This window comes from Hemicordylus capensis, chromosome 5, assembly GCF_027244095.1.
Source record: "Hemicordylus capensis ecotype Gifberg chromosome 5, rHemCap1.1.pri, whole genome shotgun sequence".
NCBI classification, from domain to species: domain Eukaryota; kingdom Metazoa; phylum Chordata; class Lepidosauria; order Squamata; family Cordylidae; genus Hemicordylus; species Hemicordylus capensis.
Window position 1 is genome coordinate 127,273,916 of NC_069661.1, and position 143,387 is coordinate 127,417,302.

At 44.0% G+C, this 143,387-nt stretch overlaps 4 protein-coding genes across 23 annotated transcripts in view; 2 read left to right on the forward strand and 2 right to left on the reverse strand.

Annotated features, from left to right (window-relative positions):
* Window positions 1-403: 403 nt before the first annotated feature.
* Window positions 404-32,055, reverse strand: C5H12orf4 (chromosome 5 C12orf4 homolog). 7 transcript variants are annotated; one of them, XM_053252754.1, is made up of 15 exons: window positions 31,637-31,870; window positions 28,717-28,753; window positions 28,448-28,664; window positions 27,557-27,702; window positions 26,088-26,269; window positions 25,344-25,443; window positions 25,144-25,262; window positions 21,853-21,959; window positions 19,066-19,263; window positions 16,164-16,292; window positions 14,756-14,824; window positions 11,755-11,957; window positions 3,339-3,396; window positions 1,948-2,015; window positions 404-1,474 (listed from the first exon to the last, which is right to left on the reverse strand). In XM_053252754.1, exons 3-15 carry the CDS (start codon window positions 28,641-28,643, stop codon window positions 1,382-1,384), a joined length of 1,668 nt encoding a protein of 555 aa, XP_053108729.1. In that variant the 5' UTR covers window positions 28,644-28,664; window positions 28,717-28,753; window positions 31,637-31,870; the 3' UTR covers window positions 404-1,381. The 7 variants fall into 7 exon arrangements, with proteins under 7 accessions (XP_053108729.1, XP_053108726.1, XP_053108727.1 ...); XM_053252751.1 differs by lacking the exons at window positions 28,717-28,753; window positions 31,637-31,870 and adding an exon at window positions 31,903-32,055 and having other exon boundaries at window positions 28,448-28,644; XM_053252752.1 differs by lacking the exon at window positions 28,717-28,753 and having other exon boundaries at window positions 28,448-28,644; window positions 31,659-31,869.
* Window positions 31,779-55,503, forward strand: RAD51AP1 (RAD51 associated protein 1). Of its 2 annotated transcripts, XM_053252768.1 has the most exons (9): window positions 31,779-32,161; window positions 34,194-34,243; window positions 35,584-35,710; window positions 36,702-36,811; window positions 40,848-40,922; window positions 48,333-48,398; window positions 52,930-53,103; window positions 53,686-53,802; window positions 54,417-55,503. In XM_053252768.1, exons 1-9 carry the CDS (start codon window positions 32,142-32,144, stop codon window positions 54,542-54,544), a joined length of 867 nt encoding a protein of 288 aa, XP_053108743.1. In that variant the 5' UTR covers window positions 31,779-32,141; the 3' UTR covers window positions 54,545-55,503. The 2 variants fall into 2 exon arrangements, with proteins under 2 accessions (XP_053108743.1, XP_053108744.1); XM_053252769.1 differs by lacking the exon at window positions 48,333-48,398 and having other exon boundaries at window positions 31,783-32,161.
* Window positions 55,504-57,750: 2,247 nt separating this feature from the next.
* Window positions 57,751-113,662, forward strand: DYRK4 (dual specificity tyrosine phosphorylation regulated kinase 4). 8 transcript variants are annotated; one of them, XM_053252739.1, is made up of 21 exons: window positions 57,751-58,355; window positions 61,378-61,480; window positions 62,055-62,136; window positions 62,628-62,719; window positions 62,935-63,063; window positions 67,995-68,072; window positions 71,994-72,137; window positions 76,092-76,175; window positions 78,150-78,299; window positions 84,676-84,799; window positions 87,371-87,531; window positions 90,137-90,273; window positions 92,458-92,598; window positions 95,607-95,745; window positions 99,587-99,674; window positions 103,044-103,216; window positions 105,037-105,097; window positions 105,593-105,722; window positions 108,919-109,100; window positions 110,745-111,048; window positions 113,506-113,662. In XM_053252739.1, exons 1-20 carry the CDS (start codon window positions 58,060-58,062, stop codon window positions 111,008-111,010), a joined length of 2,760 nt encoding a protein of 919 aa, XP_053108714.1. In that variant the 5' UTR covers window positions 57,751-58,059; the 3' UTR covers window positions 111,011-111,048; window positions 113,506-113,662. The 8 variants fall into 8 exon arrangements, with proteins under 8 accessions (XP_053108714.1, XP_053108716.1, XP_053108715.1 ...); XM_053252741.1 differs by having other exon boundaries at window positions 84,679-84,799; XM_053252746.1 differs by lacking the exon at window positions 57,751-58,355 and adding an exon at window positions 60,150-60,334 and having other exon boundaries at window positions 113,506-113,659.
* A 10,488-nt stretch (window positions 113,663-124,150) lies between these two features.
* The window catches only part of AKAP3 (A-kinase anchoring protein 3), a 22,847-nt gene continuing 3,610 nt past the window's right edge, over window positions 124,151-143,387 (reverse strand). For 4 of the 6 annotated variants that reach the window (XM_053254453.1, XM_053254452.1, XM_053254450.1 and 1 more), the window contains exons 2-7: window positions 141,695-141,778; window positions 138,934-139,042; window positions 132,880-132,930; window positions 131,302-131,394; window positions 127,124-129,226; window positions 124,151-124,477 (exon numbers count right to left, since the gene is read on the reverse strand). In XM_053254453.1, the coding sequence (XP_053110428.1) occupies window positions 124,322-124,477; window positions 127,124-129,226; window positions 131,302-131,394; window positions 132,880-132,930; window positions 138,934-138,936 (2,406 nt within the window). In that variant the 5' untranslated portion in view covers window positions 138,937-139,042; window positions 141,695-141,778 and the 3' untranslated portion in view covers window positions 124,151-124,321. The remainder of the gene's footprint in view (window positions 124,478-127,123; window positions 129,227-131,301; window positions 131,395-132,879; window positions 132,931-138,933; window positions 139,043-141,694; window positions 141,779-143,387) is intronic. The other 2 variants (XM_053254456.1, XM_053254455.1) reach the window with 2 other exon arrangements.

Here is a 143,387-nt window from a genome sequence, read left to right on the forward strand (position 1 = left end):
AAACAAGTGGTTGGCCAATTCATTCAACAAAACTGGACCAGACTGTGTTCTGGATACATCTACAGATTGTACTTCCACATTTGGTTTGGTTTTAAGGCCTGTTTATTGGAAAAGCTACACTTTTATGCAAGAATTGCTTACTTCCAGGAAAAAGGTTGACTGGGATATGTAACAGGACTTATTGCTACCCACTGTACCAGGGAATCTACCAATCTAGATTCTAGATGGTTGTTCCAAACTATTTTAAACTAGATTATAGTATTAAATTAAATACTAATGTAATATTTAAAGATCCAAATGGGCTGCGTGGAAGTCTTCTGATATCCCAAAATACCAACATACTGTACAAGTGAAAGGGAAATTCTGCTCTGGAGTGAAAAGTACAAGAATGAAACAATATAACCTGGGTCACAAAACTTGTTTTACTGAATAATTTGTACAACACAGCAAGTTAATTAGAGACACAAATCCAGGATAGTGACAGTTGGATTTTTCATTTGGTAACTGCAGGGACAAGAGCCTCTTATTCTTTGATGGTTTTTCACTGTCTGTCTTATATATTTCCTAATTCACAGAAGTTTGCTTATCATATTTCAATTTTCTGTAAACATTGCAGAGCAAGTCCAATAAGCCAGGAATACCAAAGTATCTCACTATTATGTTGGCACTTCAATCTTATTTACTTGGACATAAGGTGCATTGTTCTCAATAGAACCAGAACCAGATGTTGTCACAGGCACACAGCTGCAAACAAAGAACACTAGTGGCACGCTAAGTAGTCTCCTTCTCCCTAAAGTTTAGCACAACATCTCCATGTTCTGATGGCAGGACATTATGCATCTCCCCCAGTCCCCACTAGTGGGAGCCAATGTGGAATGGGAGCAGAGTGCATGTATTTCGCATGCCACCAAACATTGTGTGTCACAAGGTACAAAATGCCATTAGAATTTGTGTGTGTGTCAACAGATTCATCTATCTATAAATAACTGGTTTTTCTTATTGACAATGATACTTCTGAACATTATTTTGGGCTACATCATGGTATTCCATGCAAGCACTGGGCTTTTCAGCCCCCATGTTTTTCTGCCACAATCCCTTGTGTCACCATGTCAAAATCTGCTTCTGAGGCTTGAGGAATCCTCCAGAACAGCATTCAATGAGGCAGGAAGGCCTGCAGCCAGAAAGGGGAGGAGCTAATCAACCACCCGCTCCCTCTCATGAAAAGTGCTTTGCACATTGCAAAAATGTCTTGAGATCCTAGCCTTTGCTAGAAACCTGCCTGATAATCACACTCAGATTATCATTAATGAAGAGGTGTTCTGTTTATTAAAACAAATCCTGTTGTTTTCCTATAGTTTCTCTTCAGAATACTGGGGAGCGCTCAATGCTTGGATGTCAGAGTCAATGTAGAGGAGACCCGGAAAATCTGTGGCAGCATACTACTCAGCTGGTAAAACATTTCTTCAGAAATACTCTGTAAAAATGAAGACAAACAAAGTAAAAATTGTTTCTTGCTTTCCATAGTTTAGCCAGATCAAGGTTTTGAGTTTTTCCTCACAAATCTGTGAGACCACAGCATGTCCATCCACCAGACGTGCTTTACAGATCATCATCAAGATAGATCAGGCGGAGAGAGAACATTTTCTATTAAAGGCTCCTCTCCGCAATATGGACTTCCTAAGATCTTTTTAGGAATATTGTCTCCTGGAGAACAAGCTTAACTTTGGTTTAAATTATCTCCTTCCAGTAGAGGTATTTTCTGTTAAGTTGAGTTGAAAACTATGTGGTTACTTATGGATCTTCCTTTTGACTTGAAAAGCTTGACTGCATCTCTCTAGGGAGAAAGGGCTTGATTGGGGATCTACTATAACTGCTGCTGGCTGTTAAACACTACCCAGGAGAGTGAGCTATTTCCCCCAACCCCGCCCCTTCTTCAAATTAACTTACCTGGGGTACTAGGAACTGTACAGTCCGAGAAATCCCTCCATCCCAAGAAGCCATTTCCATCATGAATCCTAGAAGATAAAGCTCATTTCATTCAATAATGCCATGGCATCAGTTTAAAATTGGTCAGGTAGCTCCCATTTGCAATTTCTGTAAAGGCAACAATGCAAAGAGGAACACAGGAAATGCAGCCTCTTTTCAAAATCATAACAACACAGTAAGTATAAACAAGGTACGAAAGGGTTCTTGCTGAGATAAGAAACTATTGCAGCCCTATGGGGAAGAAAACACTTTATTTTACGTCCTACAACTTATCTAGGAGGCAAGGATAAAGGGGACATGGTTGTATTAACTAAACTGTGTTGCAGCATCAGTGAAAAAATATGGAGAACTGGTGGAGACATCTCTCTTAAAGGGATGGTTGCAGTGAATTTGGAAAGAAGATTCAATGTGGAAGAATGGTTTTCTTAAAATATTTATATGCTGCCTTTTCTTTCACAGAATGCTATTTACAAAGAGGACTGCTTTTTACTCCAGTCTCTACCAAAGATACTGGAGTAAAAAAAGGCAGCCCTCTTTTCCCTCTTTTAAAATAGAGATCTCTCATAAGTTTATTGGATAAATGCCCCTGAAGAAAGCTTATAGCTGAAACACATTGGGCACATTAATGCATGTCAATAAAGAAGCTGGTCTTCAATTTCCAGCATCTTAAGACATGGTCTTTCTCATTGCTTTTGCACTGGATGCTTCCTGTTTCTTTGCTGTTTACATTCACAGAATGCACAATGTGGCTAGCACCACAACTTTAAATACATCAGTACCATTTATAACCATGTTATTGGACGGCAGAGGAAGGATTTGGGAACATAAAACTTCTGGGAAAATGTTGTCTTACTTCAAGACCTTTATTAATTACATCTTCTTACTCTCCCCACCCCCACCAAGGAGTTCAGGGTAGCAATCACCTTGGTAACTGGCCCATGGTCCCGCAGTGTGTTTCATGGCTGAATTGAAGTTTGAATCCAGGTCTTCCTCCTAAACTCAACACTCTGAACACTATACCACCCTGGTTCTCAAACAGTATAGAAATGAAGAAAATTACCATGGAGGATGGACATATGAAGCTGCCTTAAACTGAACCAGACTGCTGGGTGGTCTGAACCATGCCTGGGTAGTCTGAACCATCTCAGGGGGGTGGTCTACTCTGACAGCAGCCTCCTAGAATCTCAGATGGGGGACGTTCCAGTCCCTATGCAACATCCTTCTAAGAGCGGATATGTCAGGGATTGTACCTGGGACCTGCTGCAGAGGAGCATGTGCGCAGCCACTGAGTTATGGCCCCTAGAATGAAGCGGTCAATTCCAGCTATTAATGCAGAATGTGGATGTACTAACCTTTGACACACTTAAAAACAAGCTCTGCCCTTTTCAAACACCAAGATATAGTCATTTCCTTAAAAGGAAAGGGGGGAAAAGGAAACCAATTAGACATCAAAAAGTAAGGAAGGTGAATGAATGAGAGATGCAGCAAGTAACAAATCAATGAGCTGCTATGAGAAATAAAACTTTCTCACCAGCTTACAATTTTTTATTCATCTTACATGAACATCTTATTATCCCTACATTTCTTGTAATACACAGTGATCCTGCTAATTCATATATTTTCTTCTTCTTCAAATGTTCTTGACCTGTACATCTCTCTTTTCTCTTATCAGGTCACAGAAAATTATACCAACTACGTTTAACCTTCATCCAGAGTCTTTTTACTCATGAGTAGGACTTCCTAGTCACATTCATTACACTGAATGCCCCCAACTTTCCCAGACCACAGAATCTACAATATAATTTAATATTTCATTTCAGAGGAGTACAGTGGTAACCCTAACATCCCAAGCATGGCACTCTGTGTGACAGCACAGCTCACTGAGAATGAGTGTTGTTAGCTAAGAAAAACCCTACATCTATGAGAATCCATGCTTCAACATCTCAGTTCCCAACATTTCAGCTAAAAGGACACACTGTGATTGACCTAAAGGCAATCCACAGCTCTAGTAGCTGGTCAAGTGCATTCCATAGGCCAATCTTCCACAATCATCACCTCTCTGGTTGGTTTGTCAGCTCTCCTTGGGCACACACTTCTTGTATACAAACAAAACCTACATTTTCTGTCCACACAAGCCAAATACAGATGACAATTGTTCCCTTTGTAAATGTGGTTGCATCTCTGGGGGTATGTCTGATTGTTGCGTCTCATAGAGCCTACATAGGTCAACTCCTTGTTCTGGAGAGCCTCTGACAGCTGTCCACTGGGAAAATAGTTACACACACACACACACACCCCACAATCCTCTGAGGGCAGATTCAGATGAACATAGCCCTGTATATGTGATAAAATGGCTGCCGTAGCCCTGATGTTTTCTCCCAGTAGGAGAAATGGAAAAAGATAAGAGAGGTACTGTGGATGGCTGATCCATTAATATCAGGCTTACTGAGGCAGCTGGTTGTTGCTGTTGTGATCCTTTTGGCTTTGTTCTGGTGGCTAAAATCCCTGCTTCTGTGAGGGTCAGATGCTTCTGAATGATTTACATGTTCCAAACACTAGGTCTGACATTGTGGGAGGGGAAAAGTATACAGTGTACTGTGCTTGACTGGCCAGCAAACTCGCCTGACCTGACCCCATAGAGAATCTATGGGGCATTGCCAAGAGAAGGATGAGAGACATGAGACCAAACAATGCAGAAGAGCGGAAGGCCGCTAATGAAGCATCCTGGTCTTCCATAATACCTCATCAGTGCCACAGGCTGATAGCATCCATGCCACGCCGCATTGAGGCAGTAATTGCTGCAAAAGGGGCCCAAACCAAGTACTGAATACATATGCATGCTTATACTTTTCAGAGGTCCGATATTGTTCTATTCTTCAATCTTTGTCTTCTTGGTTCCATGTAATATTCTAATTTTCTGGGATTGTGGATTTGGGGTTTTCATGAGCTGTACGCCATGATCATCACAATTATAACAAATGAAGGCTTGACTTATCTCACTTTGCATGTAATGCGTCTGTCTCATATATCAGTTTCACCTTTTAATTTGCATTACTGAAATTAATGGACTTTTGCACGATATTCTAATTTTCCGAGTTTCACCTGTATTTTTCAGACACTATAACCTTTCAAGGCCAATTAAGCTTGCAAAACAAAACAGAAATTTCCAAAGAGAAACTGGGTGTTCTCTCCTAGCTCATATGGCCTAACATGGGAATTGGATAGAAACCACCCCACCACAGGAATTCCATTAATGTTGGGGTGGTTTTCTACCTGGTGTCATTTTTTTTAAGCCTACTTTCCAGGAGGCTTTTGAGATCACCTGGCATTGTGTGTGTGTGTGTGTGTGTGTGTGTCCATATGTCCCCTACTATCGACTTTGCAACGCCTGGACCAATATGAACCAAATCGGGTACAGCTGTAGGGACACCTCAACGGCGTAGTTTGTGGTGATGTCATCCATCCCGATTCAAGATGGCGGACGTGTAAACCTTTGAGGCACAAGTGGGCTAACCTAACTGATTTGAACCAAATTTTCTACAGATGTAGGGAAACATAGGGATGCCAAAATGCTGTGGTGTGTGATGATGTAATCCACTCCAAATTAAGATGGCAGCCACGTGAACATCTGAGGCACAAGCGAGCTAATTTGTGGACTATCTAATCAATTTAAATCCAATTAGGTACAGTTGCAGTGAGTGACATACATGGACACCTCAATGGCATAGCTTGTGATGATGTCATCCAAGGTGATTCAAGACGGCAGACATGCAAATTTTTGAGGTACAAGTGGGCTAACCTTTGAACCGCTTAACCGATTTGAACCACATTTGCTGCAGCTGTAGGGACACATAGGTACACCTCAATGACAAAGATTGTGACGATGTCATCCACCTCAATTCAAGATGGTAGCCACAAACCTTGGAGGCACAAGTGCACTAACTTGTGGACAGTCTAACCAATTTGAACCAAATTTGCTACAGCTGAATGGACACATAGGGATGCCCCAATGGTGTAGTTTGTGATGATGTCACCCACCGCAATCCAAGATGGTGGATGCATAAACTTTTGAGGCACAAGCACACTAACCTGAGGACTGTCTAACCGATTTGAAACAAATTTGGAACAGCTGTAGTGAGTGACACACAGGGACACCTCAATGATGACATCCACCCCAATCCAAATAGCGGACACATGAACACTTGAGGAACAAGAGATCTTAACTTGTGGACCTCAATTTGCACCAAATTTAATCCAGATGTCGAGACAGTGAAGGAAAGTAGGCCAATTAGTTCTTACTAGAACTTGTTATTAACATATAGATCATAACTAGTGAGGGGCCATTACTATGGATATATTGTGTACTAAAGTGCAGGTAAGAGTATGACAACAAAGGCATAGCTAAGAATGCAGTAGTTTGCTTGTTTACGCACACTGAGGCAGCCGGGGGGAGAAATCTACCACAAAATCTGGATAAGGGTTAAATATTCTATTTCCCCCCATGTTCCTATATGTCAAGAAGTTCAACATTTCAGTTATTTCAGAAGTTTGCTGATAACCTCTGAAAATCCAGTCTTGAGTTTTCAAAGTAAGTCCATCTATACCTGCTCAAGTACTACTCCAGAATGGACAACTGTGAAATGTAGGTAGCCTGAACGTGTCCATCTCATACTAATTTTCAGACTCACTGGTCAACATCCAACTAGTATTGCACATGCAGTGGGAAAGGGGTAATTTTCATTGATACTTCCCCTCCGTGGCCATATGTGTCTCCCAAATATGTCCCAAGCCTCAGGAATTGCTGCAGAGGTAAGGGCAAGGAGGATGGCAAAAATTGCCCTTCCCACATTGCACAAACAAAATATTATACTGCACATGCAACAGTTTGGATGTCTGCTATCATCTGGTGACATACAACCTTATCCTATGCTATGGTCCTACAAGGTTAGCAAAAATAAAAATCCCTAACTCTGATACATGCAGTGTATAAAATATAGACTAAAAGCTAAATCATGGAACATCTAATAAGCTGGAAACACTTAAAATCAAATTTTCTTATGATGCAAATCCTTAGTGCCTGTTTACTTTGCCTTCAGGCTTATATAATATATGAAAGCGAAAGAACAGTGTTGGATAACAGAATATAGGTTTTTTTCCAGACTTAGCGGAAGAAATACTGGATCTCCATTGTAATTTATCTGCCTACACACCCTCTTGCTCACATGTAAGGTGGGCGTTTGCCGGTGGTTTTGATCCATGCCTTGGCAAAGATAAAAACCAGACTCTAAAAAGGAAGGTCCTGTTGCTCTGAAGGCAAATTAGCAGCACATCTGGCAGCCAGTGAGGTCAACAGCTGATGCCATAAAAGGACCTTTTGGAAGAAACAGGATGCGACACCTGGATGATGACAGTTTTGGATGAGAATAGGCTTTCTTGTCCTTTGGGGTCTGCTAGGAATAAAAATAACCCCCAGGAAAAAGCACAGAATTTAAACCCACAGAGTTCATCTGCTCAAAAGCAACATAATGGCCCTGAACTTTTACACTTTAAGTGGATTTCTGAGTTAGCACTACAGGATGTGAATTACTCCCTTGGACGTGGTTCGCATGTGCATGTTCACATGGAGCATCAAGTGATGATGAAAGGCTTGTATCCTGCCAGACCACGTTTCAGTTCACTCAATTCACATACCTGACTCATCACCAAGTGTTGAGAAATCCAGTTTTTATATGGATCAGCTCTAAGTGTGTGTTTTCACATATCACTCTCCTCAACAGTATTGACCTGATTAGCACAGCAACATAATTCAGAGCACTTCCCAGCCTGCATAGAGACAGCAAGTCCAAATGCAGTCAGTCACATTTTAAGTGGTGACCCTTCAAATTGACCAGTGCTATTTCCAACCCACATTATTTACTTGAATGGGGGTGGTATGCTGAAGAGATCTGTGCAAATATTGCCCTATATTAGGTTAGCTAGACCCAGTTTGGAGGGGGTGAGTAGAAAATGCTTTCACAAAGCATGCTATATCTCTCCAAAATACAAATTCACAAGATCATTCACTATGAATAGTGACAGACATAATGAGGAAAATTACTTAATGTAGTCCAATTGAAATTAAAACAGGCTGGCAATGCCTAACTTGCCCTTTTAATTTCAATGGGCTTACTATGAGTAATTTTTCTCATCATGTCAGACAGTGAGAAGTTTGGAAAAAGAACACCACTGTCTGCCTATTTGCATCTGGAAAAACAGCCAAAAGCCAAAGTCCAGAAGCGTCTGGTCCTACTGATTTCAAGATAAATGTTTTCACACACACCAGTTTCGTTTCTAAGAACATAAGAACAGCCCTGCTGGATCAGGCCCAAGGCCCATCTAGTCCAGCATCCTGTTTCACACAGTGGCCCACCAGATGCCGCTGAAAGCCTACAGACAAGAGTTGAGGGCATGCCTTCTTTCCTGCAGTTACTCCCCTGCAACTGGTACTCAGAGGCATCCTGCTTTTGAGGCTGGAGATAGCCTATAGCCTTCCGACTAGTAGCCGTTGATAGCCCTCGCCTTCTAATGGGACTTAAAGGTGCTGAACTTGGCCTGGCTACACACAGCCTTTTATAACACTGGGAAGGGGGAGGGGGGCACTGTAGAACCAGTCTCGGTCCCATGTAAGTAATCCTGAAGATATGCTATGGTTAACCACTCCACAAAAGTATGCATACACAAATGGTAAAGATATGGCGGGGGGGGGGAGGTTTGCCATATTTCGTTTCAGAAATTTTACTTTATGATTATTATTATTAATTCAATTTCTATACAACCCTTCCAAAAATGGCTCAGGGTGGTTTACACAGAGAAATCCTATATAATAAGATCCTTGGTGTCTGCATCCATGTCTCTGACGATGGTTGGTGTCTGCGTCCGTGTCTCTGATGGGTGTTCTGGGCATGCGTGGTGCGCGTACGCAGAACACACCGAGAGAGACACGGATGCAGACGCTGGTTGCCATGTTGGTGCCGGCGGCGGCATGGAGGCTGGCGGCGAAGGGCCCGGCCGGGCCGCGGAGGCCGGCAGCGGCATGGAGGCTGACGGTGAAATGCGCGGCCTGGCTGCGGAGGCTGGCGGCGAAGAGCCCGGCCCGGCCGCAGAGGCCGGTGGCGGGGAAGGGCCCGGCCGGGCTGCAGAGGCCAGCGGAGGCCAGGGACGAAGGGCCCGGCCGGGTCGCAGAGGCCGGCGGCAAAGTGGAGGCCGGCAGAAAAGGGCCTGGGCGCGGAGGCCGGCGGCGGCCCGGCCGGAGACTGGGGCGAAGGGGACAGAGGCGGCGGCGGGCCCGGCCCGGCCGTGGGGGCCACAGGCGGCGGCGGCGGGCCCGGCCCAGAAAGGGGAGGCCAGCGGTGGTGGGGGCCCTGGCCCGGCCGGGGAGGTCGGCGGCGGCACGGAGACTGGCGGTGGTGGGAGGGGGAATGGCGGCGGTGGGGCCTGGAGCGCACGACTCTTCTGGGCAGGGGGGAGTGGGAAGGGCAAGAGGGAGTGGGGCAGGGGGAGGGGGAGGGGGAAGGGAAGGGCAAGAGGGAGTGGGCCAGTGGGAGGGCAGGAGGGACTGGGGCAGGAGGCTGACAGGGAGGGGAGGGTGAGAGAGAGGGGTGGGAGGGGGAGGGAGGGCAAAAGGGAGTGGGGTCGGAGGGAGGGGAAGAGAGGCAAGAGTGTGGGGCAGAAGGGAGGGAGGGAGAGTCGGGCAGTACTCTCAGAAAAGGGCCCCCACTCTCGGCCAGAGGAGGCAGTGGGCCTGGCCGGGTGGAGGAGGATGCGGTGCGGCCGAGGTGGCGGCGGAGCCGCGGCCTCGGCCAGAGGAGGCGGAGTTAGCTGGCCCCAAAGGTCTACTAGCGCCCGTTAATTTAACGGGCTTAAAGTTACTAGTAATAAATAAATAAGATGGATCCCTGTGCCCAAAGGGCCCACAATCTAAAAGAAACATAAGACAGAAACCAGCAACTGTCACTGGAGGTACTGTGCTGGGGGTGGATAGGGCCAGTTACTCTCCCCTTGCAAAAATAAAGAGAATCACCACATTAAAATGGTGCCTCTTTGCCCAGTTAGCAAAGTTTTTGACCCCTTTCTATTATGTGTCACAGAACATGGGATTATTTTAAATTAGATCAAGCTACACTTGAACACATCTTACAAGCAAATCCAATTTTTAAAAATAATGGGTGCTGCAAGATGTGACTTTGTTCACTCCAATTATTTTACAAGTGTTGAAAAAAGGGAGCACTGGCCGATATCGAGACCAATGCTGCACTAGTACAATGAACAAAGATGCACACAATGCAAGAAGGCTGTGTAGGCAAAGGATGCTTAAAACTGCTCAGTCTCTTGCGCAAGTGTTGTGCTGCGAAAAGGCTTCATAGCAGCAAAGCAAGTGCCCCCTGTTGCACCATTGCAATGCAAGCTCCTGACTTAGTGGAACTAGCTAGTGCAACATCCTTGCACTAAAACATATTTGCACTAGTGCAGCCACTATTTTTTAATAATTTATCTTTGTTGCGTGATTACATCCCCCTACCCACCACTTTGGAATGGGCACCATATTTGAAAAGCTGATTACATGAACTGTTGAAATTCTATTCCACGCTATGAAACTGGGAGGCTCACAGTTCATGCAGAATTCTATCCAGGACTATTGGGACTATCAGTGTTGAGTAGGAACTGCCCATCCCCCCTAGAATAGGGGTGCCAAGCTGCAGCCCTCCAGGTATTTTTGGTCTACAATTCCCATCATCCCTGGCTACTGGCCACTGTGGATGATGGGAGTTGTAAGCCAACAAGAGCTGGTGGGGCGGGCGGGGTGCATTTTGACACCCGCCATAGAACACGTTCTGCTTTGCATGCACATTGCAGGAGATGATCAGTAGCGGTAGGCAAGCTGTCTTTCAAGGATGCTCATATGCCATTATTGACAGTATCAGTAAAGAACCTCTGATAACTCCACAATCTCTTAGAAGCTTATCAGAAACTAGCTGGAAGATCACTGAATGAGATGGATATTACTGGTCCTGTCAATGTTTCTGTCGGGATGCTAAGTTACCTGGTTGCCTGCGTGGCTCTATGGAGTCCGGAGGAGGCCATGGCATCCCTCCTGTGGGACTTCAGCAGACAGCAGGGGTGAGAAGTAACCAGGCTGTTTGGGTCCTGGTGGGGTTGAGAGGGCAAGACAGGGAGAGCTGCAGGGAACAGCTCCAGGGAGACATATAGGTTGCATGGGGCAGGAAACAGGAAGCAAGGTCAGGAAGGGGGCAGGGGGCTGGAAGTAGGTTTTAAGCCCTGTTAGCTCTACTACTACTTCTACGGATATTTATATACTGCTCTTCAACCAAAGTTCTCAAAGCAGTTTACACAGAAAAATACAATACAATACATAAATAAGATGGTCCCCTGTCCCCAAAGGCCTCACAATCTAAAAAGAAACACAAGGCAGATACCAGCAACAGCCACTGGGGCATTTAAAAACCATGCAGCGGATGATGAGGGGCTGCTTCTGAGTATGGCAGCTGAGAGTTCCCCAGGAGAGGGAATTGGCTGAATGCAGCAAGCCAGGAGGACGACTCAGGTGGAAACTAACCCCTTTCCGTGGCTGTTCCTGAAGCTGACCTTTTTTCTGAGCCTATCCAGTCATTCTGGAGTTCAAGAAGAGCCAGGAGCCCACCTCGACCCCTGGGAGTACGACAGTTTCAAAACAGAAACAATACATAAAATCATTGGTGACCAATTGCTTACCTCAGACATATCATGTACCAGTAGAAGAGGAATACTAACTGTAGTAATGTCATGCGTGCAACACACTTTGAGGATATTTCGGAGGCCCATGATTGCAGGATCCCGGGCAGTAATATTGCCTGACCTCACACTATCATCCACACAGAGGTGAAAAGTAACATGAATTTCAGAGAGATTTGAATGGCGAGTGATATAGAATTCTCCTGGGGAAATATATTAAGAGACAGATTAATCAACAGTCTCCAGGGACAAATTTAAAAATCAAGACGAGAAAGGAGAAAAATGCGATTTAAAACCATCTTTCAAGACAACTCAGTTCAAGTAGATATGTAAGAGGCTGTAAGGGTTTGGATGGGCCAAAACAAGCTCGGGCTTAATCCCTCCAAGACACAGTTATTCTTGTTTAGAAACCAGAACCTGACCAGATCAAGAACTAGTGTCTCCCTTGATGGGGTCACGCTCCCCTTGAAAGAGCAGGCTCGCGATTTGGGAGTCATCCTGGACTCACAGCTCCTGCTGGAACAGCAGGTAGAAGCTGTGCCCTCGTCACCTCTCGGTTGGACTACTGCAATGTGCTTTACCTGGGGTTGCCTTTGAAAATCTCAGAAGCTTCAACTGGCCCAAGATTCTGTGGCCTGGCTGCTTATGGGCAGCAGAAAACATGGTGATGTTTCACATTTGTTGCGGTCACTGCATTGGTTGCCAGTTCACTTCTGGGTCCAATTCAAAGTGCTAGTTATTACCTATAAAACCCCTAAGGGTTTGGCACCTGTGTACCTTCAGGACTGCCTCTCCCATCCAACTTTGACCCACCCTGTGAGGTTGTCTCAGGTGGGCCTTCTCAGAGTTCTGGGCCCAGGGGAGGGCCTTCTCTTTTGCAGACCTCTCCTTATGGAACACCCTGCATTACCTGGGGGACTGGTAATGTAATGTCACTTCCCTTCTGACCTTTAGCCTTTTGAAAACTTATTTATTTTGCCAGGCTTTTAGTTTTTACTGTGTTTGTGTGTCTGTTTCCCCCTTTTTTCTCTTCCTGTTGTTTTAATTTATGTAAACCACCTCAAGTCTATGGAAGTCCGGCAGTCAATATATTTGCTAAATAAATAAATATGAAATGTTTTCCATCAGATACAAATTAGCTACAGTACTTACTTTTTTTGGCAATATTACAACACAGTGCAAAAGTTACTGTGGCATAAGCACATACTGAGAAAAATGGGTGTGTATGTATGAAGCAAATGTAACAGGGAAAAAAGTGGAGTACCACCTACATTTCCTTTTACATCATCTAAACCTCATTTTCTCCTCCACCACAGAGAACTCATGTAACATGATGCAAATAGGCAGATGTAAATCTATAAATTGCTAGGAAGATTAGAAGACAAAAAGGTATGTTGTAACACTGAATACTGAACACATATTTGTAAGCATACAGATATGGAAATGGCAGACACAGAGGAGCTGAAGGAGAGGATCTAAAAAGGAAGGGAGAGTTCAGGTGTAGGAGTGACTCTTGGAAGAGGAGAAGGGGGGGCGGCGGACGGGCAAGAAGTACTATTAAAGAAAATGTATCGCAATGAATACACTTTAAATTTATTGAAAATCAATTTCTCCTGGCAATTTAACACACTAGAAACAAGACTTTGCTCAAAAACAGCAGCTGCAATAACAGCAATTAGAGTTTGACGGACTGGTGGCAGAGTCAGTTCCAATGATACGCCTGTGGCTGAGTGCAGAAAAATACCAATTCATGTGAACAGTGTAAACTCTCAAACTCATCTGAGATCAAAGCTCCTCTTTCATGAAGAGAGAAGTTGCATTTCCCCCGCTTTTCATGGAAGACGAGACAAGATCTCACGAGACTGCAACTCCGCCACTGTACTGCTCATGAGAGAGCTGGCCATTCATGCCATTGCCAGAGAATGGAAAATGACCGATTTGCAGAGCCAGGCGTCTGGAAGAGAAAAGAGCAATTTGGCAGTGCAGACTGGCAGTGGTGTCCCTAGGGTTTGAGTAAAAGCAATCCTCAAGTAGCAGGGTTCATGGGACTGCAAGAGACAATGTTTAGAATACAGGCACCACTGCACCAAGGGTCAAACTAGACATTATTTTAAGTGTGTCTGCTCTCTTTACATATCTGTTTTAGTTTTGTAAATGGCATGCGTGTGCGAACCAGATCAAAACCATGAGTAGGGAGCCTTGAATACTTTGCTCCTGCTGTAGTTCTGATTATGGATTATGCCCCTCAATTTACATTAAGAAAAAAAAAGCTGCCATTGGCATCACCTGAACCTTTTATTCCTAATGGAAATATTGTGGATGCAGTGAGGAGATGCGTGTGATTTGGATTAGAACCACAGTGGGCACAAAATGTTAAAGCTTCCCAACCCCACCCCACCCCCACATTGTGATTCTGATCTGGGTTGTGCACCCCCACACATGCTGTTTATGAAATAACAGAGACATGCAGGGTCAGGTGCATTTAAGGCAATGTGTGTTTTGACCCGTAATGGTGCACAAGCTCCACTAGACTGTTTTGTAACCAGTTGTATCTTTCCAATCATTCCTGGAAAACGTGGGGAAAGCCTGTGTTTTTTCCAAGAGCTCTCTTCTAGCTAAAAATATGAATTTCGGGAGCACCAGCCTTCCTTACTCATTTCCCTCTTCTTTCCCATAACTTGCCCTTGCAACGTTTTGTGTGTGTGTGTGTGTGTGCGCGCGCGCGCGTGCGCGCACGCTCTGACACTGACGCACACACACACACGCACACACGGTGAGGGGAGATGCTGGCGGCAGCAGGGGCCATCAGAGAGGAGCAGCAACAGAGAGGATACTGCAGAGGCAGTATCTTTTAAAAATTTCATTATGTTTCTTTTCGACTCACCAGACACACATAGCAACAGGAACATGCTCTTCGCACGTAAAAATTCAGTATACAATTACAATCTGATTTCTAGCAATAGACATATCTAACAAAATAGATGGCATAAACAGAACTTACCAGGCAAAATATTTGATGGGTTTTGTTCCATATTCTTAGACTTGTCTTCACTCCCACAACTTCTGTTCGCTGCATGTGAAAGCAATATAAGTCATTAGGATATTACATACAGTTAGGTGCTTCTCAGTTACATAAGATGGCATAAAATGAAAGATCAACCACATTTTCACAAGCTTTGAGGACAACATGTATAAAGCCTTATTGCTGATAATACGGGGGGCGGGGGGAGGTGTGGCGGGGGGAAGAAGAGTTCCAGATTTGATATATATTTAAAAATCTGCATAGCATAAGCACACACAAGTTACATTTTGAATGGAATTTCAACAGATTTTTAACAATTAAATTTTGGGCACCATCCATCAAGAGCACAGTACCAAGAAAACACTGAATAGGAGGAGGAAAAGAAGAGGACATCTTTGCCCACCTACTTAAAATAATCCAATGTGGATCTTCTCAGGATCTGATCCTATGCTTCCCTGGAACTTCACACCTCTCCCTTCAGATTTCCTCTGTCCCTTCAAGGGAGGTGGTGGTGGTGGTGGGGATGACAGTCTGACACACAATTTGAAAACCAGTGGCAATAATGGCTCAGATCTATGGCCTGGGAGAAGAGACGCTCCTCTCTCCAGCGAATGACAGTGGAGTGCTCTTGACAGTCATTTTAACTAGAGGGCGGTGGGTGGGAGGGAATGCTATTTATGCTGGGCAATATCACAGGGAGTCATTACTTCGGGGTAGAGCAAGGGCATGGGCTTTGGTTAGCTTGTTCTCTCAATCCTCATGTCGTGGGTTTTTAAACTGGTTGTGTATGCTAATCCCTCATGTGGGATTAGGACATTTGATGAGGCTACTAGATGTTGGTCTCTTGGGGGCAAAAACCTTGTGAGGAGGATTTGCAAAATGTTTTTAGCAATGAGTCCTAACCAGGGGTATTAACAGCACTGTGTAAATTACAGTTTTATTAGGTCTCCTCTCTGTTGCTTGTTGGATTTTAATTCTGAGCCATTCAGAGTCAATCTTGGCTTTAAAAACCCCCAGGGTAATTACATATACAATATAATAATTATTTGCACCCATCCTGCCCCCTAGAAACACAAAGAATACCTTAGTGGTAACCCTATTTTCAACATGACAAGCTCTGCAAAACATTTTATTTCAAATGTAGCTAGTGAACCATGGCTACAAAACTGGATTATGGGTAGTCTGTGCTTCCAACGTTCAGGAGAATAAATGGGGTTTCAGTGATGAGAAAAAGTACACTTTATCTTGGACAACATTTCTAAATGCTTATTGGCTTTGTGTTCTAAAGAGCAAACAGTAACCATATTGTACTTCCAAGGCAACTGCAAAGATGACACCCCCACCCACCCCATTTGTTTCAAGGAGAGCGACTCCAACTATTACTGACCATGCATCCTCTTGGACTTACTGCTCTGCTGCGCTCTGGCATAAAGTACAACCTGCTGAACAACTTCAAGCTGCTCTTGAATCCCAGGGAAGTGGAAGTCTGTGCACTCCTGGCAAACTGTTGCAAAGTCTGAAATGAAGAAAAGACTTTATTCTCACTAAGGTGATAAATCTGTGTCTGGGCTGTACTTCAGACTGGTGGTGGTGATGGTGGCAGCTCACAAGATGAATTGCTCTTCCTTATACAAACACTCTCTCCAAAGAGAAAAGGGAGAAACAGTCTAGCCTAGCTTTCTTCCGAACATACTACCATCTCCCTTATCTGCAGTCTGATGTGATGAAAGCCAAGCATAGGTTTACCAATTCAGTGAGAACCAGGCCAAAGAGTTAAGGGTTGAAAGAGAAGACCAGAATGTTTTGCACTGCAGGACACTACTGCTATAGTTCAATCACTTAGCCTCCCCACCACCCCGGAAAAGCCAAACACCTTCATCTCTCAGAAAAAACATTTTTTGTGTAACTGGATTTACAGAGTCTAACAATGTTCTCAGATATGAACACCTTGACAAACAGCTTTTGGAGCATGCTGTAGCATCTTAGCCCATTAAGATTCTGAAGGGAGATAATTTGCAATACAAAAATGATAAAAATAATTTGTGTTAGATAGTCTCAGTCCTTCAGGCTATCAGTTTCTCAAACTACAAGAATCTTTGCATGAAAAATTTGATTTAAGATTATAACGAAACACACAACTAAGAAGTTTGGACAGTACAAGCACTTTAACATTTATTTATTTTTTAAAGAGTTTGATTACTAAAAAAGATTTTTTTAAAAATTACTAGGAAGGTTAAGAAACAAGCACATCAGCACTCCTTTCAGAAGTAACAACATGTCTGTGTGTCACGTATATGCAAGTAAATAAATCCAGCGAGTACTTATGGACAGAAGCAGTAAAACATCACAAGCATTAATAACTGCAGGTTGCATGTAAAGCATGCATAGCTATTTTAAAACACACGGGCACATCATATAGGCCTTACTAATGTTACATCCAACATACATATGTGGATTTTCCAGAAAAGTTTGAATTGGAAACTTTCCCCATGCAATGTTTTTCTCATTTATATAAGTTTTCCTCTCAGAACATTTTACTATGCAAGTTTCTCTGACATCCTAATAGATTGTGAGCTGATTTGGCATGCCATTTGACCTATATATTTAGCAAAAGAAACCCCACCATATGCCTGCTTACAATCAATGCAACATTTGTACTCTCTCACTTACTTCCTAGGAATAACGCATGCGCCCGTTCTGGGGCACGTGCGCACTCGCTGCCGCCATGCACGCGCTCCGTACACTTGTGACGCGTACGGAGCGCGCGTGTGGTGGCGGCGGCGAGTGCAAATGCACGCCAGAACGGGCTCATGCGTGTAGCGTATTTGAGCTCTAGCAGGCTAACGACAGGGCTAGGGGCGGCAGGGAGGAACGCTGCCGCCCCAGAAACTTTTGCAAAAACCACAGCGCCGGAGGGGTAAGAGCGGCGGGGTGTGTGTGTGTGTAAGTACTACCCCCCCGCCCTTAAAGCTACAACCCTCCCCCCCCGTGCCCATCCAGACCGGTTCGGCAGCATGCACATCCCTATAATCTATTATATTAATTCTCCTGGGTGTGCCTTGGAATGTGCATCCCAGAGCCCAGCTGATTGGCTGGGCGGCAGATAGGCCTGATTGGTTGAGGCGCATCCAGGAGGATTGGTCGCCGTGGCAGCAGCAGGCCTGGCCGCAGAGGCCAGAGGCAGCGGAGGGCCCAGCCCAGCCACAGAGGCAAGGCCCAGGAAGGGCAGGGGAGAACCGGGGGGGGGGGAGTGGCAGTGCGGAGGAGAAGCGGCTGGGCCTGGAAGTGGAGACTGGGGCAGAACGTGGGGGGAAGAGGTAACCGCCGGCCCCAAAGAGCGCACAGATGCTCTGTGCTGGGTCGACTAGTCCCTTGAAAAACATTAAAAATTTTGAAAATGCCAATCTTGCTAATATTGCATTGGCATCCATCCATTGATATTAATGTATTTTATGAAACAATGAATTTTTAGAAATTATTTTTTTGTGGAAAAGTTACAAAGTATGGGGAAATGTTCAACCCTTCTCTAGCTACATCTATATTACATAATACCTAGCACACAGTCTCTGCTATTCAGCACATATAGCTGTATGGGATGGATGTAAATCTGAATTTACGAAATTCAGCTGTAAGATATGAGTATTTTTCTACATTCGGACACTGCTTGTCTCCTCCTCCAATATTAGAGGCACCTAAAATGGTGCTTGAAAGATTGCAGAGTATTAATACAACAGAAAGTTCTTTTATCAAATACCATAAAAGACGAAGGTCCAGATTCAACGCTCTATGTACTCATGAAGCTAAATGGGGAAGCAGTTCTCTGATTCAGTTTAACATTGGGGTGGGGGAAGGGGGAGCTCTGTGCATGTAGTATATTTTCTGCTCAGACTGAGCCCTAGCTCAGGAATGAATGGAGAAGTTCTTGCATGTGCATGAGCAGTAAAGAGTCATCAGATAACATGTGAGTGCAGAGCTCATGCTGATAGCTTTTAATGGTGGTACTGAAAGCCAAGTGTTATTGTGACAGGGGTTTGCAATTTCGACTGGTCCATTGAAATGCTGGATAATGCCGATAAATCCCAGCAAGCTCACCTATACACTAAAACTTCGCCCATGAAGGGAGCCTAGCAGGTTGCTGTCCAATACATTTTTGTAGATTCTAATTACTGCAAAAAACTTAGTTATTGCAAAAACAGCTTGTTCTATTTTTTTTTTAAAAGCTACGTTTTTGCAATAACTTTGGAAATCAATTCAGCAACAAGAAAACCATTTCAGTGAGGAAGACTGACCTCTTTTGATCCCACTGTATGAGCTGATACGATTATCCACTAACAAGACAAGGCCACAAAGAGAAGTTGAATAAAGTGACAGCGCAGTTTGAAGCCTGTGGAGTTTGACTCCGCTGCGATGACTGCGTTTGTGTTTGCAGAAGTCCAGCATATCTGCCCTTAGTAATCTCAGGTTATGCATGGTTTTCAGTTGTGCTCCTGGGTAGGAATGAACAGGGAAGGAAAAAAGAATAATCAAAAAAGGAGCTGACAGAATCCCAGGAACAGTTGGCAAAATGAATTATATGGACATCTAGATCTAATTACTCTGGCTTTACTGCAGGGACTACCCTAAAACATACTATGAGTCAGTAACTGTGATAACGTATTGGAGAAATAGAAGTGTTTCTGTTTGGAGATCTGCCTGGGCTACCCATTCATCACTTTTCCAGCTTCAAATCTCAAAGCATGTCTGCTCACTGCAACGGGTTAACAAACCCTTAGTAACTTGGCCAAGGGCATCAGCACAGAGTGAGAGAAGTCTATGGGAATTCCCCCAAATCCAAAACATAGATTACTGAACCAAGAGGTTGTTTATTATTTAACATGCACATCAATCATAAAAAGCAAGATGTTGTTTCTAACATCATAGTGACCCTCATTGACTAGCTTACTTAGTTACACAGCAAGGAGCCGTGAGAAATCCAAGTCCTCTCTTGCCTCCTTGACAGAAAGCCCAATGTGGGAATCAAGGAGCATACTTTTTGCTAACTGAAAACAACAGACTTGGCTCTATGCTTACAGAAATACATGGCTGCTGTGAACTAGTTTTGAGGGTACAATGTGATATGAAGTTGTAGAACAATTAGCCAAGGGGACTGAGATGATTGTCCCACTGAAAGCTCTTCCACATGCATTACACTAACAAAACTAGCGTAAAGTTGAACAGTTCTAAGTCTGCTGATCACAGAAACAACAGCGATCATGCTAAGGGCATTTACCTCTTCAGTCAAACACCTTAAGTGTGAACAGCCTGGGCAGGATGGTGACTGGACTCCTGACTCACTTTGTCTGAGGTAAGCATATACAGCAGGCTATGTATCTGAAATGTCTGATTAGAGCTCATGGTCAATATTAACCTCTTCCATCTGGAACCAGGGATGTTGAACATACCTCAAGTTCAGAGGGGAAACCTGGCTAGCATTAGCCATTGTAAACACTGATGCAGACCTAAAGCTACACAATGGCTAAAGCAAAGCAAAGAAAGGAGCAGGGAATTCATACCGGAGAGGGGAGGAGGAAGAGCACGAGCATGCTAATCTCTTAAGTAAATACACACACAAATATAAATGAGGGACATTACTTCTGCCCCAGAGTTTAGTTGGATAAGGAAAAAATAATAATAATAATAAAGCAGAGGCTCTAAAGTTATTTTCCAGAGTATCTTACAATTCAAGAAGAAAAAAAAATGGTAAAAGTTTTACTCTCAGGAGAGAGGCCTGGCCATCGGTAACCGATTGGCCCCTCTGTTGGCTATCAGTTACATGCATAATGTGTAAAGTAAGTGTATCACTCAGGATGTAATCTTATATAAGACATTGATGACAAGCAGATAAGGTATTTGATAGCATGAACAGGGGAGAGAGTATAAATTTGACAAGAGAAGCACCAGATAGCCAAGGATGGTTACCCTTTCTGGTAACAGAAATTGAAGGATAACCTACATACTAAAAAGTATAGAAAACCAGCTAAAAAGAATTTAATTATAAACAACAATTCAGCACAGCTCTTAACAATCAAAGACCAAATGGTTAAAAATATAGTTAAAAGTGTAGCTGAAGTTTCATCACAGGAACATAAGGGACAGACTATAGAAAAAGATAGGAATCTAGCAGGAACAAATGGGTATAAATTCCTCTTAAGAAGAACAGAGGGATCAAAATATGTGGCAGGTTTACCTGTGCTTAAGATCCCCTTTATTTCTAACAACTTTATTAGGTAGTGTCAGAAAAGTTTAAGAACACATGGGATCAAGGTTAATGTAGTATGGACAACCACCAAGACTTTGAAACAGCAGTTAGTAAGATCTAGACTATACAATTAAAAAAAGATGTGAAATAAAAGCCTGCCCAGTCAGTGAAAATGGGGGAAAGGATCTGAAAGCAAAAAGGAACTATTTACAAAATTACCAGTACAGAATGTGTTGAAAATTATATAGGAGAAACAGGAAGACATTTGGTTACTAGATTCAAAGAACACCTTGCAGATGCCAGGCAACCCAAATCATTTAAAAAAAAAAAAAAAAAAGCAAAATACTAGGAAAACAGATTTCAGGGGAGAATCCTACAGGGAATCAGGAACTATTTGAAATAAATCTAATGCTTATTTCTATTTGAAAATTCAGTTGGGCTCCATGAGAATAGTACATAATAATGCTTGCACACCTCCTTAAAATTACCACCCTTGGAATTGTTTCCAAGGGAACTACATTTCCTGATGCCTGAGATTTGCCTTCCACTGAGGAAACTTACTGAGGGCCAATTTGTACTTTATACCCATTGCACTAAAGAACTCAGTCTTCTGAATATCTCGACATGGGTCCAGATCCTAACCATATATTTTCTAAAACGCGATACTTTCTTGTGCGCATGTGGCATTCAATATGCTACATATGAATGTGGCATTCAATATGCCACAAGAACAGTAAATACACGAAAGTCCTCTGAAAAAGCCAAATCCACTGTTTTTAACTACAATAAAACATTGGGAGAATAGGCACTCATGTAAGATATTCAACTTTCCATTTACCCAAGTGAATAGTGAAACTTTCTTCCAATTGTCTTTGATCTTCAAAAAGTCTTCCATTTCCTTCTACAGATTCCCTCCATTGATTAGGTTGCACTTTTATTTCATCACTGAAATCAAAAGAAAACAATTTAAGAGGCAAGTTTAGTTTTTCTTCATTTTTATTAACTGACAGGAAGAGGGTTTTTTCCAAGCCAGCCAGGAAATCTGAGCAACTTAGAGTATACAGACCTGCCTCATATTGCTCTGCCTCTGGTCCTCTGTTTGACTGGCTCCCTGATTATTCAAGCCCAAGTCTGGCTCCAACTACACCTTCTGCCTCTGGTCCTCTGCTCAACTGACTCAACCAGAACTCAAACTGTGGCCTGTCCTCTGCCTGACTCTGACCAACTGTAGTCTGGCCTTAGCCAAAGTGTGACACTACAGTCTGTCCTAACTTTACCCAAGGCATGACCATCCCATTTCAGCCTCTCCTGGCCTTAGCCAAGGCATGACACTTTAAACAAAAAGGTTTCCTCATAACCATGGTTTGGAAGTTGGAAGAAAGAGTGCACGTCTTATGAATGCAGAAGGTTCAATTGGCAGGGGAGCCGAAAAGTCAATGGCCCTGTTTGGCCTAGTCTTGGCATTTGCTCTTCAGGCATTTGTCCTTTGCCAGAAAGAGCGTTTCTGGGAGAGCTGGAAAGATCTTTTGCCATCTCTGTGGTCAGAATGGCCATATAGGTATCTGGGTTTGTGAGAGTAGGCTTGTAGAGTTGAAGACAACATAAATGTCTTGGCTATAAACTTTGATTTCTTCATACAATCCATAGCTTCATCTGTTCAGGAGGTGAATAGCCCCTCCTCATCAAAAGGGAGGTCCTTGATCTTATCTCATGTCAGGCAGAAGAGATGAGGAGCTCAATCAAGAACGGTGTCTCAAGGAGATAGAGCTAGCCAACGTGCGTGATTCTGTCTCCATTAAATATTTGGTTGTGCTCATAGTCTGGTGCATGATATCTGCTGATTTTGACAGCTCCTTGAACTTGGCTTGGATAGGGTCAGATGCATTTTGTAGATCATCCTTGAACCCTTCCCAAATGAAGCAGTGGAATTTAGACATGCATGTCAATTAATTGGTTATTTTCATCGATGAAGATGAGGAATAGACCTTTCTCCCTACAGGGTCCAGTTTCCAGACTTCTTTATCTGTGGGAGCAGAGTGTTAACGGCCAGATTTGCTTCCCACAGCATAATCCACAATGAATTTGGTGGTGCATGCTTGAAAAGGAATGTGCAATTGTCTTCCTGCACTCTGAAGAAATTTTCCAACCTTTTGGAGGTTGAAGTTGATGAGGATGGGGCATCTCATGCTGAATTTATGAGCAATGGGAGCATGGGAAGTGCAGCTGGTTGAGACATGGAAGTGGAGGTCACAAAATCATAGACCGGAACCTTAACTACATGGACTGGGGATTTAAGTTGAAGGACTTTAGCCATTATGGCTACCTGAATGTGATACGAATTGGTCTCTTCCATCTGGGAGTTGGAAGGGTGGTTAGGTACACTGTTGTCCGGCAAAGCATTGGGCGGGTTTTCAGTGTATGTAGATTCGTTATCTGAGACCAAAGAGGAGGTGTAGGCATCAGCAGAGACAGGTCTTTGTGGTACACTGGAATAGGGCCTTCAGGTTCTGCAGGAGTAGGCAACCTGGCAGGGGCAACCGGGGCACTGGTTCAGCAAGATTAGCATGGCCGGTTGTGGGGGCAGCGATGTGGGCCCAACAGGTTCTTAAATGAAGGCTGGGGCACAGGATTTGAAAGCGTAGTGGTCAACTTGAGTTGGGATAGATTTCAAAGTCTGAATTCATGGTGGTCATATGGTAGGGATGGTGAGGGCATGAAGGCAAGATCCTTGAACCTCCTCATCCTTCTTACACAGCCTGGGTCTAAAGCTCCAGTAATCTAACCAACTCTGATAAGGTGAATATGTAGTAGCAAAAAGTGGAGCCTTGTCTTTCATGGTTGGGCAGGAAGATGAGACAGGAAGCAATGAGGGATTGCCTCCAGTTGGGGAGGCTGATGGATCTTTGGGATCTCCATCGCACCCAAACTGTTGTCCTCATTGACGTTGAGGCCATGGAATGAGAAACCCTTGAAGGTAGACCTCGGTGGCATTGTTACTTGAGAGGCTACAACAGAGTCAATGTCATGGAATAGAGGGTATTCTCTCGACACTGGTGGTGTCAATGGGCAGGTGTCTCTGAAAACTGGTGTTGAAAGAGTGGCTGTAGGAGTGGGGGCGCTCTTGGGCTGAGACACATTGGACGAGAGTGATAAATATGTCAACGTTAACAAAGGACTGACTGTAGCAGAGACCAACAGCATTGGAGGCACTATTGTCGGTGGGCACCAGCTGGGAAGGTGGAGCTGTCAAAGCCTCTTTGAAGATCTTGGGTGAAAAGGATAACAAATGTGAAGCAACTGGTTGGACAACTGGAGACTGTGTCCAGAAAGCGGACAATGTCAACATCAGCAGTCGATTACAAGGCGACAAGTGGATCGACATCAAATTTGATATCGAGGCCAACAATCATGTCACAGTCAGTGTAGGACCTTGGGAGGTAGACCTTGATGAAGGTTTTTTGCATCAACGGGCCAATCTTGCGAATGAGGAGGATGATTTTGGATGAGAGGAGGATTCCTCTTCCCAATGCCACCGTTATTTATGATGTTTATAATCAGTCTTTGACACATCACAAGGCTTTTTGAAAGTAGCCCGTGTGTTCATAGTAGATGACGTCAATGGAGCCAAGCCCAGCTTCGACAGGACTGATGTCGATGGAGTCAGCGACATCGGTGAACATGGCATAGACGTCAATGGTCATACGGCCTGTCAGGGATGGGTGGAACTGTGCTTTCTGGAAACGATGAAGCTTTTGGGCTTTTCCTGTGCCTGTCAGCTCTAGTGTGGGCTGCATCAGGTAATGCCAGAATGCCAGCACATAGGGAGATCAGGGCTACTGCTAGGCCTGGAGTGGTGGATGCATCTAAAGTAGTGGCTTCATTTTTCAAGGTACACTTCAGCCCCTTTCATGGTATTTTGGGAATAACTAACCTAGACACACAAAAAGGCAAATTGATCCAACTCCCAAATGCAGCTACTTTAGTTCACAACAGCTATGGCAACATCGTACCTGCATCTCCTCACCTCCCATATGCCTTCAAACAGACAGGGATTTTCTACTTCACTAGCTGTACTAAAACACAAACACACAACTGCATAAGTTAATCTTGTCAATAACAGAGAGGGTACCTAATAGTGCTGTTGGGATTTTTTAGGTCTTCATGAAGTTTTATCACCCATTCCTGATACTCTTGCTTCTGGATTGCTGTAGTTTGTTTCAGTTCACTGTTCCACTTGTTCTCCAACACCTAAAAAAAGATACCAGTCAATTCATGTTTTTAATAACTAATTATCTACACAATTTAGTCCAATCAAGTAATTGCATTCACCTGCTGAGATTCAAAGTGTCGAGCTGCCAGCATGTTTACATCTTGATCTGTTAATGACATTCCCAATTTTTGCATCACTGTATCCATTTCAACACCTTGCCTATAAACAAGAACCATATTCAGAAATAAGTAAGCTTTCCAGTCATAACTGCCATTTATTTCAATATAACTCCAAGAGCAAATATTCTTCCCTAAAACAAATTCATATTTAGAAAAACAAGTTTTTCTATGAATACTTTTAGCAGCAAAATACTCATTTTGCAGAGCCTACCTACTTTTACAAATTTAACATAGCTCTTCTGCCTGTTGTACAGTGTGTTCCCCTTATGAAGGATTTGCAAAAATTTTAAAGAGAGTACTGCATTATATAACTAATAGCCAGAACCCATAGAGATGTGAAATTAGAACTAATTCCACGAATCAACAGAGGTTTAGACTTATTTTTACTGAACAGCAATTTCACACTCACATAACCAAAGGAAAGCATCAAAAACTATTTTTTAATATGGCAGACATGAAGGACAACTGATCAAAACAATTTTAAAATGTTCCACTAGCCTAGCACAAACCCATTACAAAACAACGTATAAGCTACTCTGGTTCCTGGCAGCCTAAATCTCATATGCTATTTAAAAACAAAACAAAACACTTATGAGAATATTTTCTCCTTCTCTTTGAAATAATGTTAAGATTAAACAAAAAATATTTAAATTTATAAACACACACACACACACACACACACACCTCTCTCGTAATTTTTTCAGTTCCACATCTCTTTCACTTATTAATTCTGAAATGCTAACAAAATAATTGTGCTCCAGATTTAAGAGGGTTTCAGAAGCAGGAGAATGGATTAGGTCATGATAGACATCTGCAAAGTCTTCATCCCAGCTGGGGTCTTCAGGTCTTGCATGCTCCAATGTTGCCTAGAAAATAAGGAAATTATTAGGATGTGTCATACACATAATGGGATAGAGATACAGGTCTATCCCATTTTTTAAAAAAGAAAGTTCAAAGATGAGGTACCTGGGCATTCAATATAATTTAATCTGAATACCTTCTGAGTTTTTGAAATAAAGTAAACGTGGATCTTCTTATATTGTTTTAAAATTTTACAGGAAAGTAAAATGAGAAAATAAGTTTCAAGTTTAACTTGTCATTACCAGACCTCAAAATATAATTTACAATCTAAAAAGCTACTAAGAACATAGCCATTTTTTCCTACAAGAGAAGGATTAATGCACCTCCACTCCCCCGAAATTTATTTTCCTCTTTGTTCATAATTAGAACTTATTCAATACATTTAAAATACTAAGGCAAATAAGAGTTTAGTTCACTTTCAACTTTTAGACAACAACAAAGAGAAACTCAAGGATGTAGTACACTGCTCTGGGCTCCTTGAAGGAAGAGCGGGATATAAATGTAAAAATAAATATAAATAAATAAAAGCAAAGGCATTCCCCACCCAACTTCCATAACTAAGATTTGAAGTCAAGCAGACAACGTCAGGAGAATATTGGGTGGGAAATGCAAGAACTGGACTTGGATAGGTTTGAATGTCACACTCACCAGGAGCACTTGTGCTCAGTGCCCAACATCCCCCCAGCATTTTCCCCACTTACAGACCAGTCAGTGATCATGTAAAGCCACCTTTAATCAATCTAGTTAACTGTGCTATTTGCCACACTCTACCAATCAATTCCTTTATAGCAGAAGATTTTACATTCTTCCAGTTTGTGGCAATAAACTATGTTGCCAGCTGTTAGCAAACTCAATATTCAAGATTCCTTCTGTACTGCTAATAGGTTAGTATATTCTGATAACGCTATCTTGGGCTCAGGAGCCACCACAACATGAATAATTCTTCCTAAAAAATACTATCCTATTCCTTTTCAGAAATATCTATCTTGAGCATCTTTTCCCAACTTTTTAAAAACTCTCCCCCTTTCCCATTTTCATCAATTTTCTACATGATTTTATATATCTTTGTTAATACATTCAGCTATTTGGATCTCAATTTTATGCTTTATACCATTCCCACAATTCTAATCTTCCAGTTCTTCTTTATTTTTTCCATGCCATCCAATTCATCTCCAGAGGAGTAAGTGGATAATACTAGAAAATGTTATCTACCTGCAACCCGAGGACTGTTTTACTGGTTACCTGGCACTGAAGGCTGAACCCTAGTAGCACTATGGACATTTCATACTTACCTCAGTATAGGTTTTGGACCAAGCATTTGCCAGCTGGTTCAAATCCACTTTGCCAGACTTTACAGCTTCTAGAGCTGCTTCCGCTTCTCTATCATAATATTTTATCGATTCCTCTTCAATGAATTTATTGAGTGAATCCTTCAGATCTGTCACATTGAAAGAAAAAATAACCCATCAAATAAAGTTTGTATCATAGCTGTCTTTTATAGTGAGTGTATATTCATTTTGTAAACTTCCAGTCCAATGTCCTATACGTGTTCACTTGGAAGCACACCCCACTTTAAGGGGACTGACTTCTAAGTCAGTATGCAAAGAACTGCGGCCCTAGTTTGCTCAAACCCCATCAATCTATTAGATTCAACACTTCAGAATAGCAAAGCATTAAACACTCTTTGCAACTATATTCAGTTACAGCACATTAATAAAAGGATGAGCAACATATGGCACATGGGATTTCATTATCAATCCTATAATATCAAATTCTAATATATGTTTCTAGTCCCTATGGTTACAGAAAAACCTTTAACATATGGCACGTATGTCCAAAAGATTAAAGGACTGAGTTTTGGTGTAGTGGTTAGAGTGCTGGACTAGACCCGAGTTCAAATCCTCATTCAACCATGATACTTGCTGGGTGACTCTAGGCCAGTCACTTCTCTCAGCCTAACCTACTTCACAGGGTTGTTGTGAGGAGAAACTAAGTATGTAGTACACTGCTCTGGGCTCCTTGGAGTAAGAGCGGGATATAAATGTAATAAAATAAATAAATATTCCTCCACAAAGATGGCAGATTGGCCTTCTTTTTCTGACGACAGATTAACTTGGTGATGAACAATTGCCCAAATAATAATAAACTCATACATGACCATTTCTTAATACACAAATCCTTACCATTTTCTACGAAGCATGGCAAGCTGTGAAGGAGCATGAGACGCCCATGCAAATGGCTTGCATTTTCTTGCACTGGGAATTTCAGTGGGACCGTAAGCACAAAATGTTGATTTCCAGCACTGAATTCAAATAAAAATTCTCTCTCCTTACTGCAGATATTTCCTTGCTCACTCTTCATTTTAAAGGCTTTCTGCATTCTAGTCAAATGAAAGGTTTATAATCATTGTACACACATTTAATCATTGTACACACATCATTGTACACACATTTAATCATTGTACACACATGAGCACACTGAAAAAATACCTATGACAGGATGTGAACAAGAGAAATAAAAGGCACAAGTTATAGAAATTCACTTGAACACTATGCTGCTCTCATTAGGAGAGTCATTCAGTATTAAGTTCTGCTTTTCCTTAAAAAGGAGTCCTGTCTTATTTCATTGGCTTTTTATATCCTATGCTGAAAATTATTGTTGGCAGATGTCCCCCTGTTCTAAAACAAGACATCATCAGGATCACAATGGTCAATTTATTTTTGGTGTCCTCTTTATTTTTTAAGATCCAAGATGGCAACCCTAATTTCCAGTTGAAAAACCTGATTTACAAAGAGTACCTTGAACATATTCCCACACCTGATGCAGACACTTGTCTAAGGATTGCTTCATTTGTCTAGGGCTCTTCTTCTTCCAAACCATGGTCATCTAGGGCCAATGGTTCGCAAAGTAAAAGGTCACAACTCAGCAGCAGCGGGTCATGAGATATTTAGACATTGGGACTCTTCTTAATCAAATTGTTTATGATTTCTTATCCACATTTAAAAAAGTCATTCAGATACAGACTAATAGTATGTTTCTGAGAAGACTGCTAAACTGAAGACTGCTAAACTGTAGCCATTTTGAATGTAGCCAATCAACTAATGCAGGGTGTAGAGTTATTTAATAAAATATTTATTTGCCCTAGGCAGCTTTGTTTCTGTTCTAAGCATGTTACTTGTAAAGGGGATAAAGTCCATTTACCCCCTACCACAATGTCCGTTGCTAAATTTGGTTATTTTGCAAAGTGTCCATTGTCTGGCCCTACATTTCTGAGCTGGCACCTAAAGCCAAAGAAAAGGTGTCAAGGTCTGAACCAACATGAATGCTTTTCACCTTGCTGCTGTGGACACAGACACTGTGAAAAACGATCAATAAGGCTTTTTTTTTTTTTAAGTACTTCATACTGATTTTATCAAGTACCGTATGAAAATAAGTTATTCTTTTGGTCATGGGGATAAGCAATTGCATCCAACTGGGCAGTAAGAAAAGAAGTTTGAAAACCCACTGAGCTAAAAAGTGGATGAGCATCAGTAACAGGTTCCCAAACTGGCTCTATTCACACAGTGGTACAGTTTATATAATCTGGAGCCTCCTCATATTTTGAGCAGAGTTCCAGTGAAGGCAATGCAGGAGCCACAACAGCAGAGTATGCTAATAAGAAATCACAAGGGTTTGGCACACATAAGAGAGATTTAAAATCCTGTCAGACGGAAAGTTAAATCAAAAATAACACATGGTGGGAGGCCAAAGTGTAATATATGCTTAAAAAAGGAATGTATGCTGGCTATAACTTTAGTCCACCACGGTATTATTTTGTGCCTTCAATAAGACGTAATAATAAAACTCTAAAACAGGTTTAAAGTGCTAGAAGTTTAATGAAAATCACACTGTGTGACTGACTGTAGATTTAGCTCTTTAAAATTAGACTTATGAAGGATTAAAAACATTTAGAAAGTCTTAAATTCTGAAAGGCTGCAGATTTTGCAAGGAAGAGTGGAAAATTATTTTCTTCCAACCCCAGCGGCTGATTTACAAATGCATATTTATCTCAGCTGAATATGTGAACATCCTGAAAGGTCTCATTCTTTATGTTGATGCTCCTTATGTTGTGATTTAAGAGCTAACGACGAGAGGTCTGTGGCTTGCCTATGGCAACCAGATGCAAAGGATGACACTTTCTCACCTTGCATGAAAAGCTGTATTGAAATTCCCTATGCTTCAAAACTGTGAAGTAGTACAGGAGCCCTTTCCTCTTTGCACCTGCTTTCCCTATTCCAACCGGATGGACCTGGCTCTATTAGGTTTTTACCCTGCCCTTTGGCACCAACAGAGCACAGTGGCTTACATGTTATATCAATAATAAAAACCAGATAAAACCAGGTGAAAACATACTGACATCACAATGCAACTGATTAAAATAACATTTATTTAAATCTTTCAAATGGCTTCTGAAATAAATACACATTTTAACCAACTATTTACAAACAAAAGAGCATGCTTGGCATGTTTGTGCAGGGAGTTCTAGTATGGCATGTGAGTGCTACCTACAAAAAGGGCCTGCTTCTTCTAGCTATCTTTCAAGCTTCACTAGGTCATAGTGTAGTACCAGAAGCAAGGCAGTTGATGGTCACAGCATAATGGGGAAAGGAACTCACACTTGAGATTACTTCAGTCTAATACAGCCCATTTTTTTCTTTACTAGAATCCCTGTGGTCAGACACTCTACCAGTGTTCCCCAGATGCTGACTACAACTCCCAGCACCCCCAGCAGCAATAGCCTTTGTTTGGGGATTATGGGACTTGTAGTTAACAGCATCTGGGAATCCCTGTTAGAGGGAACATTTGAAAAGCAAACTTAACATAAGACCTCAATAGTATGAAGCACACTCAAGTATGCCCTCTTGCTTAAGACTACCAAATCCAGCGTTCTTTGCAAAAATCCCTGCAACTATTAGGTGCTGCATTGAACACTCTCTAATGACCTATTGGGCTACCTTTTAACCACCCCGGCTGTACAGGACATCTCTGCAAATCCTGTTCCTCGTCCAGAGCAAAGGTTATTAGACAGACAAAGCTGGGCGTGGACTGAGACCACCACAAAATAATTTAGTGTTATTGGGGCGTGTTGAAGTATGTCGAATGTCTAGCCAGACAGAACTCTTCGTATACAGTTCACATAATTCTCTAACAAAAACACTTCCTCTGCTTGAACCCTGGGTAGACTGACATAAATACACACACACACACACACATATATATATCTATAAACGCTGCTTGTCTCATGTGTGTGAGTATCTACATATACATACACGCACGACCCAAATATCAGAAACACGTCTGCTAGTCAAAATGATATGAATGACAACGAGTACCCCCACATCCTTCTTTCCTTGCCTTCTCTTCCTCCTCCCACCAGAGCTTCGTTCCCGGGGCTATTCCACAACCACTTCCGGCAGCAGAAACGCCTAAAAACGCCCCACCCGATCCACAACTAGCCAGAGAAATGCGCATGCGACTGAAACCCGGTAGCGGGTTCGGGGCGCTAAGACGGCCTCCATATCCGGTTGAATAATACGCCAGCAGCAGTGTTTCCTGCTCCTCCTCAATAACAAACACACACACACGCTTTTGCGCTCACCCTTCGTCCTTCTGAATGCGCTTTATTACTCTGCCTTTTCTCTTGAGCAAAACCTAGCTTTAAGCCTGGCTGCGCGCAGGCGCAATACTAACTATTCGGGAGGTCGGGTCTGTTGACAAGCGGTATGCGCATGCGTCTTACTAACTGGGCTGACCGCGTATCTTCGTCTGACGTCAGTATTCCCGCTGTTCAACCTTCTGCGCGCGAATTGCAAACTGACAGCGGAGCGGCGGCTGAGGATGGCTCGGGCAGCGCGCAGGTGGGTGTGTGGTCTTCTTTCGTTTATCCAGTGCGATAGAAGGAGCAGAGGAGAAAAGTTCACGCCATTCGTAGACAAGGCAGCGGGCCCTGAGCATGTGCAGAGCTTCTTCCCTCGATATCTTTAAAAAGGGAACCCAAGAGAACTTCTGAAGATGCCCAGTTTATTTCGGGGGGGGGGGGGGAACTAGGCAAGGAAAAGGCTCATTGAACATAGGAAGCTGCCATATACCGAGTTATAGCATAGGTCCATCTAGCTCACTATTGCCTTCACAGACTGGCAGCGGCTTCTCCAAGGTTGCAGGCAGGAATCTCTCTCAGCCCTATCTTGGTTCTATCTTGGAGAAGTCAGGGAGGGAACTTGAAACCTTCTGCTCTTCCCAGAGCAGCTCCATCCTGAGGGGAAGATCTTGCAGTGCTCACACATCAAGTCTCCCATTCATATGCAACCAGGGCAGACCCTGCTTAGCTAAGGGGACAAGTCATGCTTGCTACCACAAGACCAGCTTTCCTGTTCCAGCAAAGTTCTCCTGCACATGTACAAAGTTCTTTGCTGAAGCAAAATGCGGGGGACGGACCTCAAGGACAAGTGCCTCATAAATGTGCAAAGCCTCTTTTGCCTGAAGGGTAAAGACACCTTTTTCAGTCTTTTTAAAAAAAATGCCCTAAAGGGATAATGGCCCTGAGGATGTAGGCAATGCCTGTTCCTTTGTGAAGGAAACGCTCATTCTCCTGTATAAAGACCACTGGTTCTGGTGTCTTTCCCTTCACCCTGCTTAGTGAAGTAGAGACCCCACAGGATTTAGAAGTAGAAGCAGCCATTGACCAAAAAGAACAGGCCTTACTGAAGGAGAATCAGCATGGCTTCTGCAAGGGCAAATCTTGCCTCACTAACCTTTGGGAGTTGTGTGAGAGTGTCATTAGGCATGTGGATAAAGGTGATCTGGTTGACGCAGTATACAGTACTTGGACTTCCAAAAAGTGGCTTTGTGCATGTCTGGTTCCAGGACTGCTACTTGTTTAAAGTACAATTAAATAGGTTAATGCTTTGATTTCAGGGGCATAGCTATAATTAAGCGAAAGGAATCAAAGAACACGGGGCCCCAGCTCCTGAGGGCCCTCCAAGTCCATCCCTCCTTATTTTCTTCATTGTCCTCCCTCATGCTGGGGGGCTGCCAGAGAGAGGGATGAACATGAGCCCCCTCTCCCCTAACGCCCCTGTTTGATTTCTAATGGGTGCTGCAACTTGTAGCCTGGACCCTTGCCCCTCCTGGCTTCTTATAGTAACCCGCGGGAATGTAAGATCTTGGCTTTGGGAGTTAGTGAATTCTTCTCTTTGTGTGGGGTCTGTGCTGACAGCCTTAAAAGAGGCTGTGGTGTGCTCTCTTTTGAAGAAGACTTCTTTTGATCCTGAGGTCCTTGATAATTATTGACCAATCTCCAACCTCCCTTCCTTGCTAAGGTTTTTGAGAAGGTTGTATGTGCCCAGCTTGAGAGTTCTGGATGAAGTTGATTTTCTGCTTCACTGGTTACCTATTTGCTTCTGGGTCCAATTCAAAGTGCTGGTTCTCACCTTTAAACGCTGAGAACGATGATGACGGTTCTCACCTTCAGGGTTCAGCATCTGTTTACCTTCAGGACCGCCTCTGCTGGCCAGTCCTGTCCCGTCCTGTGAGATCTTCTCAGTTTGCCCTCCTTTCGGTCCCTGTTCTCAGAGAGAGTACTAGGATCCAGAGAGTACTAGGGCCCGTGGAAGGGCTTTGTTGCTGCCCCTTCACTTTCGAATTCTCCTCCCCCACGCCCACGCCCACCCACCCCCACGCCATTCGGTCTGCCTCCTTTCTTTCAGCCTTTAAAGCCTTATTGAAGACATTTTTTTTCCACCAGGCGTTTGCCCTTTAATTTTTTTAAAAAAATTGGAGATGCTGTTCTTATTTTGTACACCACCCTGAGTCTGTGGATTGGGCGGTATATTAAATATTTAAGTAAAAAATAAATATAAACCATTATGTTCTGTGATCTTGTTCTCTCAGGAATAAGAAAGTGGTTGATTATTCTCAGTTTGGTGATGCAGATGATGACGGTATGTGATTATCCATAGTTCCTCTATGCCAGAAGGGTTTGGGTGTTCATTTTCAGGAAATATATTTGAATAATTGTGCAAATTAGTGGCTTATTAAAATGGAAGCTAGTTAATGGGAGACAGTTGGTAGGGAAGGAGGCAAAATGTCCTTGCACCTTGCAATGGGTGCTTCTGGGTAGGGGGAGGCAATTGCAAAGTAGAGATGTGCACAGAACTGGGTGGGGGTGGTTTGACAGCGGGGGGGTTTACATCTTTAAGGGGGTGTGTGCACTTATATCTCCTGCCACATTTCCCCCGCCTGTGCGCTTGGAATGGGTGCACACACGTTGCATGCATAAGCACGTGCCCGGTGCACGCAGGCGCGTCTGATACTTCCAGATACTTCTGGGAGACGCGGCAACGGGGCGGCAGGGAGGTACCCGAGGGGCTTTAGCAAAATGGAGCGCCAGTGGGGGAAATGCGGCGGGAGGGGTAAGTGCACCCTACCCCGCCCTTAAAGATGTACCCCCTGGTGGAACCAGCCACCATTTGAACCGGTTTGGAGGCCCATAAAGGGCTTCCAAACCGATTCTGTGCACATCCCTATTGCAATGTAGGGCGTTCCCCTTTTCCTCTCAGTTATTGCTCTACAGTGTACATCCTTTCTAGATATATCATTCTATGCATATCTTTCCTGTATATGTATAGATATGTCTTCCGTGCATATCCTTTCTAGATAGGTATTCTATTTTTAACATGTTAGGATTATGTTAGAATTAAAGCTCTCGAACATTTAATTACATACAGGTGGCCCTCATTATCTGTGGGAGTTCTGTTCTCAGCTTCAACTGCGGATGACTGAATTGTAGATAACAAGACCTTGAGGCAATGGGAATTGAGGGGGTAGGTTCCTGGAGGCTGAAAAACTGCTAAAAGCAGAAGAAATAAGAGAAATAACATGACGTACCATGCTGTGCAGGTCTCCAGCAATCCCCCCCCCTCCAATTTTGGTGATTTCCCATGAAAAACCATGGGAATTTATTTATTTATATTTTTAACAGAAGAGCCACAAAATTGCTCCTTTCAGCAAAATGGTGGCCGGAAATGACCTCAGCAGTAATTTCTGGCCACCTAGGAACTGTGGATAGGGTAATTTTAAGCCTTCTTAAAACCGTGTACACTGAGGTGAAATCTCCATTGCTTGACCGTGGATACATGAAACCTCAGGTGTCGGGATCGTAGATCACGAGGGCGACCTGTATTATGAATTAAGTGTGTTGTGAAATGGTGGGATTCTTGATGATTGAAGGAATTCACATTAGTAGCTGCTCACTTCAATTTAACGTGCCTTTGTTAAACAGATGAAGATTTTGCAAGTATAGCTGTACCATCAAGCAAAAAATCAAAGAGGGTGCACCCTGACTCAAAGGAGAAAAAGAGGGCCCCCAAAGAGGAGATTCTGTTACAGAAAAGATCACCAATCAAAAGGTAAGGTAAAGCAAGATCATGTGGAAGATATTAATATGTAAGCTGCTCCAAGTTTACTGGATAGAGCAGGATGTATCACTATTAAATTTATCATTGCTCCTCCTAATAATAATTGTTGTGAGTATGAATGTGGTCTGGCATGAGTTTATTTTAGATTTGTTAATGTGCCTGACAACGATACTAAGCTAGTACAGATATTTATTATTATTTATTTAAAATATTTATACCCTGCCCCTCTAGTGCACTACTGCTCATGGCGGCTCACAACAATAAGATAGATACAAGATACAATAAAAGTAATAAAATTAACTAAATTAAACAAAGAAGTTGTCAATTAAAAACCACAATCATTATTAGGTTAAAATTAAAGGTTATTTTAAAAGCTAAAAACTGAAAATTATAAAAAGCTAAAGAACTATCTATCTATCTATCTATCTATCTATCTATCTATAAAAGCATTAAAAAGCCTCCTTAAAAAGATGTAACACTGATGCCCTTGTAGCTGCTGTTAAGAAATTGGGAATCAGCTTTAGAGATATGAGCTCCCTCCTATTCCTGGAGGAAATTCACCTCACTTGCCTTAACTGCTGTTAAGTGATTCATTGGCACTACTAATAGACATAATATTTTATGTCTCTTTATTATTATTATTATTATTATTATTATTATTATTATTATTATTCAGACAAAGCTATTAAATAAACTGTACACAAAAGGTTAGTCTTTTTGCCTGAATAAAGGCAAACAAAATAATAATAATGAGGAAGAAGAAGATGAAAACAAGAGCCAGACCCTCCATGGCCAAGCTAATGCTGCTGTTTTGTTTGCTGTTTTATGGCTAAGGTTAGCCAAGGGTTCCTTAGCCAGCATATAAAACCAGAGTTTCAGATTCTGTGTCAGCATCTTGTTTTCTTAGTGATGAGAAATTTAGCAAACAGCTGTATTGGAAATGTTTCTAAGATTTACTGTATTGTCTTTGGAATTGTTTCAGGGTCACCTTGGATGACAAAGTTTACCAGAGACACTTGGAAGTTGCCTTAGCATTGTCAGTGGATGAACCATCTTTAGACAACTGTAAAATAGAAGACTTGAAGGAACAAGGTAACGTTTTGCAATAGAAATTTTTTCTTGTGCTTCTCCCTGTTGAAAGGTCCTAGAAGTGCTTGTTTTATTTCTTACATAGGTTAAGCTGCACTTAGGACGAAACTACACATTTCCCTCAATATGTTGCTGCTACTGTTTCTTCCATCTCTACCTCATCACATCTGGTTTAAAGAAGATGCAGACTATAATGACATCTTCAGCAAAACATCACTAACAAGCAGTGATGGACAAAAATTTACAATGGTGTTTTCCTTGGGGAAAAATAGTGTCTTGCTTAGGGAAAAATTGGATTTTATAAAATCAGTCTTTTTAAAAACAAAGTTTATATATTTGAGAAATAGATTGCTTTTTGTGCAACATATTAATACATTGTATTATATCTATTAGTGCATTTGCATGTATTAAGTGCCGGGCTTGACAAATCTAGCCATGGCTCCTAGAAATTTAACTCTGGCACCTTGAGTAGGATTTTCAGAGATGGAGTTGTTTAAATATCTTTGCCACAAGCAGCCCTGTTTCTCTTCTAAGTACGGTACTTGTAAGGAGGATAAAGAGAACCCATTTACCCTCCCCCTCCTCAGTATCCTTCACTAAGTCTGGTAATTTTGTCAAGTGTCCACTGTCTGGTTCCTAAATCCAAAGAATATTGGTCAAGCCTGCATTAGTGTATTGTTAATCAATTAGGAGTTTTGTTGTGTAGCAACTTTGGCCAGAGTAAATCTATTTTTCTTCTGAGCTATGTTCATATCTATCTATCTAATTCTCTAAGGCATACCTCTGGCTAATCCTGTGTGTGACAGCTCTTGTGAGAGTTCGCGAGCAGAGGCATCTGATTGGGCAGTGGGGATTCCATATACAGATAGGGAGGAGGAACCTGTGATGCTTAAGGACAGTTGGAATGTGCCTGTTACTGGTCGGAAGATGTTCTTGATTGTAGAGGAGAGGAATCTATACATATAAAAGAATAGAGAGCAGGGATCAACAAAGAGAGGGGTCATGAGGGAGGAAAGAGCCCCTTCAAGAGAAGGAGGCTGCCTTTGTGTGAATTAGATGAGGAAACAAGATGAACAAGATCTATTAACTGAGGAAGGGAAAGAAAAAAAGAAGGGAAGGGAAGAAAGGTGTAGAGTGAGTGGAAAAGAGAGATGGGGAGGGGAAGAGAGAAAGAAGGAAGGGCAAGGGATGCCTGTCAGCGGCCTGAGGGGAATGAGTGGCCATGGCAGTGGCAGCAAGGAAGGGCCCAGTCAACCACTGCTGCTGTTTGGGGCTACCGAAGCCATTGGCGGAGGGAGGCAGGCAGGCAAGGAACGGGCCCAGGCCTGTCTGCGGCCTGAGGGGAACGAGTGTCCATGGTAGTGGTGGCAGTGAGGAAGGGCCCGGTCATCTGCTGCTGCTGCTCCTGTGGGGAGGAGCAGGAGCGGGACTCAGGTGAGGATGGGGAGGTCTCTGTAGTAGGGGGCTGCAGCTTGGCCAATAGGCACCAGCAACATTGCAGCTGTGACCAAGAGGGATGAGGGGGATGGAAGCAACGGGATGGAAGAGGAGGATCAGGAGTGCGGTACAGGTGAGGGTGGAGTGATCTCTCAGTTGAGAGGCTGTGGTAGGGGGTGAGGGGAGCAATCAAGTACTAGTGCACAGATGCTCTGCGTTGGTTAGGCTAGTGTGTGTGTGTGTGTGTGTGTGTGTGTGTGTGTATATATATATATATATATATGCATGTGTGTGCACATGCGCAGATGGCCCTTGTTACCCACACTCCCGGCACCCGCAGTTCTGTGTATCCTCAGTTGGGTCGTAGGGACCCAGTTTCTTTATTCGCGGGGCAATTTTGCCTATCCATGGTTCTTGAGTGGCCAGAAATAACTTCTGATGTCATTTCCATTTTGTAGCACTGAGCCATTTTGTGGCTCTTTTCTGCTAACACCCCCAACACCCCCCGAAATCTGAGGATTTGGAAGTTTGGGGAGTATTTTTGGAGAGCAAGGTACTGTGCTTATTTCTTCCGCCTCCTGCTTTTTCTTGCGATTTTCAGCACTCTTCATTGTGCTTAGGAACTTAACCCTCCAATCTCCATAGGGTTAAGATTTCATTATCTGCAGAAATTGGCAGGAAAGGAACCTCCACAAATAACGAGGGCCACCTGTATATATGAATCATAGTTTTCTAGGAGTTTTTACCAGCTTTCATTCTAGTTGATATCAGTTTTCTGGGGTTTGGGGCCAGGCTGCCAGACCAAGATGAAGTTCAGATTGTAATTAGATTAGATTTATTTGTTATGGTCCAAGACCAGAGACCTAGACAAGGTAGAGTCAGTTGTTAAAAAGGGGAAAAAAACCTTGCATGAGTGGAAAGGCACTTGGGCTCATGAGGCGGTGGCGGCAGCCGCAGTGGGCCTAGCCCAGCTGCAGCTGCAGCAGCGGCCTGGGCTAAGAGGAGGCAGCGGGATGGACTGGTCCTGGCTCGGGTGACCCTGGCGGGGGTGAGTGGGGAATAGGCAGTGGGGGTGAAGCCCCAACACTTGTTGCAGCCTGGGATGGGAGGGAAATGGGCGGCGGGGCACAGCTCCAGTGCCTATTGGAGGCTGGGGCGGGAGGGAAACGGGCAGTGGGGCTTCTCTGTTTGCCGCCCGGGAGGAGGAACGGCGGTGGTGGGGCCCTTCTTGGCCACCTGCCGCCCCGTGAGGAGCAGCTGCAGCGCTGGTTGGAGATGCTCTGTGCGGGTGGTGGTGGGGAGGGAGGGGAGGAACAGAACAGGGGGAGGGCAAGAGAGCGTGGGGTTGGAGGGGGCGAGGGCAAGAGAGACCGATGCAGGAGGTGGGGGGGGAGGGAGGAACAGCCGGCCCCAAAGAGTGCACAGATGCTGTGTGCGGGGTCGGCTAGTATTGTTTTAAGGTTTTAAATTGTTGTAATGGTTTAACTTTTTGCTGTCATTTATTTTAACCAGTGTTTTAATTTTTTTTTGGGGGGGGGAGTCATTTATCTGTTTTAACTAATGTTTTAACTTTTCTGTTTTTGTTGTAAACCACTCAGAGACGTACGTTTTGGGTGGTATAAAAATATGTTAAATAAAATAAATAAAATCAATATTAAACTACTTTACAGATTTAACTCACTTGGAATCCTCATTTCCTCTTTCAACTGCCCTGGAATTTTTGCAACCTGCCTTGGAAGATCAGCTTTTCTCAAATTCCCTCTCCTACATTGATTTCCAGGGAAGCTAATTGATTAAATGGGTTACATAAATAGAAAAACTAGGGATGTGCAAACAGGTCCGACGCATTCGATGTCGAACCTGTTCAGTTCGACAGTTCGGGGTCGAACTGAACCATCCTGTTTTGTCTGACCCCGGACTGCCCGACTGTTCAGGGGTTCGCGGACCTTTTTTTTTAAAAAAAATTTTTTAACCTTACCCCCTTCGGGGGAGTTGTTGGAGGCAGCCAAGGGTTGGTCCACATAGGTTCCCCCTCCCCCTGCCGACCTCCCTTGCAGTCCAAACTGGCCCGTTTGGCCGGCTCTTTGGGCCACTCGGGCCTTCATCCTCCTCTGTGGCAGCCATTTTGCAGGCTGCCGCACCTATGCAATTGGCCTCTGCGTGTCCTGGGTCACACAGTACTTGAATGGTCCCCCTGCCACCTCCAACAACTCCCCCAAAGGGGTAAGGTTTTTTTTAAAAAGTGCTGCATACCCCCCTGGACCGAACCGGGCGGCGGGGGGATGTCAAAGGGGTGCCGGACCGAACTGGCTCAGTCTGGTTTGAATCCAGTTCGGACTCAAACCGGGCCAGCCGGTTCCGTGCACACCCCTAACAAAAATGGGGCAATTGACATCCTGTCTTAATACTGTCATAATATAACTGCAATGATAGAAAATGTCTAGTGACGTAGAGCTGTGACAATGTTCATAAAATGAGCAACAGACACTCTTTTATGTTCCTGTAAAATAATTGACATGGGCAATTATTAAATGTGCTTGCAATATGCTGATGATATTAAAATAATATCTGTGAACTGGCATTCTGCTCATTTTTTTAACAGATGATGAAACATGTAAATACGTTGCAATGGAAAGCAGAGATAGTGGTGTACTATCAAGCTGCGGTGAAGTCTCAGGTAAATTTTTTATATTGGTACCTCTATATTTATGAACAAATATCAGAAGTTTTTTAAAACTAGTACATGAAAATTAACAGTGGGTTGCGTCCAGACTAGACTTGCACTAGTATTGCTAGTTACTGCTGCAGCACTTGCATAAGGATGTAGTGCAAGGTTATTTCACAAAGAAAGTAACCTCTGTTCCCAACTAGTTGTTGCTAGCAGAAGATCTTGCACTAGTGGTACTGCAATAACATAATTAGGTAATGGTTAAAGCAACACATCATGCTACTACACAAGCTCCTCTCAATTTCTGAAAAAGTGGCTCATATGGTGCCCTAGCATACCTGTGGAGCGTATTTGAGTAAGTGTAATTATTTTTACTAGCATAACCCTCACAGAGCATCTGCGTGCTAGTACTTGATTGCTCCCCTCACCCCCTGCCACAACCTCCCTCACCTTAGAGATCTCTCCACCCTCAACTGAGCCGCACGCCTGCTCCTCCTCTTCCAACCCGTTGTTTCCATTCCCTTCACACCACTTGGTCACTCCTCCATCCCTTTACTCCATCCTCCCACCCCTCTTGGTCGCAGCTGCAGCATTGCTGGTGCCTATTGGCCAAGCTGCAGCCCACTAACTCCAGAGACCTCCTTACCAGAGCCCCGCTCCTGCTCCTCCCCACAGGAGCAGCAGTGGTTGACTGGGCCCTGCCTCGCTGCCGCCACCGCCATGGGTACTTGTTGCCCTCAGGCCGCCTACAGGCCCGGGCCTATCCTTTGCCTGCCTCCCTCCCTCCCTCCGCCAATGGCTTCAGTAGCCCCAAACAGCAGCAGTGGTTGACTGGGCGCTTCCTTGCTGCCGCCACAGCTATGGCCACTCGTTCTCCTCAGGCTGCTGTCAGGCTCGGGCCCATTCCTCGCCATTCCTTCTTTCTCTCTTCCCCTCCCTTCTTTTTCTCTTTTTCTCTCCTACACTCACTCTTCCCCTCTGCCTTTCTTCCCCTCCCTTCTCTCTCTTCCTCCCGGAGTTAACAGATCTTCTTCATCTTGTTTCCTCATCTAATTCACACAAACGCAGCCTCCTTCTCCTGAAGGGGCTCCTCCCTCCCTCACGATCCCTCTCTTCGCAGACCCCTGGCCACTATCCTTTTATATCTAGATTCCTCTCTTCTACAATTAAGAACATCTTCCAAACAGTAACAGTTGCATTCCAGTTGACCTTAACCATCACAGGCTCCTCCCCCCATCTGCATATGGAATCCCCACTGCCCAATCACCATGGTACCACAGGCTCCTCCTCCCTATCTGCATATGGAATCCTCACTGCCCAATCAGGTGCTTCTGCTCACAAACTCTCATGAGAGTTGCTGCACATGGGATTAGCCACGGGTACACTTTAGAGAATTATATATATAGATAATCAATGTTTGCTTTTTGTTGCACGTGTGTTGACTTTACCATGTAAACTATTTGCACACATGCACATATACATAGTTAAATATCACTACATCAGAAATTGTAATTGTAGTATGATATAGTAGTATTGCTTACTGGAACCACAAAAATTTCCACATTTTAAATTTACACGTTGTTGCAACTTGCATGGACTAATAATGCACAAGTGTACAAGGTTTCCTGGAGATATACATGATGCCCATATCTGCAAAATATTTTATTTATTTATTTTTACAGTTATATCCTGCTCTTCCTCTGAGGAGCTCAGAGTGGTGTACGTGCTTATATTCATCCTCACAAGAACCCTGTGACATAGGTTAGGCTGAGAGATACATGACTGGCCCAGAGTCACCCAGTGAGTTTCATGGTTGAATGGAAATTCAAACTCGGGTCTTCCTGGTCCTAGTCCAACACTAACCACTACAGTATGCTGGCTCTCAGAAGAGTATCAAAACACACTCACTGCATTTTTTAATATAAAAAAGACTCCAATGATTCATTGAATTAGAATGGCATTTCATTCTAACTATTTGCTTATTATACATGGCAACTTCTTTGCCAGCTGTTTAAAATAATATAACCATTTTCAACTTCTAGAAGCAAATGCTACCTCAATAGTATGTTAAGTAAAGTTAAGTAAGTATCTGTCGTAAATCTGTTAGCTCAGCTAATCCAACAGGATTTACAACCCCCTTCAGCACTCCCCTTGTGAGTTAACAGAAAGTAGCACCGAAGCTGCACGAAGAAAAACAAAAGGCTCACAAAGAAAATAGTAAATGAATCAAGTCCCCTGAACTAGGTACACACCTCTAACAATAACTGAGTAATAACTGAAAAGAACACAAGAGAGCAAGGAATGAAAAAGAACAAAGGACACCAGAGCAAGGAATTAACGGAACAAGAACACAGAGCAGGAAAGAACAGAACAAGGGCAAACTGGAACTTGGAAAAGTTGAGAATTGAAAATAGAACACGGTCCGCGGTCAGGGAAAGTTGCTAACAGCATTGGTAGAAATCACAGACTGCTTGATATATGGCTCAAGAGAACCAGCAGCCAATCAGGCTTCCCTGAGTCAACACTTCTGCTTCCTCTCTTGTGATCTCCTGCGCCTGCGTGTCTCCCACTGAGCTTTCCTTTTGAGACGTCTTCTCAAGACAGGTGAAATCCCAGCCTGCTCCTGATCAGGATTCATGTCTGGCAGCTGTTCCGATTCCTCAGCTCCAGAGTCTGGTCTCCCTGCCAAATCCTGTTGCTGTGCCTCTGAGCCCTCACTAGCAGGCAAGTCCTCCCGTTCCTCCTCTGACTCTTCTGAGTAGAAGTCTGCATCATGACAGTATCCTCCATCACACGGAACTGGAGAGGTGCTTTGTGTCAAATCTATATGTGCTCCTACTAACACAGTGTAAGGATGTCCATGAACCTGTTTGGAGGACCTTTTACGGGGCAGGTTTGAAGTTTGAAGGCCCCGAGTGTTGGCACTTTAAGGGCGGGGGAGTGTGCACTCACCCCTCCCACCGCTTCTCCCCTGCTGGCGCAATTTGTTCCTAAAAACCTTCAGAGCGGCAGCATACCTCCCTGCTGCCCCATTGCCCTCATCAGCCGGAAGTGGCCGGAATTACTGGGTGCGCCTGCGCCCATCTGACGTGCGCACGCATGCAATGGGCACACACACGCCTGGTACTTGCAGCTGATGAGGGCAACGGGGCGGCAGGGAGGTATGCTGCCGCCCTGAAGGTTTTTAGGAACAAATAGCACTGTCAGTGGGGGGTAGCAGCGGGAGGGGTGAGTGGACCCTCCCTCGCTGCCTTCGAACTGCAGAGGCGCAGTTCAGTGCAAATCCCTTTCACAGTATACTGCAAAGGTGAATAGCTTGCATGTACTCTGTCCACTGGAGGAATTATAGACACATATAAGCCTTTCATCATTAGAAAACCCTGGTATCTCATTAAATTCCCATTTCTATGCTTCCTTTCCTCCCCTTCGGTGAGGAGAGTGTTTAACTCATTTATATGTGCCACCATCCTTTTAAGGAACTTAATAGAACACCTGTTCACCAAGGACTGTGGACGCTGCATGCCATTTCCAGTAAGTTCCTGAAAAGGAGCCAGTACTTGTAGTCCAATGTGCATTATTTGAACTCCAGGAATGTTTCTCCTAGTCTTAACTGAAGCCTCAGAAGTTCATGGAATTGATCAATGCTTCTCCTGTCCATATGATAATGGCTACAGCATTCCTTGTTATCTCTGGGAATACTGTATATCCCCGTCAGCTGATACAGTCCTGCAATTTTGCCTTCAAATCCATAGGAACACATGGGAAACGGCCTTATCCTAAGTCAGACCGTTGGTCCATCTAACGCAGTATCATCTACACACTGACTGGCAGTGGCTCTCCAGAGTTTCCCAGCAATACCTGGTGATGCCAGGGGTTGAATGTGGGGCCTTCTGCATGCAAAGCAGATGCTCTGTCACTGAGCTATGGCCCCACCCCTCACAGCTTTGTCAATGCCATAACAATATTGCGCAATATGGCTATAATTCTAAGCCTCAGTACTCCATGCATGGCAGCTGTTCAGTAAAGGGCTGGAGGGTTGTGGCTCAGCAGCTCAAATTACTCAGCAAGTGAGTTTTACAAAGCTTATACAAGCTCAAGCAGCATGCACCTGGGCAACACTACCAAGCCACACTGTTCTGTGAATGTATGTGCAGTGCCTCTGCAGAGTACTGCTGTTGCTGTTTTATTTGTTCAGCCACACACACACCAGTTCCATTGGCCACCTTCCAGAGAGCAGAACAATAAATGCATCCAGTTTTGGCATTGGCTTTACTTCAGTTACAAGGTTTTCTTGTGTCTGGTGCATTTTTGTCTTTCACTGTTTGCTTGATCTGGCTTCCCTCTTGAATCCTGGCTTGCTTCTTGATCTGCTTTGATCCCCGAGTTCTGCCCTCTGGTTTCCCTCCTGGCTTGCTTCTCATTTCTGACTGCCTTTGACACCGCTGTGCTGACTTCCCTTTTCACTATGTCCATCCATTTAGATCAGCGTTTCCCAGCTGGTATGCCAAACTAACTCACTGTCTCCAAGTCTCAAACTCCCCACTATTAGAGCTGACTCAGAGAGGCAAGTCTCACGATTGGTGATACCCACCTTCAGAGGGTTTGCGGGGAGAGTGGACTTAGCCCGCTCTCCCCGCAGATGATCCCCAGACAGCCCCATCATGGAGCTGGCGGGGATTTGGGGCCATGCAGCACCCAGAAGTTCCAAGATGCCCTGCGTGAGCGTGTGGGGCATCCTGGAGAGACCCCCAGGGTTGGGAGGCTTGTTTCAGCCTCCTGCCAAGGGTCTCCTTGTGTGTTGCCACGGCGCACAGCCGCACCGTGGCAATACACGATCAAAATGATGGGGTTAGCAGAGTGCTTGCTCCGCTAACTTTGGCTAAGGGGAGGGGGAATTAGGAGGGTTTGCTGCCGGGAGCTGCACAACTCCTGTGGCAGCAGATGATCAGCAAAAAGCAAGCTAGGCTCCCTTACCCAGCTTTTTGCTGATCATGAGAATCTCCTCAGAGTGAGACAAGAGTGACAAGAGGAGGAGAGGAGAGCTGGACTTGTGGTAGCAAGCATGACTTGTCCCCTTAGCTAAGCAGGGTCTGCCCTGGTTGCATATGAATGGGAGACCACATGTGAGCACTGTAAGATATTCCCCTCGGGATTGACCCACTCTGGGAAGAGCAGAAGGTTTCAAGTTCCCTCTCTTAGTTCTCCAAGATAGGGCTGATAGGCCTGCAGCCGTGGAGAAGCCGCTGTCAGTCTGTGAAGACAATACTGAGCTAGATAGACCAATGGTCTGACTCAGTATATGGCAGCTTCCTGTGTTCCTATATTCCTAAGAGTGGTACACACTGAATTGTTGTGATGGTTTGTGGGAGCTGAGCTATTTGTGTCCTGCAACAATGCATGCTGCTAGGCTGGAGAAAATAAATAAATATGGTGTGACATGTATGTTGGGGTGTAGTGTACCCCAGTTCCTTATGCAAGTGTGCCTTGGTTTGAAAAAGGTTGAGAAATGTTGATTTATATCCTCTTCAATCTGTCTTCAGACCTGGTTATGGGGCAAAAACTGCCCTGGTTGTCCTGGTGGATGACCTACGGCAGGAGATACAGAGAGTGTGGCCTTGTTACTCTTGGACGTGGCTGCAGTTGCCATTGACCGTGGTATCCTTGTGGGCTGGTTAGCTGGAGTTGGATTTGAGGGACTGTTTACAGTGGCTCCAATCCCTCCTAGTGGGCCAGACCCATAAGATTATGCTGGGGCACTTTAGCTCTGCCTCATGGCATTGGGATATGGGGTTCCACAGGGCTTTTACTTTATCTCCCATGCTGTTCAGCATCTACATGAAGCTGCTACATGAGGTTATCCAATGGTTTGGGCTGTGGTGTCATCAATAGGCAGATGATACCCAGCTCATTTCCACCAACTAGTTCTAGAGAAGCACTGGAAACCCAGAACCAGGGTCTGGATGCAGTATCAATGATGGCAGCAAACCAGACAAGATGGAGGTGCCATTAACCTGGATAGATAGAGGATTACATCTAACGTCGGATGGGGTTGCATTCCTTCCTGAAGATGCAAGTTTGCAGCTTGAGGATGATCTTGGATCCTGAACTGACCCTGGATGCCAAGTGACGGCAGTGGCTGTGAATGCCGTTGATTGGCTTCAGCTGATTTGCCAACTGCAGCCCTATTAGAGAAATCAGATCCACCTTTGGTAATCCCTGCATTGGTAATGCCTAGATTTGACTACTGCAATGTCCTTTATTTGATGCTGCCCTTGAAAACAGTCCAGAAACTTCAGGTGGTATAGAATATGGTTGTGAGACTGCTGAGAGGTGTGAATCATAATGATTTTTTCCCCCTTTCTTGAGCCAATTACATTGGTTAGAGGTGCATTTTGGGGCACAGTTCAAGGTGCTGATTGTCATCTTTAAAGCCATGTATGGTCTGGTGCCAAGTTACTTTCAAGACTGCTTTTGCCTATATGTACCTTCTCTGTCCATAAGATCTTCATCTCAGGCTCTGCTCTTTGGTCTGTTACAGACACAGATCGAAATTGCAGAGACTAAGTATTTTCAATAGTGGCTGCATCCATTGAACTCCTTACTCCCCACACTTGGGAGTTTTAAGCAAGCCTTAAACTCTCTTGTTCAGGCTGACTTTTAATTGAAAATTTTTAATGTTGGTCTTGTATTTTACTCTACTGCCTTTGTCCTCTTAGTTCTTTTTGGTGGGTTGTTTGCTATTTTCAAACTGCTTAACCGCTTTGGATAAATATTTATAGAAAAGCGTTGTGTGTGGGGGGGGGGGGAAGCGGGGAAGAAATTTATGTATTATTATGGGTGATGTCTCCTCAGATGAGGAATGGGACTGGGCAAGGGCAACAAAAGATGAAACAGATTCTTCCACTACTACTGACATGGTTGAAATACCAGTTGGTCTGCAGTTAGAAGTGTGTGTATACAAACTGGCTCAAAGAGGAGGAGTGCTCTTGTTGATCTCTACTTGGAGTTTGCTCAGTACTCAGTGAGTTGTAGCTGCATAAGAGCTGCTGTTTCAGCAAGAAAAGAATGCTGGAAGTATGGAAGCTGGAAGTGGGTGCACTTGGACATTGCATACAGACTACAGAACACTGTTCAAAGAAATTGAATGACATTTCCATAAGAGCAATGTGCATTGTATGGTGTCTGCTGCAGTAATGTACATGGCACAGAACTCCCTCTTCGTGAACTTGGACTTGCATGTCGTGATCTTTCCGTGGCCTGACTATTGGATATGCAGGGTGTACTTGGCCTTCCGGAACTGGAGAGAACGGTAGGTATGCCATATATTGTGCATGTTTGCCACTTATATCTTAAATAACTCAGTTGTACTAAGTGACATTTCTGAGTAGTACTATAATGCTCTGTGTTGTCTGACCATAGGTATGGAAGCTGACCAACCCAGAGCACAATCTCAGTCCAGCACTCATGATGAGCAATCCCAGGATGGTGAGTGTGTATCAGCCACTATGACACTTTATTGAGCTACCACTATTTATATGGGTATATGAAAGGGCCCATAGATATCATCTTGACTGGCTACCCAAGTATTGCTCTGTCCCCAAACATCCCCTCTCCAATCACTTGCTCCCAAATGCCGTCCCACAGTGAAAACTCCAACCTTGCTTATGTGCCAAATACACCTCCACTGGCTCCTGAACAAACGTGCTCCATCCACTCACCAAACATTTCCAACACAATGAATACCGTAGGGATAAATAACTGTGCAACCAAATGCAACTATGATACTGCAGCCATTTTGTAGATATTTTTAGACCACATCTCTTTTTTCAGTTTGAGTGATAAGTTTGTGTAAACTCAGGCATTGTCAATGGTAATGTACACATTGCTGTTTCTCTTCTTCAAAAATGATCACGCTTCTAGACTAAAATGTTTGCAGCTATTCTCTTTCCCACTTGTGAATATATCAGACATTTTTTACTAGGAGCTTGGTTATAACAACACACACTGATAATATCTGTGCACAATGCGAGATGTGTGTTTCTTACATATGTCAATTCTCTGTTGGAGAGATGTTTTTACACTTGATGGTTTGACAGGCCACTATTTCTTAAAGTAAGATTAATGTGATGGCTTAAAGCCTGATGCCATGCTTGTGGCATGAGTGAATGTAGTCTACCAGAAGCAGTTTCTCAAACAAAGATCAGTGGCTGTCTGTGCTAGGAAGGTATGGATAAGCAATAATCTGGGGGTAAATATTCAAATGTTGTACAGAAACCAGATTTATTGCACCTGAGATCCTTCAATGGATCTCTGATTTTGTGCAAAAGTTATTTGTCCATTTTGGAACAAAGGAACGCAGGAAGCTGCCTTCTACTGAGTCAGATCATTGGTCCATCTCGCTCAAGCTCAGCATTGTCTACACAGACTGGCAGTGGCTTCTCCAAGATTGTTGGCAGGAGTCTCTCTCAGCACTCTCTTGGAGATGCTAGAGAGGTGACTTGGAGCCTTCTGCATGCAGATGCTGTTCTCAGAGCGGCCCAATCCCCTAAGGGGAATATCTTACAGTACTCACATATGTAATCTCCCATTCAAATGCAAACCAGGGTGGACCCTGCTTAGCAAAGGGGACAATTTATGCTTGCTACCACAAGACTAACTCTCCTCCCATAGACCATCTCTCCTCCCATTTTGACTACAGGTCTCTGTTTAAGAGGGACTTGGGAAAGCTTATGTATTTCAAATATAGTAACAGTTCCTTGGTTTTAGCTGTTCTCTACCATAGACACTGACTCCTGATGATATTCATCAGAGGTGGCAATTCTATGTGTGCATACCTGGGAGTATGCTCCTTAAAAATTGCTGAGACTTGCTTTCAAGTACACATGTACGGGCTGTCTATAAAATACACTAAATGAGGCTCTTCTGGCAGCTCTACTACAATTGTTGGCATTTAAAGGAAAAACTCATTGCACAGAGAACCTCCATGTATTTCTAAATATTTGATCTACTGTTCTAAACAGTAGTTTGCATCTAGGGACTCCATTGATGAGAGAGGAATATCCACTTGTCTTGCTGTCCATCCTTACCTTCTCCCTCCATTTCCCCTTCCTTCACATCTCTCTGCCTCAGAACTGCAAGCTTTTTAGAGTGTGTGCTCTCTCCCTCTATTTTGCCTGGCAGCTCTGATCCCTGGCAGCTCTCATTAGGACACAAATGATCACTGATCTCATGTCCAAAACACCATCAGAGTGAGTTTGGATGTTTTCTGCATCTTACATTGGTGCTACATATCCTGGGAAATTATTTTAAAGCTGACCTGTTGGGCCTCCCCATTACTCATTCAATGACAGTGAGCAAGGGGAGTGATATTGCCATTTGTGCAATATTCCAAGACTCACACAGGCCATTAAGTAGTAATGGTCCCTTTGCAGAAGGAAGGGGGCATAGATCTGTCAAAGGGGGGACTCCTTGGCATACAAGAACTTGCAGAATGGTGATGAGTTATGACCAGCAATATGCTGTCTGTCATCATACTCACCTTGTAAGTAGGATGCATTCTTGTCCCGACTCTGATTAATCCTACTCAAGATACTGCACCTGCCCTTCCAGCCATTACTGTTCATCTAAATATCTCTAGTCAAGTGGACCCCAGCTCTGTTCTTCCTTATGTCCATCTGATGAATATGCTCCCATCCCCAAATGGTTAGATGCCTGCCTTACGTGAGCAGCTACAGCTATAGATTTTGGAGTGGGGTGTGTGTGTACACATAGCATTCTGTCCTCTGAACTGACGTGGGTTATTATATTCCACAGCAGCGGAGGCTGTAAGTGAATGACTTGAAGGAATGAAGCGCAGTAGCAGATGGGTCTGGACGCCAAGGTTCACAGAAAGATGCTTGCGGCATCTGCAAGAGAGGCAGCAGCAGGATGAGTTACTGCACAAGTCAAGAAATCTGTAGAGGAATAGGTTAGATTATCTGCACCCCATCAGTGAGGACCTTGCTGTGATTTGGACCACCATTGCTCAAAGGCAAGGAGGGACGACACGCGAGAGAACTGTTTCTCCAGCTTCGATAAGCATAGAACAGAGGAATGGAGACAATAACGACAGGATGACTTCTGCAGTAGACTTCAGTAATGCCAACACAGGCATCAGTCAGGCTGCAGAAATAGCAGCAGCAGACTGCATTATCTCAGGTCCCATTGTCTCAGCTAAGGAGCAGAGGGCATTGGTGAAGAAGAGGCAGCAGTACTGCCAGTGTTAGCTTGGGCACCACTGTGTCTCCAACCATGCAGCTATAAGAATACAAGAAAAACCCTATTGTATCAGGCCCAAGGGCCATCCAGTCCAGCATCCTGTTTCACACAGTGGCCCACCAGATGCCCCCGAGAAGCCCACAGGCAAGAGGTGAGGGCAGGCCCTGTCTGTTGCTGTTGCTTCCCTTTGTTGTGAGCCACCCAGAGAACAATTTGTTATGGAGCGGCTAACAAATAAAGTTTATATTATTATTATTCCCTGCAAGTGGTATTTAGAGGCATCTTGGCTCTGAGGCAGCAGCAGATGCAATGTGTGTACACCTTTGACCAGTATCACCTATCCCCACTAATGGGGCATTTTTAAAGGTGGTGGTTCACTTACATTTAGCAGGAGGAGAACAGTTGTCCCTATTCAGCCTAGCATAGCTTATCTCCAGTGGTTGTTGATGTCTTCTCTGTTGGTGGGCAGAGGGGTGGAATTAGATTGTGTGCCCTTTTGGGACAGGGAGCCATTGCCTCATACCTTTTGCTATGTAAGCTGCTTTGGGGATTTTTGAAAAGCGGTATGTAAATATTTTAAATAATAATAATCTTGAATACCCCAGTGTACAGTGTTGTCCCGGGGCAGTACAGGTAAAGGCAAATAACTACTGATATGAGAAAATGCTTATGGGAGATGCTTTTGTCCAATTTCGATAGATTTCCCAATCTCTTGGCAGTCCCTGTAGCCTCTTGTCTTCCTGCTCCCAAAGGTCTCATGACCCAGAAGTGACTTGTCAGGGGACACAGGGCTGCAGTGTGGAGGAAGGGACAGACAAATCGCCTTTTGTAAACTTTCTTCTGTTCACAGTTCTTAAGAGACAAATCACTTTCCTAAAATATTAACAATGAATTGTTTTTTGCTGCTGTATAAGGTTTGTGGGGGAAATGAATCCACAGGAAATAAAGAATCTTTGGTTTACTTTTGTTTCAGCTTTATTTCTAAACCTGTCTTTGCTTCTGATGCAAGCCGATTTGAATTTAGTTAGGGATAACAAACAAGAGTTTCCTTACACTTGTATAGATTTATTCCCTTTTGCAAAATTTCACTTGGAGCTGAACATTTAGAAATCAAAGTTAGCATTTTACTATGAATCCATTAGGAAGTGCAACAATTGTGGCTGGAACACTTAACAGCACTTATAGTAAAGAAAAATTTACAGTTCTTTACTGCCAACTTGAATTGCTTTGGACTACGTTCCACAATCTGTATTTTCTTGCATAATAGGAAATTACATGGCAATAGTAGATCAGTTTCTGAGTAAAGGGATGCCTGTCTCTTCACCAGTGATATAAGTAGAAATGATCTCTAGCAAGTATTGTTGGGTGTGGTTAAAGGAAGAAAAGTGTGTTTCTAAGCTTGTTTTAGATCCTCTCCCATCTGTGGTTGTGCCCCTTCAGAAACGAGAGGTGTGTGTGCGTGGTGTATGCACGTGCATATCTTTTTAAACATGTACGGAGTGTCATCCCCTCTTCACTGAGGAACTGCACATATCTGAAAGAAAGAGCTGGGCATTTTTCCTGGGTAATTATCAGGGCTCTCACACAGTCTTGAACTCCAGACTTTTCTCTTCTAAAAGGTCAGCACTGCCCTTGACAGCATTCTTAGACCAGTTTGCTCACTTGTTAAAAAAAACTTCCAAATCTTGCTACCTTTAACATTTATGCCACTTGACTGTACCCTCTCACATTGCCCATTGATTTTCATATGCATCTTTAGTTTCAGCTGAAGAACTGGAGGTGGATTCCAGCTTTAGTGAAGAAGAAGAAGATGATGACGATACATTTGTGGTGAAGAAGAAAATTAAAGAAAATAGGAAGGATGGAAGGAAGTTAAATGTTGAAGCCAGAAAGAGAGCACAGAAGCCACCCAAACTGAAAATGAATGATGTGGGTAAGTAAATTTGTTTAGTCCTTTCCTGAACCCTGTTAGAGTACATTGTACTAACTAGTACTTCAATTTATAGTACTGCACCTGGTTTTCAAGGAGTTCCATAACAGTGCTGTGTTCAAAGTGTTTGTTCCATGATTTTAAAAATACTCTGGTTTAAGGTTCAAGATCAGTACAATAGCTTTCAGTTTGAAATAAGTTCCTTTGGAGAGAAGATGTGATTGGATTTGATTGTGGAGTTTTGTTTCACTGCTGTGCATCTGATGTCAGTTTTGTTGAACTGTAATACTGGGGAAGTTGCATCCATATCTTCCACTGAAAACTATCGCATTAAAGTGCACAGTTCTTACATTTCATTGTTTCTAATGGCGGTGCAATATGGAATTTGAATTCCAACTGAAATATAAATGTGGAAACTCACTGGAATAAAACTGCTATCTTGGTTGGTTTCCATTAAAGGGAATGTGAGAGGAATGTTTGTCATCTGTAATGTTTAAACATGACTTCTGAGTTACTTTAATATAGTAATTCTGTGCCATCTTTTTAGAAGTGTCCTTTCTTTCTTTCTTTCTTTCTTATGACTAGTTCAAGTAAAATCTCAGCCAGCTTTGCAGAAAGCATCTAGTTTTCCAGAACCAATTGGAAAGCCTTTGAAAACATCAAGCCCTTCAGCAGTCAAGAAGCCCCATTGGACACCACCAGGTATATTTAAAATTTTCTCAGAGACAGAAGTACTCATACCTGTGTGTACTAGAAATTGTACACTGTGTTGTAATGCTAAAGTCCAATGGATCTGATACAACCTTTTTTGTGAGTTTCTCGCATCTTAGATTTAGTTTGTTGAGAAGACAGGTTATCCCCAAAACTGGTTTTGCCTGCATCTCATTAAGCTGCGATTTAGGCTACAAAGTGTGTGTGTGTGTGTGTGTGCATGTATGTATGTGTGTATGTATATAATTTTAAGAAAACTTGCCTGTTAAGCATAGACTTGGGTTAAGGTTACTGGAGCCTGATTGTATTTGGTGAGTCTAGTTGACATGCCAAGAGCCTGCTTTTTAAAGCCTGTAACCAGCTTATATTTAAGTGAATGAAATGTACTCTTATGAAACCTCCTCTGGAAATGTGCATTGAGTTTAAAGTTTGTGATGGACGCTTGTGTCATGTGATGCAGTATGCAGAACCCTAGCTAAAAGTAAAATACTGCTGGTCATATTATCTCTCTCCCTCCCCCTTTTCTGGAGAAAAAATGATGTGTGAATAATAGAGATTCTAGCCTGCTTATCATTCTAAATGCACCTTTTCCAACATCTTTTCAGCTGCAACTGGAAGCAGTGCCAACCAACTGGGAAAGGTCCCTGTGACATCGCCCACACAAGGTCTCCGGCTTGGCCTCTCCAAATTGGCAAGGGTGAAGCCCCTGCACCCAAATTTTGCCAGCAGCTGAGTGTGTCGGTGATGGTTTCAGGGGATTGCAAATTGAAATTAAAGTACCTGAAAGGTGTTGGCAGCAGTGGAGGGGGACACACCTCTTCTTGTTTTTAAAAAGTGGAGAACCTTTTGTAGGCAATTTATCCAAATTGTGTTTTTAAAGACGTGAGCTACGAGGCTTAGAACATGCTCCAATAATATTATTGATATGCGGACCCCTCCCACAGTAACCGAAATGTTTTGATCATTGGCAGATTCATACCAGCTTTGTAGATGTGTGATAACTTAACACTTGTTATGTGGTACTGGCCTCGGGGAAGTCATTAAGTGTAGCCATTCATAGCAGTCCAGTCCAGTTGCCTTTGGTCCTGCAATTGCATTTTTTAAAAAGCCTTCAACAATGTAATCTGCATGGAAGTACTTGGTTGTGCAACTTATATATTTAGCTAAAAGCAACTTTCAGATTATGACTTGGAGAGATGTGCCCGAATCACAGTTGAAAGCGTGGTTCAAGCACTTTTAGGGAAATTAAAAAGAGGATTTGAAGAAAAAGGAGAGCAGGTACTTACTTACCTGCTCTCCGCCACCCCTTCCAGTTTCCTGCTGGGGTGGCGCTGGTCCCCAAAAGCTCCCCTTCTTTGTGCGCCGTCAGCATGCACATGGTGTCTGCACATGCGTGGGTGCCATTTGTGTGGTCAGCATGGTTTGGAATGTTCTTTCTTCTGATAGATCATATAAACAGTGTTGTTTTCAAGAGCTCATGCTGTTTTTTTAATGACCTAAACCATTTAATATAGTTCAGATCTTTGTAATAACTGATACTTGCACTGAGGTGTGGATTTGATAACTGTATATTATGTATAACTGTGATTTTTTAAAGAAAGTGAAATAAAATATTTTTAGAAATGGCAAAAATCTGTTAGCCATTTCTCTCTTTTAAAATACGTTACATTAAAGAGTTGCTGTTTGTTTTAAGTCTTTCTTAGTTCACATTATTGACTCCTTGAGCATGAAAAGCAATTGGTTCAGTTACAACTTTGCTGCTAAGAAAAGTGGTTGCTCTTATAGAGTATTGTTGTGTCCCTGTGGGGCTAGATATTTACAACATAGCAGTTCACAGACATGAGTAAAATGAGCTGTGGCTCAGCATTCATACATAACCTTTCCCTCTTTGTGCTGGGGGAGAAGCCAAAGAAGTTGCATTGTAGTTGAATCAAGGAGTTCGGCTGAAGCTAGCAAAACTTATAATGAACGTACTTCAAAATGCCCTTGTGCTGAAATACAACTTTTACCAGCAGGTTGAGAGTAGGTGCAGTGTGTTTGGATGCCTTGTCTTTTCTTCATCTGAAGCAGCTCATTTAAATTTAAAATCTGCTTTTCACTAATCTGCCACTTTGCATGTATTTCCCTGTCTTTCCTGTATATTGGCGCTTATGTATGATGTTTGTTCTTGCCTTGGATGCTTGTCTGAAAAACACAGCTCCTCACCACTCCCAACCCCACTTATTCCCATCTTTTACTTGTTTCTCATCTATTTGGGGGTTATCTGGATGTCTCTCTGCCATGCTTGTAAGTTTGTTTAGCATTAATTTTAGACTGCAGTTAAGCTGTCTTTATGTCCATTTTAATATCCTTTTAAAATGAGTCCTTTTGATGCTATTTGTATGCAGTTTGGCAGATATGATCCATTGGAGGAATCCTCCAATACCTGAAATTTTCATGTGTATTGGCTGGAAAATCAATCAACCAATTTATTACAGCCACAGGCCATACAGAGAACATACAAAGGTTAAAACAAGATTAAAAGTAAAATATGCCAACAGTAATATAATATGTGATAATCAGGACAAAACAATAGCTCCTAAGAATTAGACCTTAAACAAAATCTTTGTCCTTAGTAACCTCATTATCTTGATCCTCAAGACAGAAATTCAAACAAAAGGAGTCAGCTCTTCCTGCGAATTGCTCTAACAGAGGGAATATGAGTTCTTTCCTAGTATCAGAATAAAGGGAGCAATATAACAGCACATGAGAAACTGTTTCAGGGAGGCCTTGGCAGGAAAATGGCAACATTGCAGGCAGAAGTGGAGGTGGTTCCCCTACTGAAAGCAATAGGAACAAAAGCAGATGAATCAAGAAATAAAAGTGATGATTTTTGTGACAGCACAAATACTGTTCCCACAGACAGACAAATATATGGACAAGATCTTTAGACACAAAAACTAATGAAGAATGAAATTTGATTTTTTTTAAAATAACTCCCATAAGCAAAATCTTTCTTCCTCCTGTCTCGAGAGTGAGGAGTTAGCCCCTAAGGACACATTTTATGAAAGCATTTGGTTGTAAATGATTCAGCAACCTACTTGTATTTTAACTATAATTTGTTGTAAGAGAGTAACTTGTCCTTAAAAATAATGAAGTGGACTGGATCTGCAATTTAGGTAGTGAGAGATGTGTATAAATCAGTGATTTATGCTTTTAGACTACTGATTAATTTTGCATGTTAAACAAATTGATTTGCTATATTGTCATTTGGTAAATTGATGCTTTACAGAATAATACAAGCAAATGATGGGTCTCTGCCCTGCAGAGTTTACAGTCTAACTTTAGACAGAGAGGGGGTGGCAAAGCAGCAAAGAAAATGGGTAACAGGAGAGGCAAGAGTAACAAAAGGCAAATGCCAGCAAGAAACATTGTCATACATTTAAGAAAATGGAAAGCATTCCTTTATTCCTGGACAATATTAGAAGGAATGTCTGCAGCTGGAATAAATAGAGCAAATTTTCTTCTGATTGTAAAAAGGTGGAAGTTTTTCTAGAATTGGGGTTCATGAAAAGTAGGTGAGAGGGAAGACGATATATTGACAACCCTTGGTATGCAGTGGCAGAGAGTAACAGAATTAAAGAACATTGGAGCTATGTGTTTATAAGTGCCGATTATTCCATTAATTAACTCACACAAATATAAAAAGTATTCTCATAGTGTTTGAGAGCTGCTATGTCAAGGATTTAATTGAAGCTGTTTTCCTTAGTTGTATCCACACATAGTCCCAAATGTGGCTGTTGATCTTTGATCACAGCCCAGTATGTACAAGCTACACAAGCTGGATCACAGCAACTAGTCTAGAGAAACCTGATTGATTACAGCAGATAGTCCAGTTAAAGAAAGAGGAAGCCACTGCAAGCAGCCAATAGGAGGCGACTAAGCAAGGCTACTGCTACTTCACATTTCATGTTGCTGACACCTCAGCACTTTTCCCTGGAGCTTAATCATAATGTTCTCAAGAATTCCAACCTTTCATACATGACACTGTTACATCACAGACATCATCTGCTGTAAAATTCCACTGGCCCCTCATGTACCCACTATGTCCCATCATTGTCTCGGGATGCTCTAAATACGGAAATAAAATATTAAAACCGGCAAAATTGAAAGGTTACAATAGGATGCCACTGCTTTGATTTGGGGCTGCATTCAGTGTGCTTCTGTGGAGTTTTCTGTTCTCGTGATGAACTCTTGAGCGTAGAGGAAATGCCACTGAAAAAGAAGCTATCACTTGTTGAGCAAAATAAGCAGAAACCTGCTGCTGAGTTGGAGACAGGCGATCATCAGGATAGAATTGGGTGTGCAGATGCTTCAAGAACCATTGCTTGCCCTACGCCATGCAATCCAGGTTTCTCTGGAGCTCCAACAGTAGAAACAGGTGATTCGATAGAAATCTCATGGAAGACATTTCTGTCTGTGTTAAGGTCAATGGAGGAATGTTCAGACAGCAAGATGAATGCCTTGGTTCCACAGCTAATAACATCTCAATCAGTTTTGACAAGGTAGGGAAACAAAACCATTCATTACTTACCGATTTCACCAAAATAGCATTAATATTAGAGAGAATGCCTTCTCCCATATTACCTCCCCTAAAATTAAGGTTGGTGGCCGTATTAGAGGCCCTGTTGCAAGTTCCACTCTCTCGGGGCAAGGGTATCTACTTTTAAAAGCAAGATTTTTTTTTGGTGATGCCTTTTGGTTTGTAGAATATCCTCCCAGGGGACACCAGATGTGTGCCATTGTTCCCTTGATAAGGGTAGTTAAGATCTGTTTCACCAGATGTTTGTGTTTTTTTATATTGTTTGACATGATTATTACTACACTAGCTGATCCGGCACAGATCATCTGTGCCCCTAGTTCTCCCTGTCATTCCCCCCCCCCACTTCAGCCCCAGTCTGTTCTGTGCTTGGCTTTCCTTTCCCTCCCCGCCTACCAGTGGTGGTATCCCTCACTGGCTGGCGTGGCCAGTGCTTTCCCTCCCTGCTGGGCTGCGGGAGCTTTCCCTCCTCGCAAGCTGGGCTGGGCTACGGAGCTTTCTCTCCCCGCCAGCTGGCCGCTCCTGCCATTTTCTCCCCGTCACTGCCCCCCAGGCAGATTCTCGCAAACTCTCGCGAGAGCTGCCACACATGGAATTAGCAACGGGGACTATGTGTGTGTGTGTGTGTGTGTATATATATATATATATATATATATATATATATATATATATATATACTTTAAATGTTACAGTTCTATTAAACTAATGTTAGCTGGTTGAGAAATGGGTTAATATATTCTGTGGTCTAAGGTCTTGCAGCACATGGAGAATGGGAGCCACATGCAGCATGAATGAGAGTTTGCCAGGCAATAACAAGTTTATGTTTCAAATAAGAAAAAAAAAGTTTTAAATGTATGGAACTAGTTAGTGCAAATGTAGAATTCTTTGAGCCTAAATTTTATCCAGCTTGCAACTGAAGTGTGAGGTAAAACCCAGACCATTGGAATTACCTTTCAGTTGCTTTCATTGGGTCTGCTGATTTTTAATGAGGATAAAATCAGGTGTTCCTCTCATTTCTCCCTCCCCCTTGAGTAGAAAACATTTTGTATCTGCATAATTATTAATGATTCTCATTATGTAATACAATGATAGAAAAATACAACAAACCATCAAAGAATTTAAAATAGTAAAAATGTCAAAATTTATATTCTGATTATTATTCTTTCCCCCAAAGATATCTACGAAGAGCAACTCTGTCCCAATTCCCTCTCTTCTATCAGTCCTTGAACCATAACAAATGAGTTGATTGCTTTAAATAACAAGGAATTACAGACTCAACCAATCTTCAAGTGGAAGGTTATTTAGAATGTTTCTATTAGCAGACCACTTTAGCTGTACCAATTTATTAATTATTAATCTACTCTACATGTTTCTTTCCTACAATATCTTGTCTAAATCCTAACAAGAATAAGAACAGAACTGGCCTTTTTATTAGTTGGCTTGCTTTAGATGGCAGGTTTAGAGGTGCCATTGAAGGGCAGATAACTATCAATAATTTAGCTTACACTTATATTTTTACTGCCATGTGACAGGGTACCCTTGGGTTTTCCTATCTTAGCCATCAAAATGTCTTGGATTTCTCACTTCACAACAACAATAATTTAATAAAATCAGAGGGTCTAAAGACACAATATAGATGGAAATGTTAGTACCTACATAACTTTAGACATGTTCTGGAATGCTCGGTGACGTATTGGAACCTTATAGTGTAGTCTGATGTCACACTCCTCACAGAACTTCCATTGTCTTCAGTGGGAGAGTTGCTACTAAATAATCTGGTGGGGGAAAATAACCCCAGAATACAATACCTTGGTGCTAAATGTGAGCTCCTTTATAGGTGGGAAGGGTGTTTTAGGTTTCTGGGAGCTGCTGCCAAGGCTTGGAGTGCAGTCAGAAGAAGTAACATAGATTTCTCTCTCTTCATAAGATGCGTGTTTTATTGAGGTATTTAACAGTGTTCAGACTCAAAGTGTTGTGTTTTCATTATCTGTTCCATTGCAGACCTTAAAAAAACCTGAATATTAAAGTAGCTTAAAATACAAATTTCAAGCAGTATATTATTCCCAGCCCTAAAGCTCCAGTCTAGAACTGGAGCATTAACTACTTCCGTGCTATAGAGTCTACCTGCAAAGTTCCATTGTGGTGGTGTTATTATGTGTATGTGAGTGTGAGGGGGGAATCTGTTTTCCATATTATGTAGGGCAAACCTGGGTCTGCCATCAAGAGTGGAACTACAGTACATGTTTGGTGGTAACTGGGATTCTCAAAACATTTAGATTCTCAACTTTTAGAAAGCAAAAGTATCTGTGATTTTCTTTTTACCAAAACAAAGGGCAGACCAAAAAACACATCTTGGTTGATGGCTGCATGACATTAACAGGCTTCCAAGTTATGTGCTTCCATGGAAGATGTTGCTCCCATTTGGTGAATGCCCTTGTACACATTCAATTTTTCCATCAGCATATGAAGACCAAATCCCATCTTCTAAATGACCCAGAGGTGGGCCTTCTCTGTAGCTGCTCCTAGATTGTGGAATGTGCTCCCTGCAGAAATCCGTAATTTGAATTCTTTATTGGCATTTAGGAGAGCCCTAAAGACCTACCTGCTCAGCCTGGCCTTCCAGGGTTTTTAAATTGTTTTAAAGGGTTTTTAATGTATCGGGTTTTTATAAGGTTTTGAATTGTTTTATTTATTTTTAATTATTTAGCTGCTTTATTGTATTTTTAAATCTTTATTCCTGATCGCTGATTGGTTTTAACTGTTTTGTGACATTTGTGAGCTATTCTGTAAGGTCTAAAAATCGGTCTAGAAATCGAATGAATGAATGAAATAATGTCATTTCATGATGTATTTTGCAAATCTTTTTTTTTCTGCATTAGAATTATTCCTCTATGTTAAATTGTAAAACTGAGCTTATATTCCTAAATGTTTAGGAATAATATGTACCTACAAATTTCATGGTGTCATTGTTCCATGTAATTCTCTAGAAAGAAGATCGCCACCAAGACTGAAAAAATAAGAAAAGGCAGATCAAGTGTTTTCCCTGTTATACGGAAATCTGGGGAAAAGTCAAATGTAGTACTCCAAAAGGTGGGCACATTTGCTTTTAAAGTGGTTGTATGCCGATGATTTTTCCTTAATACCACAGGATATGATAGTGAGGCTATAGCTCCTCAGAATCCTTAATTTCCAGTGGGCATAGTGTCATGCAACTGCTTTTGTGCAACGTTACAACTGAGCAAAACTGCCCTGTTATACAACAACATTGACCATGATTACATAGATACAGCAGCGCAGGTGATGCTCCAACCTCCTGTGTTACCTTGTATGTGAGCCGGTGGTGGTGGTAGTAAGTATCACTAGACATGAACAGAGATACTTCCCTAAAACACACCCGCCACTCCACTGTGGCTGTACATTGTAGCGGAGAACACTGGCAATGATAGGCAACCTGTTTGTTCAGGAAAACATGTCTTCCATTATTGATCTTTTAGGTGAGGATCTTATGGTAAGCTTCTGAGGAACCCCTGGACTGGCCCAAACAAATTGAAAACCATATTTCTGGAAACTGAGCAAAGTTTTATTCAGCTACATTTAAGTATTTTATTTAGTAATACTAGTTCTTATAGCTTCCTTACACATTGTGCATCCCTATACCATATAGGAAAGGGAGCGGAGTGCTGTTCACAGCTCAAAGCAAGATGGAGAGAAAATTAGAATCGGATCAGGTCACCCTGATTCCTGTGGTAAGCAAATGTTTTGTTCTAAGTCTCTTCTGTTGAAAGTAAAGCTGCCCTCCACTGAGGCTTTTGTTTAAATAGCTCAGCTAAGCATGAAAATATCACATAGGTTTGGGGGTGTCTGCTCACTGCACCCCACACTTACTAAAGCTCCTATTTGACATAGCATCTAGGCCCCTGGGGAAACTAGGAACTGCCTCCTATCCGGAGAGAGGCCAGTGAAATCTATTTTGCAGGGAAATACCAAGGGTTACACCTTGTGGGAATGTGTGACCTGTGGGGCTAGAAGAAAGTGGTCCCAGAGTGAGATGAGGAGGCTGGCAGAGCCAAGTATGAATCTGATTTCTGTGGCCATAGAGGGCCAGAATGGGTGAGGTGTCCTATCTAGAAGGAGGATGGTCTGGTCAGGAGACAGGCAAGAAATCCATCAGGTTTCCCTCCATTAAAGACCATTGTCGTACTGCAGATACACCCTTAACCTATGTTTTTCCAAACAGGAAAGATTCCTAAAGGAGACGCATGTCGTACAGCAAGCAAAACCAAGCTCGAACAATCATTGACTGAGACAGGTTACATCCCGTTGCCTTTGGTAAGCAATTGAATTATACTTCATCGTAATTGCTCCATTATGTGCTTGAGCAATTAGAAGTGCTTTTTCAGTTGCTTAGTTGTGCGTTGTGCATACCTTGATCGGTACAAAATCATGCCAGTTTCAATTGTTTAATGTCTTGCACAGGGAGATACAGATTGAAAGTTATGTAGGCAGAGATGTAGGACTCAACGTGTCTTGGTTTGCTGTTACAGTCTCTACCTGACCCCAAAGCTACAGTGCAAAGACAGAGGGAAGTACCGCCGTTAATTTCTCAGGAAAATACTTCTCTGACACACAAGCTCAAGAAAGGACTGACAAATCATAAGGACCGACATCAGCAGGTGAGAGAAGCAACACTTAAGTGTTTAATTTCTTTTCCTTGGTGTATTTGTGTCTGTATGAAGGGGCCCCAGTTCAATACATCTGGGGTTAGCTTGTCTCTACACAGACAAATGATCTCAACACAGCTCAGGAGCTGGCTCAATGATCCCCACTCCCATCAGACAGTGGCAACTCCTTCAGAGTTGCATGCTAAAGCTGTTCATTGAGAACAGCAATGCAATCTGTGTCATTCTTCCTTGGTAGAAAGTGAGTTTTAAAGGCCAGGAGACACCAGAGTGTGCTTGGAGTGCAATTTTAACTGGCAGAGAGCAAATTTTGCTTTGCGCTGTGGCAGCTAACACACAGTCATAAGATGAGGATCTCACACCCTTCATGCCTCTGACGGCTCTTTCCCAGTGAATAGGCTCCCTGAAACATCCTAGTAGAACTTTTAAAAAGGAGACCCACAAAAGGAAGTGAGAACTGCCCAGAAACCTTTTCTGTCCAGGGTTTTGAGGAAAACTTCAAGGATGCTTACGCCTTCTATTTTATCACTGTTGTAAGTGTGTGTGTGTGCGTGTGTGTATGTGTGTTTTGCATGACTGTAGTAGAAGAGTGGAATAAAACTGACCAACTGCATTTTGCTTGCAAGTATAGGCCACAAACAACAAAATAAGAGGAGGCTAAAATAATGGATTGTTTTGAGCAATTTATTGAAGGGGGAATACTGAAAGGGATCAGTGGATGATTCCATGGCTAAGCTTTAGCCATCAATCTGTGCAGGAAGTATGAGTGTGATACTTTTTCATGACAAACTGATGTTGGGTGCAGTAGCCAATGAAATGCGTTTCCTAAACTTTTGATAGCTGAAGCATTTTTTTTTCTGAATTAAAATTGATAGAACACTTCATTCTCTAAGAGCAAGAGGAGCAAAGAGGCTCCTCAGAGGAGCCCGTATTCCTGTGTGAGTCGCTGTTCTTTGTATGCCCTCTTTGAGGATGAGGAATTCCTCTGCCTTCTCTGCACTGGGAATGATGAAATGATCAAACTAGGAGTTTTCTCTCACAGCGGCTTTACCCCAAATCTCCTCCAGGAGGTTGTGTATTCTCACTGTGTGTTCTTACTGTGTGTCCAGTGTGTTCTCACTGAAGCCAGATTCCCGCAGAGGTCAGTTCAATGTGTGTGGGCTACTTCAAAAGACAAATCGGGCTTTTTCTTCAAGGTCAGTTTGATGTCTTGGAAGCATTCCACACACAAATCAGGCTTTTCCTTCCAGATTTCACTTCATCCCAATTTATGTGTGAATTTTCAAAATCTTGTTTTACTCTAAGTTTTTGGAGATAAATCAAAGCAGGAGCTAAGTCTTTGCATTAAGATGATAAGAGCAAGTCACAGCTTATGAAATGCAAATACTGTAGAAATCTGCCCAGAGGCAAAGAGTGGATTCCTCTCTTTTCTGCTCCTCAAAAGTTTTTGGAGGGGGGAGATCTGGGAAGAAGAGAGAATTTACAGTCTGCAGAGGGCTTTCCTTGCAGAAAAGGAGCATTTCCTTGCTATCATAGAATCTTCTTAGTGAGACTGCAAGCTATAAAAGGGAAGAAGATTTCCTTCTGAAAGCAGAAGTCCTGCCCCAATGAAGAGAATAGAAAGGAACATAAACTCTGCCAAAAGAAATGCAAGGAGACAATAAGGAATGCAAAGTGAGAGTTTGAGGAGCATAGAGCTAGAAGAGGGCTGCCAAAGCAGAGGTGATGCTGCAGGAAGACTCACGTGCTGGGGACGTGCATGTGTGTGTGGCTCGTTGCGAGTGGGGAAGGAATAAAAAGCCAAGTCTTATGGCTAATTAAGCCTCTGTGTGTGTGTGTGTGTGTGTGTTGACATCAACAGAGCCAGATCACAGAGGGTGTTTTTAATTACTGTACTAAACCTTTGGGAAAAAGGGAGGTGTGGCCACAAGGAAAACATGGAAGCGAGCTGCATGTTTTCCTTGTGGTCAATGGCTTCCTAGAGAAGGTGGGACACCATGCTTCCTTTTCCTCCAAGGGTTTAGTAATTAAAGCACCCTCTGTGATCTGGCTCTGTTCAAGTCGACATGCACACACACTTCTGCTTAATTGATTTGTGGATCAGACTGCCTGTTAGCCATCAGCTTTGGCTTTCTATCCTACCTCCCCCAGCCACGACCGCAACACACACACAACACACACATCCCCAGCACGTCTCAGCCCTCTGCTTTTTCAGCTCCATCCCAGCTTGGATGGCATGCAAAGAAATGCTCATTTCTGCAAATCCTCCTCCCAAATCTCCCCTCTCCAAAAACTTTCAAAGAACAAAAAGCCTGAAAACTGGGTTTTCAACTCTTTGTCTCAGGGCAAAGGCAAGGCAGCTTTGTTTCTGCATTCCATAGGCATGACTTCCTCTTACCATGTAAATGTAAAGAGTACTGATGTCAGCGCTTTGCATCGGATTTTCCAGGAAACTGCTGAAAACCAGCATTTTAAAAACTCTGATATAAACCGGGATGAGGTGAAATCCAAATCAGGTGAAAAGCTTGGTTTGTATGTGTGGTGATTCCAAAGATACTGAACTGAACTTGACGGGAATCCGGCTGTAGTGAGAACACACAGCTTGCCTCGCGGAGGAGATTCAGGGTAAAGCAAGCCCCTGTGTGAGAGTGCTCCTGGAGTAAAGATATGACCCCATAATCTGTCCCTCTCTGTGGAGTCTGGAAGGAAAGAAGGCCAGAGCAGTGAATCACGTAGAGATGCAGTGGGCAGCATCTTTTGTTTGTGTGTGGGTACCTTGAGCTCAGAAGATCATTTAATTATGTAATGTACTTCTATTTATCACAGAGTATGGGCAATTTTTTCACAGCTTCCTGTTTGGGAAGTACTTGACAAGACAGCAGCCTGTTAAGAAGTTGTGTATGATTTTAAGGACTGCTAAAATAATTTGTGTGGTTCTGAATCTGATCACAACAGAAGCCAAAAGTTCATTCAGGTTTCTCTGGTGGCATTTGAAAGACATTTAAATCAAAGTACTATGGAAAAGCTGAAAGTGTTGGTGGGGGGTGAGGGGAAAGAGGAAGTGCTGCCTGTCCATCCTGAGTGGGTCTTGGTGACACTAAAAATGGCCTCCCCAGAATACCTCCAGGTCTCTCTCTCTTCCGTGAAATCCTTAAAATCCACCTCTTGTTGCCTTTGGGTTAACTGCTGCTCTCAACCAAAACACAATCTCTCTTTTTCTCTCTTCAAACTCATTTACCATATTCTTCCTCATCCACAATGAAGCCTGATTATATGTAATTGCATTTGCTCATTCATCCATTGATCCTTTTATCTTTCCTTCTCCTTGTTTCTATGTTTACCATCCCTGTCCCCATTCCCCAATCCTCTCTAGATCAGTGGTTCCCAACCAGGGTTTCTCCAGATGTTGCTGGACTACAACTCCCATCATTCCCAGCTACAATTTACTGTGGCTGGGGGTGATGGGAGTTGTAGTTCAGCAACATCTGGAGGAACTCTTGTTGGGAACCACTGCTGCATTTACGCATGCATGTGCACACACATGCACACATACACACACACACAATTATAAGCTCCTCAGGACAGGGACCCATTGTTTGTCTATGCTACTCTGTAAAGTGCCTTGTATTCTGACGGCTCTTTAGAAACAGAAATACACTGTTCCACACAGAAAACCTATTGTAAGCACAGTAGGCTGTTGTTTACTATTTACGTAGTGCCATCAGCCTTCACAGTGCTTTACTGCAAAAGAAAAAAAAAAGGTAGGTCACTACCTCACGAAGCTCACAATCTAAAATGTACAGGTTAGACCTGTGGCTCTTTGAAACCAACACCTTGCTTATGATACTGATTAGTATCTACATTTTTACAGATTCCTCTCAGGATAGTAGATATTCAGTCACCCTGTTTGTTGACTTTAGCTAGATCCAGAATATCATGATGGGTAGGGTTGAGTTTCTGAATTGTTCTTGCTAACAGCCATTGATGGCCCCGACCTGCGTGAGTTTGATCTTTTTCTAAATCCTGCTTAGCCGTTGACCTGCACAACACAACTCATCCCAGCAAAGAGTTTCATAGGACAATTGTGTCTTAAATGTGTGTTTAATTGCTAATTCTATGCATGCAAGCCGTGCATCCTCTGGTCCTTGTATTGTTTTATTTGATTATTAGTGGCCGAAGTTCTGTGCAGCAGAATGTCAGTGTGAGGGGGCCCACCAGGTCTGCTGTGCAACATGAAAGGCAGGCCTGATGGTACAGCGTGACTGGACAGCTGCAGAATGGCTTAGAGCCGCTTTGGGGCAGTTGTGCAGTGCTACTTGCATTGGAAACGAAGGAAGTTGTGCTGTGCAACCGTTCAGAAGCGGCTTGAAGTCATTCAGCAGCTGCCCTGTCGCACTGCACTATTCAGCCCTGGCTGGGTCCCTAGCATGGGATGTTGGCCACTATTATTACACTTCTTATTCGCTTTTCGTCGAAGGATACAGGACAGCAGACAAGGTTCTCACCTGCCTTAGTTTATCCTCACAGCGACCCTGTGAGAGAGATTATTTATTTTATTCGAAATTTCTCGTATACCGCCTCCTCCAAAGTCTCCAGGCGGTGAGAGATTAGACTGAGAGATGGCAACTTGTCCATTTCTTTGCCAGTTATGTTCTCATTCTTTATGTTATAGGCCCATAGCAACTTCCAGATTATGCATTGATCCTGTGATGACTTTGCTTGGATTCACACTGGAGGGTGTGGATGAGATGGAGGGTGTGGATATGGTGAGAAGCCTCCACATGACTGTAGCTGCTAGCTGTTCTGCCAGCTACTACAGCCACCTCCTAAGAAGGGCTCCTTCCCACCCACTCTGTGTTGCAGTCACTGCCAAGTTGCTTGTTTCCCGCACCCACCTGCTCACTCATCCTCTCTCTCTCCAATAGTGCTGCTTCTTGGACTTCCTTGTTCCTTTCCGCTGCTCCAAATCCAAGAATAAGACAAGCAGCATTGCCAGAGGGAGGGTGAGTGTGCGGGTGTTGACACCAGCATTAAGCAAGGGCTAGAAGGGCAATCTCTGCAGACAACTTCAGCAAGTTTCAGAACTGCTAGCTAGTAGCTGCTACTGTCACCCAGGAGTTTCTCACCATGTTCAGCCTATTTCACAGGTTCCTGTGTAGCAACCTAGTAGTAGTTAAAAATAATAGATTTTATTTTTTAGCTGCCCTATAACAAATTGTTCTCTAGGTGGCTCACAACTAGAGACTCTGGTACTGGGTGGTATGCAAATTTATTAAATGAACAAATAACCTGTAATGATCACTTGTAATGACAAGTGATCGCTTGTGACAGAAAGTCCATCCCATCCATTGACACTTCAATTAGAACTCTTATCAGTGGAGTCAGGCCACACATTCAGGGCCGATTGATTGAGTAATCAAGTGATTGGAAGTAGTGTACCTTCCTGTGTGAAGAGAACCACCCTTTAAACGTCTGTTTTCTAAATTAAGCAGGCATAACTAGCTTAGCCTTCGCTTGCCTGTGGAAGTACTTCATATCCCCTAGCCATCTTGCTTTGCTTCTCTGCACCCTTTTTGTTTCTACAATATCCCTCCCATAATGATTGGGGTGGTAAGAATACTTGTATTCAAAGATGAGGAGAGAAGTGGAATGTACTCTAGGTTTACATAACAGAGTTATGATTATTTGTTTTATGTTCTGTCTCTTGAAATATATATTTGCTTACTTCTGTATCCCTGTCTGGATTGCAGGATTAAAGAATATGGTATTCTGATACTCATCCATGGTTTGGGGTCCCATAAATCCATTTAGGATTTCTGCCTGCTTCCCCAGAAGCAGATGTAACAACACAAAATCAAGAACACTCACCTGTCCCTTTTCTATGTTCTGCATGAATTTTCAAAGGCTAGTTGTAGAAGTCCAATTTTAATGAGTTTTTCTCACTTTAAGGGATGACAGCTCCTAGTAGGAAGGAAGGTCCCTTCCTTTGGGGCCAGCAAGGCAGTTTCCAAAGTTGAACTGAGGAGGAGGGGGCTCTCCCCTTACTGCAATATGAATTCCTGCCTTTGTTGTGGGAGACAGCTCAGAAAGGCTCAACCTTTCTTTATTACAAGCCTATCTTTAAAAAAAATACCCCAAAGGAGACAGCAGAGCTGAAGACCGACCTGGGCAACTCCTGGCCTACTATTCCTTACCCTGCACCTCCCACCCCTCCCCATGGTCACTGGCCGATCTCCTCTCCATACAGACCACTAGAATGGCTAAAAGTGAGCACGTGCTTGTTGCAGTTCAGAGCTTTCTCCCACAATAAATGCATGCACTGCCACTGAAGCATTGGTACCAAGGTCAACCTGCACAGGGATGACTCCTGCTCCTTCCTGGATGAGCCAAGAGAGAACTGTTCCAGCACCACCTCAACACAAAGGTTATGGACACAGAGATGGTCTCGGGGATCAACAGTGGGCCCTTCTGAAGACCTTGGGCCCTTGGCAATTGCCCCACAATGCCAATCCCTGATGCCATCTCTGACCCTATGGTGTGGTTTCTTATTGGCTGCAATCCACTCCCCTCAGAAGAGGTGAGGCCCCACCTCTTTCTCAAACTTTTGGAGACTGTCTTCCCAGCCCCCCAAGGAGGGATCTACCCCCCCATGCTAGCTGCCCTCCTTCCATAAAGAAAAAGAGAAATTCTCAGGTAAGTCTAAAATCACCCTTTTTGTATACTATTATTTGATCTTTTTAATTGCATTTTTTAAATTTATCCTTGGAATTTTTGGATTTTTTTAAAAAAATAAAAAAAATATATAAATAAGCATGTGCTTCAATGATCCATTCAAAGGGATCACAAAATTAAAGAACTTTCACAACAGCTTATGGGGAAGAAAAACCTTTAAATTTGCTGCACATGTAATCTATCATACCCTGATTAGTCTAATTATTTGAGATGTCTGGGATGGGCATTTTTTGCTTTTCTCACTTGAAACTTGAGACAAGAAGTCTGCTGCCTTACAGGACCAGCACAGAGCAAGCTATAACAAGCTCTGACTGAATGTTAGGTAACTTAATGCAGCTTCAGATTAAGGGAGGAGTGCTTTGCAGTGATGAAGCAGCTTGTAATTCTGAAGGTGGAACAAATCCCACTCACCCACATTAGCCCATCAATCTAGGCAGACCTTTCCATAACTTTAAGAAATATACTGTGAAGCACAGAAAATAACTTACTGTAGTCTGTATTTTGCAGATGCTGAGATTTTAAAGTTTTGAAACTAACTTAGGACCAAACTGTACATGATGCTGAGATTTTAAAGTTTTGAAACTAACTTAGGACCAAACTGTACATGATGCAGAATGTCATCGTGCTTCTATCTTTTGGGGATTTTCATGGCGGTTTACCTCCTGGGGTAAATGACTTCAAGTAGGTGATTTTCATCTGGATCATGGTGCTGGGGGAAATGGTTAATCCCCCTCCCCACTATACACACGGTGGTCTTAATCAAAATCAGCACACACACATGCACATGCCCACGCACACACCGCTACCATTGCAAAAGAAGCAGCAAAAAGATGGAAGCACAGTAACACTTTTTTTGCATTGTGCATACTTTGGCCCTGCTCATACAGTGAGCAGACAGTAATGTTAAGCATGTGTGTTAAGTTTTTGGGGATTTCAGCCTCTCCTGCTGTTTCTTATCCGTGCAAATATCATTTTAGAACTGTCTTTTAGATCTTTTCTTAAAATATGTCTTTGGTCACCAAATGATCTGAAGCCTAAAATGTGAATGCAAATTGAAGATTCCAAATAAGCTTGAAAAAATTCTGACCATCCATCTCACAGTTCAAATATCAGATTAGAAATTTGGTTGGGGGCTGCTTGTGTCTTGTATTTGTGAATTTCCATTTTGATTGTGTGGCACATCTGAATTTGGTCACTAGAATGTGCAAGGATCTCTTAAAACAAATGTCAAATATTTGGAAATAAAATCCTAAATTTTATAAAATATTTTAAAATAGTTGTACTTATTTAAGAAATGTGTGCCCTCAAGGTAATGGCACACTTGTTCAAAAGGATGTCTACAAAGCATTTAAGTTTCAAAAGAGTCACTGTGTAATTTTGTTGATATTTTCATGCTAAGAGAGTATACTAGAACAAATTGAAATTCAATTCACTTTTGTGCTTCAAACATCTTCGAGATTTCTCCCTCTACCATTTTGGAAGTTTCTTGCCTTTTCTGCCTTTCTCATTTCCCCCCTGCCTTTTGCTTTCTTCTCAATTTTCCCATTCTGCAGGTATTTAGCCTATGAAATTTTCCTTTTTCTAAAGACATAATCATTTAAAAAAGAAGAGTGAGGGTCCCAACCCACCACCACCACACACACACACATTCACCAAAGTTCAGACAGGCAGACTTTTTTAAAAAGGCAAAATGCAAAGGTTTTAAGGAAATATTCAACTAGTTTTAACATTTTCAAAGCAGCAAAAATATACAACAAAGACACAATGATAGATGTTTATATTCTAATCCTATCATCTAAATGCTCGTTTTCAAGTGGTGCCGGTTACACTCTATGTTGCTTCTGAGTTTTGAAAGAGAAGAATGTTTTTCTTCCCTTAAAAAAAAAAATATCAGAAGAAGAAACAGCATACACTGGTTCTCAGGAGACAGCTTTGCAGAAATGAATCTCACTGACAAATATGTTGTGCAACTTGTAACTCCTCAAAGATTTCCTTGGTGCCTCAGTGTGCTCATTCTCACAGTCTGCTTTGTTGCTGTTGTGCTCAACACAATCCAAGAGAGAAGTAGAGCAAGATTAAAGTATGAATCTACCAAAAATAACTGGACCGCATGCTAGTGTTGTTTGTAGGGGCAATCCTCCTTTGACGCTTTTGTGTTAGACAAAAGAGTGGTGTTGGATTTAACTTTTCAGAGTGAACATTTTAATGGAGACAGGTCTAAAACATGGAGCTCTGTCATTATGGGGGGTGAAAGACGTGCCCCAAACGGTGGTGATCTCAATTTCTTCAACATCTGTTGTTTACCAGTGAGAAGGAACCGAAGAATTCAGCCGAAGGTAACTCTTGTGGGACTTTGTTTAGTGTTTTTCCCTGCAGTGTATACATGTTCATTAGTAATAAGGCCATTGCACTTCCTACGCACAGTCCATATAATAATGGAGCAGGAGCATGTTTGAGCTAATATATTCTGCATTAAGTAGGTTCTCTGTTAAATTTTTGCTAGATTAACCTATGCAATCTGAGGAAGAAGAGGAGCACTTTTAAAAAACAAATAAAGGGAAAGCATTTAAGGAAATGTTTGTTAAAGCAATCCAGAGGGATCCATTTAAGTAGTAAAGAAAAATAATCATGCATATGTCAACATGCTAGCTTGTGTGTCTCTCGCCCCCCCCCCCCCCAATCTTCTGGCTGATGATAAAAAAATGATATCAAACAGCTTTTAAATATGCGACTCACCGACTCTGGAGTTGATGAGTTGGAGACTTTGTTTAAAAAGGAAGTTTCAGTGAATTTCCCACCAGCATTTTTATTGCAGACCAAAATACAGCCTACAAGCATCAGGATAAGTAGAAGAATAGCAGTTTTCTGGTTGTTGTTTTTTAAAGTCTAATCATCTTAAATGTAATGTTTTAAAGATTAGGCATTAGGGAAGGTCAGAAAGACTCATGCTGCTTATGCCTCTAAAGCCCAGTGCAAATTCAGAGGCAAGACCACTCACTTCCCCCAAGTTCTCTGTGCATTTTGGAGTGGAATGGTGCCTTAACTTCAGCCAGTAAATAAAAAGCATCTCTATTTATACATTCCAAAAGGTTTTGCTATGACACGATCTATGGGCGGAGAGCTGGTCTATGGGAGGAGAGCTGGTCTTGTGTTAGCAAGCATGAATTGTCTCCTGTTCTAAGTGGGGGTCCACCCTGCTTTGCATTTGAATAGGAGCCTAACAGTGAGTGCTGTAAGACATTCCCCTTAGGGGATGGGGCCACTCTGGAAAGAGCACTTGCATGCAGAAGGTTCCAAGTTTCCTTTCGGGCATTTCCAAGATAGGGCTGAGAAAGACTCCTGCCTGCAACCTTGGAGAAGCTGCTGCCAGTCTGTATACTATAGACAATACTGAGCTGGATGGACCAATGGTCTGACTTGGTAGAAGGTAGCTTTGTATGCATCAGGGGCGTAGCTATAATTGAGCAAAAGGGTTCAAAGAACACGGCCCCCAGCTCTTGAGGGCCCTCCCTATTTTCTTCATTATCTCCCTCACTCTGGGAAAGGGATGAACACGGGCCCTCTCTCCCCTAGCTATACCCCTGGTATGCATATACTGTAACCCTTTCACTAGTACCAATGATTATTCCACACCTCCTGCATGAGAAGTCTTCTCTTTGAGGGAGCGTTGTCTTGAGACATTTTCTCAAGGAGAACACTTCTCATGCAGGAAGCATGGAATGACTATTGGCTTTGATTAAGCATTGCAAAATACTTTAAACATGGTAGGTATAAATTTCTTATCTGGCGCTTTCAGGGGAGAGAGGATAAGCAGACATAAGACCTCTGCTTTTGGTAATATATAGGATTGTTAGCACATTTTGAGGTTCACCTCACATTACTAGAGTTCAGCATGACCAACTTTCTCTCAGTTATGGCCAATGTGAGTGCTTACTTGTCTACTTGCAGTCCGCTGGATGAGATTTCATTGGTATCCTAAAAGCTGCAAGGAGCTTGCTTCTGTAGCAGTTTGAGTTAATCTTTATTTTCTCTTGATAGCAATTATATATTTAAAATAGGTCAGTTTTATTTGTGGACTGGTTGGTATGTGCTTTTTGTTGGTCAGAGAGACCAAGTTTCCAGGAAAAAAGAAAACCCAAGAGAATCTTTGTAGGTCTGGTAGAATACATGATTTCTAGGGCAAGTACATGAAGTGACTGTTTGCTGTGAGACAAACCTGACCCATGTGTTTTTTCAAGAAGGTGATGACTGGGGAAAATGGAAGGTGCTGTGGGATAGTGATGATAGTTTGGGAAAGTAGCTCCTATGGATTTAAGTTTCAAATAAGGTGGCAAAAGGCAATAACCTATTAAAGAATGCATATTTTCGGAGATTCGTAGAATTAGATAGTTTGGAGCTAAAGAATTAATGATTCCTCAGTATAAAGCAGGAGTTCCCAACCTTTGGCCATTGTGGCTGAGGAAGATGGGAAGCTAGTCCAACAACATCTGGGCCCCAAGGCTGGGAACCTCTGACATAATACAGGGTGGGCAAAACATATGCCTCTGGATAATCACCCCTTTCGTGTGATTAAAGGGCAACAGTGTGTTGGGATGTCCTGTAATGATATCAGGGCTGGCACATTCTTGGCACATCCCTGCCCTGAACAGTAAGCTGCCAGATTGTTTTATAGCTGCTTCCCTCACAAAAATCTTACACAAATTTAACTAAGAGTATTCAGAAACAACTCCATTTTCTCCTTCTCTTTCTCTTTTCCCTCCCTTTCCCTTTCTGACTCTACTCACAACACTGTTTAGAAGTTTGTCCCAGTGGGGATCCTGTAAACAAAATAAAAGATCCTGGACAGAATACAACACAGAGGCCACATTCACATATCATGAGGAACTGCAGATCCAGTGGACCTGTGGTTCCGCTGCCCCGCCACCTCCAACTCTCTTTGATGACAGGGAGAGTGTCCTCTCTGCAGTCAGCGAGACTGCAGAGAGGAGGTGGGACTGGCTGTATGGGCTTCCTTCTTGCTTGAAGGACAGCCCACACAGCCAATCACAGAAGGAAAGAGGGAGGAGCTTTCTCCCCCAACTCCAGTCCAGCAGAATGCAACCTTCAGTGCTGCATTTAGATGCAACGGAGGCTTTGTGGACCCTTGGTTTTGAGCAGCAAAACCGACTACAAACTGAGGGTTCAAACTGGAGTCTCTGGAGCGAAACTTCGGGCCGCACAACGTACAGGACTGGAGTTGCATGCGTTCAGACATAATGGTTAGGAAACCTCAGGTCCCTGCAGCTCTGGTTCCCCATTACGTGCACATGCGGCCAGATTTTCGCCCGAACCAGCTCTGAAACAGGAAACCATTCTCATTTATTTTGTCACATAAGCCACTTGTTTGTTGAAGGGCACATACATATACATATATTTACACACGCACACATTCTACATATTTATTAATATTTATTTTCATTAATTAACTGATTGCTGTCTGTTAACTGGCTGCCTTACATGACATGTACATGTCAGATGCCAGCAATGCCAATGCTCATATTTATCACTTCTCATCTAAATGTACACACAGGATCAGCAAGTGTGAGGTAAGATGACAACAGCAACTGCTGTGTGGAACTAATGAGGGTAGCTGCAAACGCCTGTTATAACCACAAACGATAACGTGAAATGGTTTTCAGTGCCATTAAAGGCTGCTGTGTAGAAGAGAGAGAGATGATCAGACCCATGGGGAAGAATACTATGCTTTTGTGCGGCTCCCATTAATTTCAGTTGGGTTTGTGCAGGAAAACTTTGCACTGGATCTTGCACTGTATACATTTGTGGGTTAATGAGGGGGTGGAGTGTTTCAGATTTTTGCCTTGGGCATCAAAAATATGCTTATCCTATCCTGCCATGGTCTCACATCATTGAGCATTTACCACTAGTCCAGGGGTGGCTATAATTCCCATCACCCCCAGCAACAACTTATTGCAGGGGGAATGATGGGAGTTATAGTCCAACAACAGATGAAGAGCCTCAGGCTGGCATCCCCTGCACTAGCCAAAGCCAGTTAATCTACCAATACAAATAGTTAATGACACTAAGATTATTTAGATGCAACTTTTAAATAATCCCTCCCTTACCTTTCTTCTTCTCCCCCTTTCCTTTATGTGTCCAGACTCCTAGACTGTAAGCCCCATGGATATAGCCAGTGTTCCTATTTTAGGTACAGTGCCTACTTATTATAGTTGTTGTAGTAGCAGTAGTAGTAGTTCTCATAATAGAACTTAATATGAAACTGTGTTTTCCAGTCATCACAAGCAGAGGCACTTTCTCAGTCTCAGCTGCCATCTCAGGAGAGCAGCCACCTGGGATCGAACAAAGTTTTCCGTCAGGTATCTGAACTGTGAATGTTCTTTAATTTTTAAAAAAATCCACCACATTGAAGTAATGAAAAATAGGTCCAATGAGAGCAGGGTGGCCATTAGGCAGGGCAAGGAGGCCTCAAGTAGAAGATCTTAGGCTATTGTTAAGGACAGCAAATGTATTTATAATTATTATTATTATTACTATCGTGAGAGTGTCATTTGGTTTTTCTTCTTCAGGTACCAAACCTCTGGCCATCTTTGGGCCCAGGTTGCTACTGTTAAATTATGAAAGTTTTCCCTTTGCACAGAGGAATTCTAATCTGATACAGCATACAGAGTCTTTTTCAAAACTCAGAATCCTCTGGTTAGCAGTTTGGCATGCTTTCTGAAAGAGCTATGGAGGAATTTTGGCATTTAAAAAAGGGCTTTGTGCATTCAGCTCCAGTTGTTGGATTGGCAACCAACTCATTTGCATATGTAGTGCCTCATCCATCTAGGGATATACATTCAGAAGCCTGTTTCTGTACTTGTATAATTCTTAGCTGAACTGAGGCTTCAACAACACAGAAGTTGTTGAAGATATTGGCCAGGTCATGCAACCAGTTCCATGCGCCCAAGTGGGCCTTAGACCACAGTTTCTTGAACAGCAATTTCTGTTCCATGTCACAATGGCCACATTCACATGTAATATGAAACCGGAGGTGAAGAGACCTCCAGTTTCGATAACTGTACATATGAATGCAGGCAACTGCAGTTTTACCAAAAAATGGACCTGTGGTTTCCACTCCCAGACACAGATCTGTACATTCAGTCTGTGGTGAGGTCTGCTGCCTGGACCTCTGGTTCTGCAGTGCCAGCATTACATCCGAACACTGGCAGCGCAGTTTGGTTGCTTTGCAACTGGAGTTGAGGGAAGGAGCTCCTCCTTTTCTCTGGCTGCTATTGGCAGCCAGGGCTGTCCTCCAGTAAAAAAGGAAGCCCGGCCAGCCAGTTCCCCCTCCTCTCTGCAGTCAGCAATACCGCAGAGAGGGAGCTCTCCTGAACGTCCAAATTCGGACTAGAGAGCAGGGGGAGAGGGGAGTGGAACCCTGGGTCCATTGGACCCACGGTTCCATATTACATTTGAAGGCCACCAATCTGTTTTTGAAGCTGACTGGAGTTTCAAAAGTAATTTGTGGTATAGTGTGCTTGGAGAGGGTGCTCTGCTGATTGAAAGGGGGAAAATCAAAAATCCCTCCAGGCACATGCCAGTCCTTGAGACACTTAAAATAGATGTTTAAATCCTAGAAATCATTTCCTTTTCCCTTCTCTTAGACTGACAGGCAACCTCACCATAAAACATGTAATAAAGATGAATAGCTCCCAAGACAATATACTGTAACTTTTAACATTTTTATTTAAGCTTTTGAATTTTTATTTGAAATATATGCAGAACTTTAAAGAACTAATCTTCTTTTCCCCTTTCAAATTTTCCAGGTCTGTAAATTTTATTTTATTTTATTTTGAAATTTGAACCTCAAGGGGATTTGAGGGAAGGATTAAACTCACACTCCAGACTTTGCAAATTCTGAGAAATAGCATGAATCCTTCATGCTGTATCCAGATGTCTGCAAAATCTTATTTTGAGAAGATGCTTAAAACACATCTGTTCACCCAAGCTTTTAACTAGATCTTAACGTGATTTGTTTTAAGCTGTTTTAAGCTGTTTTAATGTTTTTATTATGTTTGTTGTAAATCATCCAGAGACACAAGTTTGGGGCAGTATACAAATATACTAAATAAATGTCTGGCATGAAATGCGAGCTGATCTCTCTCATACCCCAGGTCCTCTGCTCATGCCAGAAGGGATCAATGTTGGGGACTACTTAATCAGCAGATGAAAAATACCCTACTTGCTAATGATTCCATTGATGCATGTCTTTTTTGGGTGTTGGGGGGAGTTCTGCATATTTAAATATTTTAAAAAGCCAAGCTGTTGGTTTTTGTATTAACTTGTTTTAGAAATTAAATAGCAGCGTTAGCGTGCTCCCTCACTTGGAATGCCACTCTAGGACCAATGTGGTTTCAAATGCTGTAAAAGCTCAATTACAAGATGCTACCCTTCCACAAATAGCCACCAAGAACTTGCAGAATGTAAATTCATCACATCAGGTAAGCTGAAAAAAAGTTTAAGTGCTGTATTTTTGCATGCCATTGTTGTGACTAGAGGATCTAAAGAAGCTAGGAAGTGCTGTCTACAGTGCTGAGCAGAAGTTTGTGAACCCTCTAGGATGGTCTGTATGTTAGCAAAATTCTGATTCAAAATATGGCTAGATCTTAAGCTAAATCCTGATAAGAGAGATAGGCAATCCTATTGAATAACTCAGGCAAGAAGGATATATATTGAATATTCACTCAACAGAAAGATTCAACAACAAACATCCTTGTGTGAAAAAGTATGTGAGCCCTGCATTCAGTAACTGGTGGCACCTCCTTGAGCAGCAATAATTGTAATTCAGTGTTTCCTATAACTGGTGACCAGTCTCTCTCATCCGCTTGGAGGAATCTTGGCCCATTCTTCCATACAAAACTGTTTCAGCTCTGTAATATTTGAGGGCTTCTTTGCATGAACAGTCTTGCCACAACAGTTCAATAGGGTTTAGGTCAGGACTTTGACTTGGCCACTCCTAAACATGATATCTTTTCTTCTTTAGCCATTCTGTGGTAGACCTATTTGAACATTTAGTGTCGTTGGCTTGCTGCATAACCCACTTTTGATTCAGCTTCAGCTCTCAAACAGATGGCCTGACATTGGCCCCTAGAATTTTCTGATATGCAGTTGAATTCATGGGTTCTATGAATGCTGGCAAGCCATCCAGGACCTGATGTAGCAAAGCAGTCCCAAACCATGATGTCTCCACCATCATGCTTGACTGTCGGGATGAGGTTCTTAACTTGGAAGGCAGTGTTTGGTTCTCACCAAACAAAATGTTTGTGATTGTATCTTAAAAATTCAATTTTTGATAATCTGTCTAGAGAACATTATTCCAGAAGCTTTGTGGGTCATCCAGATCCACCTTGGTGAACCTGAGCCAGGCAGCAATGTTCTTTTTGGAGACCAGTAATTTCTTCCTAGCTATCCTCCCATGAACACCATTCCTATTCATTTTTTTCCTGATGGGTGACACATCCCTCACATCAGCTGCAGCGAGAGAGGCCTGCAGATCTTTATATATTAGTCTGGGATTCTTTTTGACTTTGTAGATGATTTTCTGAGTTGCTCTTGGGGTGATCTTGGCAGAATGACTGCTCCTGGGTAGAATCACTGGAGTCTTCAACTTTTTCCATGTGTAGACTATCTGTCAGCAGGCATTTCGATGGCAGATATCTGTAAGGCGGCGACTTGGTCGTCGGATCAGCCATTTATTAAACACTATGCTATTGACTTGAGACAGACAAGGGAAGGGGAGTTCGGACTTGGAGTCCTGAAGCACATCCTACCTCGATTTAAAGAAGATGTGGGCCCACCACCTGTGTTAATACTCAGCTGGCTAATCACCCATTCCTTATGAATGCAACGGATTACACTCCAGATAAACAGGTTGCTTACCTGTAACAGATGATCTGGAAGTAATCTGTTGTATTCATAAAACCCGCCCAACCTCCCCGCAAGTATGGAAAGGCTGGATAATGGTATATATTTATTCTTGTCATGGAAGGCAACTGCTGGTCCGCCAGAAACTGATTGAAGCGTGCCCAAACTGCCTAGGATAAACGGATGCACGGTCACGTGCTTGGCAGTTTGGGTCAGCGCGAGGAGCTAGCTAATCGATCCGTGAGGTCTCTGCACAGGCGCAGAACCCATTCCTTATGAATACAACGGATTACCTCCAGATCATCTGTTAGAGGTAAGCAACCTGTTTTTCTAGTGGTGTGAGAGAGGGAGAAAATCTCTCTGTCCACCTTCTCCACTCTATGCATAATTTTATACACCTTGACCATGTCTCCCTTTAGTCACCTCTTTTCCAAAAAAGAGCCCCAGATGCTGAAGCCTAGCCTCATAAGGAAGGTGCTCCAGGCCCCTGATCATTTTGGTTGCCCTCTTCTGCACCTTGTCTACTACTCCAATATCCTTCTTAAGATATGGTGACCAAAGTTGTGCACAGGACACCAGAAGTGGCCACACCATAGATTTGTATTAGCATTTTTATTTTCAATTCCCTTCCTAATGGTTCCTAGTATTAGCCTTTTTCACAGATGCTGTGCATTGAGTTGACGTTTTCAATGAGCTGTCCACCACGACCGCAAGATCTCTCTCCTGGTCATTCACCAACAGCTCAGATCCTATCAGCGTATATGTGAAGTTGGGTTTTTTTGTCCCAATGTGCATCACCTAACCCAGGACCTTTATATAGGGCAGGTAGCCCAAACTCAGTCATGCAGCTTTCCTCTGCAGGGTGGCTTACTTTGTTACCCAGTTGGTTAGGAACCTGATTGTGATTAGCCCATCAATTGTGCTAAGGATACTGGGAACTCACTTACTGTCTCACACACTGGTCCTGAATTAGTCTCATTGTTCCTACTTTGTACATTATTGTGCCTCAAACACAGCATTGTTTAATTCATGCCCTTTTATTCCATTAGGAAAGACTAGTTTCAATTACGCAAGGGTATCTTAGTAAGACCTTGCAGTGGGATTCTCATTATTTTACTTGGGGTTCACAAACATTTTCTTAGCACTGTATATCAGTCTGTGACTGTGTGTATGTCATGGTGTCAGAAATTTAGTGAATGTTGACACATTGCAATAATGCTTAAGATTTAGGAGTTCTAGAGAGCAGTCTCAAACAGTTCTAAGTTTCCAGTAAATGTCAAATGTGTGTCTTCAATAAATGCACAAATGTCCTCCCTCGTTTCCATAGTTTTCTGTGTTATGGGATATACAAGCCAAAACAAGCATTACAACAGAAATATTTCTGAGATTTCTATGCTAGGCCCTCAGATGTTAAGATCTATTGAATCTTTAATGTGATCTATAGGGTATTCATAATCCTGGGTTCTGCGCCTGCATAGGACCTCATGGGTGGAATGTTCAAGCTCCACATGGTGTTTGAGTGCCGACCCTCGTGTTCAGCGTGACTGTTTATTTTGGTGGTCTGAGCCCTCCTCCTTCAGTTCCTTTCTGACTGCCTAAGCGTTTACTTTATTGGACTCTGCTCTTGAGTTGGATTTGGTTCTGTGAGATTAGAAAAACATTGACGAGATCTTTTAGATTTTTAACTTGGACTGGTTTCTGACTATGCTTTCTAGTTTTTGGACATTTGCTTTGCTTAATTGGATTTAGATTTATTATCATCTTGACGTGTCTTGGCTTTCAGTTTCCGTTATCTCCACTGACATTAAAAAAAGAAGAAGTTAAAGGCATGTGGGGGGAAGTTACCTTCAAATGATCACCATGACTCCTGTTTACTATGTCAGGGTGAGGATCATAATTCTAGAACCTGCAAGATTTGCATGTTGTCCTCCTGCCAGATGCTTAAAAATCGGGTGCTTCGACTCAAGACAGTGTTATACAAACAGACACTTTGCCCCCTGACACCAATGCCAAGGTCCCCACAACCTGCAATGTCAGTGTTAATGTTGATATCAGAGTTGCAGCCTACATCGGTACAGCCTAAGCCCTTGGTATCAAGTGGAACTTTGACATCTGGAGAACATGTGTTTAAGCATCCTGTGGGGGTATTGAAGGACTCTGTGATACAACATAAAAAGCATAAAAAGAAAAAAGAGAGCTTCAAATGAGGATATGCCTTCTGCTTTACCTTCAAAACAATGGAAACTTGCAGGAGTTGACGGATGTCTTGAAGAAGGATCTTTGAACACCATCCTCAGCAGGGATTCAGCTTACTAAATCATTTGCAACTCCACTATTTACCTCAAAGCGGACGTCCATATTGACATTGGCTTTGATACCGAGAGAGTTGACGACTGTAGCAATGTTGGTTTTGGTGTCGGAGGCAATATCAAAGGACATTGAGTCAATGCCATCAGTACCATTGACATGGGTGGGGGAGAAACCTCAGTCTCAAGGGCCCCCTTTTCCTATGATTTCGATCGTCAGCATCGATGAGCAAACTCCATAGATGGAAATGGAGGCTGGTCTTGACCATGTTATAACCCATTCCTTACTATCTCTACTTGACTCCATGGAAAGCACTTCGTTGGCATCTACATTGTGAGGGTTTCTACGTCAGGAGCTAGATGTTGATGATGACATGGAGGAAGACATCATTCCTGTCCCTAAAATTCCATTGATGTCTCCAATGAAGTATTACTCGCCCAGACACTTTCAGCATTTAAGACAGAGTTCTGATACTCACAGGGCTACTGCACATTGCTCTCACCACTGCAGCTGCTCTGGGTACTGGAGTTCACCTGTAGCGCTGGAATGTGCCCATCACCAAAGATGTAATAGAGAGCCAACTAGCATCAGAAAATACCACTGCACCATGTCTCCAAGTCTTCCATATGATTATGATGAGTATTGTTTATAGAAGGCACAGAGATCTGCTTCTCTGAAACACATGAGAGGGGATAGAGGTAGCCAGTTGCAGCTGACATCTCAAAAAGCTGATCCTACCACTACTAGGGAAAGGTTTTGGGGTTCTATGTTGCAGATCCCTGTTACAACATTTTAGTGCCATCTTCAACTTTGAGTTCGATTCAAATTATAGAGCAGCCATCTACCACCACTACTGCTTCACAAGCACATTCTACACATGCAAAGGGGGTTGAAAGGGATGTATCGGTTGTGACTCTGGCAGTAGAGAACGGAACCTAGAATAGAACCCGCTCAGTAAGTTTCTGTTTAGAGTCCACCATGACAGGGATATTAAGACTGATGCAGGAATATGCAGGCTCACCTGCATACTGTGACCCTCCCATCTTCCCCTCAGCAGTAAGTATAAAAATGGATACGCACCTAAGGTTTCTGGAAAACTTTGCTGGATGGTCATTGTGTTTAGGTGGTCATCCAGGAACCAAAAGAGGCAGCACTTCAACCACCAAAAACCATACATGCTGATTATGAGGGGCAGTTGAGCATCCCACCCACGAGGTCCTGCACAGGTGCAGAACCCAGGATTATGAATGTTTACGGCTCACTTAAATATTATGTTACAGGTAAGCAACCTGTTTTAAATGTTTGCATGCACATGAAAGAGATCTCCATTGAGATCTATAATGCCCAAAGAGACTCTGGGCTTGTACTTTTTGAACAGCACCCCTCTTCCCCACCCCCCGCAACCCACACATACACCAATGCCATCTGGCAAAATAAAACTTTCAAATGCAGATTATGATATGACATGAGTGCCTGTTATCCAAAGAATAAAGCATCAGTAATCACACTGGGCTGCCCAAGCCTTAGGCATACACAAGGAGGGCCAGTGTCAGGAACTAGTATTATCGGGCATATGCCAAGGCCTATACCTCAAAAGGGAGCCTACTGCCAATCTCCAGGGTCTACTGCCAGTTCTTAGAACCTCCTGGCTGTGATGCTTCTCGTCACATATCTCTTGCCCTTTCTGACAAGAGCCAGTTCCATTTCCCTTATCCTCTCCTTCTCCTTCTGTGTGTTGGTGCAGATTAATCCCCAAGTGAGAGGGCAATCAATAAGCAGCTGCGACTGTAGCAAGAGAGAGGAGGCCCACTGACACTATTGTCCCCAAAGCTCCCCCACCCCCACCCCTGGAGCCAGCACTTGCTTAATGTCGCTTTTTGTATCCTGGACATCTACACTCTATTTTTATATCAGCTTTGGAGATGGCTGATTTGGCATCCAACTGGTCAAATGAACAAACTTCCCTGTGGGATGGAGCTCAAGAAAAACTGGTTCTGCTAATTTCCAGAAGAAGCAAGCGTACCTGCCAACATGTCACTATTTTCCCATTCAGGTGAATGGGGGAATAGGAACATGTTGGCAGGTACGCTAGCTTCTTCTGGCAGGTATGAGCTGGGTGTTCACAACTGTGATTTGGCTTCTTCTTGTGCCATCATTAAGCCATCTTCTCTATCTGTAGCATGTTTTTAAAATTTAAAGATTGATTGTGGGATCTCTTTTTTTCTTTTTTGAATCAGATAAACTTGCAGGGTCCTTGAAAAATTATGTTTTCAAAAGCCTAAAGTTTGGGGCAGGGGATGTGAGAAGAACAAAGAGGAAGTGCAAATCAACCTTGGATTCAGAGACAAATTTGTGTGCCATGGGGCAGAGGAGCTGAACTCACCCCATAGCAGACAAAACAAACAAACAAATCTCATGCTAATTCCTGATGGTTCCTTCTGTCTGTTTGGACTAGCCACTAGAGAAGATGTCACAAGACTCTTTGCTGCCAGTGCTTTATCAGCCTAATATGTGACTGCTCGTCTGCATTCAAACACAAACAACAAACAGAAAAGGATTTCTTATGGGGTAGAGGTGGGGCTGGAAAAGGGATCTGAGGTGGATGGCTGCGGCAATTTTTTTTTTTAAAAATCATAATCATTCAAGCAGGAAAACAGAACTCATAGTCAGCAGTTTCCTCCAACTGTGCCTGAAAACAGTACCAGAGTGCTGTCCAGCAAGACAGAGCTAGAAAAAGCCCACAATTTAAAGCTGCCTCTGACTGCAGCAGGTAAGTACAACCCATGTGTTAAGTAACAGAAATAATTTGATGGGGGGGGGGGGATAATAGTGCAGCAATGCTCAATACCTTTTTAAGTGGGATCTGTGTGGTATCTTGGTTAAGTATGTAAGCTGTGAAACAGGAGGCCCCTGTGTTGAGAGCCAGGCCTGATTTGTATACTAAATATGCTTATGAGCTAGCATACAAAATTAGGCCTGTTTCATCAGTGTCACAAAGTGACCAGTTCTTTTATACGGTGACCATGTAGGAACTGGGCGCAAGGGAGAAAGGAGATCAAAGCAATCCTAAATGATTCAGTGGACTTTATTGAGTATAAAAGAATAACAACATCAATCTAACTGAGCAGAAAACAGAACATCCTATCAGTATTACTAACAATATTTCAACCCTAGCCAGCAACAACATTCACCCAGTGTTCCTAACTAACATATGTGTGTGTATTAAACCTTCCTAGATCCTAATATAATTCATATAGGCGGAAAAGTGGGGGGGGGGGTTTAAGGAAGGTTGAAGACTGGCATGGGTTGGGGAGATCAGGAATTAATAGAGGGAAGAGGGGAAAGGAGAAGGAGGGGAAATGATGGACGGATTCAAGGCTTGTGGAGCAGCATATTACCAGGGTCAGAGGCTTGAGAGCGGTGGGGCTTTCAGCTGAAGGAGAGAGGCTGTAGCTGGAAACAGGAGCTTGAGAGCGATGCAATCTTCTAGCAGTCAAGCAGGCAGTTTGCTCAGAGCAACGCTGAGAGTGAGAGCACCATGGCTGGGGAAGTCTTGACTTCTCACTGCACAGCAGAAGTCACAGACAGTTCCTGTCCATGGGCAGAGTTCCTGCTTGTTGCCCCGCGGCTTAGCAGCAAACTCTGGTATGGCTCTTGAGCAAGTATGATTGTTAGGCAAGATTGCTTGGGAGTATCATGGCTGGGGAATCTTGACTTCTCACTGCGTAGCAGAAGTCACAAACAGTCCCTTCTCCCTGGAAAGAGTTCCTGCCTCTAGCCCTGTGGCTTGGGCAGCAAACCCTTGGATTGCTCATGAGCAAGTCTTGCTTGTAGGCAAAAGATTGCTAGCTCTCTGTTTGGCTTGCTCCATTTTTGTAGTTGCTTCTCCCTTTTGATCTCCATACAGTCTATTCAGAATATCCTCACCCTTCCTGGGTCCCCAGAAAGGTGCTGTTTCCTTCTGGATATTATCTTTTAATTATTCAGGATATTAGCTCAGTCCAGGGAGATCTTAATCCCATCTTCTGTTAGCTGCTATCTTGGGGAGGGGACCAAAGCAAATCTGCATATCTGAGCTGCAAATGGGCATCTTCCCTTGTCCCCAGATTTCCCGGCCTGGTCCCAGAAGGTGTTAAAAGGTGTTAGTACAAGGACTAAATCTACAGGTGTTTTCCTAGAGGGGAATTTCTATAGACAGCAACTGAGTATCCCCTTTGGGCAGAGCAGAGCAATCATTGACAAGGATTAACACAGACTACTTGCAACAGAAAAGGGGAGCTCAGCAGCTGGCCTCTTCCACAGACATTATCTGATAGTGAGTTACATTTTAGCATAATGATAGCTCTGGCCTAGCCCTTGTGTTTCTGTGAGTGCCCATTTCACAATACAATGTTGGATTGCCTCCACTTTCACAGAGCAGTTAGCAGAGGTAGTCATGAGACCTGGGTGTCAGTTCACCTTGAGTTCAGGCATTTAATTGAACTCTTAATAAAATGTAATCAGACACAGACCTGAATCCTACACAATTCTGGGTTGGTATTCTGGGTTTAATGTTGTGTGTGGGGGGGTCCCCAACACCTGGCTGAAATCCCACCTCATGCATGAATTCATTGGTTGGGCGTAGGCTAGCCATTGTTTCTCAGCCCGAGGCAACCCCTCCCCAAATCTGCTAGGTGGGGATAATAATGCTTATCTTCCTGACACATTGAGGTAGGAGCAGAACTAATAATGCTCATCTGCCTGATAGGGATGTGCAAGGTACCAGTTTGGAGGCCCTTTATGGACCTCTGAACTGGTTCGAAAGTCCGGCGGTTTGGCTGGTTCAAAGGTGGGAGGGATAACTTTAAGGATGGGGGAGGGTGCTCTTACCCCTCCTGCTGCATTCTCCTCACCAGCGCTATCTTTTAAAATGGTCCGGTGGGGCGGCAGTGTACCTCCTTGCTGCCCTGGTGCCTTCTTGGACTGGAAGTGCCTGGTGCGCATGCACCAGGCGCTTCCAGTTACCTCTGGTCCGAGGCAGCACTGGGGCAGCAAGGAGGTACACTGCCACCCCACCGGACCATTTGAAAAAATAGCACCGGCAGCGGGAACATGGCGGGAGGGGTAAGAGCACCTTTCCCCATCCATAAAGTTATCCGCCCCCCACCTTCAAACCAGCAGGCACTGGTTTTGTGCACACCACTACTGTCTGACACATTGAGGCAGGAGTAGAACTTAATTTTTTAACTTTTGAGGGGTGAGAGGAGAGAGGGGAAATGAGTTTCTGCATTAAGATTGATTGTTGTGGCCACTGTATTCAGTAGTTTCAATATTCAATAACTGGTTTTTCTCTCCAAATCAGAAGCTTTGAAACATTTTAAAAACCAGTTAACGCCACATGAACAACGAGAAATTAAGGATTATAAAGAGCTGTGGTTTCTTGGACTTGGAGCTAAAAAGATTGATGGACATATTGATGGAGATAATAATACATTTGATGATGATCATGGCTGCTACAAAAAGGTGAGAGTCTGCAACTGAGGTACTGCTTGGGCATCCAAGAACATGGGGAAACACCCACAATGCAAACTTATGCTGTTAATAGTATATTGGAAATCACCAAAGAGAGACGGTGAGGACTAGTGATGATACCGAGTTTTGTAATTCTTGCTTCAGAAATCCAAACGTTGGGAACTTGTAATGCTTCATTCAGTTTCAAGACTCTTCAGTTTCAAGTTCTTCATAATGTGAACTTGTATATGGTGTCCCCCAGGGCTTCATACTGTCTCAATGCTTTTTAACATCTACATGAAACTGCTGGTTAAGATCATCAGGAGATTTGGTGCAGGGTGTTATCAGTATGCTGATGACACCAAATCTATTTCTCCATGACAGCGTCATCAGGAGAAAGCATAACCTCCCTAAATGCCTGCCTGGAGGTAGTGATGGCCTGGATGAGGGATAACAAACTGAGACTGAATCCAAATATGACAGAGGCACTTATTGTGTGGGGTAAGACCCCAGGAGACAATTTTGATCTGCCAGCTCTGGATAGGGTCACACTCCCCCAGGAGGAACAGGTATGCAGTCTGTGAGTGTTTCTGGATCCAAACCTCTCTCTGGTGTCACAGGTTGAGGCAGTGGCCAGAGGTGCTTTCTATCAGTTTTGCTGGCTATGCCAGCTGCGTCCATTGCTTGAGATAAATGACCTCGGTACATATGCTGGTAGACTCCAGACTTGACTACTGCAATGTGCTCTAAATGGAGCTGCCTGTGTTTGTAGTCCTGAAACTGCAGTTGGTACAGAATATGGCAGCTAGGTTGGTCTCCAGGGCATCTTGGAGAGATCATATTACTCCTATATTAAAAGAACTACATTGGCTACCAATGTTTCCAGGCAAAATACAGGTTGGTGGTTATAACCTATAAAGTCCTAAACAGCTTAGGCCCTGGGTATTTAAGATAACGTCTTCTTCACTATGAACCTCATCGCCCCTTCAGATCATCCAGAGAGGTTTGTCTACAGTTGCCACCAGCCCATCTGGTGGCTACACAGGGACAGTCCTTCTCTGTTGCCACCCTGAGACTCTGGAATGTGCTCCCTTCTGGAATAAGAGCCTTCCTATCTCTGACAACTTTTTAAAAGTCTCTAAAGACACATTTATTCACCCAAGCTTTTTAACTAGACTTATGGTTTTAAATTGTGCTACAGTTTTAATTTCTGTTGTTTTTTGTCGCTATACACCTCCCAGAGACATAAGTTTGGGGCAGTGTATGCATACAATAAATACATAACTATGAGGTGAGCACTGCAGCCCCAAAAGTTCATCTCTGGCTTGGATTTTGATCCAGTGAATTTCAGTGTTGGCTCATCAGGGGAGATGTTGGGGGAACTTGTATATGTCATCATGCTCCTGATGACATCACTGGGGAAACACTGATAAATTTTCAGTATTCTCATGTCCTTTGCTGCTTGTATGGGCACCCATTGGGAAGGAACTTGTTTCCTGCTGCATGATTCTTATTGGATTGGGTGAAGGGAGCAGGTCTAGCTTACATGTGGTTACTCATTAAGACCCTGTGAACCAGTCCTAAGAACAGCCCAGTTGGATCAGGCCTAAGGCCTATCTAGTCTAGCATCTTGTTTCACACAGTGGCCCACCAGGTGCCTGTGGGAAGCCCACAGGCAAGAAGGCTTCCTATGCTTCCTCCTCTGTAGAGGTCCACACAGAGCATATTGGACAAAGGTTACTGCAGCATAGATGCTTAATCCATTTCCCCCACCAGGACCCCTGAGTGAAGGCACACAATCTTTGCTACACTGCGATGGGCCTGCTGTGTCATGCCAGCTCAAATGTCTGGCCCATCTTTTTCAACGCACTAGGTACTCCCTACCAAAATATTGCTGGTGATGAGATTTGTAGCCCTAGAATTGCTGCTGCTGAAACGACTGCTCTCTCAAGGACAGCTAGATAAAGAGAATGGTCTGTCTACGGACCCTCTGACTATGAGTATATAACAGTCCTGCCTTACTTGTGATGCACCAAGTTGAACATAGCCTACCAGCCATTATGGTAGGATGCCATGGACTCAGTTAACCTGATTTTGCTGCCTTCCTGGAATTGGGGTGTGTGTGTGAGTAGGGCATGGGAAGGATGTCTTTCAAGTGGGAGGCTGCAGTGGGCTGCATGGCAGATAGGTTGTGCAGGTCTGGTATATAGAGTTGGGGAGGTGGGAATGGCAATAGCTATGAAAACCTCTAATCGGTGTTTACTAGGTGAGAAAGTTAGGCTTGACAGGGCAAATAAGCCAAGGAATTGGGACAACAGAGACCCAAGAGAAAGGGGCAGGGTCTGTGTACCCTCTAACAGGGATTCCCAGATGTTGTTGACTACAACTCCTAGAATCCCCAAGCAAAAGCCATTGCAGCTGGGGACTCTGGGAGTTGTAGTCAGCAACATCTGGGAATTCCTGTTAGAGGGAACCCTGGGCAGGAGGTAGACAAGCAGGGGATGAATTCAGAGGACTGAGACTGGTGTGTTGTGTTTCGTTCATATAGATGCATTCAACATGAGCCAGAGATGGGCATGTGTCACCTCTACTTTCCATGTTTTTGTCTCCCTGATAGGTTGTAAGTGACCATCTTTCATACAGATATGAAATGCTATCTGTTATTGGGAAAGGATCATTTGGGCATGTTCTCAAGTGTTTGGACCACAAGACAGGTGAAAAAGTAGCAGTGAAAATAATAAGGAACAAAAAGAGGTATTGTGCTTCCAACCTTTTATGCATTTTATCAATAAACTAAAATGTGGGAGGATAGCTGAATAGAAAGAAGTGGCCACTATAACTTGTTATGCATTTTATAATGTTTAGGAGTTTGTTTGTTTTTTAAGTGATGGGAACTCATTTAGCCAGAAGGTCAGATCAATAATGTTTTACAACAAAACCAAAGTGCAGACATTTGTTATCACCTTGTGCCTCCAATGTAAAGCATGTGGAGATGGGGGTGAGAAAGGACAAGAACCAACACAGAGTTTGGGTTTTGAAAGGGACCGTTGTTTTATTATCTCTCCCATGGATGTACAACCCAAAGGGCAGGAGCAGGAAAAGGATTTCATGGCCCATCTGCTGACAGAACAGCCCTGGCTCATCTGCTGGGAAGACAGACACCCTCTACAGTCACTCCACTGGAGGGAAAGGGGTATTATCATCACAACAGCCACTGCAAGTGAGTTGGCCCATGGGCCTGGCTCCTTCAAGGCCTCTTAAGGGGATCCTCCCATGGTGGCATGTGAGATCTAATCCCATCGGTTAGTGCCTATTACCCAAGTGCCTTGGGAGAAAGGCTGCTCAGCTAGCCTGCCAAATCCATGCAACGCAGCTGCTCCAGCAGCCAAACATGCATGTCTCAGTCCAATGTTGTTGCCCTTACTTGAGAGGTGAACACCATCCAGCTTGTAGAGGTCAGGAGGTCTGGTAGGAATGTCTGAGTATTGAATCACCCCATACCTGTGGGCGGTCATAAAGGGGTGCAATGTTCTCTTAACTTTCTTCCTTGCACCATTGCCAGCGGCGGGGGTGGACAATGGCCCCGTGCTTTTCCAGGCTCTCCAAAAATGCAGACGCCAGCAAACTGCTGAAAGAATGAGCTCACATTTCCTTGGCTGGGAGATTTGAGTGCCCACCCCCAAGTACTACACTGCAATGGATTAATACCTGGTCAGGGAAACCCATTCTGGTGAAGAAGGAAGGGGCATGTACATATTGGGTGCAGTGAGACAGCCCATAGCGGCCCCTGACTGTGTAGAATGGGCATGGACCAGAGATGGGCAGACTCACTGATACAGTACCAATGCAGCACATTTCTGGTCTCCTAATACATAGTGAGGCTGCCCTGTGTGCCACAAATGTTCCCAAAAGACTAGACCCAGCCGGATTTGTCCCACCTAGATGAGCCAACTAATTCCCTTTTCCTTGAGGCATGGAAAAAGAGCAGCATGACTTTGTAGAGCAAAGCATGACACCCTGAGCAGCATGACTTTGTAGGAAGCAGGATCCACAGATTTTAAGCAGTGCTAACTTATGGGGCTTGGCTTAGCACCAGCCTTTTGCTACCTTGCATGCCTAGAAGGATGTGCGTTGAGTCATAAAGAAGATTATGGCCAGAAGTATAGACCCGTATACTTAGGAGTGCAACTGTGCTTCTTAAGGAGGGAGACCATGCTTCCTGGTGTCAGACTAGACTGTAAGTCTGCCTCAAAAAAAAATAAAAATGGTTTGCATTTGTTAGAATATAGCAGCTGCTCGAGCAGACACCTCAGCAAGCAGATCTTATTCTCAGGAAGATGGGAGGAACCTGATACCAAATCAATTAATCAATACTTAACAATTACAGTCACCGACCAGTACAATAATAATAATATGGAACTTGATACAGAATCCAATCCAATCCCTAGGTAGCAGAGCCATGTTATGGGACCTTTGGGCTCTCCTGGCACGTAGATTGTGTACCCAGAGATTTACCATGCAAAATTCCTGTTGGCAACCTGTCATTTTACCCACCCTTTACCCATCCTTTCACTTCCTTAGTCTCACCCTTCTTAGCCTTATCTCTGTTATTGACCAAGGGTCCCAGCGAGGAGATCACTCTTAGTGTGTGCAGCAATGTCAATGTAGCCTTGGTCTGACATCCAGTGAGTCCTGAGCCCAATCCTCAATAGGAGTGGAACAAGGTTCCCTTCCCGTGAGGCCTTGGTAGACTAAGAAATGTCATGTTGTGCTCTGTAAGCATGTATTGCAACCAGTGACATGTAAATGCTTTGTATTGTATGTAATGACCCTGCACTGAGCCATTAGTGTTAGGATTCTTTCAACGACAATAATCTGCACAGGAATGACCTGGCTTCTTGTGTCAGCTGTTGTCACCCCTCCCCATCTTGTCTTTAGATTTCATAATCAGGCCTTGGTAGAAGTCAGCATCCTCAATGCTCTCCGGCAAAAGGATCAAGACAACATGTTCAATGTTGTCCACATGAAGGAGTACTTTTACTTCCGTAATCATTTCTGCATTTCCTTTGAATTGTTAGGGTAAGGCACCTTTCTCTCACCTACACAAAGTGCTTGTATAGTAACTGAGCATGTTCTGTCTTCTCCTATCTTTTCTCAGCAACCTTTCTAAAACAGGGCTGCACAACTTCGGTCCTCCAGCTGTTTTTGGACTACATCTCACGTAATCCCCAGCCACAGTAACCGACCCTCAGGGATTATGGGAATTAGTTGTAGTGCAGATGTTGATCTGCAGGAGGGCCAATGTTGTGCTCCCCTGTTCTAAAAGCTCGGAAGGTAAGACAGTAGTGTTCCCTATATTTCCTGCTTGGAGGCAGCAGTGTCCAGATTTGAAGTATTCTTGTGCATCCAGTAACTGGGGTTTTTTTGCATTTCTGATGCTGGCACTTGAAGACATGAAGCTCATTTTTACTGAATCAAGCCATTAGTCTGTCCTGTCCACTTGGTCTGGCAATGGCTATTCAAAGGTTTTAGGCAGAGGAGTTTTCCCAGCCTTGCTATCTAGGACAGGGTTTCTTAACCTTGGGCCCCCCAGATGTTGTTGGACTACAACTCCCAGAATCCCCAAGCAAAAGCCATTGCAGCTGAGGATTCTGGGAGTTGTAGTCCAACAACACCTGGGGGCCCAAGGTGAAGAAACCCTGATCTAGGATGCTTTTGACTTGAGATGACAAGGATTGAACCTGGGACCTTTTGCATGCAAAGCATGTGCTCTGCCACGGAGACATGGGCCCTCCGCACTTCCAGCCTGGCACCTGTTGGGCCCCTTATTTGCAAGAGCAAATATGGGAGCAGCCGGAGCAGAAAATTCCGAAAATGGGTACCATTTGGATGGTACCTACTTCAAATGGATACCTACCTCATTTTCCAGCATGCTCTGGGTGGTGCTAGGAAGTGGGGGAAGCCATAAAATGGTGCAGTAAAAGCTCTCCTCCCTCTATATAGCACTGCTATTGTATATAATGGTAATGCTGTTCTGGCTAGCATATTTTATTGTATCAGTTTTGTTGTTGGAAATGTGAGTGTTCAAGGATCACAGAGGTCTATTTAAAGTACAAATGATCAAATCAAAACAGAACGTACGGAACTGTTTTATTCTACAAATTTCACTCTAGCAAATGTGTTCTGTTCTCGTCTCTGCATGTTTGCAGCTTCTAAGCAAAGGAAAACAAACCACGAGCTGCACGCATGGGACATTGATCGAAAATGCTTCTGTGATCATACAATTCCCTCTGGTAATCACTAGCTGCTGAGGACAGAACAGGACAAAATGCTTATTGAAATCTCTGTGGAATTAAGTTTTTACATCCTATTCATTTCATGCCCTACACACTTTCCTAGTATTCTGATGACTCAACAGATTTTTAGTGCTTGTGCTTAGCTGTATTCAGCCTCAAACCAGTTCATTCTGGTCCATTGTTGAACAAGCCATTTGTCACATCACATGGCCCAACTGTGATCTAAGCCAAGGCCTCTTGGGCCTAGTTAAAGGCAAAAGCCTTGGGATCTGAGATGCACATTTTGTCAGGGGTTGCTGGGAAGCAGCAAATGACTGATCAGCATGTCTGTATATCTACACTACCATTTTATATCGTTTTAACTATCTTGCCCACTTTGAGATTATCTTTCACATCACCGTGGTTTCCAGGGTTAGGGAGAGAACCATATGCAATTCCATGACTGGGTATCTTGCTGTGTGCACTTTAACGCCTATAGGAAATCTCTGAAAGATATTTTGGCAGGAGGTTTTAAAACTATTTAGGTAATATCTGGATTCTTGGCCATTCAGCAAATAATGACCTCACTGGTGGTCACTATATGATCAAGAATCTATAGATATTGACCCAAGCTTCTTCTCCCTGTTCTTCAATGTTATATGAAAATCTGCAGCTGAACCTTTCTTCATCTCACTTACATGGCTGAAGCATATGGGTAAATGTGGCAGCATCCAACTTTCAAAACCCACACCTTATCACAGACAGTTGCAATTTTATTCTAACCAGTAGAGTAATCATGTGTCAGTATCTATAGTAGATAACATGTAAATCAAATTGTCTTAGGCCAAACTGGAAGAGACATGGGAGATCCAAAAGCAGCTGTTAGGGGCAAATCAGGGCCACAGCACTGAGGGATGGGGCTTCACTCTTTCAACTGGGCTGTTTTCTTGGTCAAAATGTTTCCCCTCTGTTATTAGCCTTGCTGGGGAGAAAAGCCATGTTGTGCCTGTCCTTTGTCTCCTCACAAAGCTATTAGCAGCTTCAGGATGAGATTTCAATCAAAATAAGGAAAGGGTTAACCCCCCCACACACACACACACACAGTGCCACAGCCCCAATCCAGTTCTGCCCTCTCCCCATGTCTGCTTTTCAGCTTTGTAAAGAACATTGTGAATCTGATCACTGATCTGTGATCATATCTATTTTGACCCAAATGTGGCGAGAAGGAAGTGAAAAGCTGGTTGCTATAAACCAAATGGTAGACATGCCAGAAAAGCCTTGAAATGCAAACTTGTTCATATCTGCCAATGCTTACTGACCCATAATCATTGGGTAGTATCCAAACTGACATGGCCCTTGTGTAAGAACATTCTGCTGGTGAAACAGGGAGACACAATTTTCATCTATTCCCTCCTTCTTTCTGCTGTCACTGAAAATGTTCCTGAGGGCTGGAGAACCCTTAGGTACTTATTTGGGGGGGGGGCAGTGTTCCCTGTAACAGGGATTCCCAGATGTTTTTGACTACAACTCCCATAATCCCCAGTTGCAATGGCCATTGGCTGGGGATTGTGGGAGCTGTAGTCACCAACATCTGGAACTCTCTGTTACAAGGAACTCTGGTGGGGGTGGGGTTCATTAAGGGCAACAGAGGGAAAGGAGGATCTTTGGAAATCGCCCTCCCTGTTCCTGCCCATCAAGACTAATTGAGATAAAAAGGGAGAGGGAAGATTCCTTATTTTCTTGGCAAACTAATTAAGTGATTAATTTGATTGGCGTCTAACATTTACATGCATTTGTTCTTTCTCATCCCAGTATAAATTTGTATGAGTTAATCAAGAAAAATAATTTTCAAGGTTTTACTTCAAATTTGATTCGTCGATTCACCCAGTGTATATTAAGATGTTTACAGTTGCTCTACGCAGAGAAAATTATCCACTGTGATCTAAAGCCTGTAAGTACCACTTCTTGCAATACTGGCAAAGCATAAACTGTTTATGATGTGGTTAGAATTTAAATGTTGTTGTTGGAGGAAGAAACTTTTCAAATATGCAAGGAAGTCTGGCTTCTTTAGAAGGCAGTGATAAGAATTTAAGTGTAAAATGATACTCTAGGACCAGTACAATGAAGCTTAGTTAAAGCCTTCGGGCAAGACTGGAGTGAGAAAATGTCCCCATTCTGGTTATCATCCTTCATATATTCCTCATTTCTGTAACAACATAGAGCACACATGTTTTGTGCCATTCTTATCTGGAATGCTCTCCCAGTGGCCATTCGTTCCTCGGACTCCATCACGGCTTTTAGAAAGCTTGTAAAGACTTGGCTTTTTACCCAGGCTTTTACGTAATCGTTTTTACTGCAGCTTCTGGGTGATTTTATCTGTTGTATTGTTTAATGCCTGTTTTTATATGTTTTTATACTTTTAGCATAATGTTTTTATTGTGTTTTTATTGTATGTTTTTAACTTTTGTAAACCGCCTTGGGGCTATCTTTTTAAGGAAAGGCGGTATAAAAATGCAAAAATAAATAAAAATAAATAAATCTCTCCTTTCCACAGCTTTATAAGATAGTCTAGGCCTTTTGTCAGCAGCTAATTTTAAGCATTGCTACACACTTGGGATCATTATTGACCCCAGTAAGTTTAGATGGATAAAAATAGTTCTTCTCTTAACCTGTGCTGCTTCCTGCTCCATATATTCTACTTCATTAAGGGGGTGGGGGTGGGGGTCAGGTGTTCTCTGGTGTTTTAAAACCAGCAAAGAAAAGGTTGGACCAAAAACAGCTGTAAAAAGCCACAGAAAGAACAGCTACAATATTTGGTGGTCCCAATACTTTTCAATGGTCTTTTTGTCAAGGAAAGTTCATTCTGAGGGCCCTTGGCAGGTGACCAATGATGCCAATTTGGATTCAGTTCCATCATCAGTGAGGGGGAAAATAATTTTTAACTCTTAGGTTCTGGCTCAGACACTAACTAAAAAGTGGTTCTATAACCAGTTCAAATACTTTGGGCATTTCATGTAGAATAATGTAGAACTCTTTTGCTTGCAATGCAACATGATAAAATGAACACAATGATAACTGTCTTGAGAAAAAAAATATTATTCTTGAAACTATTTTTAAATATTTAAAAAGTTTTTGTAAATAAACAAAATACATATAACAGAATAAAAACTAAGGAAATAGCTTGTTAGGGATGAATGGTAGAATGGCAGCGAGGGGGAACTATATTGCCAAAGGAAAACAAGAAGCTTCCAGCGTCAATTCAAGCAACTTCTACACTGAGGCCTTGTTGCTAGACAACAGCCTGTGAGTAGACCAGCCTCCACTTGGGCACCAGGAGGACCAGGGGCGTAGCTAGGGGAGAGGGGGCCCGTGTTCATCCCTCCCTCTGGCAGCCCCCCAGAGTGAGGGAGATAATGAAGAAAATAGGGAGGTGTGGATCTGGAGGGCCTCCAGGAGCTGGTGGCCCGTGTTCTTTGAACCCTTTTGCTCAATTATAGCTATGCCCCTGAGGAGGACTACTAGTTCTAGCCTATGCCTACCAATCTCTTCTGCTCCTCCTCCTCCTCTTCCAGGTGACTCATTGGGCAATATAAAGGTCATTCACAGACTGGCGGTGTACCTGGCAGTGAGGAGGGAGGCAGGGGCAGGGAGGCAGGCTCCTACCTGCCTCCCCACACATGATCTTTGCTGGTCCTAAAGTTCTGCCGCTTGCATGGCACATGAGTGGCACTTGGGCAAGCTGCAGAGCTAGAAGCCAGAGGAGGAGGTCCTCTGGCATCCCACGATGCACTGCACCAGGACTGCGGTGTGTTGGGAAATTTCCCCACTGCCAGGCACTCTTGCTGCCTGGCTTTGTGAGAGCTCGGGCTGCAGGCAGCCTGAGTGTTCACACGATGGGGGTGGGGGGTGGAGTAGAAGGGTATGCTTGTGCCCTTCTACCCCACTATTAGCCCAGGTAAAAAACCTGGGCTATCCAGTCGCAGAGTACTGGGATTGGAACTTATCCTGGTGCTTCTCACGACTGGCTCTACCCAGGTAGGGCTGCCCTAGCCTGGGTAGAGTCGGTTTTGAGAATGATCTTATAGTTTCTATAAACATAGCAAAGAACAGTCCTTGCCACCTCTCAACAGAATCTCCTGGGTGTTGTATTACTGAACCACTTACCATTTTGTGTGTGTGTGTTGAGGGGTTTAGTTCAAGTTGAAGGCAACCAAGATTTTTTATTCAGGTGGTAGCAAGCATGAATTGTCTCCTTTGTTAAGCAGGGTCCGCCCTGGTTGCATTTGAATGGGAGACTACATGTGTGAGCACACTGTAAGATATTCCCCTCAAGGGATGAGGCCGCTCTAAGAAGAACATCTGCAAGCTTACATGCAGAAGGTTCCAAGTTCCTCCCTGGCATCTCCAAGACAGGGCTGAGAGAGACTCCTGCCTGAAACCTTGGAGAAGCTGCTGCCAGTCTGTGTAGATAATAATGAGCTAGATAGACCAATGGTCTGACTTGGTATAAGGCAGTTTCCTACGTTCCAACAGTGTGCGGCGGGGGGGACTTCTCGAAACTAACTTTTGGGTTCATAGTAAGGTCTATTTTTATTCCCTGGTGACACATATGGTGAATATATGAAATTCAAAGAGGGTTTTCACAAGGCAAACATTTGCCTTGGACTAGGGTCCTATAGATTGTAGTTATACAGCCAGGTGTCTCCAACCACAGATCTACCTCGTGCTTAGTTGCTGAAGTGGCATGAAGAGGGCAAAGCATGCTTTTAAGATTCTTGCTGAATCAGTGATGGCTAGTCAGTAAGGGCAGTGCCCCCCTAACAAAAACAAACAAGCTAATAAAGAGGTTCAGACTTACCAGGGATCAGCAGCCAGGAAAACCTTCAGAGCAGGGAGCTTCCTCCACCCCCTTCTTCACTGCCTGTAACTTTTTATTTGGGTCTTACTGGCTGGAACAGCTGCTACTCAAGCTGCTCCAGCCAATCTGATTCCTAGGGGGCTCCTCCTAGCACTGCCCCCAGTAAGAACTATGGGCTAAAATGCACTTCCTGGTTGCTTCAGGGAGTATATTTTTAATGCATTTCTCCCTTCTTCCTGGGGACAGTGCCAGGAGGAGCCCCCTAGGAATTAGATTGGCTGGAGTAGCTTGAGTAGCAGCTATTCCACTCAGTAAGACCAAAAGAGGACGTTGCAGGCAGGATAGGAGGGGCTGGAGGATTCCCTGGCTGCTAGTAAGTCTGATTTTTTACTAGCTTGTTTGTTTAAAGGGAGGGGAGATGCAATCCCTAGTTTCTCCCTTCCATCTCTTTCTGCCCTTTGCCCTTGCTTTCTGCCTTTCTCCATGCTTTCTGCCTTCTTCCCACCCCACAAAACATTTCTCTTTTCTATTTTTGCCCCGGCTTTTCTTCTTCTTTCTGTTTTCCTCAGTGCTGGCAGGCTTGGGTAAATAGCCCGCTGGTGGGGAGGGGGTGGTGGTAGGCTTCTGCCTCTGTGACCAGGTTCTCCTCTGCCCACCCACCCCCCACTCCAAAGCCCACCAGCCGCTACTGTGCTGAACTACCAGCAGATGGTCAATCCTCTTGTTCATATATGGAGAAAATACTGCACAAAATAAGTTGCACATAACAGAGCATGTTAAATTCAAAGCTCTGAGATTCCCTGTCTCATGTACAAATTCTGTCCCCACCCCTGCTTTGCAACCTGTTCATTTTTCCTGGTAAAAGTCCATTCATTATTAGCATACTTACCTGGTGTATTGATATTTATTGCCTTATTCCTTTCTTCCCATTTAGGAGAACATATTAATAAACCAACCCCAACCGGGGCAACTTTCTTTTAAAGTTATAGACTTTGGATCAAGCTGCTACGAACACCAAAGAGGTTTGCAGAAAAGTCAAGTAGATGTAATTTTCTTCATTAGATTTCTTAAACATTTAAATGTGTTATTATTTCTATATACAGTATGCGCAAGTGCGTATACACTATGTATGGCACATTCCACAGACCATATTATAAATAGCACCCAACCTTCTTCAAATAATAGATGGATCTCTGGTAGGCTTAGGGACTTCTGCTAGTGTGTACTAGTCCAGGATAACATGCTGACAATGCCCCGTGTGGCCCTGACATACTACATGTGATTTATTATGTGGGCCAGGCCCAGAAGGAGCCAATCCACTCATTGCCATGGGGACCCACTTTCATGAAATCAGCAAACCAGATCACACAACCAAAACCCACCTGACACAAGGATGCCACAGCTCTATTGACTGCATGAAATATGGTGGAGCAGGCAATTAGAAGTTGGAAAATGACAGGACCTTAGCACAGGGGAATTTGTATCCACTTATATCTCCCACACACTGCTAACCACCTCTTTGAGTAGTAAATGTAACTATCTCTTTGAACACAAGGGGCAGAAGGACAGCCCCCTTTCACAAGAGAAAGGCATGTAGAGAGCAAACACTCATGCCCTCCAGGATAAGGGTTCAAGTCCTCCTAGAGAAGTGATACCCATCAGTAAAAAAGCACCTTTTCCTTTTTTGGCCAGGGGATAAACTGGGAGACACCCCAAGGGGAGCCCTAACTGCAGTCAGGCCAGTGAAAATGCTAGTAACTCACTGCACAGAGACTCAGGATGGGAACTAAGCATTCCAACTTCAAGCCCAGCCAAGGAAACAAGCAAGCCAATGCCAGATTTTTGCAAGACTGACAAGAAACACTCATGTCAGAAGCAAAAGAAGAGAAATGAGCAGGTCTTGGACATATGCTGTCCAGTCTGTAGAGCAGTCCTCTAGCCACTCAGCCACAGCAACACACAGGTGTCAGGCACATCATGGGGCATTCATCACCCTCCAGCACCCTCCCAACCCTCTGGTAACACAGAGGCTGTAAACAGAGGCCCTATCCCTGTGAAGCAGCACAGGACTTATGGACAAGAGATCACAGGTTTGAGCCATAGAACTGATGGGCTGGGGAGGGACCCCACAAACAAGCGCTTACATTGCCGAGTATGTTTCCCAGACTATGGGAAACAGCTATATGAGGCAGCAGTGATATAGGAAGATGCTGAAAGGCATCATCATACTGTGCGGGAGATGGCAACGGTAAACCTCTCCTATATTCTATCAAAGACAACCACAGGGCTCTTTGGTCGCCAGGAGTCGACACCGACTCGACGACACACTTTAACTTACATTGCCAAGACCCCTGAGGAGTTGCAGTGGAACTCTGTGTGCAATGGCCATTTGTTCTGCTCCTCATGGCCAGACTTCAGTCCTGAAAACTAAAAGGACTTGTAACTGGAGCGGACTGTGTGGCATGCACCAAGAGAGCACTGTGTCTTCGGGGTGAGAGGTACTGATGATAGCTGTTGAGGGGAGAGGAATGGTTAGCCGGCACAGTTTAGTCAGGACCCCTGCTAACTTGGCAAAGAGGCAACTTTGAACGTGGTGATTCTCTTTATTTAGCAGGGGGAGAGTAACTGGCCCTATCTACCCCCAGCACAGTTCCTCCAGTGACTGTTGCTGGTGTCTATCTTATGTTTCTTTTTAGATTGTGAGCCCTTTGGGGACAGGGATCCATCTTATTTATTTGTTATTTCTCTGTGTGAACTGCCCTGAGCCATTTTCGGAAGGGCGGTATAGAAATCGAATGAATGAATATGAATGACAGCTCAGAATACTGATGCAGAGGGTGGGGGAATGGGGTAGACCAATAGAGAGAGAGAGAAGAGAGACATTTGCAACATCCCTACTTCATGCCCCCCTTGCATAACAGTGTGGGGTTCATTAGGGACATAGGAAGCTGCCTTCTACCGAGTCAGACCATTGGTACGTCTAGCTCAGTATTGTCCACACAGACTGACATCGGTTTGTCCAAAGATGCAGGTAGGAATTTCTCTCAGCCCTATCTTGGAGTGCCAGGGAGGGAACTTGGAACCTTCTGCTCTTCCCAGAGTGGCTCCATCCCCTGAGGGGAATATCTTGCAGTGCTCACACATGTAGTCTCCCTTTCAAATGCAACCAGGGTGGACCCTGCTTAGCAAAAAGGATAAGTCATGCTTGCTACCACAAGACCAGCTCTCCCATGAGAATTATCCTTGCAACCTCTGGGTTGGTGCACTAGAAGATCCTGCTGGGTGTTGGTGTCTGCAGTCCTCATGCAAAGAGTGTGCCTGTAGTCAGAGTTCTGAGAAGACAAGTCAAAGTTAAGTGTTCTTCCCATACATGTTCTGGGGGCAGTAGGCAGTCTGTGGCAAGCACTCCTTTCTTGTGCCAAGTGTCCTTTCTAGGTAGTTCCCATCACCAGAGTGCCACATGGTGAGCTGTAGGTGTGCCTGCCATGTTGCTAGAGAAAAGGTGCTGCCATGAACCCTTTCTTTGGTATCATCATCCTCATTCAGATGTACTCTATATTACTGGTGGTGTGCTATGATTGCTGGGTAGTTAGTCTGAGTCTTCTGTGGTGGTGGAGTGGACATAAGGGGAAGTATTGGGGTACATTGATTTAAATGGGTGCTTTTTGTCACAGCACCTCTAGGGCTGGCATTATTTCATTTCATTTCATTTCATTTCTATACCACTCTTCCAAAAAATGGCTCAGGGTGGTTTATATAACATTTAATGTTATGTGATTGTTGGGGCATGGCCCACGTGTGGGCAGGGTTGGGGTGGAGAATTTAGCTTAAGTCAGCTCCTCCACATCCCAACCGCAGCATTCCCATATCCCCATTCTGTCTGGATCCTTCATTGGAAGAGTTGAGCTTGCAGTGCGTTGTAGACATGCCAGCCTAGCATTTTGGCTGCATAGTGGTGTCGTTCCACTGGCATAGCAGCAATGATGAAAACATATCTCACATTCAGCAAGTGGAAGTGGGCTTCTGCCAAATCAAATGGGTTTTTTCCTAAAAGCATAGGATTGCACCCCAAGTGAGTTTATGCCAGTTGCAAAAGGTCTCAGGTCTCATCAAAATATATGGAGATAGAAAAGCATTGGCTCATCTCTCTTTGAAGATATGAAAGACACCAGATATACATCTCTCTTTCTAGTGCTATTTGGAACTCGGTCTCTTATAAAGCACAAGTAAAGAGAAATTTGGTAGTTCTTCTATTAGCAAAGCTGGAGATGAGTTTTAGATGATCCCTGAATGAAGTCATGTTAATTGCATTTCAATTGTAATGTTGTATTCCATTGATTGCCGTCTGGATTACTATTGTCTCTTTGTATTTTTCTGTCTTTTTATTCTAGTGTACACATATGTCCAGAGTCGATTTTATCGGTCCCCAGAAGTAATTCTTGGTCACCCCTACACAACCCCTATTGACATGTGGAGTCTAGGATGCATCATGGCTGAACTCTACACAGGGTACCCGCTTTTTCCTGGAGAGAATGAAGTGGAACAGCTTGCGTGTATCATGGAGGTAACTTCTGTTTGAATTAACGGGGCAGAAAAGGAATGGCTGGGATCCAAAGAGCAACTTAAGCTGCATACAAAAGATTTGGTGTCCCAGGTAAGATTTTGGACATTTCCACTTCGAACAGCAGGCCGCTGTACCACATTTGCGAATGGAGTTTGAAACTCCTCTCAGTTTAAAAAGACGTTTGCCCCATGGCATAACAGAACCTGCTGTTCCATGAACACACAAGCCTTTGGGAATGCGGAACAAGTTATGCAGTGCTTTAGACTACAGCTGTGCTCTGGTTATGGCTGTATAAGAGAAATAAATGTTTTCTAAAATATAACATGTACCTAAAGCATCCTTGTGAGCAATTAATGGCTGGTGGGGAAGATAGCATCTTGTTTTTTTGTAGCTGATCTTTGGATCCTTTGAGTTGAGAAAAGGAGGAGCTATTGAAAGGGGGCTGGTTATGAGGGAAAGCCCACAGGGCCTGTATCTCTCAGCCTAATCTACCTCACAGGGTTTTTGTGAGGATAAAAATAGGCATGCACACTGCTCTGAGCTCCTCGGAGGAAGTGTGGGATATAAACTGAATGAATGAATGAATGAATGAATGAGAGTACATAGTGTTGGTGGGAGAGCTGAGTTGGCAGGGAGGCTGGTTGAGGGTCCAGGTGGCTAGAGGAATGAAGGTAGAGGGGCCAGGGCCATGAAAGACATTTTGCTGCCTGAGACAATCTCTTCTCCCTTGCTCCCCGCCCCCCATCTGTGGGTGGATTCTCAGTTCTGCTGCTGAGGCAGTAGTGATGGCACGTGAGCAATCTCAGACTATGCCACCTAAGGACAGCAGGGGCATTCCTAGCTTCCTTCTGGGGTGGCGGGTAGAGAAAAGGTTTGGCCCAGCAGGGTGAGGAGGGCAAAATGAACAGCATGGGCCAGTGAGGTGTGGACGGGTGTGGCAGGAAGGCCCTTGGTTGTGGGAAGCTGGCCTTTGCCAGTTCCTGCACCTTTAATTGTGCTGGTGCCTGAGGCTGCCTCACCCTGCCTCAATGAAGTGCTTGCCCTGAGAGGGGCAGTACACACTGAAAAACAGAAGTTTGCGCAGTAAAGGCTGGGACACCATCTCACAAGAAGAAGAGCTGTGAGCTGGTGACAGAAAAGGAAGGACATGAACAAGAAGCCCCTCCACCATCAGGGCTTCTTTGCCTGATTGATGACCACAATTGTGGCCTTAGGAGGCTCGTTGTTATTAATTGCACAAATGTCTTCAGATGTTCTCTGGAAATAGAGCAGAAGTGTGTATAATTTCAAAGTTTTAAATCTGAAATGATTACATTAGTAACGCAGCAGGAGAAGGGTAAAAGTGGAAATCACAACTATACATTATTAATTCATATAGTCCAGAAGTTCACCAGCTAGATTAGCAGTTGTTTTTACTGTCTGTTGTAGCTTCTTTTCACTCTTTGAGTGGACACTGCACCCAAATAGAAGTTAGTTCAGCTGTAATGTCAGCAAAGCCTGGCATTAAAGACTATATTAGTCTGTTTGAGGCTTAACATCTTTATTAGCCTTTAAAAGAGCCCTTAAGACATACTCTTTTTTTGGCTTGGCTTTTAGTAATCTTTGAATGTTTTAAATGGTTTTAATTCATTATTGTTTTAATAGTTTGTTGTGTTTTTATTGTATTTACTGTTGTGAACCTAGAGCTTTGAAGTCAGGCGGCATGTAAATAAAATTAATTAACTAACTAACTAACTTCAGGGGCATGCACCATTACTTAATTACATCCTTGACTCACAAAGAGGCTCTTCAAGATGTTCATTATGTGTTTGTGTTTAAAGGTATTGGGTCTTCCACCAGCTGATTTCCTTCAGACTGCATCGAGAAGGCGAACGTTCTTTGGTAAGCCTCTGTCATTGTTGATTGATGGATTGATTGACATAGTGGTCCTGCTAACTTTTCATCAAGGTAAGGTAAGAAGTCTGCCCAAAGCTTTACTCCCCAGGCAAAGAAACATAAACATGTTCTGCACTCTGTTACATCTCTCTCGTATTTTCTCTATAGCATTTCTGTCATGTGTAAATAGAAATATTTGCATACAATACTGACTGCACATGCTCCATAAGCAGGAATATCTTATTGTGCAATGGCACCTGTTTATTATGGATCTCCAGTGTGATGAGAGGGGGTCTGTTTTCAAGGCAAATGCATCTTCAGTTTCAGGACCATTCTCTGATCAAACTGGTGGCCCCGGAGAGTACAGCATGTGCCATTAAATGAACACTAAATACTGTTTGTAGACTTAACTCTTCTGTGAGCTTGCCCTTCCAGCATTGCAACTTTAGAGAACATGCAAATCTCTATGTATTCTTAAACATTTACTTTTCTGTCTTGAAGATTCTAGCGGTTCGCCAAAGAGTGTAACAAATAGTAGGGGGAGAATAAGGAACCCTAACTCCAGGGATCTGACCTCCGTATTGAGAGTCTATGATGGTTCTTTCCTGGATTTTCTGAAAAGATGTCTTGTGTAAGATTGTCTTTATATCTTTTGCTAAGCATGCATAGGTTCTTAAATTCTGGTTTTCTACCCTTATGAATTTGTAAACAGATAGATCTTGGTTGTGGTAGCAATATTTGTTTTAAACTATCAAGTTTTTCATAAAAATATTTCCTATGAGATGTCAGGCCAGCTAGGGTGGTAGTTCTCAATCTGCATTCCTGGAGTTCTTTGGAATTGATTGGTGGATCAAATTTATTACAGTCCAGGACCAGAAAACAAAAACAAAAATACAAAACTATAGGAGAATTAATCCAATTTACTATAATTTACATGACATCAATTTACAATTGGACAGTTACATTAAAACTACCACTTTCCCAGGGAATTAAATTACAGAAGTTCTCCAGAAGAGTACTAGGGCCACCTCAATGAGAAAATCAGTCATGGTGGGGAAACTTCCATGAAAGGCAGCTTGCCCACGGCTGCCATTTTCCCCGTGGAATACGTAGCTTGCAGTTGAGCCTTGGGTGTCTTCTGTAGAATCCAAGGGTAAGAGTTGTGGTGTGCAAGGGCAAGGCAGTGGAGTGGAACATTAACAGTTTCATGCAGTAGATATTATGTACAGAGAGGAAGGTGCAGACTGCTTTTTAGTGCTCTTGCTGCTGTCTGTTTGTTAGCCACCCGTGGTACTATTCCAGGACTGGAATAAAAGTAACTAAAGCTCCATTCAAAAGATGGCCAGGATCAAGGAATGGATTACCCCAAACCACCACACTGTCTTGTGTGTACTCTCTGTTCCTACAGGGGATTGTGTGGCACAAGAGACTCAACTAGTTCTCTGCTTGAACAGGGGGCTGATTCGGAAAATACTTTATCCACCAGCCTGGCCACGTGACATGTGATAAGGATATGTGAGCACACAAGTCCTTCCTCCCCACCCCCCACTTCCTGCCACACCAGGGTGCCATTTGTTAATCGCATGAGGGGGTTGGATGAACCACCCCTCCCTACTAGTTTAAATTAGTATGCGGGGAAGTGTGCAGGGAGTGGGGAAGGAGATACAGACTTGTGGCGCTCATATGTCCCTATTGCATGTGGTCGGGCCGGCATACAAAAAGCCATCCAAACTGGCCTACAGTTTGTGACCTAGAACACACTCCATGTCAGTTAGGTTAGGATGAAAGATTAAAACCACTGAGCTATAGTGACACTAGTGGGGGGCAAGGTCGATGGCTGTGAACTGAGATCACAGAATTTAGGCTAAACCATAATGAAAAATATAAAACATAAAGGAAGTACATGATTTAGCAAGCCCACTTGCTGCTCTATCATCAGTTGGTAGATTTTATTTTAGCTATTTTTTTTTAATGTGTTGCTTTTTGCTATTAGCCATTAGAGTGACTTGCAACATACACAAAAACACCACAAATCAACAACAAAATCAATTAAACCAAACAAATGAGCTACAACATAAAATGGACCACAAGAGAACCAAACAGAAACAATCTAAATCAAGACAAAAGGAAGGCCTGTCTTAAAAGAAAAAAGTCTTCTCAACTTGTGGCTTATGGAAACGGCCTGATGAACCTCTTGGGGGAGGGAATTCCAAAGTCTGGGTAGTACCAAAAAGGCCCTGTTCCCTTTAATCACCAGCTTCACCTCTGATGGAAAAGGAATGCTGAAGAGAACTTCTCTATAGTGATATTTATAAAATGTGTTTGATCATTGAAGACATTCCCTTATAAGACTAACACTTTCTTAGAAAAAGGTAATTTATGGATGGACAGGTCCTAAAGTCACATGGGTCTTCCAGCTAAATAGAAGGGTTTGACCTAGTTTGTATTATTGCTACACACTGTTTAGACTTGTTACAAATAAAGTTTCTATGGCAGACTTGATCTCATTCCATAGTTTGCATGTATGGACCCAAGATCATTACATTCCCCAGGAAATCTCAATGGGGTGAGAATTATTGGGGGCGGGGGGAGCATGTACACAGGTGGCTAAAGTGTGATTCCTCACCATTGAAACTCTTTATTGCCCAAGAGTCATCTTGTTTTCTTTAATGTTCATTGAAAATCACTTCTTGACTCTGCCCAGCTGATCTCCTCTGCTTCCTTTGGGGTTCCAGTTTCTTTGTTCATAAGCTGAGAGCAAGACCTGTGTCTGTCTATTTTATTCCAAGTACAGTGTCTCGTTTTTAGAGTCATTTAGCATTACATAACAGAGGGACAAAATAATGCATTAGTCTTGCAGACATTTCTGCTGGTAATTTACATAATGTACAGTAATGAAAATACTGCAAATGTATATTTACCATTTAGCAAGGTAACCTCTTTAAATGTTGGTTTACGCAACCTATTACTCCCTTCCCTCCGTTTCCCCTCAGGTGTACCTCCAAGCACATATAGTGATAAATTCTATATGCATATCAGTCTGTGTACACTTTCTGCTCATCTTGGTTTTTGTGCAGATGGGTCATTCCTATGGGGCTGGACACATGTTAAACCTCTTCACATGAGCATCTAAACCTGAGTTATCTGTGTCTAACCCAGGGCTGCATGCTTATGTGAACCAGGGCAAAAGAACCCAAGTTCTGGTAGTCCAAATCTGGGTAACTCGGCTTCTAACCCTCACTCTTAACCAAGGTTAGTGCCAAGCCTGCGTTTGTGGCTCGTGTATCCTCTTTCCACTTCACTTGGAGGCCCCAGCAGCTAGCCACCATGTTTTTTGGAGAGCACTGTGGCTGGAGGGGCTGTGAATGTGCCACTCTGCAGAGCCCTCTCTCTGATCTCTTGCTTAAAATGGCTTGAATGGGGTTTGCCCACCTCCTTTCCCGTCATGGCCAGTCAGAGGGCAGTTGTGATATACAGAGGTTTTTCCTTCTTCTGGCTTTGTGGTGCATTGTGGGAATGTTCTCCCAATTCTCAAAGACCTTCCTGACTCTGAGCTTTTTGGTGTGGCACTCATTTGGGAGGGGGGGTTGCAGGGCTCAATGGAGGCTCTGTTTGTCTGTCCAGCATGGGGTAAGGACAAGCCCCAAGTGCTGATTCTGTTCTACACAAGGACAGGCAAAACCAAAGTTCCTCACTATGCCCCATCATGTCAAGTCTAGCTGCCAGAGAAACTGTGCAACAAGCCCTTGGCTTCCTTCCTCACTTATAATGTAAACTCTAACAAGTTAACTGTTCCATAATAATGTCCTTATCTGTTTTATGTCAAGATGGAAACCTGCCATGCGCATGACTCCAGATGAAGCAATGCACCACACCTGGTTGCAGGATACTCTGCATGTGCATAAGCCAAAACAAAAACCCAAGACTGCTCCAAAGCTGAGTGATGGATCCTTCATCCCCCCAGAGAAGAAAAAGGAGAATGTTCATAAAAATGCACAGTTAGAAAAAGGTGGCTTAGATTCCACCTCCCTTTATCTATCTATTTATTTATTTCATTGTCCTTTCTTACCCTGCTGCCCCGCAAAGAGATTTCTTTAAACAGGCCTATCTGCATGTTGTTGAAACCAGAAAAGCCACAGGCTATAATATGGGTGGCAGAATCCAGTTTTTCCAAGAATTTCAGCTTTCTGTTTCTTTCCTTTCATTTTCCTTTTTTCCTTTTCCTTTTCCATTCCTTTCCTTTTTCTTTTCTTAAGAAGCATGTTTCTCTCCATTGTGGTGGCAAGGATATGCTTGAAAGTGGATTGGCTGTAGGGATGTGCGAACGTGTTTGACGTTGAACAGGTTCATGTTCTATATCAAACTGAACTATCCCCTGTTCGGTCCAACCCCTTCAGTGAGTTTTTGTTTTTTAATTTGATTTGATTTTTTTAAACTTACCCCCTCCCGGGGTGTTGTCTGAGGTGACGTGGGGTGGTGGTCTGCGGAGGTTCCCCCTCCCACCACTGGCCTCCCTTTTGCCATAAATCGGCCGCTCTTCGGCCTTTCCCGCTTGGCATGGTGGCCATTTTGGAGGACGCCGCGCCTGCACAATAGGCCTCTGCATGGCCTGGGTCACTCTTCTTCCATCCTACAGTAAGCACACCTCCCTGCCTGCCCCCTTGGTCGTTACTCAAGGGAGCAACAAGCAGCACATTCCTCCTCACTTGCACATTACCCCTGTAGCCACTGCTATGTGAACCTTGCCATCTCTGGTGCAGTCTTGCATTTGAATGGGTGACTAGGATGGAGCCGCTCTGGGAAGAGCACCTGCATGCTTGTCTGCAGAAAGTTCCAAGTTCCTTCCCTGGCATCTCCAAGATGGGGTTGAGAGAGACCCTGCCTGTAGCTTTGGAGAAGCTGCTGCCAGCCAGTTTAGACAATGCTGAGCTAGATGGACCAATGGTCTGACTCAGTATATGGAAGCTCCCTATTTTCAGGGGAAGGAGAGCTGGTCTTGTGGTAAAGTGTGCCATTGAGTCAGTGTCGACTCCTGGCAACCACAGAGCCCTGTGGTTGTCTTTGGTAGGAGGGGTTTACCATTGCCATCTCTCACGCAATATAAGATTATGCCTTTCAGCACCTTCCTATATTGCTACTGCCCAATATAGGCATTTCCCATAGTCTGGGGAAAATACCAGCGGGGGGGTTGAACGAGGAACCTCTGGCTTGCTAGTCAAGTCATTTCCCCGCTGTGCCAATAGGTAGCTGGTCTTGTGGTAGCAAGCATGAACTGTCCCCTTTGCTAAGCAGGGTCTGCCCTGGTTGCATTTGAATAGGAGACCACATGTGCGCACTATAAGATATTCCCCTTAGGGGATGGGGCTGCTCTGGGAAGAGCAGGAGAAGGTTCCAAGTTCCTTCCCTGGAATCCCCTAGATAGGGCTGAGAGAGACTCCTGCTTGCAACCTTGGAGAAGCTGCTGCTTCACTGTCTGTGTCTCAATACTGAGCTAGGACCAATGGTCTGACTCGGCAGCTTCCTATGTTACTATGAGGATCTGAACTCTTGGATGGTAATGGATTAATCTGTTTGTCTGAGAGGTCTTAGAACAATTCTGGAGTGCCTCATTCTATGGCTTTATACTTTAGCTTTAACTCTTTTTTTTCTGCAGAGGATGTCAACTGGCATCACCCTACTGCAGAAGTAAAATGTGAACCTGCTGAAAAATTGCCTGTTGCAAATCAAAAGCTCTCTCCCATTGTGTCAGAAGAAGTGAATGAGGATGAAAATCCAGACCCCAGCAAGCAGGGTACTCCAGAAAAAGAACAGGAAACCCCAATTGACAAACCGGTTAAAAGAGAACAGAGGGACCATAGGACTGAGAAGGTTATGCACAAAAATACAAACATCTTGCCACCCATTAAGCACAAGCAGTGACTGGTCCTCTTTCCATACCTTTGTGGTGTGTTTTCTAGGTAACTATTTTCTGTACTATGTTCAAAAACAGAAATTTAATGTATAAATGTCTGCATATGGTCTGTGCATGTTTCTTGATCTTGTTACAAGGGCATGGAGTAAAACTGAATGGGTGAAAACATGTATTTTGTATAGTTTGGATGGGATATCCTGCTGCTCTGAGTTTGTGGGACATGGCTTAAAATTTTGTCTGGAAAGTGGGATCACTTTGTACCCCAAAATGCAAAGGTGGGCCTGTGTTTGCCCTCAAAGACATTTCTTACGTAGCTCCTGGGTGGTTGTTACAATCAATTTGATTTTTTAAAAAGTTTTGTAGTAATCATGGTTCTACAGATCCTAAAAGCTTATAAGGAAATTACAAGAGAGCCAAAATCAGTATGCCTTTCAAATCCTATGATTTCTTCAGTCTGGAATATCATGTGAATTTAAAATTACATTGGCTGGAATGCACATTTGCAATACAAGTGCCTCTATTCTGTATTCCTGCCTTCTGCCACATTATTAACAATCTGATGTTCACCTAAATAGTGCAAAAGAGACTCATTATTTAAGCCTCATGTCTAAAAACACTATAATCCGCTCTAGCTGTTTCTCCCAGAATATGGCCAGGAATTTGCCAATGCAGTTGTCAGTTCATCCTGGAGGTCACTAGAGTTCATTTCTGTCTCTGTTTTTATTTTTCTCAGAAAAATATTGAATATTCCTCAAGATGGAACAATACAGATGAAGGTCGTGCACATGACCTTTTTCTGCGGGTGGGGAGGGTGCTTACCTTCTCCCCAGACGATTCCAGGCAATGTGTGGGACGTGCTGCTCATGCACCCACATGCTCCATGCTGCTCACTGGAGGCCGGGAAAATGAGTCCTGGCCTCCAGCAATCCCTAAATGCACCATGTGAGCAATATGGTGCGTTTAGGGGTTCCCCTATGAGTCAGGTGCTCTAGGAGCCAGGGGCGTAACGATAGGGGCGGCAGGCAGGGCACGTGCCCTGGGTGCCACTTGAGGAGGGGGCACCAAAAAGTGCCACAAACCCCCCACCGATCCCCTCCCTTACCGAAAAAAATCATTTTTAAAATAAAAATTTATTTAAGAGAGAGCGCAGGTGCGCCTTGCAGTTCAGAGCACGACGCCGGGCCGAACGGCAGGCCTCGGCGTCGCGCTCTATGTTACATCTGTTGCGCCGGCAGCAGCCACCATCGCAAGTCAAGGACCTTGCTTCTTGCCGCTTGCTCACCCCCGCTCCTGCCCCATCTCAGTTGATTAGCGACGCCGGGCCACACGGCAGGCCTTGGCGTTGCTCTGGTGGCGGCTGCCGCTATGGACTCCGGACTCCGCTTGCTCCCCCGCCGCTCACAGCCATCCCCTCAGAGGACACACACGGCAGCAGGCACCTGCCTCCTGCAGGGCCAGGCTCTCTCTTGCTAGGAGAGAAAAATAAATAAATAAATAAAAACGTGGTAAGTTGTATTTATTATTATTTTTATTACAACTACCGCCCTATCCATCCAAAGGCTCTGGGCGCTTGGGGGCGCGGCGCAATTTCAGTGTTTGCCCTGGGCGCCGTTTTCCCTAGTTACGCCTCTGCTAGGAGCCCAGCTCTGTGTTTGCTCAGGCTGCACACAGAAATACTTCAATTTTTTAAAAAAGTTCTTTCTGCTTTTTCACTGGGCATCAAAAGTTGTTGCACAATTTAGCAGTGCCGTCTGCTGGCCACTTGCTGCCAATCCATGATAAGGTTTTTCAGACTAGTAGTGGGGTGAAAATGTAAAGTGTGTTGTCAAGTCTGTGTTGACTCCTGGCGATCACAGAGCCTTGTGGTTGTCTTTGGAAGAATAAAAGAGGGATTTACCATTGCCATCTCCCACACAGTATGAGATGGTGCCTTTCAGCATCTTTCCTATATTGCTAAGCCACCTAATGGCAAAGTGGGGAAATGACTTGACTAGCAAGCCAGAGGTTGCTGGTTCAAATCCCCGCTGGTAAGTTTCCCAGACTACAGGAAACAACAGTATTGGGCAGCAGTGATATAGGAAGATGCTGAAAGGCATCATCACATCCTGTATGGGAGATGGCAATTGTAACCCCCTCCTGTATTCTACCAAAGACAACCACAGGGCTCTGTGTCACCAGGAGTCAACAGTGACTTGATGGCACACTTTACCTTTACTGGGCTGAGCTCTGTAAAACCAGTTGTGCAGCAGTGGAGTCTGAACTGGAAAAAAACCTATGGAGGCTGTCTTTTTTCGAATGCCAGTGATCTCAACATTTCTAGAGCCATTTTACAATTAAAAATTTTTTTTTTAAATTTGGTTTTATGAAATGAGGGATGAACATATCAATGTATGTATGGTGTCTTAAATACTGAGGAAGGGTAAGAGGCAGATTTGTCTGAAGTATGAACATTGGGGCAAGAGTGACCACTGAACTGGTATTCAACTTGCTTATATATATGCAGATAAGGCAAGTTGAAAAGCTGGGACTACACTGAAGAAGATGCTGCTATGACCACTATTAAAATGTTACCTCCGTCTTCATCCTTTAGAAGGACAGGTACTGGTACAGATGTCTTTAAATATCCCGAAAGGAGGAAGTAACATTTGTTCCTTGGGATTATGCAGACTTCTGAAAATTTCAAAGTCTAAATCTGGTTCTGGAGTGCAATAATAAAGCTACCTTGCCTTTCACAAAATTGCCTGAATGTTTGCAGTGGGTCAGTAATTGCTTGCTATGGAAACCCAGAAAAGTGCTATGGCTGGCTAGATGTCAGGGAGGGATAGAATCCAATAAAACATACAACTTAAAGGAATACACTCTTCTGAAGAATCCCTGTGGGTGGAAATACCAGGGCCCTCCCAACCAATTTAGTAGTGGGAACGTAACATCATCCTACCCACAACCCAAACTCCAGGGGTGTTCTTAAGATGGAGAAAGAAACCAGACCAACAAGAAGAAAGCAATAACAGTTCACTTCAACTATCTTTGCATTGATTGGATAAAAGGATGTTCAGGTTGCAACAAAGGGACACTGAAGTCCTATTCAGAAGTTACGAATACTGTGGACACTGTATCAAGGTAGAGCATGCCAACAAGCCCCACTTCCACTGCTTTTAAGCCATGCCCAAGAGGGGCCAGTGATTCTCCACACAGGCAATATCTGTAGAGACAAACAGTGTACTGGGGACCAGATTCTCCCCATGATTAAGAAAGCTGGGTGCCCAGTGTTTCTGATCACAGGGAAAATACATTTGTTTCTGCAGAATCCAATCGGGTGTGTGGTTTAAGGACATGCTGGCACTCTCCCGTGGGTGCTGTATCTCCCTGGGTACAGCACTCACAATTTTCACGAACCTCTGGACTGCACTAATGCCTATATATGATAAATGACTGTACCTTGGAAAATGTATTTGTGGGAATGACTAAAGGGGGGCTGATCTTTGACTTAATTCAGAGTGGTGCTGAGGACTTGCTGCAGTGGCAGCCCAAAGTAAATGGACTCCTGAGGTGAGGTGCAAAGGGCTGCCCCGGGACTGGAACCTGCGACTACTGCCCCTCTCTTGTCATCTTTCCCCTTGCCTCCCCATCCCAGGGCACACTCTGCCTGCCTGACCTCCCACCTGCTCACTGTTGTTGCTGCTGTTCCTGCACTAGTGTCCAGTTTCACTTGGCCACCTCCTTGCCCTTGTGGTCCTCCAATGCAGCAGAAACCAGGATAGCACCCAGTCTCAATGTCCTGGACAGAAGAGAGAACAATGGGAGCTGGAGGCAAGGCTAAGGTGGGCCAAAAAATAAAAAGCCAATTCGAGAGAGCAGGTAGCCTGGGATGCTGCTCCATCGCTGCCCCAAAGTTACTGAAGACTGCCATACTGCTGCGGGGTAGTACAGTATTTATGCTTTGCCTTCTTGGAAGAGTTCTTGTTCTAGATAAAAGGGTAGCTTTCTGTTTTGGGGATGTGTACTGCAGCAATGTAAATAAATTTCCTGACTTATTTGCCATCTCTGGCACTGGCAGAGGCAAAACACTGGGACCTTTAAATGGTTTCTGGGGAGGAATAATTTTTTGAGAATCTTGGCAGGAAGACACTTTCAAGGAGATCTTATGGAAGAACTGGTGACTCTTACAATACAGTGCAGTACACTGTCCATGGAAGAGTGGTGGACTTACCCTGGCTCCAGATGGATCAAAATGTCTTCTTTGCATTTTCCTGAGCTCAGAGAGGCTTAGGCGCTACTACCAATTGTATCATTGCTGCAGCAATGATGATCCCCCATTGGGAATAATGGAAGGCTCACTCTTGCAATGATGACCAATCATCAGTAGCAATGGAGCCTCTTTGAGATTGGGAGAAGAGACTCTATGCTTTGACTCACGTGGGGCCAGCATACTCCCTCTCCTCTTCCATAGGCGGTATGCTGTGCTGTATGTCAGCCCCTGTCCCTGGGAGTTCCTTCATCGCAAAAAACCCCCTACATCATGGCAAGGTTTGTGAGTGAGAAATCTATAAGGGTGGTTTCGTTTGATTTGAAATCCTCTCTAGCTGACGAATTATCATGGTGTCACTCCTGCATGTGTGGTGCTTGGCTGTGATGACATCATCAAGATGGCCACTATCACACAGACATTAAACCTCATTATCTCAGTAATTATTTGGCCAATTTTGTGGTGTATCATTGGAAAGGTTTTTTCACAAGCTACAGAACATGACCATATGATTTCTGGTGAACCTTCTCCCCCACAACTTTTACATACCCCCAAAGAGGAGAGAAAGTGATTAACACCAATGTTGAACTAATTGGCTGGGATCCTGGTTTAGTCTTAATCAGAGTAGACCCACTGAAATAATGGGAATTCATTTGCTCAGGACCAAGTCAGGATCCTGGCCATTGGTTATAGCTAGGCTGCAAGTCTATACATTTCCTGGTAGTAAGCCCCATTAAATTCAACAAGACTTACCTTTGAGTAGAAATGCATGGGATTGTACAGTATGTAATAATAGGACAGTTGGTAAAACTGGGTTTTCTTCCTCAGAATTCATTGCTAGAATCTATAAAACGCTTCACAATAAAGTACTATATATTAGGCCTGTGCACACACAAAAAAACTCAGATCTGACATGATATCCAACATAAAGATGGTCAGAATTGGAATTAGGATATGGTTTTTTTAGATATATAGTTGAATCATGTCAGATTTTCAGTTGGAAATTCTGACAAATCATATTTTTCCCCATAGGGATCAATGGGAAACAAAATTTAGTAACAGCTCTGGCAGAAAGCATTAAAATTTCACATGGTGGTAGTACATGATGAGAGGACTATGTGTATCAAATGTGAAGGTAATTGGTCAATCTCTTGATTTTTAATTAATTTTTGGAAAAGTTTTTAAAAGTGCAGAAAGCCCCAGTTCTGACCATTGTTCATGCTCTGTTTGGAGAAAATTGTGCCTGGCCGTCATATAAAAGGAGCACCCCCCCACACACACACCTGCTTTTGTACCTCATGTTCTAACACTAAAATGGCTGAGTAGAAACCTTAAACAGGCACAATTTCCTCTAAGCAGGGCATGAAAAATGGTCAGAGTCAACAACAGGCCTCACCTACTAATAGGAGAATATGAGAGACACTAGTATCTTTAAGCCCGTTAAATTAACGGGCGCTAGTAGAGCTTTGGGGTCACACTCCTCCTCCTCCATAACTTCACTGCCGCCTCCACCCGGCTGGGCCCGCCGCCTCCTCTGGCCTGGCTGGCCCCACACTCTTGCATCTCTTCCCCTCCCTCCCACCCCAATCTCCCCAATCCCTTTTTTTTTCTTACCGGGCCACCGCTCCTCCTCCCGGATGGCAAACAGTTAAGTTTGGAAGCGGCGGTGAAGCAGCAGCAGGAGGTGGCGGCGATTGGGTCCAATGCCGGCCACAGTGGGCCCGCCACGCCATGCGGCCTGCCGTGGCCGCTGCCGCCGCTTGTCCGTCATTGTGGCCGGCTGCCGGACTGCCACCGCTCCCCCCATTCCCAACTTCTGCCCCTGGTATTGGGGCCCACTGCGGGCTGCCCGTCCGCTGCTGGGCCGGCCCCGCAACCACCAACCATCGGCCCGCCATGGCCGCCACCGCCATGGGCCCCACTTGCCACCACCATCGCTTCCCCGTCGCCCCGTCGCGGCTGCAGCCATCGGGCCCTGTCGCTCCACCGCGGCCGGCATCGGCCCCAGTCGCCTCTGCCTCCTGCTGCTGCTTCACCGCCGCTTCCAACGCTTCCAGGTATGGAGGTCCGGACCGGGACCCAACATGGCCGCTGTGTCTCTGCGGCCGTATCTTTCTCGGACATTCTGGGCATGCGCTCTGCGCATGCCCAGAACGGCCGAGAAAGACATGGGTGCAGAGACACGGGCGCACACCCAGGGCTTTTATTATAGAGGATTACTACAAATACATTGGCTTCTGCCTCTGTGTCAAGGCCTGGCAGAACCACAAGGAGCAAGACACCTGGGTCCTGCTACTAGCTCCACTGATTCAAGCCCACTAGCATCTTACTCAGGCCTTGGTCATACATAATGCCAAGCTGTGGGTCCAGTGGACTCACAGTTCCACACCTCCCCTCCACCTGCTCTCCAGATGTATCACAGAACTGTCTCTCTGTAACCAGTGAGACTTCAGAGGTAGGGGAGCTGGCTGTGCAAGCTTCTTTGTTTCCTGACCTCTGTCACTGCCAAAATATAGTTTACGGCAGTGAAACTTACTACAAACCGAAGGTGAAAAATGGCAATTAGAGTTCAACAAAATAATTGAACAGTGGGTCCATTATTTTGTTGAACTCTAATTGCCCAGATTAGTATGTTTCCAGTCTGGGAACCGGAAGTGAAGGGACCTCCAGTTTCCCGTTGCATATGAACTGGGCCACACTGAAGGTGAGTAGAGTTATTCTGTTGCTCCTTGGGTTCTGATCAATTGAATAGACTGTTTTTGGGGACTGCTTGCATTCTTCCTATTTAAAACTTAATTTAAAGAATGACATGCAGCCACCTAATGGCACAGTTGGGAAATGACTTGACTAGCAGGTCAGAGGTTGCCGGTTCAAATCCCCACTGATATGATTTCCAGACTATGGGAAACACCTATATCAGGCAGCAGCAATATAGGAAGATGCTGAAAGGCATCATCTCATACTGCGCGGGAGATGGCAATGGTAAACCCCTCCTGTGTTCTACCAAAGACAACTACAAGGGCTCTGTGATCGCCAGGAGTCAACACCAACTTGACGGCAGTAACTGAACGACAGTAACTGAAAAGGTCAGTTATATCATACAGAGCAAGTTGCAGTGGGCTTTAAGCTGATAGGAGGTGGCAACATTTACAAAAATCTGGTTTCTCAGTTTTAATGCAGATCTTTTTTGCCTCCTAATCCATTCATATCAGAGCAGAGGTTGGCTGCTTTCACCTCACTCTTATTGCCTTTCTTCAATTATTCTTTCCTTTTCTTTCTTTTTTTACACCTTCCCAATGTTTCTATTACAAAGCAGTGATTTCTTTCATTTACAGCCATGTGGAAATGACTGCTTTGGAATGGAAACATTTCAGAAGGGCATGCAGCTTATGTTACGGGGTCCAGAAATTGGACTCTCTGCACACACCCTTGGCACCCCTGCAAAAGGGCCTGGCCTGGCCTGTGTTTGAGGAAAGAAAGTCTAGGACAGTGTTTAGCACTGGAGCTAAGAGCAGCCCAGGGAATCATTTGAATCTGCAAATGACTCCCCAGCTTCCTAAGATGATGGTATTTTAGCTGACCTGGTATGTATTACAAAGACCTGGATGGGGGAGGCTAGTGGTCTAGTTTGGGCCCAGCTTCTCCTGGCAGGATACTCTGTTGTAGAGCAGTTGAGAGGACATTGGTGGGGAGGAGTGGCGGCTTTGGTCTATAAGAATATCTCCCTTTCCAGGGTTCCTGTCAGAGAATTGACCTATATTGAATGTATGTTATGTCTGGAGACCAAGGATAGATTGGGATTTCTGTTGGTGTACTGTTCACCACGCTGCCCAACAGAGTCCCTAACTGAGCTGGCTGACTTGGTTGCAGAGTTGGTATTGGAGACTCCCAGACTAGTCGTTCTTGGGGACTTTAATGTTCACTTTGGTGCCAATTTATCAGGATCAGCTCAGGTGTTCATAGCAGCCATGACAACTATGGGCCTCTCCCAAGTGGTTTCAAGACCAACATACATTGTTGGTCACACTTTCAATTTGGTTTTTTGCTCTAATTAGGAAGGTGTTCCTTGGGTTGAGACTCCTATGATTTCTCCATTGTCATGGACAGACCATGGTTAAGGTTGGACTCACAGCCTTAACCCTTCTCTGCAGGGGTGAAGGACCTGGTCCACCTGAAAAGGCTATTGGATCGCATAAGGTTGGTTCTTCCAGCAATCCTGTTGATGCCCTGGTTCAGACTTGGATAATGAACTTACCAGGACAGTAGAGATTATTGCTCCTAAGTGCCCTCTCTGACCTAAATTAGCCCCTTGTTATATGGAAGAACTATGGGGGCTAAAGTGGCAAGGTAGAAAGCTCGATCACAAGTGAAGAAAGACTCAGCTCGAATCTGACACATTACGACACAGAGCACATTTTAAGATCTATCCTTTGGCAATGCGTGCAGCAAAGAAGTTCTTTTCTATCTACATTGCTTCTGCAAGCTCACATCCAGTGTTGTCTAGGGTTATGAGAGGACCAGTACATGCTGCTGCTCCTCTGAATATTTGGATCCATCACTTAACTGTTGTGACATTTTCAATGAGTTTTTCACAGATAAAATCTCAAGCTGAACTTTACTCTACAGTTCCTGCAGAGTCTACTGTGAAGGTGTCCAGCAGCTCCTCTTGCATGGTTAAATTGCATGAAATTCAGTTTATGTCTCCCAAGGATGTGAACAAGCTACTTGGGACACTGTGCCTTACCACCTGTCTTCTTGAGCCTTGCCCAACATGGCTTATACCATTAGCAGTGAGGTTATTTGAGAAGGTCTTGTTAAGATCATTAATGCTTCTCTGAGGGATGGCAGAATGCCTCGTCTTAAGGAGGCAATTATTAGACAACTCTTGAAGAGGCCTGCATTAGATTCCTCAGAATTAGGCAATTATAGGCCTATGAGAGAGTGGTGGCGTCTCAACTCCAGGCTGTCTTGGATTATCTGGACTCACTTCAAACTGGCTTTTGGGCAGGCTATGGGGTTGAGATGGCCTTAGTCAGCCTGTTAGATTATCTCCAATTAAGAACTGATGGGGAAGTGTGACTCTGTTGATCCTTTTGAATCTCTTATCAACTTTTGATACCATTGACCATGGTATCTCTCTAGGATGCCTGAAGGGTTGGGAATGGGAGGCACTGCTCTGCAGTGGTTCCCCTCCTTCCTCTCAGGTAGTTTCCAGATGGTGTTGCTTGGAGACTGCTGCTCTTCAAAACAAGAGCTACAGCGTAGAGTCCTATAAGGCTCCATACTGTCTCCAGTGCTTTTTAACATCTATATGAAACCGCTGAGAGAGATCATCAGGGGATTTGGTGCAGGGTGTAATCAGTATGCTGATGACACTCAAATCTATTCCTCCATGTCAACTTCATCAGGAAATGGCCTAACGTCCCTAAATGTCTGCCAGGGGGCAGTAATGGGCTGGATATGGGAGAACTGAAGCTGAATCCAAGCAAGTCAGAGGTACTCATTGTGGGAGGTCGAGACTTAGGAAGTAGTTTAGATCTGACTGTTCTGGATGGGGTTGTCATCCCCCGGAAAGAGCAGTTATATAGACTAGGAGTACTTCTGGACCCAAACTTCTCCCAGACTTCTCAGGTTGAGGCAGTGGCCAGGAGTGATAGGAAGTGTACAGATTATTATTATTTACATTTTCTATCCCGCTCTTCCTCCAAGGAGCCCAGAGCAGTGTACTACATACTCAAGTTTCTCCTCACAACAACCCTGTGAAGTAGGTTAGGCTGAGAGAGAAGTGACTGGCCCAGAGTCACCCAGCTAGTATCATGGCTGAATGGGGATTTGAACTCTGCTCTCCCCGGTCCTAGTCCAGCACTCTAACCACTCCACCACTAACCTCTAACCACCTCTAACCACTAACCACTACACCACTCTAACCACTACACCACCACCACTACACCACGCAGCACTAGACAGAGGCATTGCAACATCAATATTAAAACATAATATAAAATATACAATCAAAATTCCTAAAAACAGATAAAAATCACAAGAAATAAAAACACATTAAAATTTAAAATTTAAATTTCAGCCTGGGAAAACAGGTACGTCTTCAGGGTCCTCCTAAAAGCAAACAGAGAAGGGGATGCTCTTATTTCAGCAGGGAGCATGTTCCAAAGCCCTGGGGGCAGCCACAGAGAAGGCCCAGTCCCAACTTGCCACCAAACGAGTTGGTGGCAACAGTAACCACACCTCTCCAGATGATCTTAATAGGCGACAGGGTTCATGACAGAGAAAGCACTCTTTTAAGTACCCTGGACCTAAGCTGTTAAGGGCTTTGTAGGTAACAAGTAGCACTTTATATTTCATTCAGAAACATATCGTGAAACAGGGCCTTTTCTAGAGTTGCCCTGGGACTCTGGAACTAGCTTCCTATTGAAATTAGAGTTTTGCCTTCTCTGAAAGTTTTTAAGAAGGAACTAAAAACATACCTGTTTAGTCAGGCTTTTAGTTTATAGTTTTAAAGTTTTGGTTTTTAGGGTTTTTATTGTATTTTAAATTGTTTTAATTATGTTAATGTTTTAATGGTTTTTATACTGTGAACTGCCCAGGGACTTTTTGTATAGGGTGGTATATAAATGCACTGAATGAATGAATGGATAAAATGAATGAATGATTAAATGAACTTCCCATGTGGCCATTCATAAGCATTCCTGAGACCTTCTCCTTTCCCAGCATGTATTCACATCCCTTGCCTAGGGGTTAAAACCATTCAGTCATCCTCTCTGGATCCTTCTAAGCCTAAGAGCTAACAAAGCAAATTCCTAAAACCAACATTTAGTTATCAAGATAAGCATGTCCCATCTGGCCCCTTGGAATCCATTGTTCTATTGTCACTCTGAAAGGCACTGATTTAGTACCCTTTTACCCAATAAAATGAGTCAGCAGCCCCCACACTTCCACAATTGGTCAGTCTTTGGGATCCCTTCTGAAGGCTGTTAGCCCCTCTGTGTCTCTATCATAACAGCACTTCAGTTTTTCCTTCCCAAATCCTCCTTCCCATCGTGTGTGAGACAGAGATAGGAGCTTGTATCAGGGGCGTAACTATAATAGGGCAAGAGGAGACAGTTGTCTAGGGGCCCACTGCCGGGGGGGGCAGAGGCAAGTCACATGACTGACTCCCACAGCTGCACACCTGCCCGGGCTTCCTTCAGTTGTATTCATCCTCCAAAATTGATGTGAATGTTAAGACCTGGAGCTACCAGAACAGCATGTCTTTTCCTAGTACCATTAAATGACTTGCATCATCCACAATTTACAAAACCTTTAAAAAAATAATTTAAGATGATGTTCTATTGTGGCACATAGGATGGATGGAGATCTATCTATCTATCTATCTATCTACAGTGGTCCCTCGACTTACGAACTACTCGACATAAGTATTTTCCGAGTTACAAACAGCAGTTTTAGATCCGGTTTTAGATGCGGTTTTTTCGACTTACAAATTTTTAGATGGGGTTTCCTCGACTTACAAATTTTACATGCGGTTTCCTTGACTTGCCTGCCTGTTTACTGCCTGTTTATTCTTGAAAAGAAATGTTCCTGTGCAGTTTGCAAGCCTTACTGGGGGTCTGGGTCTTTTTTCTAGGCTCCGGAACGCATTAATCCGTTCCCAATGCATTCCTATGGGAAACCGCTTTTCGACTTACGAACTTTTCGACTTACAAATGTGCATTCGGAACGGATTAATTTCGTAAGTAGAGGGACCACTGTATCTATCTATCTATCTATATCTCCCCAATATAACACCTAACTATGCTTTTTGTTACCACTATTCAGCCTCATTTAAGATTTCTTTACTACTTCATGAGCTGAGCTTCAGTGAGGGGGAGCATTTTAAAATCTTGTCTCTGGGCCCACTCCAACCTTGCTATGCCTCTGGCTTGTATCTATTAGAATTCTTTAAAATATCCAATATTCTCACACCTTCTCCCACTATCTCTGATGCTTCTTTCTATTGTTCTAATCAATTTTTAATAGATATGTTCACCTGACATAATCTCTGGCTTCTTTCTTACTTTACCTTACCTTGTTTGAGGGGAGGTGGCTTTAGCCTCTTCCCTCACTATAGTCCTATCTGAATCACTGCTGCCCCCCACCCCGGTAGCTAGAATTTGCCCCAGGGTGGAAGGTCCCACTGATGCTAACAGAGGTTTCCTTTGTGGGGTAAATAGTAGCTGCAGGTGACCTGATCTGGGCTACGTCTGTGGCAAGAGCAGAGAATTAAAGTTCTCCTCACTCCATGTCTGGCCCCAGTCTAACAGGGGTCTGAGTTGACTGCTTTTTACCTAGGACAAATAAAGCATGTCAGCCCTAATAACAGGCTTAGAGTAATGTGTACTCTGCCGCTACAATATCAGATTGAAGTAGGAAGAGAAGGTTGGGTTTTTTGCCGATTACTGCAATGGGGATTGGGTAGGAGAACTTCCCAATGGATTGTGCCAGTGTGGTGCAGTGGTTCGACTAGGACCAGGATGACCTGAGTTCAAATTCCCATTCAGCCATGAAACTCACCAGGTGACTCTGGGCCAGTCACCTATTGCTCAGCCTAACCTACCTCACAGGGTTGTTGTGAGGACAAACAGCCATGTACCAGGTTTCCTCTAAGGAAGAGGAACCTCTGGGTTCCTTAGAGGAAGAGCAAGATATAAATGTAATAAATACATAAATAAAATAATTAGTTTCTACCATTTAGCTGAGGTAAACCATTACCTGAATATTCCAGAAACAGCACTGTTGAAGCAATTGCAGTATTTAAAACATTCGCAATGGAATAACAAGTTGCAGAAAAGACACACCTAAAAACCATTGAGTTGAAAGGCCTAGAAAGGACTATTCTGACCAACCAATATGTAAGTATCTCCTTCTTTTATTCATTTGACTGCTCAGCAGGGGGGCGGGGTCAGTAAAACTCACAATATCATCTCTGACAAATGAGTGCTGTAGTAATTAAGGCTGACAGGGCTGTGCTGTGAAGGAAGAGAAGCCCTGCCATTAGAGAGGACAGGAGGGGCTGTTGCGTTCACAGGTTGTGAAGCAGCCAGTCTAGTACTGGCAACCGCACAAAGTTGCCCAGTGCTTCTCCCAGCTGCCTTTCCTTCTCGTACTTCAGCACTGCCTGCATCACTTCCCCGACGCTGTAGCCCCTTTCCACTGCCACGCTGGAGAGCTGTTGAAGCTGTAGGGAAGAAAAGAACAGCAGGAACAGCGTGATGATTTCACTGAAGAGTGGACTAACTTTTTTTTTTAAAGCTTTTTTTTAAAAAAAGCTTGGCATGTTCTAACAATCCATATTTACCAGCTAAGACTTGCATTCTCACTGCTCATGAGAAACTCATAGAAACAGGTTGACCTGTTGTGTTTTTTTTAGGGTTTTTTTTTTTTTTTTAGAGCAGCTTATGATTCACAGTACTACAAGATACCATAAAATATAATAGGACACTGGTATACATACTGCGCAAGGGAATGCAGGTGCCCTGAGCACCACTCATGCCCCTGTGTGATAAAGCAGAGTTTCAGCTGTATCCCTGGACAGTCTGCAAGAAAACTGGATGCTACCAGCAAACTGATTTATCTTCGTGGAAATTCCAGGCACATGCCGCTTTTACATTATTTGCCCATCACGGTTCCCCAGCAAGACACCTACCTAAGAAGTTATGCAATTCATGCAAGAAGCCCATGTACCACACTTTCTTCCAACATGCAGGCACTCCCTGTAAAGTCCTAACCCTATGCAAACAATCCCTCAAACACAGGGAGTTGCAGAGAGCACAAATTGGAGCAATCATGCATACAGGCCTCTTTGTGGAGCAACTACTTCATGGTTCAGGGAAGGCGAGTTTGATTACAGCTCTATCTTGTGAGTTGCTTCGTGGACCCGGCAAGCATATGAACGGGGTCACAGTTTCATTTAAAATCTTAAATAGTCTGGGATCAGATTATATTGCCTATGCACATATTGACAAATGTCAGCCCTAAAATGGGCTTCACGGGCTCTGTTCTCTGGCTGACCATGAACTCAGATCCAGTTGGTGAGTACCATAGTCAGAACCTTTTGGGTGGTGGTTCTGCCGCTGCGGAATTTTTCTCCCTCTCTTCCTATTTTAAAATAGGCTGACTAATTTCACTATAATTGGTTCTTAAATTAGAAATTTAGATTAAGCTGGATTTTTATGTTAATCCGTTTCAGTTGTGAATGTTTTAAAGGCAGAGCATAGACTAGTTAAATAGATTTGGAGCTAGGGTGCTGATTCAAAAAGGCAAGCAGAAACCAAGGAAGAATCAGACTATTTGGTAAAAGAGAAGGTTTTCACCAGCATCCATAGACATATTCAGTTTTGCATTAACATTTGTTAAGTAAAGCTGAGGCAGAGTTATACAGCAGCAGTGGGGATGGACTGAGTGCCATAAAATGAATTTCCAAAATTGCAAAATTTTTATCCTTATTGCATAACAAGACTTTTACACACAATGAACCATAATGGCTAACATACTGCACAGTGCCCCGTGGATCCAAGAGGATCCATCCATGCCTTCTAATGAGTGTGCAGTCACTGTTGTGCCCACATACGTCTTAGGAGGTACAGAACAGCCCAGAATTTGCAAGGAGCGAACCCAGAGTGTCTGGTGGCTTCGAAGCTGTGTGTGTGTGTGCCCTGCTCTTGCATCCCTGGGGCACTGCACTCTATGTCAGCCACTTAACATTAGCTGTCCTTAACAAGAGGAACTATAACAATATGAAGGAGAATGCCAGAAGTCTGTATAGTTTTGAGCAGTTTCATGCGAGAGGCTTAAATTCCCAAACCATGGACTCTCTCCCTAGATATGTTCACTTGACATAATATTTATTTTATTTTAAGGTTCCTCCTATTCTCTTATATTTGAGTTCCTTTTAATTGGTTTCAGTGCCTGTTCTTTTCTGCTGGCTTGGCTAATTTTGTCATTGTTGTTTTGCATTGTTTTTTATTAGCTCCTTTGAGGGTGTTTGTGGCAAAAGGTATGAATTCCAAAAGCAAAATAAAACATGTTACCATTGAGTTCTTGTTACTGTAATGCAAATGAGCATTCTGGCCAGTATTAAATCAACTGAAGTGCAAATTGCTTTATTCGCTTTATGTATGAAGACATGCTTTGAGAGATGTACTTTCTTCCTCAACTGTACAACTCTGATCATTTGGTTATACTACTGCATTTGACATCAACAACTGATTCTCTGTTCATTTATTCCAATGAATTTCTGGCCTTGCTAAGATGATCATTGTTTTCTTCATTCATTTTCCCTTCAAAGATTCTGTGGGACCTGACTGAAACTGGAAGCTTTATTGCTGGCTGCTATATTCCCAAAATAACAATTCCCCCATTGACTGCTTTGGCTCTGGATGATCTTTGTCAGTCAAATTCTCTAAACAAGATCTTACTAATAGCCTTTAAACCAGGAGTTCCTAACCTGGGGTCAGTGGTGTAGGGAGGGAGGCCAGTGGCGGCCCTAGTTTAGCCCACTGCCAGCAGCCCCCAGAGAAGAAGAAGGGGTTGAAGATTGAAAGGAGGAAGGGAACTGAGCAAAAGGGAGGGTAATTTAAGGAGGGGGATAAACTCTACCCTGCCCATGAAATTTCATCAGCAGTTACATAGTCTAATATCAAAGAAATGCATAAGAGCATAAGTAAAGCTCTGATGGATCAGGCCCATGGCCTATAGTCCAGCATCCTGTTTCACATAGTGGCCCACCAGATGTAGAAATGGAATGCTTCTTAAGACACATGTAGGATTATGCAATCTTATGACAATATCTGCCACTAAATTCTCCAGATTTTTCATATCTTACCTTATTCAGGGTCTCTTCATCATCATCCATGAAATACAGCACAGGGACATTTAACTGAGAGGCTGCCACCCACTGAAGGATGGCTTGGAGCTGTTTGTTGTGAATGTTCTCAGGAGCATTCTGGTTGGTCACAACCACTTTGCGGCCAGATGCAGTGTCTTCACCTGACCCTATTCGACTTTCCGCCGTCTCTGTGCCCTTTGAGTACATAGGCACACAAGTATCTTCCCCATCTCCCATATCGCCAAGGCCTGACTCAGGATTGCTGTATTTGGCTATCATGAGGCACAGCTTGGTCACCGTATCCACCAAATTGTCAATGAATGGCCCGCTGCCTCCTTCTTTCCTGTTGACATCAAACTGATCCAGAATCATTTTGGTCAATCCAGATATTGCATCTTCATATGAATGATCCGTTTCTGAAGTGCCTGAAGGCCCTGGTCCCTCAGGGCATTTGTAAGCATTTCTGATGGCTTCATCTGTCATTGAAGCCCCAGCATTTCCTCCCAATTTGTTGACTGTCTCATTGATAAGCTTTTGGATAAGCATTACTACAACGCTTGACATGTCATTGTCAGCATTCATCTCACACTGTTCATCGTCACTTTTCAATGAATCGAACTGCTTGCCACATTTGTCTTGAGACATAAACCCAAAAGTGCCAGCTTTGCTGGATCTACCACCTTCAGCTCCATCCTTCACTGCATTTTCTTGCTGGACTAGATGATACTGAATCAGCAACAGTGCTGTCACAATCAGATCCCTTGCCCAAGAATCTGTTGAGAGGTTAGAAAGGTCTTGATTGTCTGGACTGCAAAGGGCATTTCCCATAAGCTTCTGTATGTCACTGACCTTTGGTGGACAATTTGATCCTGGGTTCTCATTCTGTTGTTTCTGATGCCACATGTTAAGGCCCTCCTTTATGATATGATTGCCAACTGTTTCTGCACAAGTAACTTCCTTCTCCTTGACTGGTTCCGTTTTTGTGGCAGAAAACCTCATGTTCTGAGTCTTGCAATCAGCCCCCTGCCCTGTCTTGACACTTGTAAAGGCCATGCTCTGGGACTTGACCTTCTCACTCACCTGCTTTTGCACAATCAAAGCATTGTGCAAACGGTTCAGCATGGCTTGGACAATTTCGGAAGCCTTTTGGCTTCCTTGAGTGAAGAGGCTGCGCTTCACTGCTGAAACAAAGTCAGAGTCGGTCATAAGCGTTCCAGTGACATCATGTAAATTCTTCATGCAGGAGTCGATCAGGTCAGACACAACCTCCTTTGAATGCTTTAGCAGTACCTTTTTCAGAACTGCACATGCAATGTTTGAGTCATTCACTTTAACTTTCATTGTCTTCATAACAGAGATCATCATGTCTGAAACCACATTATTGGCATAAACCAATATGCCCTTGCTCAAGGAGTTGGTATACTCATCTGTACCAAAGCGTTTCTTTTGTTTGTAGCCTTTGCAACCCTCCCTGAAAGGCTCACTTTTAATAGGTGTTTCTGTACTTTCTTCTTTGTAATAAAAAGTTTTCTTCTTAGAAGTGGGGCTCTCGTCATATTTGCATTCACCCATCTTGGATGGACTGTGCTTCATGTCTTCTGTGCCCACCCCAATAGACCTGTGGCTGTGGTCTCCAGCAGCATAAACTGACTTATGTATGCATGTGTTGGTGCTCTCTGATCGGTGATCATTCATTTCTTTGCGTGCCATTGCTATGGCAAGGTTAGAAAGCCTATTGCAATAGTAAGAGACTTCATCTGGATCAGGATTTGTGGTTGGCGAGAGAGAGCCATCACTTTCTTCATCCTTTGATTCCTTTTGACAAGCAGCTTTCATTGATAAGTGAAAGTTGGGAGAGCCCCTGTTGGAGCTGACATTCACACTGAATTCCTCATCGCAGACACTGAAGCCGCCAGGCGAACGAACGTTCCGCGGCTGCCTCACTGCGGATGGCTCCCTGGTACTTGCACCGCCAGCATTGTTACTGTTGTTCAGCACATTCTGGACTCCAATTGCACACTTCTCCAGATCTTTTCGGAGCCAGCTCAAGACTTTGAGTGGATCAGACGAAGCTTGCTGGAAAAGTTTGGCTGAGTCAGTCTAAGATTTGGGGGGGAAAGACAGTTTGGCAAGAGATTAATCCCTGTGATTGTCATATTCAGTTGCTACCCCCTCCCTTCTGCAAAAAAATAAAAATAAAAAATTGCTTCTTTCCTTTCTGGAGAAGATATTCACTGAACTGTCTGGTTGCCATTCTACAGGTGTTACTTTGTCTAGACTTGTGGTAGCAAGCATGAATTGTCCCCTATGTTAAGCAAGGTCCACCCTGGTTTGAATTTGAATGGGAGACTACATGTGAGCACTGTAAAATACTCTTCTTAGGGAATGGGGCCACTCTGGGAAGACCATGTGAGGTCCTAGATTCCCCACTGGCATCTCCAAGATAGAGCTGAGAGAGACCTGCCTGCAACCTTGGAGAAGCCACTGCCAGTCTGTGTAAACAATATTGAGCTACTGTAGATGGGTCAATATTCTGACTCAGTATATGGCAGCTTCCTATGCAGCAGCTATCTTAAGTGGGAAGGCTAAGTACACTTAGCAGAATCTTATGGGCCAACTCTTGCTGGACCTTACCACTTCAGACTGTAGGCTGGGAATCATATGTCTGAATATTCTCCCCTAGAACATTCCCCTTGCACATTAAAAAATAGCATGTCAGGGAGGCTAGAATTTCTCCCTGGCATGCTGGTTTTCTGTGTGTAGGGAAGATTTTTGTTTAATATGGGAATGGATACAGTCGTGAGATCACCCCATTGTACTGAAAACCTTCTGCATGCAAAACATCCACTGTGCCATGGAGCTATGGCCCCCTTTTAAAGGGATAGCATCCTTTCACCTGAGGTTTGTATGGGCAGCCTTCTCTTTTCTCTACAGCTTTCTCACATCAGAACAAATCTCAGCTTGCCAACAGTGGCAACTCTGCTATGGTATTTTGCTAGCAAGGATATATATAATCTGATGGCAACCCAGACCCACCGGTATGGTATAATAGTGGAACCTCTCCAAAGAACCATTCCTGTGTCTATGTTAATTAGCTTCTGAATGCAGAGAGCAAAAGAGGGGACACTGGATCTAAATGCTTTCCAACAGAATAGGTGTGTGCCTATGAGAACACAATGCGTACACTTCCTGCTGCACTTTTAAAAAGTTATCTCCATGTCCGCGAAGGCTAGAAAATTGCCTTCACAGAACTATTTTGTGAGAAGAAAACTGGAATTTCCCTGACTTTGATGCACTAGAAACCACTCGGGAATCAAATTTACCAGTTCATTCCCATACAGCTGCTTAGCATTCCTGCCCACGTGTTGTCAAGCTCAGGGTCAGGCACTACAATGAGCCAGAGGTCAGGAAGAGTGGTTGGAAGTGACATACCTACTTGGACGTGGGCCTTTTGGCCACCGTGGGAATTAATCTGACTAAATATACACAGGATTGAGCTGCATGTCCCAAAACCAAACTTTTCACTTGCCAAGATATATAAACTTTGTTCAGGAGCATAGCCACCATTGGGCGACCAGGTTCAAAGAACCCGGGCGGCTGCCCCTCGGGGGCCACACCCCGCAGCTCCAACATGGGGGGTGCTGGTTTAGCTCCCCACTGTACGGCCCTGTTCGGGAGCTAAATGGCCGGCGCTGCATTCACAGCATGGCCAGGAGCAACTCTTCCTTACTTTAAATCAGGGAGAGCCACTTCTGGCCATGCTGTGAATGCAACGCTGGCCCCGATCTAGCTCCCGAATGGGGCTGCGCGGCCCCATTCGGGAGCCAGACCATGCCTCCTGCATCTGACATCAGATGTAGGGGGTGGGGCAAGTGGGGCTCTGGCTCCACTAGTGACTTTTTTGCAGCTCAGCCTTGGTTCAGTCATGTGATATACAAATACCAACACTATTTGGTTTTGGAACTGTGGCAGCAAATCTAATACCAATGTAGGTGGTATTCCATCTAGTAATATCTTCATTGGGGAAGGCTCACCTTTATTCATATGTATCCAGTCATTCAGAGGAATCTCCAACTGTATACACTTATTATTACACTAGGTGGGTGTGGGTGTGTTTGTGTGGATGTATTCTTCTAACAGTAATCACAATGGAACAACAGGTAACTACTTCTTACCGTCCAGCTCTGCTCTTCTTCATCACTTGGGGTATAGCGATCGACTTTACACAGTGCATTTTGGCTTTGTAACCAGTCGATGCTCTCTGTCATCTGGAATGCAAAGAAATGACAACAACCAGAGTGAAATTCACAGATGGCCATTTTCACCTTGATGGTACTGTTCCAAACAACTTCCATGCTGAATAGCTTCTCAAAACCAAAGAGACATCCCGAAGAAGAGTTTCAAGCCTTGCCATTTACCAGTTGTATACGAACAGTTGTGTGTGTTCTGCCCTTCTGCAGAAGATACTGGACACAGAGCCCCAGGCTTCATTTTTTAAAACTGCATTTCTAACCTTTATGGCTGTGGAAGTGACTTGGAAGTGCATGGGGAATGCCTGCTGAAATCTTGGAAGCCAGAGGGTGACTGAATAGGTTTTTCAGTGGTTGAGGCTTCAGTGCCCTGCATCTTCCCCATAACTAGATAAGCCAACATAAGTTATGCAAAACAGCAAAATCATGACACAAATAATGCAAAAATAAGAGAAATCATGCACAATTGTGTAATCTGAAATACTTTTTACAGGCTGCAAAATTCAGTTTTTTGGGGTACCAATTTTTTTCTTTATTGCTAAATACAGACAGCTCTGACAATCAGCAATACCAGTTGCAGGGAAGCAACAGCAGGAGAGAGGGCATACCCTCTGCTCTTGCCTTTGGGCTTCCCAGAGGCATCTGGTGCGCCACTGTGTGAAGCAGAATGCTGGACTAAATGGGCCTTGGGCCTGATCCAGCAGGGCTTTTCTTATGTTCTTAATTCATTTGATCCATTTAGGCACAGTCTAGCCGAAAATGTTCCTGTGTGCAAAGCCCCACTTAAATAAATGGAAGCTGAGCAAGCCCTGTCCTCCTCCCAGGCTTTGTATTCGGCTTCTGTTTGAATTCTGATACTTTAAAGCATTGTATGAGCACAGACATCCATAGAATGAGAGCATCCATTGAGTGCTCAGGACTGGTCTCATGCTATATGAGAACCTAGCCACAAGTTGTAGTCCTCATATGGCAAGCACAAAGGTACAGCAAGGATTGAAGGCACCCTTCCACAAACTGTCCTTGCAGGCTATGAAGGCCAGAAAGGGTTAAAGCACTACCTTGTTTCCCTGCCCTCCCAGGAGGTTTTACAGACAGGGCTTTCCCCCCAAATCCACTCCTGATTGGACTGTGCCAGTCCACATATTTGCTGGATTTAACCCGACCACCCTACAGGCTATCAGGGACCAGGGCAGACAGGGCTATGTTTTCCCCCAAAGGGAGGCTGTGAATTCTGGCTTAGCCCGAGGTATGCCCGACTTAAAATAATCCTCTATTTCCAGTGGCTTTTGAAAAAAACCCCTCGATGTTTCTGCTAAGCTCCGACACTTGCCTTTGATGTGCGTAGGGGAGCAGCCGAGGGCTATGTGAATGCTCCACCTAATTCCCCGGATTAAATTGTCTCAAATCCACCGCAAAGTTGATTCCCTCCTCAGATATCCCATAGCATAAAGCCCTGTCTGTAAAACCTCCAGGCAAGAGAGAGCCCCAGACTGTCAAACTCACCGGAAGAGTTTCTTGGCGACCAGCTGGAGTTGTCTCGTCACTGTTAACAGGCTGTAAAAAGAGAGCAAGAAAAATCTCCTGGCGCTTTCCCAGACAGCAGGCTTTACTGCAAGTTCAATGTTGCCCCAAAAAACTGACGCAAAAAGTGAGTTGTTTTGCCCTGGATATAAATTGGGCTACATTCTAATGTGAGAAGAAAAACCCAAATCATGTGTGAAAGGCTCCCTGAGAGCTTGCAGAGACTTCAGGATAAATTTGGCTGATATGTGAATACATACCCTCCATTCTGGAGGAGAGGTGAATTAAAAGCAAGGGGCTTTTACACACATGGCGTTTCGCTCACATCCCCTCCAGAACAGAGGGGATGAGTCCACATATCAGCTGGATTAACCCCGTAGTCCCTGCAAGCTATCAGGGACCAGTACACAACCGACTCTGCTTCTCTCCAAATTACTGTTAAAAATTACTGCACTTGGCTCAAAGTATGCCTGGGGTAAAAAAAAATCCTCTATTTGCGGCAGCTTAGGAAAAAAATCAAGCTTTCTGGAATGCTGCAGGACTTCTCCTTTGATGTGTTGATTGGCCGTTGGCAGTAATTTGGCGGTATGATCTGCTCTGTGATTTGCAATTGCAGGCACTGGGGGTGGGGGGAGGCACTGTGGCAGACTGGTGAAATTCTGTTCTTCCATTTTATTATTTATTTATTATTTAATTTATTTTTACGTTTTATATCCCGCTCTTCCTCCAAGGAGCCCAGAGCAGTGTACTACATACTTGAGTTTCTCCTCACAACAACCCTCCCCGGTCCTAGTCCAGCACTCTAGCCACTACACCACGCTGGCTTCCATAACAGCTGTCAAGCTCTCTCACCTCCTCCTCTGTCTCTCATGGGATTGGAGTATCTGCTGATACTCCTCACAGCCTCCCCTGCCTCGGAAGGTCAGCAAGTTGCCTGCCTGCATCTCTGGTCTGCTGTGGGGATTGTCTCCTCACTCCCGGTGCCGAGCAAGAAGCGCAGGGATGCAGCCACAGCAGCAGCAGGGGGGTGCCAAGCAGAGAAGCTTCTGGAGCTGTTCTCCTGCACTGCTGGGGGGTCCTGGGCATGCCCTCCCTGCCAGTCAACCCCTCCCCATCCATGCCATCACACCCCCCCCAACACCCCCATCTTGCCTGCCTGGCCAGAGAGACACCAGGAGCACTGCCGGCCTCTGATTGTGGGGTGGGGGACTTCGAGCAGAGCTGCTCCTCCCAGCTTCTCCAAACATCACTCACCTCCAGCCCAGCCCAGCGCCTTCTGCAAAGCGCCAGCAGCAGCATGGGAAATCGCCAGGTTTCTAATCTGAACCTCTCAAACTTCCCTGCCTCTTAAATGATCGGGGCGGGGGGGAGGGGAGGTGCTGAAGGCAGTGACTCACAAAGGCAAAGATTCGGTCAGATTCAGGTGAAGGCATGGAGAAAAAACCCAGAGCAATCAGTGAGAACGCACAAAAGAGTAAGATCGCAGGGAGTGCAACAGGGAAGCCATGGCTATGTGACCTATCTATCTAACCCCCCAAATTAAACGGTCTCGAAGCAGCTGCGAAGTAGATTCACTCCTCAGATACCCCGGGGCATAAAGCCAGGTGTGAATAACCTCCACGTGTGAAAAACTTCCCTCTGTTTGTCTCATTCTTCCCTGTCCACCCCCCTCTGGCCCCCAAATAAAGAAAAGAAGATTTTAAAAAACAGTCCAGCTGGAAGATGGCAAGAAGCTAGTCATGAAAGTTTAACACACTGGGACTACTTCTTTCCTTAGAGACATGTGTGGGTGAACCTCCACTTTAAAGCTCTTCTCTGCCCATAGGGACAGCTTGTGGAAAGGAGCAGTTGGGGCCCAAGTAGACATGATGGTGACCGTTGTAGAAGTGGAGCTCTGAGGTACCAAGTAGGTGATAAACCCTCCCGCTGCATGCAGCTTCTCTTCCTACAATCTGTCTCCCATGTCATTTCCCCCCAAAGCTGAGCTCCAAGTCCACAGTGAACCCCTACTGGAGAAAACTGCCTGCAGGGAGGTGGGGGAAGGAGGGGGAGTCACACTTCTCACCTATATTAACCTTCATTAACCTCCAGAATCAGACCTCACCCTCAGACCCATCTTTTAAAGAGAGAGATCTGCTGCTGTCACATCTCGTTTGGTCCTCTGGGTTCTATGCAAGCAGAGCTCTTCTGCCTGCCACACAAGCAATGTGATGTGTCATCAGGCTGTCAGTCACTATGAACTAATATGTGCTTTGGATGGCCTGCAACAACTCCGGATGCCAGAGCAAACTCACACTGTATAGTAGCAATTGTGCCAGTGTATGGTCTTGCTGAGAATGTCACCAAAGCACAGCCAGCAGCTGAAGAAGGGTAGGGGTGTGCGTTTCGTTTCGGATGCAAAACGTTTTGTGCCCCAAACAGGCCATTTCGGCTGTTTTGTAGCCGAAACAAAACACCCAATGCTCAAGACAGAAAATTTTGTAGCCGAAACAAAACGCCCCTGTTTTGGATACAAAACGTTTTGTTGTTTCGGCTGTTTTGGAACTTCATTTTGTAGTCACGAAAAGTCTTTCTCCTTCAGTCTCCATGTTGAGTTTTGACATCTGTTTTAATTTCTGGCCCTTCCAGCCTGCAGACTGGCCAGCGAAAGCATGGGCTGATCTGCTGGCAATTGCCTCCTTATTCCCTTAAAGGAAATTTAAGGGTAAAATTTACCCTCATTGGCCAGTGGGGCAGTGTGCATTTCATTGTTGTTATTTCACACTGTTGTGTGTAGATCAATTGCATTTCTTTGTGGGGGGTGGGATGTGCAATGTGCATGACCGTTGGAAATCTGCCTGGTTCTTTGCAAAGTTCTGCTGTTGTTGATGTGTGATGTTGATGCTATTTGGGGTGGATTTGGGGCAGAAAGGGGCTTTTGGGGGCAGTAGAGTGGGTCAGGTGGTAGTGCCCCAATGGGTGCCTGCTGCCACCCAGATTCCAAAGGAAATTGGGAAGGGCTGATTTTTAAAGAATTCCTGAAGTTGAAATGTCTTTGAGGCAGATTTGGGGCAGAAAGGGGGCCTGAGGGGCAAAACAGTGGGTTGGGTGGCAGTGCCCCAAGGGGTGCCTGCCACAAACCAGATTCCAAAGGAATAGGGCAAAGGGCTGATTTCTTAGGAATTGTTGAAGTTTACATGTCTAAGGTCCGCCCCCAGGGAATAATGGAGGTTTCAGCAGACCCATAACTGCACTTGGGGGGCACTGGGGTGGCTGGGAGTGAGTGGTGGTGTAGTGCACATAGGGTGCCAACCACCCCCATGGCTGCTAATGTTGCTATGTTGTTTCTGAGGTGTTCTGAGTGTAGATTCTCTGGTAGCATAGGAGATTTTCAATGACAAACCATGAAACCATTCTCATATGCTACTAAAGAATCTACATTCAAAACATCGCAGAAACAACAGAACCCAGTACCCCATTGCTTAGCAACCCATGGGGGTGGTTGGCACCCTATGTGCTCTACAACACCACTCACTCTGGGCCACCCCAGTGCCCCCCAAGTGCACTTATGGGGCTGCTGAAACTTCCATCATTCCCTCTGGGGAAGAACTTCAAAGATGTGTAAACTCCATTAAATCTTTAAAAATGAGCCTTCTGCCCAATTCCTTTGAAATAATTCTGGCAGTTTCCTTGCCCCACTGGCCACTACCACCCATACTACTCTGCTCTGGGTCACCCCTTTCCCCCAACGTGAAGCTATATTTTTGCTGAAACCTCCATTATTCCCTATGGGGAAAATCTTAAACTTCAAAAATTCACCAAAAATCACCCCTTTGCCCAATTCGTCTGAAATTTGGGTGGTAGCTTCCAACCAACCACCCCCACCCACTAGTTTTGCCCCGGGGTCAATTTTTAAAATCCAAAACATTTAGGATTCGGATTTTGCAATTTCAAACAAAGAACAAAATGGGGGTGTTTTGGATTCAGGCCAAAAACAAAACAGAAAAAAACCAAAATGCACAACCCTAAAGAAGGGTGGTGAGATGGCTGTCTCAGGTGACGGATTGCTAGAGGGGAAAGTGCTGACCTTCGTTGGCCTCTCTGCTCCCTCCATTATATGCTGAAGTGGTGGTAGTGTTCCCACTGCCCTACCCCTCTTTCTTCTCCTTCCACTGGTGGGGAATAAAGTGGAACAAGGAAGTGTGGAAGACTGTTGCCCACACCGCTTTTTCAAAAGGCAAGGGGTAGGATGAGCGGAAGGTGAAGAAGAGGTCGGGGTGTGGAGACACTGGCATGCAACATGCTCTATGCACCATGGGGGTGGCAGTTTATCATGCTGCCTCTGGTATCAAGGGGTTCTAAGTCAGACCCTCACAACAGCACAAACACTATCCAAAACAAATTCTCTTGGATATATTCAAGAAACACCTTCATAGTTCCCAGTAACATGGTTTTGTTTTTAGTGCCTTGTAATTTTGTAATGCACTGAAAACAAAACCATGTTACTGGGAATTATTTATTTATTCGATTTTTAGACCGCCCTTACAAAATAGTAGAGATGTGCACGGTCCGGACCAGTACCGAAGGGGGGCCCTTTCTTTTAGGGCGGGAGGGCTTTCTTACCCCTCCCGCCTCTTCACCCCCTCCAGCGCCCATATTTAACTGAATAACAGGGCGCTGGAAACCAGCCGCCCCCGCCGCCGCTACCCCCCCCGAACAGATTGACATGCAAAGGTACCCATACCCCTGCTGCCGCCGTCGCCCGCCAGCCAGCCAGCCCTCCCTCCCTCCCTCCCAGCTGCCCGCCCGCCCGAGTCCTTACCCAGTGCTTTAGGAGAAAACGAGAGGAGCTACCGAACAGAGCTCCTCTCGTTAGGAAGGCCTCCAGCAGACTGAAGGCGCTTTGCGCGCGCGCATGCACGCACCACAAAGGACGCCGATCGCCGGAGGCCCGGTCTACCTGCTGGGAAAGGGCCGGGTAGACCGGGCCTCCGGCGATCGGTGGCCCGGTCTACCCGGCCTTTTCCCGGCGGGTAGACCGGGCCTCCGGCGATTGGCGTCCTTTGTGGCGCGCGCATGCGCGCGCGCGCAAACCGCCTTCAGTCTGCTGGAGGCCTTCCTAACGAGAGGAGCTCTGTTCGGTAGCTCCTCTCGTTTTCTCCTAAAGCACTGGGTAAGGACTCGGGCGGGCGGGCAGCTGGGAGGGAGGGAGGGAGGGAGGGCTGGCTGGCTGGCGACGGCGGCGGCGGTATGGGTACCTTTGCATGTCAATCTGTTCGGGGGGGCGGGGGCGGCTGGTTTCCAGCGCCCCGTTATTCAGTTAAATACGGGCGCTGGAGGGGGCGAAGAGGCGGGAGGGGTAAGAAATCCCTCCTGCCCTTAAAGTTATACCCCCCACCCGGACCCGAACCAGCAAGGGCCGAACCGGTCCGGCAGTTCGGCCATTCCTTAGAATGGCCTCCGGACCGGTTCGGACTCACCCCTACAAAATAGCTCAGGGCGGTTCACAAACATCAAAGACCCTTTAAAACAATTTAAGAGCACTTGAAGGCCAGGCCGAACAGGTAGGTCTTTAGGGCTCTCTTAAATTCCAATAAAGAATTCAAATTACGGATGTCTGCAGGGAGCGCATTCCACAGTTTTTTAGTGCCTTGTTATTTTGTAATCCCTCCTCCTGCCCCACCAAATCCTCTTATGCTGCCTCATCGTGGTGGTGGGGTGTGTGTTCCTGGGAGGGATGAGCGAAGTACGCCGGGAGGTATACTCCCAGTAAGGTCACCCAAAGCATGAAGGTCATCCCAGCTGCCCAGCTAAAGCAAGCAGGCACCTATATTGGGCAGCAGCAATATAGGAAGGTGCTGGAGGCGGACGATCACTTTAGTGACAACGACAAAGGCATCATTTTATACTGTGAGGGAGAAGGCAATGGTAAACCACTCCTGTATTTTAACAAGAAAAACACATGGATAGACAAAAAAATCTATCTATGTGGTTGCTAAGAGTCGACACCAACTTGACAGCACTTAATCAATTTTGTAAAGTCTGAAAAAATCTCACCATTCTTTAGCATATGTTTGGTAGGCACAAGGCACGTCTCTGAAAAGTTGTAATCGACGCTCACAGCTTCCAGGAAAAGCTTCCATAGGCTGCCATATAGGATCAGAATCTGTAAGAGAGGAACAAAAGAACTTCAGTTGACACATTGTCCCCAAGATGCAGCACCTTCTTTGCAAGTCACTTTGACAGCCTCAAAACAAGAATGGTTTGGGCCCCAACCACTGAAAATGCCTTCTGCATCCACCTCATTTGAAATGAAATTTATGGAGCACTAGGACGTTCTTAAGTAACTTTCAGTCACTTCAAAAGGTTTATTCAGGGCTAGTCCATCTGTTTAGGGGACCTATGCATTTGCCTAGGTTACCACATAGAGCACATCTGAAGATCTATGCTCTGACAATATATGTGGCAAAGAAGCAATTCTTTTCTGCCGGCATTGCATCTGCAAGTTCACATCTAGCAGAGTTGTCTAGGGTTGTGAGAGGGCTAATACAAGCCCCTCCCCCCTTGAATCCAAATTTGGAACCACTGGTTACCCACTGTGACTCTTTTAATGGTTTTTTCATGGACAAAATATCTTGTATTCAGGCTGAACTGGATTCTAAATTAGGGCAGTCTGTTATGAAGGTATCCAGCAACCCCTCTTTATGAGCTCAGACTGAATCACTTTCAATTTGTGACTCCTGAGGATGTGGACAAGCTGTTTTGGACTGTGTCATACCACCTGCTCTCTTGACTTATTTCATCTAACAATCAGATTGTTGAAGTGGGTCTGGTAAACATCATACATTCTTCCCTGAGGGAGGGTAGGATGCCTCCTTGTCTTAAGGAATCTATCATTAGACTATACTTGAAAAAACCTACACTGGACCCCTCAGCATTAGGCAACTCAAGACTCATCGCTAATCTCCCACTGTTGGGAAAGGTGATTTGAGATGGTGGTGGCCTCTCAGCTCCAGATAGTACTGTAGGAAACGGATTATCTAGACCCATTTCAAACTGGCTTTCAAGCAGGCTATGGGATTGAGAATGCCTTGGTCGGCCTGATGGATGATCTCCAATTAGGAATTGAAAGAGGGAGTGTGACTCTGCTGATCCTTTTGGATCTCTCAGTGGCTTTAGATACCATCGACCATGGTATCCTTCTGGGTCACCTAAAGGAGGTGGGATTAAGTGGCACTGTTCGACAGTGGTTCTGTCCCTACCTCTTCAATAGATTCCAGATGGTGTCACTTGGAGACTGTTGCTCTGCAAAGCAAGAGTTATTTGATGGAGTTCCACAAGGCTCCATACTGTCTCCAATGCATTTTAACATCTACATGAAACTGCTGGGAGAGATCATCAGGAGATTTGGTGCAGGGTGTTATCAATATGCTGATGACACCCAAATCTATTTCTCCCTATCAACTTCATCAAGAAATGAACATAACTTCTCGTAATGCCTGCCTGGAGGCGGTAATGGGTTGGATGAGGGAGAACAAACTTGAATCCAAATAAGACAGAGGTACTGATTTTTTATTTTTTTTGGCGGCGGCGGGGGGGGGGGGGTTAAGACCCAAGAGATGGTTTAGATCTGCCTGTTCTGGATGGGGTTACAGTCCATCTGAGAGATCAGGTGCATAGCTTGGGAGTGCTTTTGGCTTCAAAACTCCCTCTGGTTGAGGCAGTGACCAAGAGCGCTTTTTATCAGCTTTGGCCAATACATCAGCTACGCCCATTTCTGGAGGTAAATGACCTAAAAAGAGTAGTACATATGCTGGTAACTTCCAGGCTTGATTCATGGGGCTGCCTTTGTACATAGTCTAGAAACAACAACTGGAACAGAATGTGACAGCCAGGTTGGTCTCTGAGACAACTCAAAGGGACCATAACACACCAATTTTTAAAGAATTGCACTGGCTGCCAATAGGTTTCTGAGCACTGAACAGCTTAGGCCCAAAGGACTTAAGAGACCACCTTCTTTGTCATGAGCCCTGCCTCCTATTAAGATCATCTGGGGAGGTCCAGTTATGGGTGTTGCTGGCTTATCTGATGGCAACTCAGGGCTGTTTTTATTTTTATATTGTACACCAGCTAGAGATGTATATATCAGGCGGTATATAAATATGATAGATAAATAAATAATTTCTTGGTGGGCGTGGGTACTGTGCCAAATATCCAGCAAGTGCCAAATATCCAGCAAGTTTTGGGGGGCATGGACACTATGCCACTGCCCCTAAGTACAGGATAGTAGCTAAGTTTTGAGTCACCACCCACCTGCCACACTGAAGCCCTGCTCTGTAGAGTTGCTCATGAAGCATTTTGCGCACATCTGGGTTGGGTGGGTGGGTGGAGAGTGGACGCTTTAAAAGGAAGAAGGCAAGTCTTATCTGCACCTGTCGCTCCTCCACTGTGGCACTGAGGGCATTAAACACCGTACCGTGTGGCTGCAGAGCTGCTCCCAGCAGCCCTTGGGCAGCATTGGCACATAAATGGTGCCTGTGCATGTGCCATTTACGTGTCAATACTGCCCACAGGCTGCTGGGAGCAGCCTTGCTGCCATGCAGCATGGCGCTGAATACCGACAGGGCTGCGGTGGGGCAGCAGGGGCAGGTAAGAGCTGCCTTCCTCCTTTTAAAGCGCCCGCTCGCCTCCCACTGAAATGATTCAGCTGGGGTAGCTTGAATTAGAGGCGCCGAAATGCACATCCTGCTCTGCCTCCTGCTCATAAAGCAAGACCTCAGCAAAGCACGCCTGGAGTCCTGGAGAGCGAGTCACTCACTTTTCTGCACGCATGCCTGGCACGCTGCCCAAGAAGATCCTCCTCTTGCTCAGGCGCACGTTCTTCTCATACGCAGCTAACTGCCTGCAGCAAGAGAGGGAAGCAAGAGACGAGGAGGCATGGAACTGGTATGGTACAAAGACTAGGGTCAAAAGCAGGAAAGGGAAAATGATAAGATCTTTCCTAGGAGCGAAAGTATGATCTAAAAGCACAAGATACAGCAATCTTGTTGAAGCTAAGCAGTCCGAGTCTGATCAGCACTTGGATGGGAGACCGCCTGTATTGAGGAATGATTGCATATAAATAGGATGAATACATGTGTGCCGCATACATAAGGCAGCTTGGTATTTTTAACTACCTATTTCAGAGGGTGACAGAATATCAGCTTGCCTAAGACCATCCAGTGAGTTCATTTTTGAAATGATATTCGAAGCAACGTTTTCCTGGCTCAGAGCCCACACTCTTCCTAGCAGCCAAACCATGCATTCTTATTCAGCTATTATCTTGGGCATTTTTAGAATGCAGAGGCTGGAAGCCTATACTGATCTATGGGCCCAGTAGGAACCAATGAAGAACCTGAAACACATACTGAATAGGAGAGGGGTGACCTTGCCTTTCTCCAGGATACTCTATAGACACCACTTTGTACTCTAGAGCAGGGTTTCTTAACCTTGGGCCTCCAGATATTATTGGACTACAACTCCCAGAATCCCTAGACATGGCCTTTGTGGCTGGGGATTCTGCGAGTTGTAGTCCAACAACATCTGGGGGACCAAGGTTAAGAAACCCTGCTCTAGAGAGCCTGGAGAGGGTTACCTGCTCTCTGACTATGCACTAAGTAGTTTAAAAAAACAACTTTATTTACCTGAATCCTAGTCCCCCCACCCTGTAAGGTAATCTGAGGCCAAAACTGATCATCACAACATGGGGCTCCCTATGCAATGTTAAAGCAGGAGCTCAGGGGACATTTGCTGGGAAGAATCATCAGGTGGGTGGATAATCCCCCTTTCCCCAGTAATTTTTACTGCATTTTGCCCCATGGCCAGAAGTAAAAAAGAGCTGGGAGGAAAATGGGGGAAGGAGCATTTGTAGGGGAAATTGGTGATAGTAATAGTTGTAGAAGATTTATTGTGGTCAATAGACCAGAGCAGAATATAAACAGTGAGCCATAAATACAACACAAGAATGTATAAACATACATATAACACAAACAATAAAATGACATATATGAGAAATATCAGTAGCCCGTGGTATCTCTGCTACAGACCTTGAACTATCCATTAACATGTTACCAATTGCTTCCTAATTCTTATTGCAACCAACAAAAATTTAGCCACTGCTATGGTCACCTTGGGAATTGGATCTATTAATAGATATTTAACATAAAATTGGGCAGGTGTACCAAGTAATGTGGCCAAAATAGGAGTGACCAATTGCTGGTGAACTCCATTATAAAGGTTGCAAAATAGAAGAACATGCTCCACAGAGTCCACTTCCTGTCCACTGCATGGGCAAACCTTCAAGGGCAAGGGAACCCCAGCATATCTTCCCTGCAATACTTGTGAGGGCAATACGTTTAGTCTTGCCCAAGTGAAGGCATTTCAATACTTGATGACATGGAGATTGCCGAGGTAAACAGCAGGCTAATTTCGTCCAGAATTCCTAGGTGTCGTGGTGAGAAGGATCTGCAGGA

What these genes read in the sequence shown, in the direction of transcription:
- DYRK4 (XM_053252739.1), top strand. Translation starts at nt 58,060, where the DNA reads ATGCCACTGAAAAAGAAGCTATCACTTGTTGAGCAAAATAAGCAGAAA. An exon ending in GTTACATCCCGTTGCCTTTG is followed by an intron (nt 62,720 to 62,934) that starts GTAAGCAATTGA and finishes TTGCTGTTACAG; the next exon opens with TCTCTACCTGACCCCAAAGC. An exon ending in ACCGAAGAATTCAGCCGAAG is followed by an intron (nt 72,138 to 76,091) that starts GTAACTCTTGTG and finishes TGTGTTTTCCAG; the next exon opens with TCATCACAAGCAGAGGCACT.
- RAD51AP1 (XM_053252768.1), top strand. Translation starts at nt 32,142, where the DNA reads ATGGCTCGGGCAGCGCGCAG. An exon ending in TGGTGATGCAGATGATGACG is followed by an intron (nt 34,244 to 35,583) that starts GTATGTGATTAT and finishes TTTGTTAAACAG; the next exon opens with ATGAAGATTTTGCAAGTATA. An exon ending in AAAAGATCACCAATCAAAAG is followed by an intron (nt 35,711 to 36,701) that starts GTAAGGTAAAGC and finishes GAATTGTTTCAG; the next exon opens with GGTCACCTTGGATGACAAAG.
- C5H12orf4 (XM_053252748.1), bottom strand. Translation starts at nt 30,454, where the DNA reads ATGCAAGGTGAGAAAGTGTCATCCTTTGCATCTGGTTGCCATAG. An exon ending in AATCCCAACAGCACTATTAG is followed by an intron (nt 21,960 to 25,143) that starts GTACCCTCTCTG and finishes TTTTGATTTCAG; the next exon opens with TGATGAAATAAAAGTGCAAC. An exon ending in TAAGTCCAAGAGGATGCATG is followed by an intron (nt 14,825 to 16,163) that starts GTCAGTAATAGT and finishes TTTCACATGCAG; the next exon opens with CGAACAGAAGTTGTGGGAGT.